Source organism: Loxodonta africana, chromosome 11 (genome assembly GCF_030014295.1).
Source record: "Loxodonta africana isolate mLoxAfr1 chromosome 11, mLoxAfr1.hap2, whole genome shotgun sequence".
Classification (NCBI taxonomy): domain Eukaryota; kingdom Metazoa; phylum Chordata; class Mammalia; order Proboscidea; family Elephantidae; genus Loxodonta; species Loxodonta africana.
The window spans coordinates 9,870,099-10,014,277 of record NC_087352.1 but is presented as its reverse complement, the minus strand read 5'-3'; the positions used below and the strand labels follow the sequence as shown (position 1 = coordinate 10,014,277).

Sequence of the window (144,179 nt, the reverse complement as noted above, 5' to 3'; positions counted from 1 at the left end):
TAAGGATGACAATGATGACAATATATAGCATTCATTAGTCTATTCCTTTCTTGGCAGTGTTTAGAAATACCCATAATTAAAAAAGATAAGCATAAAAATATTATAGAAAGTATGATACAACCTTTGTGAACCATTTATATGTAAATACACAAAGAACCACTACGGAAAAACGTACTTCAAGCTTTACAGTTGCTATCTTTTCATCCTGGAGTTGTAATTAAAAACCTTTTTCTCTGCATTTTCTGAACTGTCCACAATGATCTAATTCTATAAAAATAGAATATATTTTTTGTAATGAAATGAAATGAAATATTTGAGAACGTTCCTTAAAAACTCACAAGATTCCCACAATTAACTTCATTCCTGTTTTCTGTGGCTCGTGGGGTATGTATCACAGAAATTATGAATTCGGGCTCCGAACTCAGAAGGTCTTGGTTCCTATCCCAGCTCTCCTCCTACTAGTTTGGTGACTATGGGTAAATAACTCTTATCTCCTCGTCCTTAAAATAGGAAAAAAAGCAATACCCACCTCACACAGCCACCAACCCCAAAACCAAACTCACTGCCTTTGAGTTCATTCAGACTTAAAGCAACCCTGTAGGGTATCCAAGGTTGTAAATCTTTATGGAAGCAGCCTGCCAGATCTTTCTCCGACAGAGAGGCTGGTGAGTTCGAACCTCTGACCTTTCGGTTAGCAGCCGAGCGCTTAATCACTGTGTCACCAAGGCTCCTTCACATAGCCACAGTGTGGCATAAATGTATTAATTTTTATAAAACCATTAGAACGAACTTAGCAATTAAAGCTTAATTTTCATCCTTACCCATGCGGACGTGTATGTCACATACATTCTATGATTTATGTGAAAATCTTTTTTTCAACTTTTAAAAATTTGATTCGTCTTGTTGTTGTTGAGAATATACACAACAAAACACACCAATTCAACATTTTCTATATATACCATTTAGGGACAATGATTACGTTCTTCCAGTTGCGCAACCATTCTCACCCTACTTTTCTGAGTTGTTCCTTCCCCATTAACAGATGTGAAAATCTCTAGAACACCAAGTCCTACTCACGTGAGGCTCTTTGCCAGTAGCCAAGGAATCAGTTTTCCATCTCCTGCAGTCCTTTTTGAGAAATCGGGGCTAGGGAGAAAAGAATTCTGTGAAATGGTTGCCTCGCTGTCCCCGATAAACCACAGTTAATTCTCCTCACGCCGTACCAGCTAGAAGCAACCCATCCTTCCTAAAAAAGGGGTCAGATCATTCCTGAAGATCAGCTTCCTGCAGGGATCACAGAGAAGCGCCAGGGCGACTGTAGGTGAAGCTCTGGCTTCACAGCTTTCAGAGAACTGAGCGCTATTCGGGAAATCAAATAGTACTAACAACGGATACCACCACTTACCATGAGCCACGAACTGTTCTAAGACTTCTATTTGTACCACCTCTTTTAATTCTCGAAACAATTCTATTACGAATAGTAATATCCTCTTTTTACAGAAAAGCAACCGAGGACACGAAAAGATTAAATAACTCGCCCGCTATGCCGTGAGGTGGTGGCAGCGCGGATGAAGTTGGATGGAGACCGCTGCGGGGAGCGGAGAGCCGGGAAGACCCTCAAACCAGGAGACTAACGACCCGAACCCCTTACCAACACTTGCCGCGCGAACCGCTCAAAACGCAAGCGGCTACGCCAAGGGAACGTAAACCGCCACCCTGGTTTCTCAAACCTCCGCTTGCGCCACCACTTCTTTTCCCTTAAGTCTGTGTCCGGGTCGTTGCGTGTCGCACCGCAGATCCAGGAACTTCGAAAGAGTCGCGAGGCCAAGACTGAAGCACCAGTATGAAGGGAAGATGGCAGGAACTTCACTGCTTGGGCAGAAGCGCCTGCCACTCCAGAGCTTCTGGAATACGTTTCCCAGAATTCCTCAGAACTGCTTGTCTGAGACGAAACGCCCCAACTCCGCCGAGCTGCCTAACTACACTTCCCAGGATGCCCGAGGGCGAGGAACGTCAGCAACCGCATCCTTTCGGGGGAGGAAATGCTTCTGCTAATACAGAGTTCCTGGACTACACTTCCCACAATGCCGAAAGGAACAAAGCCCAAAATCTCGACCTCCTGGGGGGTAACGTACTTCACTACGCTGAGAACGTGCATACCTTTCCCTGAATCCTCCAGCAAAAAATATTTTATAGTCACGACATAGATACCTTTAACTACGGCAGGAGTATTGTTGCAAAAGGAATATTGAGCCAGGAGATAAAACTGCCAAGGAGTTAACGGGAATGCTCTTCTTAGAGGGCAGGAGTTAACTGAATTAAGACGGGTAATAGCCAGTATAATATGATGGTATGAGGCTAACACTGGGCGTTTAAAGAAGGGGCAAGGTAGAAAGGCTTCAGAGGGGCATTAAGCAACACAGAAGGTACTAACCCCTACTCCGGACCCTGTGGTACTACTACTCGTTTGGCAAAAAAAAAAAAACACTATTTGAGAGGGCCAAACGGCAACAGTGGCCTCATGGTAAAGCCATGTTAATTCTTTTAAACTTTTCATGGTTATTATTATACCCATTTGGAGGTGAAAACAGTTTCAGACGTTAACATATTGTACAACATCTCCAAGCAATTATACCTGCTCAAGAGCTGAGCATTAGGGTCACTCCATGCTTCCAGTCCCTTCTCACTCCTCCAGCACTTCCTCGATTTAACTTAACCACTGTACGTAACCAATTTCACTATTTCCTGGTTTATTATTCCCATAGTTCTTCCTTCAGAAAAGATTCAGACATATGTAGATTTTATTTTCCTTTACAAAATTACCATGCTTTTTTCACTTAACAGTATATCCTACAAATCACTTCATCTAAGTACATTCTTTTTACAACTGCATAATACTCCACTGTGTGGTTCTCTCTATAGGCATTTACTTCCAACATTTTCTCATTACAAACAATGCTGCAATAAACAACCTTGTAAATTTATCTTTTCTCTTTGCTGAAGATATATCTTAAGGATAAATTCATAAAATTAGAATTGCAGAGTCAAATAGTATATACATATGTACTTTTTTGCATCTTCTCAAATTTCCCTCCATATTGGTTTGCATTCCCACTGGCAATGTATGAGAGTAGCTTTTTGCCAAGTTTGCCAACAGAATGGTAAGAAATGGTACCTCAATATAGTAAATGGTACCTCAATGTAGCTTTAGTTTGCATTTATTTTGAGTGAAGTGCAACATTTTTTCATATTTCAAGGGCAATTAATACATGTTTTTGTCAACCATCTCTCCAATTTGTTGCTCACTTTTCTATTGAGGTTTGGTCTTTCCACCTTCAAATTCTGAATTTTTCTTCATATATTAATAATATTAGTCCTTTATCTGTTAAATGGAGTCCCAAACCCAAAAAAACAAACCCAGTGCCGTCAATTCTGACTCACAGCGACCCTATAGGACAGAGTAGAACTGCCCCATAGAGTTTCCAAGGAGCACGTGGCAGATTTGAACTGCCGACCCTTTGGTTAGCAGCTGTAGCACTTAACCACTACGCCACCAGGATTTCCAGTGGAGTCCCAGGGTGGTGCAAATGGGTAAGTGCTGGAATACTAATCAAAAGGTTGGAGGTTCAAACCCACCTAGAGATGCCTTTAAAGGCCTTGAGATTTGCTTCTGAAAGGTCACAGCCTTGAAAAACCTACAGAGCAGTTTTACTCTGCATACATGGGAGTGCCATGAGTAAGAATCAACTTGACAGCAACTAACAACAATATACCCTCATTTTAATGGTTTCATATTATTACAGGAATACATCAAAAGTCAAATTCCTATTAATGAACACTTTATTTCCATTTTAAAAAGTCAGGGACATCACTGATGTGGCACTTTTGTTTTCGATGATTTAATCTCTTAATCATAAATTTTGATCACAGATTCCCAGATCAGAGCTATATATTGCACATTCTGATGTATACTCCTATACAAAACCATGCTTTTACTACCACCAACAGAGAAAGCATGAAAATGTCAGTCCCGTACCAACAGTGAATAAATCTGATGAAATTTTCAATTTCAGCATAGACCATATGTAAAAAGCTTTCATTAAAAAAAAATATACAGCAATTAGAATCCAAGCCTATCAAAGCCTTTGTGGAAATGCAGAGACTCAGAAATCCATGGTGAATCCAGATTAAGAAAACTCTTGTCATTAGTACCTACTTCTTACATTTTCAAACTGTTACAGTATAGCCCTGTATTAACACTGTTGAAGAAATATTCAAATTAATATGCAGTGTCCTCTCACTGCAAGATTACAGTAGACTTTTTACTGTATAAAACTGAAAGAACATTAGACACAATCCCAAATAATAATTACGCAACCCCGTAACAGAGGCTGAGAGAAGAGGGGCCAATTAGATGAGGTTAATAGCAAAATAATATTGTGGATTGTAGTATCAAGTGGTTTTCTGCATTTGTGTGTTCACGTTCCTGAGTTAACTTTCTTTCTCTGTTTCTTCTTCTGGATACAATTTTCAAATATTGCACATTCTCTCCTTTTCATTCATTTAACAAACAAGCACTGAGCACATCTATAAAGTGCTAGTCAGTGTTAAGGTGGAGTAGATTCAGCAGAAAAGGCCTTGCCCTCATGGAGCTTACATACTACTGAATATTGGTTTTGATGTGTTCATAATTATACCTTTGTGTTTGTAAAGACATGATCAAACTCTTATTCTAAGGCATTTTATCTCCTGAGTGATATCTGGTAATGGTCAAGGTTCTAAATGAAGCCTTTACTACACCACTTAAAGGGGCTCTCCACTGTGTTGTCTCATGACCACGGAGATTTGTTGAGCTATGGCTTAAACAATGACTTTAACAAATGTTTTCCCTCTTCTGAACGCTGATGATTACAAGAATTCAGGTTACACATCAATTTTTACAGAACATCATCTTATCTCTTTACTCTGAGGAGTCTATACATTCTTGCCACTCTCATCACTTTTATGAAGTTTTTAACCACTATGGATTTTTTGATGACTCTGACCACAACCAGGAGTGCTAACTACATGTCTCACTCACATTTTTAATATTTTGTCCCCTGTGTGAATTCTCTGATACTTAAGTTCTCAAGAGCGATGAAAGATTTTACCAAACATATTGCATTTGTATGGTTTTTCTCCAGTGTGGACAGTGACAGAGTTGGAGACGTGAAGCCTGATGAAGTACTCACCACACTCCCCACACTAATATGATTCCTTCCCCTGTGGACCCTCTGATGTTTTCTCAAGATTACTTTTTCACTTGAAGCTTTCCTCACACTGCTCACATCTGTATGTCTTTTCTCCAGCATGGATCCTGATGGAATTGAAGGTGTGAATTCTGAACAAATCTCTTCCCACTCTTTATATCTGAATGGCTTTTCTCTACTGTGGACTTCCTGATGTTTGAACTGGTGGGTCTGAACTGCCAGATTTTTGGTTAGCAGCCAAGCACTTAACCATTGCACCACCAGGGCTCCTTACAGCCAAGAAAAGCCAATGGAGCAATTCTACTCCATAACATGAGTCAGAATCAACTCAACAGCAATGACTTTCATTTTGGATGTATTCTTCAATGACTTAGAAGATATGAACTCATCCAAAAGTGCTAACCACATGCCTCATATTTGTAACGTTTCTCTCCAGTGTGAATTCTCTGAAATTCAGAAGAATGATGGAAGATTTTATGAAACATATCACACCTGTATAGTTTCTCTCAAGTATGGACACTCTGATAAAGTTGGCAACTTCAGGCATGATTATGTACCATATTCCCACACTTACATGGCTCCTCTCCCATGTGGACCTTCTTATGATTATCAAGGTTCAAGTTCCACTTGAAGTCCTACCCACCCTCTTCACATCTGTACACCTTTTCTCCACTGTGAACCCTCTGATGGGACTGAAGGTGCAAATTCTGACCACATCTCTTTCCACTCTTCCCATTTGAGTGGCTTTTCTCCACTGTGAACTCTCTGATGTTTCCTAAGATAGGAACCCCGACTAAAGTGCTTCCCACACTGTGCACAATTATATGGTTTCTCTCCTGTATGGATGCTCTTATGGACATAAAGTTTCGAGGGAAAGTTGAAGCCCTTCCCACACTCCTCACATTTGTATGGCTGTTCTCCTGTGTGGATTTTGCAATGATTATAAAGTGTTGATTTTAAATGGAAGTTTTTACCACATGTATCACATTTGAATGGTCTCTCCCCAGTGTGGATTCTCTGATGCTCCCGGAAACGTGAAGCCTGAATGAAGGCCCTGCCACATTCCTCACAGTTATAAGGTTTCTCTCCCTTGTGGACTTTGCAATGAACATTAAGCTCTGATCGACGACTGAAGCACTTTCCACACTCCTCACAATTATAAGGCTTCTCTCCTGTGTGCACTCTGCAGTGATCTTTAAGTGCTGATCTACGGCTGAAGTCCTTCCCACACTGGTCACAAGTATAGGGTTTCTCTCCTGTGTGGATTCTACAATGAATATTATAATCTCCTCTACGACTAAAGCACTTCCCACACATCTCACATTTATAGGGTTTATCTCCGGTGTGGACTACCAGATGAAATTTATAATTGTATTTCATCATAAAGCTCTTCCCACACAGAACACATCTGTATGGTCTCTCTGTTGTGTGGACTCCCAGATGGGATCGAAGGTGTGATCTCCTACTGAAGTTTTTCCCACACACTTCACATTTGAATGGTTTTTCTCCACTATGGATTCTCTGATGGGTCCGAAGACCAGCAGACTGACGGAAGTCTTTCCCACAGTCTGCACATTTGTATGGTTTCTCTCCCGTATGGAGCATATAATGGATATTAAGTGTTGACCTACGACGAAAGTTCTCGCCACATTCATCACATTTGAAAGGTTTCTCCTCATTGTGGATTCTCTGATGTTCCCGAAGATATGAAGCATGAATGAAAGCTCTTCCACATTCTTCACAATTATAAGGTTTCTCTCCCGTGTGAATTTTGCAATGAAAATTAAGTGCAAACCTAGAACGGAAGCCTTTCCCACATGTCTCACATTTGTGTGGTTTCTCTACAGCATGGACTTTCTGATGAGTTTGGAGATGTGAGCTCTGACTGAATGTCTTACCACAGCCATCATACTTAAAGCTGTTCTCTCCCATGTGAACTCTCTGATGAATATGAAGAACGGAGCTATAACGGAAGTCTTTTCCACACTCGCTACAGGTATGAGACTTCTCTCCTGAGTGTGACTGTTGGTGAAGATCAAAGCTGGAGACATCACTGAAGGTTTTTTTACACTCACCACACTGATAAGGTTTCACTTCTGTGTGAATAATAGATAGTCCTGCCCCAACCTGGCAAGGGGAATCACCTTGTTTGTGGAACTGAGAACTATTTATCATGCAGTCTTGATGTCTGGTTAGGTCAACTGCAATTTGTTGCCACATCTGCCAGCAGGAAAACTCCTCGTGTGGTCGTGGTTCTATAGAAGTCTCCATCTCACTGTGGGCGATCTTGCATCCTATGATGACAGAGAATTCAGAGATGTGGAAAAGTGAAAGCTTTGTTCAGTCAAGTTTCAAGATTTCATTCACACTTAGGACAGAGCATGAGATTTTAACTAACCAAGGGATGATTCGGTTTGATTTTTTCACTGTGTATAGTGCTCTCTGGTTTACAAGCTTACAGAAACAAAAATGTGGTCCACTAGTCTCCTATCCACTAAGCATTAAAGAGACTTGTTAGACAACACCAAGTCTCCTACATAATGGAGAGGTTAGAAATCAAAGAATTAAAAAACAACAACAAACAAATAATGATTCGAAGTGTGAACTTGTTGCTATTTTTATTGAATTACAAAGTTAGTGTACAGTCTTGGACAGTAAATTATGGAACTAATAAATTATGAACATACATAAAATATGCATCATATGGAATTGTAAGGAAAAGCAATAATGTAATCAATACTTTTCATATTTGGTTCTATGCACCTGAAGTACAGCCACCACTAATCTGTCAGTGGAGGCTTGTGGGTTGCTATGACACTGAATAAGTTTCAGCTGAGTAGCTAGACTAAGATTAAGAAAAACAGGCCCGGCGAACTACTTCTGAAAATCAGCCAATGAAAATCCTATGGATCACAATGGTCCAGTCCCACTGTACATGGGGTCACCATGAATCAGGGCCCAATTTGATGGCAGCTAACAACAATAACAACATATTGTAAATATCAAATACCTGTGTTTATATTTACTTTGTCATGATTGGAAATGTGTCCCCCAAAAAGGTATGTTGAAGACTGAATCCCTGTTTCTGTGAAGCGGCCTTGTTTAGAAACAGGGTCTTTGAAGACATTGTTAGTTAACAGAAGCCATACTGGAGTAGGTGGGTCCTAATCCAATGGACTGATATCTTTATAAAAGAGAAGAGACACAGAGACAGACAGACACAAAAGAACATCGTATGACAGTGCAGCTGCAAGCCAAGGAATGCCTCGGATTGCCAAAAGCTGAAAGAGACAAGAATGGATCTTCCCGTAGAGACCTCGAAGGGAGTATGGTCCACCTAACATGTTGATTTGGGTTTCTAGCCTCCAGAACTGTGAGACAATAAATTTCTACTCTTGTAAGCCACTTGGTTTGTGGTATTTTGTTATGGCAGCTCTAGAAAACTAATAATATCATGTTAGTTAACTAGTACTACTGTAACATAAATACCACAAGTGCGTGGCTTAAAAGAATAGAAATTTATTTTCTCATAATTCTGGACATTAAAAGTCCAAATCAGAATCTCGGCTGTGTCAATTCCTTCCTTGTCAGTAGTCCTAGGAGTTCCTTGGTTCCTTGGCTTGTAGATGATCCACACATGGCATCTTTCTTTCTCTGTGTTTGAGACTTCTGCCAAAATATCTATTTATAGTTTGGAGGCAGAACACACCTGAGGGGAACTTTCTTTTCAACTGACTGATTACATTATATTAGATTATATTATGGAAAGTGATTACATTGCATATGGAAGGTAATCAGCTCTACCCAAGGCCAGCTGCTTTGATCACATGTAACTACTCCATCACAGCAACTAGATCACCATTTGGTCAAAAAACTGGGAACCATGGCCTAAAATTAAACATCACATATATACTTATTAAAAGTTTTCCTGAAAATTCTGTAAAACATTTATACCTGATCTAATTTTTCTGTGTTGATACAGATACAGTAAAACCTGCAAAAGCTGGAAACTGTGTAATGCAAAAACCTGTCAGAGAAGGAAAACTCAAATATTTGCCACCAAAATGAGTGATAGAAAAGTTGTAAGACTGCACCCTGTCAAAGGCGGAAACTCACAAGACCTGGAAAACCAAGGCAGTCCTATCAAGTTACAGCTTTCACAGCTTTCATTGTAATACTTTAGTTAAAAACTACTGAAAACCAGCCTGACCAACTCTAAAATAATTTAACTCTAGAAATGTTTTTTTCAAAAACATTTATCCTTATTAATACTCTAGTTTCTAAATTTATACAAACACATGTAAATATAGGAAATGTTTAGAGATTTTTTTTTTCCCGTGTAAAGTTCTTAATTAAAAGTGAAAAAGTACATACTTCTGAAGAAATGTTAAAGAAATTAGATTCCCTTTCAGTAGGAATGGTCAATTAACAGCTGCCTTTTGTTTCGGAAGCCATCTGATAAAGAACCTCTATATAACTCTGCCTGGGGTTATTTTATTAGACAGCTACTCCAGTGTTCAGCGGAATGTGAGGTCCTAGAGGGGTTTAAATTACTTGCAGATTTGGGATAAAATACTGTCACATAGTGACGAAAACACAGCTTATGAGCGGTAGACCTTTAGTTCCTTCCAGGAAGTTTCTTCCATTAGGCCAAAGGGGAAAGGAAGTTGAAATGGTAACATACATTATTCTGAAACCTGGCAGTGATTTAGATCTCCGGGAAGTGAAAAAGCAAAAGTTAATCTTCTACAAAGAGACAGAACTTGGGTGAAGGAAAGGAGCAGGGCACAGTGCAAACTCTGAAAGCCAGTCCTAGAAAGAGACTTAGGATCTGCCTGGGACTATTCTCAGATAGCCGCATAGATAGCTCCTCACTTTTAGGTCCCTACTCAAATGCCAGTCCATCAAAGAGGTCAATGTAAAATAAAAAATGGTCCTTGTCACTTCATCTCTGGTGATCCATCCTCTTGATCCTGTTTACGTTCTACACAACACTCATTACCATCTGACATACCGTAAGCCATTGGTAGTTTATCGCACGTCTTTCCCACCACAAGGCAGGATCAATAAGGACAAGCATTTATACTATTACTTATTTTATAACCACTGCCCAGAACAGTGCCTGGCACATGGTGGGCACTCAGTAAATACATGGTGAATGAATAAATGCATCCCAGTTTCACTTTTATGTGAAGGTCTAAGTCAAGTCATAGAAGCAAAAGAGCTCTTCCAAGTAAGAGATCTAAAGTACGAAAAGGGCAGGAAATTGCAGTTATGAAGAGAAGTTGAAAGGGTGTCCCAGATACAGGGTTCACCACAGTGATGAGGCTGATGAGAAAGTCAAAGGTTTAAAAATCACGTAGGGTGAAAACAAAGCACGAGGGCCTATGCACACTGACTCCTAAGGCTTTGGGCTGTCATTTTGAAAACAGTATGTGGAAAAACTTAGGACATACATAAATCAGCCTTTCACAACCGTTTTTCAAATTGAAGACTGTAGCTCATTTTGATCTCAGAGACACATTTAATAGCCTGTGATACACAGTTAGAAAATTAAACAGAGCAGAAACTATCAGAGCACCAACCCAAGCAGAAAAGATGTCCTAACGTGAAATGCCTTGTAAAATCTATGTAGAAATGCAATGCCTCCCCTGGTTACAATGAGACACATTTCTTTCTATGGCTCATGTGCAAAACAGCTGGAAAAGTTTGGTTGAGGAAGTTACCATGGCGATAATTAAACAAATGGTTCAAATAGAATGGTAAGTTCCAATGGCGGAAACTTGGAAAAACAATAGGTTAAGTGTCTATCTCTTGGGAGAGCTTGTAGTTTATTGTTATATTTAATAAACTGTCACTTTACAATAGTAATTTTTGGAGGGGGAGCAGGAGTCTGGTTGAGGAAGTTTCAATTTTAAATGGGCAGTCTCACGATTCTTTCCAGATTTTAACATCCCAACAGTTCAAAGTGAAACACCAGGCCATTATAAAAGGAAAATTACACAAAATCTATGCTCTTTTTTAGCACTTAATGGCTAATTTTGTAGGAAAAAAAAAAATGTACGCTATATTTTTGAACCACAGATGACCAGTAGCATAGGCAACACTCAGCTGTGTGATTCATCTTACTCTCATCCTAAATGTTCCCTGTCTAGCACAGGGAAGGGGAAACCTGGGGCAGTGACGTGGATGTGGACTTTGGAAGAACTGAATGGACTCTAACTGTCCAATCTTTCAAGAGAAAGAAGCTTGCCTAGTTATTGTCTGGCACGTTAGGAAAGAGATTTTCTCCTTTGCCTTTTCTGAGGGGCCTGTCTCAAAAGTAGACATCAGAATTCTTACACAAAAAAGTCTCTCTTCTTATAAATGAATATTCTCTTCTTTTCTCCGGGAAAGCACGTTACTCAGCATGGTCACAAACACAATGTTTAAAACTTCCCTAGGATGTGGGTCAAGTGCATGCATACACACACTCACCACAAAGGTACCTAAGAAAGTAGAACTTGGTTAGGTGTTTACCAGAAGACAACAAATAGTGTGCAATGTGCTTCATTATTTGGGATTGTGCAACAACTATTACTGTTAGCTATCTCCATGACTCAGTGAGACAGCATTAACTCATTCCTTAAGTCAACAAGGAAACCCTGGTGGCGTAGTGGTTAAGAGCTATGACTGCTAACAAAAGTTCAGCAGTTTGAATCCACCAGCTCCTCCCTGGAAACCCTATCGGACAGTTCTACTCTGTTCTTTAGGGTCCCTGTGAGTCGGAATCGACTCAAGGGCAACGGATTTGGTTTTCTGGCTTAAGTCAACAAATATATATAAACATCTGCCATGTATGAAGACAATTCTAGGCTCCAAGGAAACAGCAATGAACAAAACAGACAAAATTCCTCCACCCCTGGAGATAACATTCCAGTGGGGAAATATAGGCAATGAACAAGTAAACAACAATCCAAAAACGAACCAAACCCAGTGCCGTCGAGTCGATTCCGACTCATAGCGACCCCATAGGACAGAGTAGAACTGCCCCATAGAGTTTCCAAGGAGCGCCTGGCAAAACAATAGGTGACAGAAAATAAGGCAGGGCAAGGACAGCAAAGAGCAGATGGTATTTTAAATAGACAGGTCAGAGAAGGACTCTTTTATGATATTAAAACAGAGCAGAGACCTGAATAAAGTAAGGAATGGGGTCAGAAAGATTTCAGGTGAAAGAGTACTCCAGGCAGAGTGAGAGCAAGTAAATGGGTGTGAGACAGAGGCATCTAGTAGGCAAAATAATGGTCCCACAAAGATTTCCAAATCCTAATTCTCAAAACTGACAGTATGTTAGGTCACATGGCATAAGGAAATTAACATGGCAGATGGAATTAAAGCTGTTAATCAGTGGACTTAAAATACAAAGATTATCCTACAAAGTCTGGTGGTTTAATGTATTCAAAACGGTTCTTAAAAGTGGAAGAGCAAGACAGGAGAGTCAGAGTGAAATACGACCACAGAAGAACGGTCAGAGTGAGGCAACGCTGCTGACTTTGAACATGGAAGAAGGGGACCGTAAGCCAAGGACTCTGGCAGCCTTTAGATGCCATGCATCTGTCAGTTTGTCATACTGTGGGGGCTTGCATGTTGCTGTGATGCTGGAAGCTATGCCACTGGTATTAAAATACTAGCAGGGTCAACCATGGCAGACAGGTTTCAGCTGAGCTTCCAGACTAAGACAGACTAGGAAGAAGGACCTGGCCATCTACTTCTGAAAAGAATTAGCTAGTGAAAACCTTATGCACAGCAGTGAACAGTGTCTGGTATAGTGCCAGAAAATGAGCCCCTCAGATTGGAAGGCACTCAAAAAGACGACTGGGGAAGAGCTGCCTCCTCAAAATACAGTTGACTTTAATGATGTGGATGGAGTCAAGCTTTTGGGACCTTCATTTGCTGATGTGGCATGACTCAAAATGACAAGAAACAGCTGCAAACATCCACTAATAATTAGAACCTGGAACGTACGAAGTGTGACCAAAAAACCAAACTAAACCCACTGCCGTCAAGTCGATTCTGACTCATAGCGACCCTATGAATCTAGGAAAATTAGAAATCATCAAAAATGAAATGGAATGCATAGAGATCAATATCCTAGGCATTAGTGAGCTGAAATGGGCTCATATTGGCCATTTTGAATCAGACAATCATATGGTCTACTATGCTGGGGATGACAACTTGAAGAGGAATGACATTGTAGTCTTCATCAAAAGAACATTTCAAGATCTATCCTGAAGTACAATGCTGTCAGTGATAGGATAATATCCATAGGCCTACAAGGAAGACCAGTTACTACAACTACTGTTCAAACTCATGCACCAACCACTAAGGCCAAAGATGAAGAAATAGAAGATTTTTTACCAAGTTATATAGTATGAAACTGACCAAACATGAAATCAGGAAACATTGATAATTACTGATGATTGGAATGTGAAAGTTGGAAAAAAAGAAGAAAGATCAGTAGTAGGAAAATATGGCCTTAGGAATAGAAATAATACAAGAGATCACATGACAGAATTTTGCTAGACCAACGACTTCATTGGGAAAACCATTTTTCACCAACATAAATGGTGACTATACGCATGGACTTTGCCAGATGGAATACACAGGAATCAGACTGACTACATCAGTGGAAAGAGATAATGAAAAAGCTCAATATCATCAGTCAGAACAAGGCCAGGGGCCAACTGTGGAACAGACCATCAATTGTTCACATGCAAGTTAAAGCTGAAACTGAAGAAAATCAGAGCAAGTCCTCGAGAGCCAAAATATGACCTTGAGTATATCCCACCTGAATTTAGAGATCATCTCAAGAATAGATTTGCCACATTGAACACTAATGACTGAAGACCAGATGAGTTATAGAATGACATCAAGGACATCATACATGAAGAAAGCAAAAGGTCATTAAAAAGATAGGAAAGAAAGAAAAAAAACAAAATGGATGTCAGAAGAGACTCTGAAATTTGCTCTTGAGTGTCAGCTAGCTAAAGCAAAAGGAAGAAATAATGAAGCTAAAGAGTTGAACAGATGATTTCAAAGGGTGGCTCAAGAAGACAAAGTATTATAATGACCCGGAGGTAGAAAACCAAAAGGGAAGAACACACCTGGCATTTCTCAAGCTGAAAGAACTGAAGAAAGTACTTAAGCCTCAAGTTGCAATATTGAAGGATTCTACAGGGAAAATCGTAAATGACACAGGAAGCATCAAAAGAATATGGAAGGAAATACAGAGAGTCACTGAACCAAAAAGAATTGATCAATGTTTAGCCATTTCAGGACACAGCATGGGATCAGAAACCGATGGTACCGAAGGAAGAGTCCAATCTGTACTGAAGGCATTCCTGAAAAACAAGCCTCCAGGAATTGACAGAATACCAATTGAGATGTTTCAACAAACGGATGCAGCGCTGGAAACGCTCACTCATCTATGCCAAGAAATATGAAAGACAGCCACCTGGCCAACTGACTGGAAGAAATCCATATTTATGCCTATGCCCAAGAAAGGTGATCCAACAGAACGTGGAAATTATCGAACAATATCATTAATATCACACGCAACAAAAATTTTGCTAAAGATCATTCAAAAGTGATTTCAGCAATACATTAATAGGCAACTGCCAGAAACTCAAGCCAGATTCAGAAGAGGACATGGGACCATGGATATCATAGCTGATACCAGATGAATCCTGGCTGAAAGCAGAGAATATCGGAAAGATGTTTACCTGTATTTTATTGACTATGCAAAGGCATTCGACTGCGTAGATAACAACAAATTACGGATAACACTGTGAAGAGTGGGAATTCCAGAACACTTACTTGTGCTCATGAGGAACCTGTATATAGATCAAGAGGCAGTCATTCAAAACAGAACAAGGGGACATTTCATGGTTTAAAGTCAGGAAAGACGTGCATCAGGGTTCTATCCTTTCACCATACCTGTTCAATCTGTATGGAGAGCACATAATCTTAGAAGCTGGACTATATGAAGAAAAACGTGGCATCAGCATTGGAGGAAGACTCATTAACAACCTGTGTTATGCAGATGACACAACTCTGCTTGCTGAAAGTGAAGAGGACTTATGTTCATTGCAGCACTGTTCATAGCAAAGATGGAAGCAACCAAGGTGCCCATCAACGGATGAAGGATAATAAGTTACGGTGTGTTCACACAATGGAATACTACACATCAATAAAGAACGATGATGAATCCGTGGAACATTTCATAACATGGAGGAATATGGAAGGCATTGTGCTGAGTGAAATTAGTCAGTTGCAAAAGGACAAATATTGTAGGAGGTCACTATTATAAAAACTCAAGAAATAGTTTAAACACAGAAAATATTCTTTGATGATTACGAGGGTGGGGAGGGAGGGAAGGAAAGGGGTATTCACTAATTAGATAGTAGATAAGAACTATTTTAGGTGAAGGGAAAGACAATGCACAATACAGGAGAGGTCAGCACAAATGGACTAAACCAAAAGCAAAGAAGTTTCCTGAATAAGCCAAACGCTTCAAAGACTAGAGTAGCAGGGGCAAGGGTCTGGGGACCATGGTTTCAGGGACATCTAGGCCAACTGGCATAATAAAATTTATTAAGAAAACATTCTGCATCCCACTTTGATGGGTAGCATCCGGGCTCTTAAATGCTGGCAAGCAGTCATCTAAGATGCATCGATTAGTCTCAACCCACCTAGATCAAAGGAGAATGAAGAACACCAAAAACACAAGGCAATTATGAGCCCAATAGACAAAAAGGGCCACATAAACCAGAGACTACATCAGCCTGAGACCAGAAGAACTAGATGGTGCCCAGCTATAACCAAAGACTGCCCTGACAGGGAACACAACAGAGAATCCCTGATGGAGCAGGAGAGCAGTGGGCTGCAGACCTCAAACTCTCGTACAAAGACCAGATTTAATGGTCTGACTGAGACTAGAAGGACCCCGAAGGTCATGGTCCCCAGACCTTCTGTTAGTCCAAGACTGTAACCATTCCCAAAGCCAACTCTTCAGACAGGGATTAGAAAATGGTAATGGTGAGGAGTGAGCTGCTTGGCTCAAGTAGATTCATGAGACTATGTGGGCAGTTCCTGTCTGGAGGGGAGATGGGAAGACAGAGGGGGACAGAAGCTGGCTGAATGGATACAGGAATACAGGATGGAGAGAAGGAGTGTGCTGTCTTATTAGGGGGAGAGCAACTAGGAGTATATAGCAAGGTGTATATAAATTTTTATATGGCAGACTGACTTGATTTGTAAACTTTCACTTAAAGCACAATTAAAAAAAAAAAGTGAAGAGGACTTGAAGCACTTACTAATGAATATCAAAGACCACAGCCTTCAGGATGGATTACACCACAACATAAAGACAACAAAAATCCACACAACTGGACCAATAAGCAACATCATGATAAACAGGGAAAAGAGTGAGGTTGTCAAGGATTTCATTTTACTTGGATCCACAATCAACGCCCAGGAGTCAGGAAATCAAGACACATCGTACTGGGCAAATCAGCTGCAAAAGACCTCTCTAAAGTGTTGGAATGCAAAGATGTCACCTTGAAGACTGAGGTGTGCCTGGCCTAAGCCATGGTGTTTTCAATCGCCTCACATGCATGCAAAATCTAGATGATGAATAAGGAAGACAAAGGAAGAACTGATGCCTTTGAATTGTGGTGTTGGTGAAAAATATTGAATACACCATGGACTGCTAAAAGAACAAACAAATCTGTCTCAGAAGAAGTACAACCAGTATGCTTCTTAGAAACAAGGATGGTAAGACTGAGTTTCACATACCTTGGACATGTTATCATGAAGGACCAGTCCCTGGAGACAGACATCATGTTTGGTAAAGTAGCGGGTCAGTGGAAAAGAGGAAGACCCTCAATGAGATGGACTGACAAAGTTGCTAAAACAACAGGCTCAAGCATAGCAACAATTCTGAGGATGGTACAGGACTAGGCAGTGTTTTGTTCTGTGGTACATAGGGTCGCTGTGAGTCAGAGCCGATTGGACAGCACCTGACAACAAGAGAAGCTAGAACAGGCCAGAAAATGAATGGTCCTCTAGTCTCCAGACAGGAATGCAGCCCTGCTGACTCCTAGATTTCAGCCCAGTGAGGCCCACATCAGAGTTCTGATCTACAGAACTGTAAGACTATCCATTGATGTTATCTCAAGCCTCTAGGTGTGTGGTCATGTTTTATGGCAGCAATGGGAGACTAATACAGCATCCTTGACTATTTGAGAAAAAGCAAGGAGGACAACGTGGCAGGAACACACTGAGCAAGAGGGAAAGACAGGACAGGTGCCCCAAAAGGCAATAGGGGGCTGAAGACCAGACTACGAAGGACTCTATGAGCCATTTTAAGAGGTTTTCAGTTTAACAAAAAAATAAGACTTCATAAAGGATTTTAAGCAGAGAAACGACCATATGACGTACATTTCCAAAGCATCACTTTGGCTACTAGGTGCAGAATGGACTGCAGGAGGGCAAGGGTGGAAGCAAAGCAACCAACACAAAAGCTGTCACAATAATGCAGGCAAGAGGCCTGGCAATTTGGACCAAAGCAGTGGCAACTGCAGCGGCAAGAAGTAAAAACGATGGACCGACATCTATAACGACGTCCCCTTGCTGATTCTGACCTGAATTCCCCCTTCTTTGGGTTGCCGACTTCAGCAACCTTAACGTTTTTTCCCCGTCTAAGTAGAATATTTCCTATTTGAAGAGTTGATACCCTGTGAACATGCAAAGTCACATATTTTAAATGAACACATTAAAGGTACAATTTACTAAATATTTGGGTCATCAAGTCATCAAACACAGTGATTTTCAAACATTTTTTCTAATATGACCCTCTTGAGAAAGTACCATTTATTTCAAGATCCAGACACATATGCATAAAAATGTGTTATTAAAACACAGGCTGACCTACTTTTAACAAATGTCTATTTTCCTTAAATCTCCCCCCACTGGCTCTCACACCATTCATGCGATCGGCCAGAGTTTGTGCTGCAACGTGCTCCTTCCTTCCTAATGAAGGCTGATGTTTTCTACCCTATTCCACTAAAAATTGTCAGGTTCTTAAGCCCTGGTGACCATTTCAAGAGCCCCAAACCTTGAACACCTGAAGAGATAAAGACACTCCAGAGGGAGGCTGTCCTCACCCACAGAGACCAGGTTCCAGAAGTTCTCGACCATCACATCTTGGTACAGTGTCCTCTGGGCAGAGTTCAGCAGCCCCAGCTCCTCCTCAGTGAAGACCACAGCCACGTCCTTAAAAGCCACTGCTTCCTGCAACATCAAGCACCAGTATACCCAGTCTTAGAACTACTGCCCATTTGAAATGGGGCAGCACTGACAAGGTTGGGAGGAATTGGGAGGTGGGAGGAGGTCCTCGGGTGGCGCAAATGGTTTGCGCTCAACTACTAACCTAGAAGCTGGTAGTTTGAACCCACCCAGTGGTACCATAGAAGAAAGGCCTTGAGATCTAATTCCATAAAGATTACATACAGCCAAGAAAACCCTACAGAGCTCAGCTGTATTCTGTAGCACATGGAGTTCCGTGAGTTATAATCAACTCGATGATAACCCTTTATTTGACTAAACACTTTGTTTGATTGAGAAAACTCTGAAGTCTCACTCACAATTAGGTAATTTAAACATAGTTTCTAAGGTTTTAGCAGTAGATAGTGTTGAAGGAAACCCTTGTGGTGTAGTGATTAAGTGCTACGGTTGCTAACCAAAGGGTAGGCAGTTTGAATCTGCCAGGCGCTCCTTGGAAACTCTATGGGGCAGCTCTACTCTGTCCTATAGGCTCGCTATGAGTCAGAATTGACTCGACGGCACTGGGTTTGGTGTTTTTCTCTTTTAGTGTGTTGAAACACATTATTTGCCTGAGAAAACACTGTACTGTGTCTCCCTACAACTAAGTAACTTAAAGAGAGTTTTTCAATTTTCACCACTATATGGTGTCTTAATTGTTTAAAACACATTATTTGACTGTGAAAAAACTATACAGAGTTTCCTTCCCTCACAAGTAAATGAGCTATGCTTAGGGTGCATGAGCTTCTGGTAAGGGCGATGAAAAACTTCAGGAACGGTTAATGGTGGTGGCTGAACAACACGATGAGCACAGTTAACGTCGCTGAACTGTCCACGTGAAGACTGTAGAAACGGCAAATGTTCCGTTACCTATGTATTTACCACAATAAGAAAAACGGCAAAAAAAAAAAAAAAAAAAACACAGATGAAAGAAAATCCTATGGAGCAATTCTACTCTGTAACCCAGGCCACGATGAGTCAGAATCAACTCAATGGTAAGGGGTTTGGTTTGGTTCCTTCAACGGGTATGCAGTTTGTCTTCTGTACACTCAAGTCACACACCACACCTATTGATTGCAGCATTGAGTGTACTGCATTGGAGCCAATATGCCTAAGCACACATCCCAAGTGTCCCTTACTAGCCATGGCACAAGTTCTTCTACACACCTTGTCTCCTGTATGTATGATGGCCTTAAGTTAAAGGGGTCTTTCAGGGAACAGCAGGAGAAAGATGTGGCAGTCTGTTTCCATAAAGATTTACAGCTTTGGGAACCCTATGGGGCAGTTCTACTCTGTCCAATAGGGTTGCTATGAGTCAAAATCCACTTGACGTCCATGGGTTCGGGTTCACGGAGTAAACAAGGCAATATACATAGCACTTGGAACGGTGTGTGGCTAAGTAATTAAGACGAAGTACTTCACAAATGTTGTTTAATGTTGTTAGTTTCCATCAAGTCAATTCTGACTCAGGGCGACTCCATGTGTGCAGAGTAGAACTGCTCTACAAGCTTTACAAGGCTGTGACCTTTCAGAAGCAGACTGCCAGGCCTGTCTTTTGAGGTGCCTCTGGTGGCTTCAAACCACTAAACTTCAGCTAGTACTTGAATGTTCGACCACTTGGGCCATCCAGGGACTCCGTGAACAAATATTCAAAACCAAAAACCAAACCTGTTGCCGTCGAGTTCATTCCAACTCAGAGCTAACCCACAGGACAGAGTAGAACTGTCCCACAGAGTTTCCAAGGAGCGGCTAGTGGATTCAAACTGCTGAACTTTTGGTTAGCAGCCATAGCTCTTAACTACTGTGCCACCAGGGCTCCATAAGAAACACTAGTTCTATTTATTATTTTCATTATTGTTAAGTATTTCATTCCATTTCACGGCTACATATTATTTCAGATGTGTAACAAAGAATCTGCTTGGCTTTGTCCCTGGTTCCTAATGTAGCCTATAACCCTTGGAATTTTCCAATGATTGAAGTGTCTGTGTTATTCATCGTGGACTCCTGGGCCCACACCCGATTGTTTCATCTCAGGATGGGGAATGGCCACATCTTGGTACAGCCAGAAACGCCAACCATGTGACAAGAGATTTGGGGCTTTAAGTCACATGGTATCACCCCAACTTCCAGGATGGGAGGGGGGCTGCCCTTGATTCAATCAATCATGCCTATGCAATGAAATCCTATTAAAAATTCTGGACACTAAGCTTAGCTGAATTTCCCTGGTTGACTTGACAATATTCTGCATACTGTTACACAACAATGTGCCAGTAGAGTGATGATTCCTTGAAGACAATGAAAGCTTTGTCTTTGGGACCCTACCAAGCCTCGCCTTATGCATCTCTTCCTTTGGCTGGTTATGATTTACACTCTTTGCTATAATAGAATTATTATAAGTAATAATCTTTCTTGAGTTCTGTGAAATGTTCCAGAGAATTACCAATGCTAAGAGGGTAGTGAGTATTGCCAAATTTGTAGCCAGCTGGTCCAAAGTACAGATGGCCCGGAGACCTATGAGCTTGCAACAGATGTCTGAAATGAGACCCAGTCTTTTTTGTGTTTGTACATAGTAAATACATTGTCATGGATTGAATTATGTCCCCCCAAAAATGTGTGTATCAACTTGGTTAGGTCATGATTCCCGGTATTGTGTGGTTGTCCTCCATTTTGTGACTGTAATTTTATGTTAAGAGGATTAGTGTGGGACTGTAATACCACCCTCCCTCAGGTCACCTCCCTGATCCAAGGTAAAGGAGTTTCCCTGGGGTGGGGCCTGCACCACCTTTTATCTCTCAAGAAATAAAAGGAAAGGGAAGCAAGCAGAGAGATGGGGACCTCATACCATCAAGAAAGAAGCACGAGGAGCAGAGCACGCCCTTTAGACCCAGGGGCCCTGCGTGAAGAAGCTCCTCGTCCGGGGAAACACTGATGAGAAGGCCAACAGGGAGAGAAAGCCTTTCCCTGGAGCCGACGCTCTGAATTTGGACTTGTAACCTACTAGACTGTGAGAAAATAAATCTCTTTGTTAAAACCATCCATTTGTGGTATTTGTGTTATGGCAGCACTAGATAACTAAGACATACGTATATAATAAAATATTTGCCATTTTAACATTTTTTACATGTACAATTTGGTGATGTTACATTCATCATGTTGTTCAACCATTACCATTATCCATTTCCTAAGTTTTCCATTACCCTTAACAGACGCTCAGTGTCTCCTGAGCAATGAGTCCTCCTTCCCCGCCTCCGCTTGCCTGTTCCTCGTAATCACTAATAAACTTTGGTCTCTACACACTTGCCTATTCTAGGTATTTCATTTAAGTGGGATCATACGATATTTGTCCTTTTGTAATTCATTTACTTTACTCAGCATAATGTTTTCAAGTTTCACCCATGCTGTAGCATGTATCAGGACTTCATTTCCCTTTATAGTTGAGTAATACTCTCTTGTATGGACGTTCCACATTTTGTTTATTAATTTGTTGATGGACACTCAGGCTGTTTCTATCTTTTGGCTATTATGAATAGTGCTGCAATGAACATGGTGTTCAAGTACGTTTTTATTCCTGCTTTCAATTCTTTTCAGTCTATACCTAGGACTGGAATTGCTGAGTCATATGATAAGTCTATAGTTAACTTTTTGAGGAACTGCCAAATAGTTTTCACAACTGCTGTACCATTTTACAATCCCAGCAGCAATGGAGGAGGGTTCCAATCCCTCCACATCCTCCCTAACTTCTATTATTTTCCATTTTTAAAATCACAGCCATCTTAGGCACCCACACTATACAGCACAAGTCCCTAATGGAGAACCCTTTCTCTTTCCTCTTGACTCCCTCTTTTACTTGAACAAAATGCCAACCGCTCCTGACCCTTGGTTTCCTGTGGCACCCTGAGCAGGTTTCTCATATTTCACATGTTTAAAATGAAGAAGAGATGAAGCACCTCCTCATGAGCTGCCCTGAGGAGTAAATGCAGTGACAGAACACAAGTGCCTGGCAAATCTAGTACTACGCTAGGACGTTTTTAAACTAAGGTTATGTATTACATTGAGAAAACCAACGAAGGAACATCAAGGAAAGAAGGAGATTAGTAAATAAAACACCGAGAGTGAGACTCAGGCACAGGGATGCTCGATCCAGCTCTTATGTGATAACATCCCATGATATTGGTGTGAAGCACCATCTAGGCCCTGATGCACTGTGCCATATTTGAATATTCTATCTACCGAATATTCTATCTACCAAACAGCCAATGTACCACATGTCAAATGTACCTTTTCAATAGTGAGCTCCTAGTACACTGAGGACTGGCAGATTTTCAGAATCACTTTTTGCGGTAAAAGGTTTTATATAGGAAAACTGTCACTGCACTATACCTTAAAATAATAAAACTATTAAGCTGTCGAAATGCCTATGAGTGAGAAGTGGTTAAAAATAAAAAGGTACATCAGCAGGAATATGATGTAATCATAAAAAAAATTACATAATTACGTAAGGCGTGCCCTACTCACCTTGAACATGCTCATTTTTTTCTTCCTGCTTATAGTGGTGTACAAAGTCCTGAGATACACAGAGTCCTGGGAAAGTAGAACTGGGAGGAAGAAAGAAGACATAAAAGGTGACCCAAGATGTCACTCACCTACATGTACACGTACTGTGAATGAGCCAAGTGGCCCCTTTGTCAGATGGCTGCAACTGCACATGGTTTGATATTCACAGCATGACATGGGCACCAGACAGCCCTGAGCCCTTTCAGCATGGTTCAGTGAACACTCTGCACAGCTACACACATTGGTTCCATCACCAGTGTTGCCTTGTGGCTCCCAAGACACCAATTCTGATTCTGGTCAAAAGAAATTGATACTCTATAATATACTGAATAAAAGTCTGTTCTGGGGCCAATATATATATGGGTTCAAATCCTGACATGGTGCCTCACAAGCTGTGTCTCTTGGACAAATTAATATCATCTTTTTGCCTTAATTCTGTCATCTGTAAAACAGGAAATTAAACAGTCTCCACTTATGATACTGTTGCAAGGTGGAAAGGTCTTAGAAAACGAGTGGTCAGGGATCTCAATTCTTTGCAGCTGTGGAAAAGCACATGCTATCCTGCAGTATGCAAGTGTTCTCATAAACGTCATCTCTACCAAAGGAACATGGTAAGATAAGTGGACTTCTGATGTGATCTGTCTGTTGAGGGAAGGTCACAAGTGACCTCTGAAAATCTGTTCTATTGGCTTGGCTGTCTCCACTGACAGATTGTTGCCTTAACAATAATATTCTTTCTTGGAGGTGTTTGGAAATTTCCATAATTAAAAAAGATAAAGAGAAAAAACGTGAAAAGTATATCAATTTTGTTCAACATTTATAAATATACAAATATACACCAAGAACCACTACCCAGAAATTCATCTCAAGCTTTACAGTTGCTACCTCTACATCTTGGAGTTATCTGTCATGAAAAACTTTTTCTTTCTGTTTATTTCTGTATTTTCTGATTTCTCCACAATGTCGTGGAGAATACAAAAATATGAAATATTACTTGTAATCAAATGACATAGCTTAGAATGTTTAAAAAAAAAACATAGAAATATTCAAGTCTGTTACTCCTCCTTTTTAAAGTTCCTCAAATCAACCTGATTCCAGACAGTTCCCTGTGGCTCAAGGAGAATATACCACAGAATTTATGAACGCAGGCTCTGGACTTAGACTGCTTAGGTTCCAACCCCAGCTCCTCTTCCTACTAGTTGAGTGATTAAGTGTAAATAACTTATATTCCTCATGGCTCAATCTCCTCATCTTTAAAACAGAGGGGAAAAAAAAGTAGTACCACTTCACAGAGCCAGTGTGGCATAAATGTATTAATTTGGATAAAACCTTTAGAACGGAACTTAGTGATTAAAGCGTAATTATTTCACTACCCATGCCGTGGTACATGTCACACAGATTCTACAATTTAAGTGAAAATCTTTGTAGAAGAAGAATGCCAAGTCCTAGCCACGTGAGGCTCTGCTGCCAGTAGCCAGACTCAGGGCCTCTACCTTGGTGTGTTCCTTTTTGAAAAGTTGGGGCTGGGGAAGGAAAGGAGGCTGTGAATTACAGTGGTTGTGTCACTGTCCCCAATAAGTTAATTCTTCTCATCCCGTTCCAGCTGGAAGCAACGCACATCTTCCTAAAAAGGTCAGAAGGGATCCATGAAAATCTGGTTTCCTGTAGGGATCAGAGAGAAGGGCCAGGGCCACTGCAGTAGAAATTCCAACTCCATCTCCGAGGTTCACAGCTTTCAGGAAATGGAGCGCTTCTTGAAAAGCTAACTAGCAGTAACAAGGGGATTTACCACTGTTTTAAGACTTTTTCTTATAATACCAAGGTCTCTGGTTGGTGCAAGTGGTTGACATTTGGCTACTAACCCAAAGGTTGGTGTTTCAAACCCACCAGCGGTGCTGTGGAAGAAAGGCCTGGTAACGTGCTTCTATAAAGATTACAGCCAAGAAAACCCTATGGTTACAGTTGTACTCTGTAACACATGGGGAAGCCATGAACTGGAATCAAGTCCATGGAAATGCATTCACTTTAGCTATCACAATCACCATCACCAATTGATGCTGAGTCACTCACGTGTGTCAGGGTAGAACTGTATTCAGGGAATTTTCAATGATTGATTTTTCAGAATTAGCTATCGCGGCCTTTCTTACATCTTTTTTTTTGAAAATTGTGCTTTAGGTGAAAGTTTACAGAGCAAATTAAATTCTCATTAAACAGTTAATACACAAACTGTCTTGTGACATTGCTTGCTAACTTCACAATGTGTCAACACTCTCCCTTTCTCCAGCGCGGGTTCCCCATTTCCATTCATCCAGTTTTCCTGTCCCTTCCTGCCTTCTAGTATTTGCTTTTGGGCTGGTATGCCCATTCATCTGGTATACACGATCGAACTACGAAGCACGTTCCTCGCATGGATTATTATTGCCCCTACAGACCTAATCTTTGGTTGAAGTGTGAACCTCAGGAGTTGCTTCAGTATTGAGTTAAAGGGGGGCCCAGGGGCCATACTCTCCAGGTTCCTCCAGTCTTTGTCAGACCAGCAAGCCTGGTCTGTGTGTGTGTGTGATTTTCAATTTTCTTCTACATTTGCCTCCAGCTTTGTCTGGGATCCTCTCTTGTGATCCTTACTAGAGCAGTCGGGCACCATCTAGTTGTTCTGGGTTCAGTCTGGTGGAGGTTATAGTAGCTGTAAGCCATTAGTCCTTAGACTAATCTTTTCCTTTGGTCTTTGGCTTCCTTCAATCTCCTTTGCTCCAGCCAAGATGAACCAGTAGATGTGTCTTAGATGGCCGCTCGCAAACTTTTAAGACCCCAGACGCTACTCACCACAGTTGGATTTAGAACATTTTCCTTATAGACCATGTTATGCCAATTGAGCTAGATGTCCCAAGACCATGGTCCCTAGCCCTCAGCCCAGTAGCCAAAGTACCCTGAATGGACTCAAACCTCCGAGCTTTCGATTAACCGTTTGCACCAAGGTCTACTTACTTATACTACTCCTTCAATTCTCAAAATCATCACATTACATTACGTTACAGAAGAGCAACCAGAGGCAGAGAGAAGTACCTCGCCCAATGCCATATCAAAAATAAGTGAAGCGCGTGTGGAAGGTGGAGGGAGGCGGCTTCCGGGACCAGAGATACTGAGAGACCCTTAAACCAAACGAAGCACCACCCTAGCTGGTCCCCAAACCGTGGACGCGCCAAATGCCCCAAACTGAAGACCTTCTGCAAGGAGAACGCAACCGTCGTCCTCACCTTTCCAACATCCGCTTGCGCTGCGATTCTTTTTCCCCTAAATTGATATCTGAGTCCTCGCTGACCCCAAGCAAAGGCCCACGACGTTTGGAAGGTCGCGAAACACGAGACTGAATTATCACCGTAACGGGATAAAGACGAAAGGAACATCACACTCTTGAAGCGGAAGTGCCTACGACTCCAGAGCTCCTGGACCACGCTTCCCAGAATCCCCCAGAACTACCTGCCTGAGCGGAAGTGCCCGAGACTGCACAGCGCAGCTGGACTACACTTCCCAGAATTCCACAGAACTGGTTCTCAAAACCCAAACCAAACCCATTGCGGTCAAGTTGAATCTGATTCAAAGCTACCCTATAGGATAGAATAGAACTGCACCATAGGATTTCCAATGCTCTGGTATTTTCGGCAGTTGACTGCCACATCTTTCTCCCGCGGACCAGCTGACGGGTTCAAACCGCCAACCTTGATTAACAGTCTGTAACCGAGCACTTAACCGCTGCGCCACCAGTTGGAAGTCCCAGACTCCACAGAATTGCTGGACTACACTTCCCAGTATGCCGGAGGGGAACGCCGTTCAAAGTCTCACCCTTCTGGGGTTGAAATGCTTCCCATTTAAACCCAGCTGTTAGACTACACTTCCCATAATGCCCAAGGATAATAACCTTCAAAGTACCTACTGCCTAGGCAGTAATGAAGACTACTACACTGAGAATGTTTCTTCCCTTTTCCTAAATCCTCCAACGGAAAACACTCCATAGACTTCCCTTTTTGAACTCTAAATGCCTCCAACTATGTCGGGAACATTGTTGGAGAAGAAACATTGAACCAAGAGATACAATCTTCATGGAATTAACCAGGAATTACCGTTTTAGAGGGTGTAGCTGGCTAAATGAATAATGGCTAGTATAATGTGGTGTTTTAAGGTCAAAACAGGCAGTTAAAAAAATGGGCGAGGTGGAATAGTTTTGGAAGGATATTGAAGAGCAAGGAGGATACCAAACCCCTACTCTGGACCCTGTGGAACCACTAGTATGCCAGGAAAAACCACCACCATTTCGGAAGGCCAAAGGGGAAAGAGTGGCCTCATAGAAAATCCATCTTTTCTCATTTAAACCTTTCATGATATCACTGTTCCCACTTTGGAGGTGAAAATACCAAATTTCAGGGAAATTAATAGTTTATCCAACATCTCCAAGCAAACATAACTGCGGAAGACCTTCATTTTGGGATCATTCTTAACTCGGGAAGACTATGAGGTAATGTAAGAACACTTAGGACTGGGTAGGTGAGGGACCATGTTTTAGTCTTAACAGTTTTCTTTATATTTTTTGGCTTAAATTTCTATATTGTATTTGTAATTAGAATCTAAAATGTCAGTTGAAACGAATGAAAAATACTATCAAGCAAAATAAGAAAAATTTACCTAAAATACTACTCCTTGATGGTAACCAGGTGCTTTTATTTATTTGCCAGTGTAATGGTACAAAATGGTATCATGGACTGAACTGTGCCCTCCAAAAATGTGTGTCAACTTGGCTAGGCCATGATTCTCAGTATTGTGTGATTGTCCACCATTTAGTCATCTGATGTGATTTTCTTATGTGTTGTACATTCTACCTCTATACGGTGAATGAGACAGGATTAGAGGCAGTTATGTTAATCAGACAGGACTCAATCTACAAGATTAGGTTGCATCCTGAGTCACTCTCTTTTGAGATATAAAAGAGAGAAGCGAGCAGAGAGACTCAGGGACCTCACACCACCAATGAACAAGAGCCAAGAGAATAGCGCATCTTTTGGACCCAGAGTCCCTACGCCTTGGAAGCTCCTAAACCAGGGGAAGATTGATGAAAAGGACTTTCCCCCAGAGCTGATAGTGACAGAAAGCCTTCCCCTGAAGCTGGCACCCTGAATTTGGACTTCTAGCCTCCTAAACTGTGAGAGAATAAATTTGTTTGTTAAAGCTATCCACTTGTGGTATTTCTGTTATAGAAGCATTAGATGACTAAGACAAAAGGTACTTTTATGTAGTTTTAATTTGCATTTCTCTTATGAGTCAAATGGAACATTTTTTCATATTTTCAAGAGCCATTATTATAATTTTTTTGAATTGTCTCTTCAACTGTCTTACTTGCTTTTCTATTGAGGTTTAGTCTTTCCCCCTTCAATTTCTAAGTTTTCTTTATACTGTGTATTAGTGATGTTAACCTTTTATCTGTTAAGAAATTTGCAAATAATTTGTATTTTATACCTTTTTTTGGTGGGGGGTTGTCAGGCAAGAAAAAATTTAGTCTTTTTTATTAAAGAAATTTTTATTTAAGTTGTGGGATGAGCCAAGGTGAAAAAAAATGGTCTTATAGAGGGCTGTAGCTCTCAGTAATTAATTGACATTCCCCAGTGATGAGATCAAAAGCTTTCATTTACTTACATAGCAGTTAGGATGCAAATGAAAGGGTTAAGATTCCTTGTGGGGTTGGTCTCCCTCAGGCCCCTGTCCCAGGATGTTGACACAGGTAATCTCTTCTGCACATGTAAGGCTCCAAGATTTTGTGGCAGGCAAAAGACCTCGAGCTAAAGGGGTCTAGGAGTTCTATAGCTTAGAGTTCATGGGAACAGGGACAGTAAGAGGAAGGGGACTTTTTTTTAGTTGCACCTGGCCTGACCATCCTATTGTCAAGCTTTGTTTAAATTCAAACAGCATGGCAGTACTGTCACCATGGGTGCATGACCAGAGAGAACATTTCTTCCCCCACTAGCTTTAAGATTACATCATTGATTTAGTAAAATTTACATAGTAATACAGTTACTGTGGGTTCAGAACAGGGAGGAGGCTTTCTCTGACAAGCAGAGGGGACTGAGAGAGAGAAAGCCAATTCCCAGCCTGCCTTTCAGAGAATGCTCTGAGCCCAAGGTCTCAGTTTAGGCAGCCTGGATGGGAATTGTAAAGGCCTCCCAGCAAGGTGAAATTTAAATAACCTAAAATAATCTGCTTTGATAGAAATGCAAATAGATACTTGTATACCATTGCTTATTGCAGCACTATTCATAATAGCCAAAAGGTGGAAACAACCTAAATGTCCATCATCTGATGAATGGATAAACACAGTGTGGTATGTACATGCTATAGAATATTACTCAGCCACAAAGAGAAGTGAAGTCCCGAGACACGCTATAACATGGATAAGCCTTGAAAACATGCTGAGTGAAGTAAGTGATTCACAAAAAGACAAATATTGTATGATCCACTTACATGAAATATCTGGAATTGCCAAGTGTATAGAGACCAAAGTGTATTAGTGGTTATAAGAAGGCAGGAAAGAGGGATTCATTGCTTAGGGGACATCAAGCTTCTGTTAAGCGTCATGGAAAAATTTGGAAATGGAGAGTGGTGATGGATGCAGAACATGATCGATGCAGGTAATGTCACTAAATTCTACAAGGTAAAAAATGTTGACATAGCAAATGTTATGTTTACCAAAAAATTAACTGCTTTGAAATATACAATTCAGCAGCATTTAGTACATTCACAGTGTTGTGAAACTACCACCACTTAAATTCCAAAATATTTTCTTCACCCCAACAGAAAACTCCATGGTCACTAAGCAGTCACATCCTATTTCCTCCTCCTGGCTAACCCTGGTGTAATCCATACTGAGAGCTGTGGTCTTTGATCTTCATCAGTAAGTGTTTCAAGTCCCTTTCACTTTCAGCAAGCAAGGTTGTGTCATCTGCATAACACAGGTTGTTAATGAATCTTCCTCCAATCCTGATGCCACGTTCTTATTCATATAGTCCAGCTTCTCACATTATCTGCTCAGCATACAGATTGAATAGGTATACACCTCAACATAGAGAAAACAAGAATCCTCTCACAACTGGAACAATAAACAACATCCTGACAAATGGAGAAACAACTAAGGTTGGCAAGGATTTCATTTTACTTGGATCCACAATCAACACCCACAGAAGCAGCAGTCAGGAAACCAAAAGATGCATTGCATCGGGCAAATCTGCTTCAAATGACCTCTTCGGAGTGTTGAAAAGCAAAGATGTCACCTTGAGGACTAAGATGCGCCTGACCCAAGCCGTGGTGTTTTCAATTGACTCATATGCATGTGAAAGCTGGACAATGAATAAGGAAGACCGAAGAAGAATTGACGCCTTCGAATTGTGGTGTTGGCGAAGAATATTGAATATACCATGGACTGCCAAAAGAACGAACAAATGTTTTGATCTTGCTTTGTTTTTTTTATTTCCCTGTCTGGGTTGACTTCTGATTGCTCTGCCCAGTGTTCTCTTCTTGGGTCGATACCTGATATTATTGATTTTCTAACCAAAGAACTCCTTTTAGTATTTCTTGTAGTTTTGGTTTGGTTTTTACAAATTCCCTAAACTTCTGTTTATCTGGAAATGTCCTAAATTTCACCTTCATATTTAAGAGACAGTTTTGGTGGATATATGATTCTTGGCTGGCAATTTTTTCCCTTCAATTTTTTAAATAAGTCATCCCATTGCCTTCTTGCCTGCATGGTTTCTGCCAAGTAGTCCGAGCTTACTCTTATTGGCTCTCCTTTGTAGGTGACTTTTCGTTTATCCCTCACTGCTCTTAAAATTCTCTCTTTAACTTTGGTTTTGGCAAGTTTGATTATATGTCCTGGTGACTTTCTTTTAATATCTACCTTACGTGGAGTTGGATGAGCATCTTGGATAGCTATCTTCTCATCTTTCACAATATGAGGGAAGTTTTCTGCCAACAAATCTTCAACAATTCTCTCTGAATTTTCTGTTATCCCTCCCTGTTCTGGTACTCCAACCACATGTAGATTATTTCTCTTGATAGAGTCCCACATAATTCTTAAGGTTTCTTCATTTTTTAAAAATTCTTTTATCTGATTTTTCTTCAAATATATTAGTGCCAAGTGATTTATCTTCAAGTTCAGAAATTCTGGCTTCTACTTGCTTAATTCTGCTCCTCTGACTTTCTGTTGAGTTGTCTACTTCTATAATTTTATTGTTAATCTTCTGAATTTCTGATTGCTGTCTATGGATCTTTCCAGCTTATTAAACTTTTCATTATGTTCCTGAATAATCTTTCTAATTTCTTCAATTGCTTTATCTGCATGTTCCTTGGCTTGTTCTGTGCATTGCCTCATTTCCTTCCTGATATCTTGAAGGGTTCTGTATATTAATCTTTCGTATTCTGCATCTGGTAATTCCAGGAATGCACTTTCATCTAGAAGATCCCTGGATTCTGTTTTGAGAGCTTGTTGAGGTGATCATGGTCTGTTTCTTTATGCAACTTGATATCGATTGTTGTCTCCAAGCCATCTATAAGTTATTGTATTAGTTCATGCTTGCTTACTGTGTCATAGCTTCTTGCTTTGTTTTGTTCTGATATGCCCAAATGGGTTGCTTGAGTGAGCTAGCTTGATTATTTTCACCTTTGGAGCTCTGACGTCCTGTCCCCAGATGGCTAGAGCTGTTATCAGGTGTATCAGTCTAGGAGTCCATTAACTTTTCTTGTATGAATTCAGCTCAGGTTTCCAGGTAGCTGATCATCAAGCGTGTGGTACAGGCTCTGTCCTACAGTCTTGGAGGGGCAGGGGTGATTGGTGTATGTACCGGTATCTGATTGCAACAGGGGGTCACACTCTGAACAAGGCAGGGGGGTGAGAACCGACCCCCAGGTGTCCCTGAAGAAATTGCATCCCTGTTCCCCAGAGCATGCAGGCGGGTGGGTTCTGCAGATGGACCATGGGCCCCCAATGTTTTTGGTTGTAAGGACTGGGAGGTACCAGTTATCCTTGGACCCCTGTCACAGGTAGCTGGGTGACCTGAGTGGAGCTACCAGTCCGTAGGCCCCTGATGTAGGTAGGTGAGGACCCTGTTTAATAGGCAAAACAATGTCAAACATCAAACACCCACCTGTCCACTGCACAGCCGAAATGGTTGGAGTCTGCCAACAAGGGCGTATTCTCCTGATAGGCTCACACAGGTCCGTGCAGAAGAGAAAGGTGCTCAAAGTCCACGGGCCATTTATGCCTGGACGAGAGCCACTTCTGTTCTGAGCTCCCCGTTAGTGGAGCTGACAAATTATCTTTTCCCCCAATTGCAAATTTTTTCCTCCTCCAAGGCCGGGAGGATGGCTCTAGGTGCTCAACAGTGCCTATCTCAGGCCCAGGGGATTCAGCCACTAAAGCCAGCTTGGGGTGAGGGTGGGGTGCGGTAAAATATACGCAAGTACTTAGCTTTTGCAGAGAGTGCCATTCTTCTCTGGTTCTGGAGGTGTAAGTAGGCTGTGTGGCTGGCTGCTTCTCCCTGAGGAAACTGCAGCGGAACACTAGTACCAGCCCACTGCCGCTACTCTGGGAATGGTGCCCAAGGGCTCCCTGTGATTCGGGTCTGGTAACTTCGCTCCTGAAACGTCTCTTCCTCCCCCTGCCCCCCATTTGTTTTCTAAGCTTACCTTTGATGCTCAGGGCTCCTAGCTTGTCACAAATATACTTGTTTCACTTGTTTTTTCGGGTCTTTGTGCTAAAGAGGCCTCGCCAGAAGCGTCTGTCTATTCCGCCATCTTGGTTCTGCCTCGAACAAATCTGTTTTGGAGGAAGTGCAACCAGAGTACTCCTTGGATGCAAGGATGGCAAGACCGAGTCTCATATACTTTGGACATGTTGTCAGAGGGGACCAGTCCCTGGAAAAGGACATCATGCTTGGTAAAGTGGAAGGTCATCGAAAAAGAGAAAGACCCTCAACAAGACGGATTGACACAGTGGCTACTATTGGCTCAAGCATGGTAACAATTGTGAGGATGGCACATGACTGGGAAGTGTTTCATTCTGTTGTTCATAGGGTTGCTGTGAGTTGGAATTGACTCAATGGCACCTAACAACAACGCTACCCCTGGCAACCACCAATATGCTATGGATTTATCTATTCTGGATATTGCATATAACTGGAATCACATAATGACCTTTTGTTTCTGGCTTCTTTAACTTACCATAATGTTTTCAAGGTTCATCCATGTTGTAGTATGCATCAGTACTTCAGTTCTCTTTATGGCTGAATATTAAATTGTACGTATACACGCTCTTCTCACTTATCGACATGGTTAGGTTCCAAAGACCAGGATGTTATGCAAAAATGGAGGATCACAAAATGGAGGATGACTACTTCATTACATAACTGCCAAACCACTGACAATCATGACCCTGCCGAGTTAACACATAAACTTAACCATCAAATCCAGCATTACTCTTACCTTGCACCCTGGCGTTCGTTACTGTTACTGCCAGACATACATTGTTAAAGCTCAAAATATTTGGATACTAGATTTTTTACTACAGTTGTCAATGCAAAATGCCAGATAATGACATAGTTGATAAGGAAGTAGGAGCTATATACCATATTTTGTTTATTCATTCATCAGAACATTTGGGTTCTTTCTATATTTTGTCTATTGTGAATAGTGCTGCTATGGACATTTGTGTGCAAGATTCATGTTTTCAGTTCTTGGGGTTGTATAGCTAGGAATGAAATGACTGGTTATATGGTAATTCTATGATTAACTTTTTGAGGAACCATATCTTAAGCTGAGTTCTCTAGAGAAGAAAAACTAGTGATGTGTATATATGGGGTGGCAGAAGGGAAGAGAGATTTATCTCTAGGAAATGGCTCATGCTGTTGTGGAGGCTGGCAAGTTCCAAATCCATGGTTCAGGCATTAAGCTGGAAGCTTCCCTAACTCACATGGTTGCAGGGGCTGAGGAACCCTAAATCAGGTCAGACAGTAGGGTGTTGGCTCATGGGGCTGTGAGAGCTGGTGAATCCCAAAATCTGCAGGTTAGGCAACGGCTGCTGGCTCACATCCCAAGAACCAGAGGTCAGATGATGATCGGTCAGATGCAGCATCAAGAGTAAGCACCAGCAAGCTTTGCCAGAAAGCGTGTATATATTGGATACAGGCCACACCCCAGAGGAAACTCCCCTTACAACTCATTGGCTGGCTGATCACATCAGAAGACATCATTGAGGTGGTTACATTACTTATGGAAGGGCAGTCAGTCCAATGTTTGAAGAACCACTGAGAATCATAACCTAATTAAGCTGACATATAACATTAACCACCACGAACTGCCATACTACTTTCCAGAGCTTTGCTAAAATTGATGTTCACTGCAAAATTAAAACATACACTTTATAGTAATTATAAAATGGAAAAATCCCACAAAATGCTCCTCGCCAGAAAAAATCCCTAAGTATCAGCAATCCCTTAAACACTGTGAAAAAATCACTATCAGTAATCCCTTACACATTGTTTGTGTACACAAACATGAACACATACACAAAAATTTGATACTATAATGGCTACAATCTATGATTTCCTAAAGCCCATATTGTCCTTCTTCTGTTATATTACATGTCTGTTCCATTATTTTAGTAACTTCATATTACTAGAAAATATATCAAAACTGAAAAAACTTCCGATTATGAACATTTTTTATATCCACTTTAAAAAACTGAATACCATCATTAATGTGGTACCCATTTCTTCTATGTTCCAATCTCTTAATATCCTATCCCATGATTTCCAAGTCAAAGATACACATTCTGACATTTTCTCCTTTCCAAAAGCCATGTTTTTATTGCCACCAATAAAGTATAAATGTTAGTCTCAAAAATGAATTCATTTGATGAAACCAAATTCCAATGTTTCATATTTATTTAGGTATTTTTATCATGAGTGTAGAATATGGGAGAGGGAACTTGACAAAATTACTGTCCTTGAAATTTAGAATGACCCATACCTGATTTTTGATAAAAGGAATGCTATACTAATTAGAAGGCAATCATATCAATGCATGGATGGAAATGCAGAGAATCAGAACCAACGATTAATCCATAGAGAAAAGTTTTGTCATTGGCACCTAGTTGAAAGTATTACAGCAAACCACTTCTTGTTGAAAACACATTCAATTGTGTAAGAAGCAATGTTCTGTTATCGCAAGGAGCCCTGGTGGTGCAGGCATTAAGAGCTTGGCTGCTAACCGAAAGGTCAGCAGTTCAAATCCACCAACTGCTCCTTGGAAACCCTAGGGGGCAGTTCTATTCTGTCCTATAGAATCACTATGAGTTGAAATCCACTGGATGGCAATAGGTTTGGTTTTCTGGTTTGGTTATTCCAAGGTTAACAAAAATTATCTGTACTCTCTGGAGTACAGAAATTGAATTTATACTGTATACAACCTAGAGGCCCAAACAATAATTTGAGAACAGGAGAAGATGGAGGAATAACAAGAGCCAATTGCACATATATCAATATGTTGATACCAAATTAATATTGTGGACTGCAGTACTGAATAGTTTTCTGCATCTCAACTGTTTGTTTCCATTAATTAAGATTTTATTTTACAAGTGTACTCTTCTGGATACAATTCTCAAATATTGTACATTTTCCCCTTTTGTTACACTTAACAAGCAAGTGTGATGTATCAGTGGTTCAGTGGTACAATTCTCACTTTCCATGCCGAAGACCTGGGTTCGATTTCTGGCCAGTATACCTCATGTGCAGCCACCAGCCATCAGTGATGTCTTGTGGGTTGCTTTGATATCAAACAGGTTTCAGAGGAGCTTCTAGTCTAAGACAGACTAGGAAGAAAGAGATGGTAACCTACTTCTGAAAATCAGTCAACAAAGATGCTATAGATCACAAGGAAACATTGTCTGATGCACTGTGTACAAGGATGCTGAGTCAGGGCCAACTCAAAGGCAGCTAACAACAACAACAAAGTACTGAGCACACTTATGAAGTGTTATTCAATGGTAAGGTTGTGTAGATTCACCAGAAATCAACAAATCCTTGCCCTCGTGGAGCTTACATCATAGTGGACGCTGATTTTGACATGTCCATCATTATACTTTTGTTAAGACATGATCGAACTCTTTCTAGGTCCTAGCTCCTGAGTGATATCTGGAAACTGTCAAGGTTCTGAGAGAAGCCCGCACTGCACCACTTACAAAGGTTTTCTGCTGTGTGGCCTCTCGACCACCAGGATCTGTTGAGCTATGGCAGAAACACTGACTCTATCGAAATAAATGTTTTACCTTCTAGAAGACCCAATGAACACAAGAATTCAGGCTGCACATGAATTTTTATAAATAATTTTATAGAACTTTTTTAATCTGAAGATTCTCTTAAGTTCATCACTCTCATTACTTTTATAAAACTTATCATCACCATGGATTCTTTGATGTCTTACAAGATCTGAACTCAACCTAAAGTGCTTACTACATGTCTTACATTTGTGAGGTTTCTCTCCTGTAAAAATTTTCTGATGACACTGAAGTTCTGAAGACTGATGGAAGACTTCAGCACACACATCTGTACAGTTTCTCTCCTGTGTGGACCTTCTAGTGACTGTGAAGACCATAGCTCCACCATGAATTCTGACCAAATCCTTTCCCATGCTATTTACATTTGAATGGCTTTTCTCCAGTGTGGACTTTCTGATGGGTCAGAAGATATGAAGCTTGAGTGAAGCCCTTCCCACATTTCTCACAATTATAGGGTTTCTCTCCTGTATGGACCCTCTTATGGATATAAAGTTTTGAGCGAAAACTGAAACCCTTCCCACAGTGCTCACATTTGTATGGTTGCTCTCCTGTGTGCATTCTGTAATGATTAATAAATGATGATCTAAAATGGAAGTTCTTACCACATGCATCACATTTGAATGGTTTTTCCCCAGTGTGGATTCTCTGATGTTCCCGAAAACGTGAAGCACGAATGAAGGCCCTGCCACATTCCTCACAATTATAGGGTTTCTCTCCTATGTGGATTCTACAATGAATTTTATGATCTCCTCTACGACTGAAGCCTTTCCCACACACTTCACATTTATAGGGTTTGTCTCCAGTGTGGGCTACCAGATGAAATTCATAATAGTATTTTGTCATAAAGCTCTTTCCACACTCCTCACATTTGTATGGTTTCTCTCTTGCGTGGATTCCCTGATGGGATCGAAGGTGTGACTTCTGAACAAAGCGCTTCCCACACTCTTCACACTTGAATGGTTTTTCTCCACTGTGGCCTCTCCGATGGATCAGAAGATGGGAGGCCTGATTAAAGCCCTTCCCACACTCCTCACATTTGTACGGTTTCTCTCCTGGGTGAAGCAAATAATGAGTATTAAGTGCTGATCTACGACGGAAGTTCTCACCACAAGCATCACATTTGAAACGTTTCTTCCCAGTGTTGATTTTCTGACGTTCCCGAGGATATGACGCACAAATAAAGCCCCTCTGACACTCCTCGACATTACAAGGTTTCTCTTGTGTATGGGCTTTGCAGTGAACACTAAGTGTTGATCTGTGACTGAAGCCTTTCCCACATTCTTTGCATTTGGGTAATTTCTCTACAGTGTGGACTTTCTGATGAGTTTGCAGATGTGAGCTCTGACTAAACTCCTTACCACAGTCAACACACTTACAGAGTTTCTTTTTCATGTGAACTCTCTGATGAATACGAAGAACTGAGCTATAACGGAAGCTTTTTCCACACTCACTACATGTATGAGACTTCTCTGCTGAGTGTGATTGTTGATGAAGATCAAAGCTGGAGACATCACTGAAGGTTTCCATACACTCATTACACCGATAAAATGTCTCTCCTGTGTTAGTAATAGATGGTTCTGCCTCAGCCTGGCAGGGCGAATCACCCTGTTTGTGGAACTGAGAACTATTTATCATGGAGTCTTCGTATCTGGTTAATACACTTGCAATTTGTTGCCAGATTTGCCAACAGGCAAGTTCCTTATGCGGTTGTGCTTCTGGAGTAGTCTCCACCCCACTTTGGATCTTGCTTCCTGTAAAGACAAGATAATTCAGAGATATGGGCAACTAAAAGCTTTGTTCAGTCAGGTTTCAGTATTTCACACTTAAGACAGAGCATGAGACTTTAATGAAACTAGAGGTGATTCTGATTATCTTTTCTATGGTGTATCATGTCCTCTGGAGCAGTTAATACACTTGGCTGTTAGCCAAAAGTTTGGAAGTTGAAGTCCACCAAGAGAGTCCTCAGAAGAACAGGCTGGCAATCTACTTCTGAAAAATTGGCCACTGAAAACCCTACGGTGCACAGTTCGACACTGATACACATGGGGTCACCATGAGTCACACTCTATTCAGTGGCAACTGGGTGGTTTATCATGTTCTCTGGTATAAAAGTCTTCAGAAGCCAAGAGGTGGTCCAGTAGGCTACTATCCACTAAGCATTAACGAAAACCATTATACCACACCAAGTTTCTTATGGGAGGTACAAATCAGAAATCAAAGACTTGATTAAAAAACAAAAAACTGACAATAATATACAAGTTGCTAACCTGTTGCTATTTTTATTGAATTATAAAGTCAGTATAAAATCTTGGATAGTGAATTATGTAACTGTAAATTATGAAGATGCCTGTCACCCCAGTCTCAATCAGTGATGGAAGAACGGTTTCAGAAGTGTTTGTCTCAATCGGCCACTCATAAGGTTTAATTGCAAAGGAACAGTTAATGATAACAATACATCGTAAAACCTTCAGAAGGAATGTTTTGTGGATCATTTGTTTCTTTTTTTATGTGGCAGTTTTAAGCTACTAGATTTTAACATCAGTACTTTTTAAATGGAAAGAACTTGGCCAAAAAATCTGCCATAGAATTTTGAGACCCATTAAAACAAAGTTTAATGAATGAGAAAAAAATATGTCAATAAAATATGAATAAATGAGAACTTTAAGGAAATAACATAATATTTTTTATATTTGAGTTTATGTCATATATTGTAACATAAAACACCTAGAAGTGTTTAAGATCCTAATCCCTGGCACCCGTGAACATGCCCTTTTATTTTTTTCTTTAAATATTTTATTCTGTTTTTGGTGAATGTTTAGACAGCACATTAGGTTCCCACTTCACGATTTCTACACAAATTGTTCAGTGACATTAGTTACATTTTTGACAACATGCTCTTTAATTGCATTCCGGTTATTTCATTTCCAGTGCTTTAGTTTCCCTGCACCCCTTGTCTTCTCATCTTTGCTTTGGAGTAATTGTTGACCTTTTGGTCTCATATAGATGGTTTTTTAATGAAGTCCCATACTTATGGGTAATATCCTTTATTTTGTGTGACAATCTGTTATTTCAGGAAAAGGTGATCAGAGGGGTATTTTCAGTTCAAGGTTTAAAGAGTATCTCAGGGCGATAGCCTCTAGTCGACCTGTCCAGTATGCCTGGACTTTTTAAGAATCTGAGTTCTGTTCCACATTTTTATCCCATTCTATCAGGGGTCCATCTTCAAGGCCCTGTAGACTAGTTTCTTCCCTGAGACTTCTCTTTTGCTCCTGATGAGTAGAGACCAATAATTGTTTCTTAACATGGCTGCTTGCAAGCTTTTAAGACCCCAGACACTACTCACCTTGCTGGGGTGCAGAACATGAACTTTGTGAACTATATCAACGGATAGATTTGTCCTATGAGACTAAGGTCCTAAGCCCTCAAACCCAGAAAACCAACCTCACAAGGTGTTTGGATTTGTCTGAGAAGTACCGGTGGTAACTGTGTCCTCTATGAATATATATGGGTGCACACACACGTCTGTACATACACGTACATATAGATGCTTCTTTCTGTGCACACATATGGACACACCTGTACCTACCCGACTAGATGGCAACAGGTTTGTTTTTCTTTTGGTTTTTGTACCTACTCGTACATATATATATGCCTATATACATACATATGTGACCATACACTCCTTTTTCAGTTAGTGTTGGTGAACATGTCCTGTTTTGAAAACAGAGTCTCTGAAAGTATTATAAGTTAACATGAGGTCATGAAGTAGGGACAATCCTAATCCAATCTGATGGTATCCTACAAAAGAGGAGAAGAGACAAAGAGGAAAGACAGCCTTGTGAGGCTGAAGCCTCAAGTCAAGCAACACCTGGGTCTACAAGAAGCTGGGAGAGACAAGAAAGAATCTTCCTCAGAGACTTTGAAGGGAACATAGCCCAGCCCACATGTTGATTTGGACTTCTAGCCTCCAAGGACTTTGAAACGATAAATTTCTGTTCTCATATTTTGTCACAGTAGCCCTAGGAAACAAATACATACATGTTCAAAGTATTCCTGGAGATTCTGCAAACATGTGTACCTACTCGTACTTTTTTTTTTTATGCAGACAATAAGTTTAGTTAACTTTTGCAAACTCTTGATGCCCTGTAAAATAATTTAAGTTAGAAACATCTTTTCTAAACTATTTACACTTATTGGTATTCCAGTTTCTAAATTTATACAAGCAACTACATTGTGTAAAAAACAAAAACCAAACTCGCTGCCCTCAAGTCAATTCTGACTCATGGCAACCCTATAGGACTGAGTAGAACTGCCCCATGGGGCTTCCAAGGAGCGACTGGTAAATTTGAACTGCCATCCTTTTGGTTAGCAGCCAAGCTCTTAACCACTGCGCCACCAGGGCTCCAATATATGTTTAAAGTCTTCAGTAAATTTCTTAAATAAAGGTTAAAAATTACCTCAGAGAAAATTTTGAAAGAGAAGAAATCCACTTCCCGCCCTGCAGCAACAGTCAATTAATAGTTGCCTCTTATTGTCTTTTAGCAGATAATTGGTGAAGAGCTCTACAGAACTCTGTGTGGTGGTTATTTTATTAGAAAATTGCTCCAATGCCAAGCTGGAATGGTTGGAAAGACTTGCAGGCTTCGGACAAAATACTTTATCACAGACTGATTAAAACACAGCGCATAATGAGAGAGTAGGCCTTTAGCTCCTTCTGGGAAGTTTCCTCCATGAGGCCAAATGGAAAGAAAGGTGAAGTGATAACACACACTATTCTGAATCCTGACAGTAATTCAGAGCTCCAGGGGAAAAAAAAAAGTGGAAGTTAATCTTTTACAAAAGAGACTGAGCCTGGGAAAAGGAAAACATCATATTAAATAAATCAACAAATTCCAGTTTGCCTTTTTTGTGCGTGTTTAAGCCAAGTCAGAAGAATTTTTCCACATCAGTTACATGAAATAGGAAAGACTGGACACCAGTTTTCTTGGGAAGTTGAAAGGTTACACGAGAGACAGGGCCTATAAGTTTGTGTTCCTGATAAGAAAATTAAAGGTGGTAAGAATCACAAGTGGTGAAAAAGAAAAAAAAAAAAAAAAAAGAATCCCAGGGCGTGAAAAGAAAGCATGCAGGCTACGCACTGGTTCCTTTTGAGGCTCTGAACTATGTCTTCAGAAGGAGGGTGAAAACCTTTGGAGGCAGATACACTGGCATTTTACAACCGTCTTTGAAATTGAAGAGTGTATCTCGTTAGTGAGCTGTGAAATATATTTAATAACCTACAGTAAACAGACAAAAGAATCACAATAGAAACTATCAGAGCATCATCACAAGCAGGGAAGGTGTCATTACATGAGATGTCTTATAATATTATCCACATTAATCTACACAGACAAGGAACGTTTCCACTGGTTATGTTGGAGAAAGGTTTCTTTCTTTCACAGAAAGGTTGAAAAGTTTGGTTCAGGAAATAACCAGGTCCTTAATTAAACAAACTGTTCAAATGGAAAGACACGTTCCAATGGTAGAGATTTGTAAAAACATTAATAGCGTTTTTTTTAGGTAAATGTTTACCGCGTGGCAGGGCCTGTAGCTTATGATATTTTATGTATTTAATAAACTGTCACCTTAAAATAGTTTTGGGAGCGGCAGCAGGAGTCTGTTTGAGGATGCATCAATATTGTGTGGGCAGTTTCCTGACTCTTTCTAGGTTTTAATGTTCACTGGTTGAAAATAAAATACCAGGTCTTCATAAAAATGAAAGGAAAATTATGTGAAATCTATATTTGCTAGCATTTGCTCAATGGGTAACTTGTAGAAAATAAAGGCACAGACATATATGTGATATTTTTGAACCTGAGATGACCAGAAATACCAACATTTAGCAACACACAGCTGTGTGACTCACATTACTCTCATCTTAACTCTCCCCCTTCCAGCACAGGGAAGGGGAAACCTGGGGGAAACCAGTGATGTGGACTTTGGGGGAGCGACTGGGCCACAGCTGTCAAATCTTTCAAAGGAAAGGAAGCTTGCTTGGTTATTCTCTGAGACTCCAGGAAAGAGACTTTTTTAAAACCAGTGTCAGGGCACTGCCTAAGAAGTAGACATAAGTATATTAAAAAAAAAAAAAAAATAGACGTAAGTATCGTTATTTAAAAAAAAGATTACTAAAAAATGGGGTTTCTCCCCAGAAATTAATATGCTCTTCTACTGAAGACTCAAGGAAAGCCACAAGGAAAGCATGATATTCAGTTTGGTAACAACCGCAATGCTTAAACCGCAGTTTGGTGTGTGCACTTGACTTACATCCAAAGTTTCCCTTGGATGTAAGTCAAGTGCACACACCAAACATGCATTCACCCCAAGGGCACCTAAGAAATCAGAACCTGGCAAGGCGTGCACCAGACGACCCAGAATGTTCTGCTACATTCTTCCTTCACTCTGATTGGTGCATCACCTATCACCTCCGTGACCCAGGCAGGCGGCAAGGTTCCCTATGTATTCACTCATTCATTCATTCAACAAATATGTACAGAAACCCGACATGCACCAGGACAACTCTAGACCCTGAGGAAGCAGCAATAAACAGAAAAACATCCTCATCCTGGAGATGACATTGCAGTGGGATGAGATAGGTGAAAAGCAAATAAATAAAAATATATGCGGAAAAAAAAACAAGGCAAGAAGAGTAAAAAAAGGATGGTATTTTAAATAGGATGGACAGACAAGGCTTCTTTCATCATATTAAAACTGAGCAGAGGCCTCAGTGAGGTAAGGGAAGGGCCAGGAGGTGACAGTATCACAGGCAGAGAGAACAGCACATAAAGGACTCCGTGGCAAACATCTGCGGTAGGAGAATAACGGTTCCTTGAAGATGGGCATGTCTTAACCCTCAGAACATACGATCATGTCATCCAACATGACAAAGGGAAGTTAGGTTTGCAAAACAGCTGGCCTTAAGATAGGAAGATTATTCTGGATTATACAGGAGGGATCAATGTCATCGAGTCCTTAAAAGTGGAAGAGGAAGGCAAAAAAGAGGCAAGGTGGCTAGGGAAGAAGGGTCAGAGGTGCAACGTTGCTGACTTTGAAGATGCGGGAGAAGGGCTAAGAGCCAAGGAATGTGGGCAGCTTCTAGAAACTGGAAATCCAAGCAAACAGTTCCTCCCCTAGAACGACCCTGCTGACACCTGGGTTTTGGCCCAGTGAGATATGACAGAATTCTAACCTACGGAACTGAGAGATAATACATTTATGTCGCTTAAAGACATGAAATTTGTGGTTATTTGTTATGGCAGCAATAGAAAACTAGTACGGTATCCTTGGGACATCTGAGAAAGAGCAGGAAAGACAATGAGCCCACAAAAGACTGAGCAAGAAAGGATAGGAGATGTCTTCAGTGAGGCAGTGAGGGCCAAAGACCAGAGCACATAGGATTCCATAAATCACTTTAAGAGGCTTTAACTTTAAGAAACATAAGAAGCTGTGAAGGGTTTTGAGTAGAGGAAAGACGTAACCTGACTTACGTATCCCAGGGATCACTGTGGCTGGTCTGTAGAGAACAGACTGCTGGAGGGGGAGGGCAGAAGCACGGCAACCAGTACAAGGCTGCTGCAATAACAGGAAAGCAGTGTGGTCCTTTGGACCAGGGCAACAGCAACAGGGGAGGCAGAGAATAAACAAATGGAAAAACATCTACAAGGATTCCCAGTTGGCTTGGGTCTTACCTGAATTCCCTCCTCTTTGGGTTCTTGGCTTCGTTATCCAAAGACTTTTTTCCCTTGCCAAGTAGAATATATTGTGTTTGAAGGGCTGAATCCCTGTGAACGTGTAAAGTCACGTGTTTAAAATGAACACGGTACAGGTACAATTTAGTGGAAATCTGGGCTCCTACTACATTTTTTTTTTTTTTTTTAACTACATAGTCATCAAGTAATCAAAAGCAGTGTTTTTTAAACATGTTTTTATCATGACCCATTTGATGAAATACCGTTTATTTCAAGTCTGATACACATATACAAATATGTATTCCTAAAAAAAGAAAAGATTGAATAACCTATTCTTAACCAATGTCTAAAAACCAGTTGCTGTTGAATTGACCCTGACTTACGGTGACCCCACATATCAGAGTAGAACTGTGCTCCATAGGGTTTTCAATGGCTTTGTTTTTTTTTTTAGAAGAAGCTAGCCATGCCTTTCTTCTGAGGCTCCTCTGGGTGGACTTGAACCTCCAATCTTTCTGTTAGCAGCCAAGTGTCAAGTGTCATTAGCCCTTTGCACCACCAGGACTCCTAGCCAATGTCTAAAACCAAAAAAAAAAAAACCAAATGACTGCCATCAAGTCGATTCCAACTCATAGCGACCCTATAGGACAGAGCAGAACTGCCCCATAGGGTTTCCAAAGCTATAAATCTTTATGGAAGCAGACTGCCACATCTTTCCCCTGTGGAACAGCTGGTGGGTTCAAAACGCTGATCTTTCAGTTAGCAGCCAAGAGCTTTAACCACTGCACCACCAGGGTTCCTTAACCAATGTCTACTTCCGTTAAATCTTCCCCCACTGGCTGTCACTCCACTCATGCAATCGACCACAGTTTGTGCTGCAATGTGCTCCAAATTTTCTAACAAGTTCTGAGATTTTCTACCCTATTTCATTAAAAATTGCTGGTAGGATTCAAGAAACTGGTTTTATAACTCAGTTATGGGTCAGGAGTGGAATTTCAAGAATGGTCAAGGTATAGCAGTACACTGTGCATCTATACTTCTTTTACAAAACACAGAAACATTCTGTGTCCCCCAGGGAGTAGGAAAGTAGATTCCCAAACTTGGAACCATGTCAAGAGCCCCAAAGCCCTGAATACCAAAAGACACCCCAAAGGGTTGACATGCAATATCAGGGAGGGCCTGTCCTCACCCATGGAGACCAGGTTCATGAAGTTCTCCACCATCACATCTCGATACAGCATCCTCTGAGCAGAGTCCAGCAGCCCCAGCTCCTCCTCAGAGAAGACCACAGCCACATCCTTGAATGTCACTGCTTCCTACAATACCAAACACGTGCAACCTCAGTCTTATAACTAAAATCCACTGGGAAAGGGGAAGCACTGAGAAGGTGGGTGGGAAGCTGTTTTGGATCTTGAGAGACTTGGGTCAGCTTGTAGATTCCCCACCCATTCTCCTTGTATCCTGCCAGTGCCATATACTGATTTTCCTCAGCCTCCCCAGTAACACAACAATGGAGAAATGTCCGTATATTCTTAGTTGGTGACCTCCAAAATAAACTAAGAAGGTACAAAGCAGGCACTTGGCACACAACAGGTCCTCAAATGCCTCCCTGAGTGTATCCAAGAAAGAGAAAAACATGGGTCCAATCTGAATAGTGAGATGGTATTTTAACAGAGAGAGGGAGGCAAACCCTACTCACCTTGGATGTGCTCATTTTCTCTTTCTACTTCTGGTGATGTACAGAGCCCTGAGATATGTACAGTCCTGGGAAGGTACAACTGGGAAACGAGAAGGAAGACATAAAAAAGATGGCCAGGGATGTTTCTCTCCTACATGGGTATTTACGGTAAATTAGCCAAGTAGCCCCTTACTCAGGATAGGTGCAGAGCGTGACATGGAGTCTGAATAACCCTTTACCACTGTTAGGAGTAAGTAGTTACGTGAACAACCTGCCCAACTGCACAGTGGCCCCATCACTAGTCTTGCCTTGTGGCTCTGAAGGTAACAATTCTGATCCTGGTAGGATGAAAATTGAGACAACATAATAGATGGGGTAAGAGTCAGCTCTGACACCAATGTCTGAGTTCAATTTTGGCATGGCTTCGTGCTAGCTGTTTTATCTTGGGCCAATTAATAACATCTCTTTGCCTCAATTCTGCCATCTGCTAAACTGGGAGAATGAGAGTTGGGGCTGCTACTTTCCCAGTAAACTAGGTGTTAACATTCACTATGGCTCCAAGGGATCCCTGATGGTACATGCAAATGGTTACCATGCTCAGCTGCTAACAGAAAGGATGGACATTCGAGTCACCTAGAGATGCCTGGGAGTAAAGGCCTGGTGACCTACTTCTAAAAAATCAGCTAATGAAAACCCCATGGAACACAGATCTACTCAGACAAACACAGGGTCTCCATGAGACAGAACTGACTTGATGGCAACTGGTTTGGGGTTTGGTTTTCTTTTTTAACTGATGGAATTGCTCTGAGGTAGAAAGGTCTTTCAACACTGTCAGGATTTCTTATTTCTTCACACCTAGAGAAATGCAGATGGTATTCTGTAGAATGACACTGTCTTCGTCCATGTGATTTCTACCAAAAGCATGTTGTAAGGTACCTGACTTCTGACGTGACTGCCCTGTCATGTGAAAGTCACTTGTAACCTCTGAGATATCTGTTACCTTTCTTTCATTGTCTTCTGTAAAGATTTGTTGCCATAAGAATAGCATTTAAATTATCGCAGACAACCATTTTATAACAGGTATAAAAAATGAGCGAATTTTCTTTTTTAAGCAGGAAGAGCCTTAGCAAACCCTCTTTACCCAAATGCACAGAGAAGAACATTAGTTTTTAGTTTCTATTAAGAAACACAAGATTCTGGAGGAAAAAAAATTAGTTTTTGAAAAACACTTTGGCATCTTTTCTAAAAGTTAAACATAACACTACCATTAGACCCAGCAATTCCACGCTTATCTTGTCAGGAGGAATGGAAACACACGTCCATACTAAGACGTGCACATGAATGCTCATGGAGGCTTTATTTATCACATCCCCAAACTGGAAACAAGCTAAAGGTCCACCTGCTAGTGAGAGGACTGGCAAAGTGTGGCCGAGCCACACAATGGGACATTACTCAGCAATGAAAGGGTCTGAAAACGCTAGGCTAAGTGAAAGAAGCTAGTCACAAAAGACTGTATACCGTATGATTCTGTTTATATGAAATGTCCAGAATACGCAAATCTACAAACATAAAGTAGGTTAGTGGTTGCCTGGAGGCGGGGGTGGGAACAAGGCTTAACTCTAAATGGGCATGAGGAGTCTTTGGGGGGGTGAAAATATTCTAACACTGATTTATGGCAGTGGCTGCATTACTTGTAAAGTTACTAAAAATCACTGAATTGTAAACCTGAGATGTGTGAATTTTATGATCTGCAAAATACACCTCAACTAATAGTCAAACAACTGTTTTACAATCTTCATCTTATTTAAATTCACAGACTGGATTCTCAGTCCATACCTACATAAAGTTTGTACCTGAATGGATGAACAACTAAAGGGGGAGAAGCAAAGCTCATTTTTACAGCAGCATGCCCACTAATTAATGTGGAAGAAAGACAGAGGTAGAAAATCATCACCTTCAACTAGTGATGAAAGTTTGATGAAGAACAGAATATCTACATAATCTAAAGTATCTCTCCATAAGAAACTTTACTAATGACAAAAGAAAAACTAGTAACTTCCCACTGAGGAAATCTAACAGACATCACCTTAGCTAAGTTAACGCGGTTGAGATCACCAATAACGGGACAAACCCACATCACTGGCCTCCAGATATGTTGCACTGAAAAGGACATGTCACCACTTCTGTGGTATCCCTGCCAATAATGCATAATCTGAAACATGAAAAACATCAGATAAATCCCAAATGAAGACCGTTCTCCAAAGCCAGCTGCCTATATTCTTTAAGTATATCAAGAACAAACAAGACACCAAAAGAACTGGATAGTGCCTGGCTAAAATTACTGAGTATTTCGATCTAAGATTCTATAGAAGGATCCTAATCAAAAGGGGGAAAGTGCAGAACAGAATTTCAAATGTTCATGGAATCCAGACATTCTGGAGCTACTGAGGCTGGATGAATCCCCAAAACTATTGCCCTGACATAACTTTAAATCAAAAATATCCCCTGAAGTCTTCTTTAACCAACCAAACCAAATCTGCTGCTGTTGAGTCAATTCTGATTCACAGTGACCCTACAGGACAGAGTAGAACTGTCCCGTGGGGCTTCCAAGGAGAACTGGCAGATTCAAACCGCCAACCTTTTGGTTAGCTGCCGTTGCACTTAACCACCATGCCACCAGAGTTTCCCAAACAATAGTTTAATTAGTGAAGAATATCTGCCTTAAGGATTGTGCTCTTTTAAAGACCTACGTATATGAGATGGAGTTGAAAACAGTAACTTGAAAGGTTAGATAGGAAACTTAGGGGACCGTGAGTTTATGTTAGTGGGGGAGAAATAATTAGGAAAAGGAGGGTGAGAATGGTTGTACAACTTGAAGGAGGAATATAATCAATGTCACTGAATTGTACATGCAAGAACTGTTGAATTGGTATATGTTTTGTTTTGCAATTTTCAACAAAAAATTAAATTATTAAATAATAATAATAAGACAAAGAAAGGGCACTTAACAATGCAGCCAGTAGAGCTGTAGCACTTGCCTGAGTGGGGCAGAAACCAGGCCTCAGCAGGGCTCCACGGAAGAGGCCAGGCTGAGAAGTGAGGCCAAAGTGAGATCTGCCTGAGGGCACTGCTCAGAGAAGGCTGAGAGCTGTCCTGGTTGGAAGCTGTCCTGATTGACGAACTATATCCTCTCTCCTAAATTTTCCTTTTACTTCCAAGTTGATCCTGATCCTGAATTGTAACTTGTTACTTCCCTAATAAACGGCATATGTGTGAGTATGGTCTGTAAATTCTGGGTGGCCATTGCAACAAATTATCAAACCCAGCAGAGTAGAGAGTGCCGGGGGGTTAGTTGATGTAAGAACTGGTTTAAAAAAAAAAAAAGGTTGGAAAGGAGCTATGTCTGACCTCCGCTTTATGGAAACCTACTCTGGGCTGATGGTCCTTCTCATTCCCCATCCTGAAGTTAGAGGACTTCTGATGCCACTAGCTTACAGATCCTGAACTTAGGGAAAAATAGTTATAAAGGTCTTTGTTGGGACAAGAGAACAAATTTAGATATCATTAAAATAAAAATCAGATTAAGCCAGATTTACAAATTGAAGTAACATTTCGACTAGAGTCAAAAATGTTCAGCAGATGAGAAGAGCTTCCAAAATTCTCATATCTTATCGGCATTGCCATGGAAACAAGGAAGGGAGAGAATAGTGTTTATATAACAATAATTTACCCTAAAACACAGCTTCTAGTCAGTCCCTGAAATTTCTATTTCTCGAAAATGTCTGTGCATAAATAATTTTCCAAAAGAGCCCAATACCTAAGGCAAAATGGTCTCCACTAAGCTGTTTACTAGGCTAATGTTTGATTTAAAGGTGACTTTATGAAACCAGTTTCTTCAAGGCTCAATGTTTAAAAGGATACCTAAAGACAAATGATATGGTGGGTCATCCCATCTCCATGCACCCCAGAAATCTGGATTTATGGAGAATTAAAAGTTTCTCACTACGGACTATAGATTAAAAAGATACCAGTATATTATCAGTATAATCAATTTCCTGATTTTTATTTATTATATAATGATTACATAAAAGAATGTTCTCGTTTTTAGAAAAGATATCCTTAAAAATTTAAAGGCAAAGAGGTACCATGTCTGTCACTTAATCTCGAATGGTTCAGGGAGACCAAAAAAAAAAGATATAGATATGACAAAACTGTAAAGGGGAAAAAATGGCTCTGAAACTTTATAGCTAGCAACAGTTAGGCACTGGTGTTTTCAACTCATCATAAATAAGAACCTGATCCACCACTCAGTGACAGTGGTGCGACAAGATTAAAAAAGAAAAAGAGCACTCCATAATTATGTCACAATCAAGGCACCACCCATTTGTCAGTCTATTGTACTGTGGTGGCTTACATGTTGTGGTAACGCTGGAAGTTGTGCCACTGGCATTTCAAGTACTGGCAGAGTCACCCATAGTAGACAGGTTTCAGAAAAGTATCCAGACTACTACAGATTGGGAAGAAAGGCCTAGATATCTACTTCCAAAAATCAGCCAATGAAAACCTTATGGATCACAAGAGAACACTGTCAAACACTGGACCAGGCAATGTTTTGTCCTGTTACACATAAGCATGCCGTAAGTTGGAGTTAACTGGACTCCAACAACAACAATCTTGTCTAAACACAAAGACAAAGGTTCTCTGCTATCATAAAAATAACCAAACAATCCCTGCCCAGGCTAACTTGATGACTACTGCTTCTTTACCTACAACACCAGTCTCACTTCATTTTTTCCCACTTCTTGGTCAAAAATTATTATGACATGCAGGCTTTGAGCTGCCCCTGCTTCCTGACAGCACCCATTCCAAAACAAAACCTCACTGCCTAAAACTCTCCACAACTCAGCTAACTCGAGCCAAAACACTATAACATGCTCTTCCTAATTGCTTCTTAACCGTGACCCCCGCAGCATCACGCCTCCTCCACCTCCCAGTGTGTTCCTGGTGGTATATGGCTGAGCAGAATCATAAGCACGTGGTGAACCTGGCTAAGAAGTATATGAGAGTTCCTTACAATAATTTTGCATCTTTTCTGTAAGATTTAAATGATAGAAAAATAAAAAGTTAAAAAAAGATCAATAGTCCTAGTAGTAACAACAATAGTGATGATATTATTTGGAAGTTCATTAGTCTATTCTTTTTGGGTGGTGTCTGGAAATTTCCAGAGTTAAAAAGGACAGGGGGAAGAAACATTATGGATGGTATTGTAACAATTTTGTAAAACGTTTGCAAATCATATACAAATATACATAAAGAACTGCCTTACAGAAATGCGCTAAAAGCTCAACAGTTGTTATCCCACACCCTGGAATCATGAGAAATTAAGTTTTTTCCCTCTATATATTTCTGCATTTTCTGAATTTCTCACAATGATTATGGTTCTATAATAACAATGCTAAATCCTACTCGTGTGGGGCCCTTCTGCCAAGCATCCAAGGAGTCGCACCCTTCTCCTCTGTCCAGCTCTTTTTGAAGAGTCAGAGCTGGAAAAGGAAAAGGTTGTGAAACACCACGATTAAGTGGCCCTTCCAGATAAACCACAATGATATCCGAGCGGGCCAGCTGGAAGCCCTCAGAAGGGGTCTGGGACAATTCAGCTTTCTGCAGGGATCAGAGAAAAGGGCTAGGGGCACTACAACGGGAGCTCTGACCGCATGCCGGGTTCATAGCTTTCAGAGAATTGAGCGTTTCTTGGGAAATTAAACAGTATTGTGGCACAGGGGTTGAAGCGCTCGGCTGCTAAGCGGAAGGTCGGCGGTTCGAACCCACCGCCAGTCACGGTAGGCGCCAAGAGCTCCGCGGGAGAAAGATGTGGCAGTCAGCTTCCCTAAGGATTACAGCCCTGGAAACCCTATGGGGCAGTTGTACTATGTCCTATAAAAACCAAAACCAAACGCACTGCTGTCGAGTCGATTCCGACTCATAGCGACCCTATAGAACAGAGCAGAACTGCCCCATAGAGTTTCCAAGGAGCGCCTGGCGGACTCGAACAGCTGACCTCTTGGTTAGCAGCCGTGGCACCTAACCACTACGCCACCCGGGTTTCCACTATGTCCTTTAGGGTCGCTGTATTCAGAATCGACTCACGGCAATGGGTTGAACAAGTCAACCACTCATCATCACCTGCAAGTAACTCTTTTAAGCCTTGTATTTGTACTGTCTAGTTTAATCCTCAAAACCACTCTATTAGAAAGATACAACTATCATGTCCATTTGACAGAAGAGACATTAAGTAACTCGCACAATGCTATATATCGCGAAGAAGTGGAAATAGGAGGAGGCAGCTGAGTCAGCAGGGAACCCAGGAGACCCTCACACCTGAGAAGCCCGTCCCGGGTCGGCCTGACCCCAGAGCGGCGCAAGCCGCTCCGCAGGCGAAGCGTATCCACCTATGTGAACACTAACCTCTGCTCTCCGCCGCGCGTCTGTTCTCTAAAGCTCTCTGCCGAGTTGTCGCGAGTCCTAAGCGTACGTCAGGAAGTTAAGAGGGGTCGCCAGAAGCGGAACTGACTCGCCACTACCAAGGAAAAGATGGCGGCAACCTCGCTTCCCGGAGTGAATGTCCAGGGAGCTCTTGGACCACACTTCCCATAAGACCCCAGGGGAAGCTCCTGAGACGCAACTGAGTTACTGGACTACACTTCCCAGAATGTCAAAGGAGGAAAAACGAGGCGTTTCACTCTCCTTGGGCGGAAGTGCTTGCGACAAAACGTAACTCCGGGACCACACTTCCCAGAATTCGCAAGCCACGCCCAACTGGGCGGAAGTGCTCCCATTTAACCCAGCTCAGGTCCTATGCCAAAGACGAAGACAGTCCGCACTACAGTCCTCGTAGATGGTAGTGTGGATTACTACACTGCATTACCATTCCTTGATCCTCCAGCGAAAAACATTCCATACAAACGACCTTCTGAAGCCTAAATGGTTCCAATTGTGACAGGAGTGTGCTTGGAACAGGTGATAGTCTTCAAGGATTTAATTACTAGCAACGACATGCAGGTAAAATTATGCTGAAAAAAATTTAAAAAACGGTTGCAACAGTACATCGAACTAGCTGGATTCAGAAGAAGATGTGGAACGAAGGGTATCATTGCTGATGCCAGATGGATCTTGGCTGAAAGCAGAGAATATCAGAAAGATGTTTAAGTGTATCTTATTGACTAAGCAAAGGCATTCAACTGTGCGGATCATAAGAAATTATGGATCACAATGAGAATAATGGGAATTCCAGAACACTTAATTGTGCTCATGCAGAACCTGTACATAGACCAAGATGCAGTTGTTTGAACAAAACAAGGGGATACTGCATGGTTTAAAATGAGAAAACATGTGCAACACAGTTGTAGTCTTTCACTGTACTTATTCAAACTGCGTGCTGAGCAGATAATCCAAGAAGGTGGACTACATGAAGAACACGGGGCATCAGGATTGGAGGAAGACTCATTAACAATCTGCAATACGCAGATGACATAACGTTGCTTGCTGAAAAGGACTTGAAGCGCTTACTGATGAAGATCAAAGACCACAGTCTTCAGTATGGATTACACCTCAACGTAAAGCAAACAAAAATCCTCACAACTGGACCAATAAGCAACATGACGATAAACGGAGAAAAGATTGAAGTTGTCAAGGATTTCATTTTACTTGGATCCACAATCAACACCCATGGAAGCTGCAGTCGAGAAATCAATGTATTGCATTGGCAAATCTGCTGCAAAAGACCTTGTTAAAGTGTTAAAAAGCAAAGGTGTAACTTTGAGGACTAGGGTGCACTTGAACTAAGCCATGGTATTTTCAATCAGCTCATATGCATAGGAATGCTGGACAATTAATAAGGAAGACGTAAGAATTGATGTTTTGAACTACGGTGTTGGTGAACAATAATATACCATGGACTGCCAGAAGAACAAATATGTCTTGGAAGAAGTACAGCCAGAGTGTTCCTTAGAATCAAGGATGGCAAGACTTCATCTCATGTACCTTGGACATGTTGGACATGTTATCATGAGGGACCACTTCCTGGAGAAGGACATCATGCTTCGTAGCGGGTAACAAAAAAGAGGAAGACCCTCAATGAGATGGATTGACACAATGGCTGCAACAATGGGCTCGAACATAGCAATGATTGTGAGGATGGCACAGGACCAGGCAATATTTTGTTCTGTTGTACATAGGGTCACTATGAATCCCAACTGACTTGATAGCACCTAACAACAACAACAATGACGTATTTAGGGGCAGTCAAAAAAAACAGCTGCTGTGGTGTCTATTCCAACTCATGGTGACCCGTGAGGACAGAGTAGAACTGTCCTCCTCAGGGTTTTTAATGGTTTTTTTTAAAAAAAATTTTTTAAGTAGATCTCTGGGCCTTGAACAATGTGGAAGTCTCAGGAATTTTCAAAATTAGACAAATAAAACTATGATTTTTTATAAAAAGCTTCTACTAGGTTCAAGCATGGTTAGGATAGAAAATCAGAGTATGTAAATATTTGTATTTAGAAATGTTATATTTAAGTGTTTTATATGGTAAAGAAGGACAAAAAGTATTAAAATAATCGTTTTAGAAGACCACAGGAAGAGGGGTGTAGCATAAATAGCAGAGACTGGAGCATCAATTTGTTGGAGCACCAGTTTTTTTAATGGAATTTCAAATAGTACAGTTCCTCCTACTTCAAACACTTAGAACTTCTGAATAAAACATTACATATTAGAAATGTTAACATATAGCTATTTTCAAAACAAAGAGAAACCCTCAGAGGCGAAAATGAGTAAGGAATTCACATCCACAATAGCCATGAACGAAATATAAGGCCATGCAAACTAGATATAGGGCTAAGGATTGAATGGCTGAGTAGAGCCTAGATTAAAGGTCCTGTCTCCTTTTGGAATTGAGAAGTCAACACTCCAACACTTTAGTCTTATGAGGAGCACTCTACTTGGAGGAGAACAAAAAAACAGGCGGCAATTTTTATAGTTGCTATAACTGTTAGTAACTCTGAAAGAAACCTAACTCTGCCAGGAAGGCAGAGATAAGAAAACAATTTAAAAAATACATCGTGAACCCTGGTGTTGTTATCGTTGTTAGATGCCATCAAGTCAATTCCTACTCTTAGGGACAGTATGTACAACAGAACGTAACACTGCCTGGTCCTGCACCATCCTCACAATTGTTTTTATGCTTGAGCCCACTGTTGCAGCCGCTGTGTCATTCCATCTCTTCGAGGGTCTTCTTTTTCACTGACACTCTACCAAGTATGATGTCCTTCTCCAGGGACTGATCCCTCCTGATAACATATCCAAAGTATGTGAGACATACTCTCACCATCCTTGCTTCTAAGAGCATTCTGGTTGTACTTCTTCCAGGACAGATTTGTTTTTGCTTTTGGCAGTCCATAGTATGTTCAATATTCCTCGCCAACAGCACAATTAAAAGGCATCAGTTCTTTTTCGGTCTTCCTTATTCATTGTCCAGCTTTTGCATGCATATGATGCGATTGAAAATACCAAGGCTTTGGTCAGGCTCACCTTACTCCTCCAGGTGGCATATTTGCTTTTCAACACTTTAAAGAGGTTTTGTTGCAGCAGATCTGTCAAATGTAATCCGTCTTTTGATTTCTTGACTGCTGCTTCTATGGGTGTTGATTGTAGATCCAAGTAAAATGAAATCCTTGACAACCTTAATTTTTTCTCCTTTTATCATGATGATGTTTATTGGTCCAGTTGTGAAGATTCTTCTTTTCTTTTTGTTGAGGTGTAATCCATACTGAAGGCTGCAGTCTTTGATCTACATCAGTAAGTACTTCAAGTCCTCTTCACTTTCAGCAAGCAAGGTTGTGTCATTTGCATAATGCAGGTTGTTAATGATTCTTCCTCCAATCCTGATGTCATGTTCTTCATAATAGTCCAGCTTCTCAGACGATTTGCTCACCATACAGATTGAATAAGTATGGTGAAAGGATACAACCCTGACACACACACACCTTTCCTGACTTTAAACCACACAGTATCTCCTTGTTCTGTTTGAACTACTGCCTCTTGGTCCAAGTAAAGGTTCCTCAGGAGCGCAGTTAAGTGTTCTGGAATTCCATTCTTCACAATGTTATCCATACTTTGTTATGATCTACACAGTCGAGTGCTTTTGCCTAGTCAATATTACAGAGGTAAACATCTTTCTGGTATTCTCTGCTTTCAGCCAAAGTCCATCTGACATTTGATTATCTACTGTATATTAGGACTGTTGTAGGGGGTCAGTGTTTCGTACTGTTGTACATAGGGTTGCTATGAGTCAGAATCGATTTGACGGCACCTAACAACAGGCTCTGGGGATAAAACAATAAAACAGTCAAAAGTCTCTACCTTCCTGGAGCTACATTCTAACAGGAAGGGACAGGTGACAAAGAAGATAACAGCAGTAAATATATTAATGCATGGGGTGGGGGATGCAAGCTTATCACAAAATGAGGCAGGAGAAAGTAGTTAGAGTGAAGAGAAGATGGTCAAGGATGTTCTGATTAGATGACATCTCTGAAGGGACCTGAATGAAGGGAGGGGGCTAGTAGGGATATTTGGGGTAAACGTATTCCAAACAGGTGAGCAAGTCAGAGATGACGCAAACCCGTGCTTGGCATGTCTGAGGAGCAGGAAGCAGTCCGCTATGGGAGCGGAAACAAGGAGAAAATACACAGAGATTAAAGAGATAGGGGGGTGGCTAGATTTATGTATGGCCTTTAAATAAACTGTGAGAACTTTGGCTTTCTTAAGAGAAATGGAAAGCTGATTGATGCTTGTACGCAAAGGAGTGATGTAATCCACTTATATTTTTAACAGACTATTCATTCCACTGAAGGGAAAATGGACCAAGAGGGAGCAAAGGTGGAAACGGGGAGATCCTGCTTCCTCCTCTGGAAGTGGTAAGCAGCAGACTAGTTGGACTAATTATTTCAAGGACAAATACCTGCATAGTTCTCACCTGAATCAAGAGATTGAGAATGTCTCCGGTCTTTCTCCCCCACCTCCCCTTAGGCTGTATTTCTTCTCTTCCCTTACTCTCCTTTCCCCATTACTTACAACTTCCTTTTGAATAAAAGTCATCCCTACCTGTTTTGACATTGGTACAATTTTTTTTCTTTGATAGTTCTGGTGTCATTACTCAGATAGGATCAGATTCATTATTGGACCTCCAAAACTCTCACCCAGGACCCAGGTGTGCACCTCCGAAGTCACTGTCTTCACTCCAGGATCCACTGGTGAGTATGACTCCTGATCCAGTGCTCCAGACTTCAGTTTTTTGAAGCAATGGTAAGGACTTGACTTTAATTATTTGGTATTTAGAGTACCCCTTTTTGGGTAATGAGATCTCAGTTGTTTTTGATGTGGTTGTTTTTTAAAAAATAAAAGAAACTCATCAGGTTCCATCCTCCCTCCCACACGGCTACTCTATTAAATGGGGCTCTTCCCAGTTGTTTTCTGTTTGAGCAGGACTTTCTCTGACTCTCTCTCTGTTCAGGTAAGGACCTTCCTGAGGTTTCTTGGCTCTTCGTGTGGGAATTCACACTCCTCGACTCTGTCTGACTCTCTCTCTGAGAACCTTTCTTGGAAGGCTTCTTTGCTCTTCAGGTGGGGAATTACTGTCCCACTTTCTGGTCGAGTGCTCTGGTGAAGCAAGTTTTTTTTTGGCTCTTTGCGACTAGGGGACCTACTTCCCTAACTCTCAAGTAGGAAATTCCTGTCCCTTTAGTGAGGCCTCTGTCTGCTGGTTTCCCTGTTTGTTGAAATCTCATTTGTTTCCCCTATTTGCTGAGATCTCATTTAACTCCCCTATTTGTTGAGAAAGGAGCAGTTAAGCATTCAGCTAATAACTGAAAGATCGGTTGTTTTAAACCCACCAGCTGCTCTGCCGGAGAAGGTGGCAGTCTGCTTCCATAAAGATTACAGCCTTGGAAAACCTATGGCACTTCTATTCTGTCTTATAGGGTCACTATGAGTCAGATTCGACAGCAATGGGTTTTTTATTTGCTAAGACCTCATTTAACTCCCTTATTTGTTGAAATCTCATTTAACCTTATTTGTTCAGCTCTTATTTGGTTTCGCTGTTTATTGCGATTTTGTTCGGTTTCTTTGTTCTATTATGGCACATCCCTTCACTATGAGGAATTTTCAGTCTTCTGATTTTCCTTCCTCTTCTTCCCTTACTGATTACATGCTCTGCCATGATGGCACTCCTTTTGTCCATTATATTAAAAAATGGCAAAATTTCACAAAGGGCAATTTGGAACTTCAGTGGCTTCTTTGGAAAACTTGTAATTTTCCCAAATTAGCTCATCACCCTCACTTCCCATCACCTTACTCCTTTTACTACCTTAGAATTTCCCTTCTGTTGTTGTTGTTAGGTGCCATCAAGTCAGTTCTGACTTATAGCTACCCCTTGCACAACAGAACAAAACACTGCCCAGTCCTGAGCAATCCTCACAATCATTGTTACGCTTGAGCCCATTGTTGCAGCCACTATGTCAATCCCTTTCATTGAGGGTGTTCCTATTTTTGCTGACCCTCTACTTTACCAAGCATGGTATCTTTCTCCAGGGGCTGGTCCCTCCTGATAACATGTCTGAAGTACATGAGACAAAGTCTCACCGTCCTTGCTTCTAAGGAGCATTCTGCCTGTCCTTCCAAGACAGATCTGTTCGTTCTTTTAGCAGTCCATTCAGTATTCTTGGCCAACACAATTACTCAAATCCATAAATTCTTCTTTAGTCTTCTTTATTCACTGTCCAGCTTTCACATGCATATTAGGATTATAAAAAATATAAATTTGGGTTTAACCAAATTGAGTCATTATTTTGACAAGCTTTATTTCAACAGTAATTATGGTCTATAGTAAGCCAGCTGAATGCAGTTTCGAAGATCTTTTTGGTAATTTAAAATCTGGGACTTCTTGTTGTTAGGTTGTTAGGTGCTGTTGAGTCAGTTCCTACTCATAGTGACCCTATGTGCCACAGAACGAAACACTGCCCGGTCCTGCACCATCCTTACAATCATTGTTATGCCTGAGCCCATTGTTGCAACCACTGTGTCAGTCCATCTCGTTTCCGCTGACCCTGTACTTTTTCTTCTCCAGGGACTGATCCCTCCTGACAACATGTCCAAAGTATGTAAAATGCAGCCTCTCCGTCCTTGCTTCTAAGGAGCATTCTGGTTGTACTTCTTCCAAGGCAGATTTGTTCATTCTTTTTTTTTTTTTAAATTTTTATTGTGCTTTAAGTGAAGTTTACAAATCAAGTCAGTTTCTCATACAAAAATTTATATACACCTTGCTATATTCTCCTGGTTGCTCTCCCCCTAATGAGACACGACGCTTATTCCCTCCACTCTCTCTTTTTGTGTCCATTCAGCCAGCTTCTGACCCCCTCTGCCCTCTCCTCTCCCCTCCAAGCAGGAGATGCCCACAAATTCTTATGCGTCCACTTGATCCAAGAAGCTCACTCTTCACCAGTATCATGTACTATCCCGTAGTCCAGTTCAATCCCTGTCTGAAGAGTTGGCTTTGGAAATGTTTCTTGTCTTGGGCAACAGAAGGTCTGGGGACCATGACCACCGGGGTCCTTCTAGTCTCAGTCAGACCATTAAGTCTGGTCTTTTTATGAGATTTTGGGGTCTGTGTCCCACTGCTCTCCTGCTCCCTCAGGGATTCTCTGTTGTGTTCCCTGTCAGGGCAGTCATCGGTTGTAGCTGGGCACCATCTAGTTCTTCTGGTCTCAGGCTAATGTAGTCTCTGGTTTATGTGGCCCTTTCTATCTTTTGGGCTCATAATTACCTTGTGTCTTTGGTGTTCTTCATTCTCTGTTGCTCCAGGTGGGTTGAGACCAGTTGATGCATCTTAGATGGCCACTTGCTAGCCTTTAAGACACCAGACACCACTCTCCAAAGTGGGATGCAGAATGTTTTCTTAATAGATTTTATTATGCCAGTTGACTTAGATGTCCCCTGAAACCATGGTCCCCAAACCCCTGGCCTGCTACGCTGGCCTTCGAAGCATTCCGTTTACTCAGGAAACTTCTTTGCTTTTGGTTTAGTCCAGTTGTCCTGACCTCTCCTGTATTGTGTTGTTCATTCTTTTGGCAGTCCATGGTATATTCAATATTCTTTGCCAGCACCACAATTTAAAATGGTCAATTCTCTTCCGTCTTCCTTATTCATTGCCCAGCTTTCACATGCATATGATGCAACTGAAAATATCATGGCCTGGGTCAGGTGGACCTTAGTCTTCAAGGTGGCATCTTTGTTTTTCAGCACTTTAAAGAGGTCCTTTGCAGCAGATTTGCCCAATGTAACCCATCTTTTGATTTCTTGACTGCAGCTTCCGTGGCTGTTGATTGTGGATCCAACTACAATAAAATCTTTGACAACTTCAATCTTTTCTCCGTTTATCATGATGTGGCTTACTGGTCCAGTTGTGAGGATTTTTGTTTTATGTTGAGGCGTAATCCGTGCTGAAGGCTGTGGTCTTTGATCTTTACTGGTAAGTGCTTCAAGTCCTCTTCACTTTCAGCAAGCAAGGTTGTGTCATTTGCATAATGCAGGTTGTTAATGAGTCTTCGTCCAATCCTGATCCCCCGTTCTTCTTCATATAGTCCAGCTTCTCAGATTATTTGCTCAGCATACAGATCGAATAGGTATGGTGAAAGGATACAACCCTAACTTTAAACCACTCAGTATCCCTTTTTTCTGTCCAAACAACTGCCTCTTGATCTAAGTAAAGGTTCCTCATGAGCACAGTTAAGGGTTCTGAAATTCCCACTCTTCACAATGTTATCCATAATTTGTTACCATCCACACAGTCAGATGCCTTTGCATAGTTGACAAAAGATTTTTTTTTAAATCTTGGACTTAGGCTAGATTAAAAATGCAAGGTATGAAGGGTGTGTTTTGTTAAGGAAAAAAGAGTGATTTTCTTCTTCTGTAAAATAACTGGTTATTCTAGGATGAAAAAGTAACATGCTGAACAAAACTTGAATGGATTTGGAAGGTTGTAAGTTTGTGGAAAAGGAATTTTATTTGTTGTTCAAAGCTGGCTAAGTTTTGATAGGTTTATTTTTACAGTTTTTAAATGAGTCTTAATATCAAAATAGATGCAGTATAGATGCAAAACTAGAATTTTCTTTTCTCTTTGTTAAAATGAAAAATTCTTGAATTACGGGTATGATTTTAGTAACAGATTATAAGAGGTTATCTTTACCTACTGAATTATCTTCCTACATGGGGCAGGAAAAATATTTGAAGAAATAATGGCTGAAACAAGCCAAATTTCTAGATTCTAGAAGCTCAGCGTACCACAAACAGGATAAACCTAAAGACAACTATGCATAGGCATATGATAAGCAAATTGATGAAGACCAAAGGTAAAAAATCTTGAAAACAGCTAGAGAAAAACAACACACTAAATACAGTGTGGAAAGAATTCAGAAGACCACCAATCTCTCCTCAGAAGCTGTGGTGGTCAGAAGAAAATGGAATAACATCTTTAAAGTGCTGAAGGAGATAAACAGTCAGGCCTTAATTATAAATCCAGTGAAAACGTTCTTCAAGTGTGAAGGTGAAATAAAATGAAGAAAAACGAAAAGAAATCATTACAGTGTACCTGTTCTAAAGGAAATGCTAAAATAATTTTTTCAGACTGAGGGGAAATGATACCAGAAGGAAACTTGGATTTTTAGGAACAAATAGCGATATACATGATATATGGGTAAATATAATAAAATTATTTTTTCCCTCTTAATTTCTCTACAATCTGCATGCCAGGTTAAAGCAAGAACTAATCTGATGGTGTTTTCAAAAGCTGTAGATGTAATACTTATAACAACTACCAATTAAAGGTCAGTGGAAAGAGGGTAAAAGGTTTCAGGGTTTCTGTATTTTACTTGGAATCCCTGGGTGGTGCAAATGGTTCATGTGCTTGGTTGCTAAATGAAAAGCTGGAAGTTCGAGTTCACCCAGAGGTACCTTGGAAAAAAGGCTGGTGATCTAATTCCAAAAAATCTGCCACTGAAAGCCCTGTGGAATACAGGTCTGCTCAGAAATAATATGGGGTCGCCATGGTTGTTACTGACTTCATGGCAACTATTTTTGTTAAATATTTTACTTAAAGTGATATGATACCCAGTAAAATATGATAGTAATTCTAAATAGATTGTGAGAGGCTAGGCAACTACTAATTCCTAGAGCAACTGCCAAAAGAGTAATATATACAGGTAGTCCCCAACTTACAATGCATTGGAGTTGCAATGAACCACTTACAACCATCTCTTTTTTTTTTGTACATCTTATCATTAGTAATTTGTAGTACATACGAATGTCGCAGCAGTAATTTGCTGATGTTATCATTCTCACATGTTCATTCAATGGTGTGATTTACTCTTCGAAACATTACCATATAGCTGGCTATGAAAACTGAAAAAAACAAAGAGCTTTGAGTCAGAATTGACTTGATGGCAACAGTCTTTTGTTTTTTTATTTGACTTAAATCAGAACCAATTTACGACAAAGTTGTCAGAAGGGAACCCCTTCATATGTCAGGGACTATCATTATAGTAAAAAGGCAAATAAAAACCAAACCAACTGCCATCGAGTCGATTCTGATTCATCGCAATGCTATAGGACAGAGTAGAACTGCCCAATAGAGTTTCCAAGGAGCGCATGGCGGATTCAAACTGCTGACCTCTTGGTTAGCAGCCGTAGCACTTAACCACTATGCCACCAGGGTTTCCGAGGAAAGAGAAACAAAGGAACAAAAGAAACAAACAGAAAATGAATAATAAAATGGGAGAACTAAATCTAAACATATCAATAATTACATTAAATGTAAATGCTTAAAATATACTGATTAAAAGACATTGTTAGATTGGATGAAAAAACAAGAGCAAACTATTGGCTGTCCAAAGAAATCCTGTTTAAATATAAAGACTACAATAAGTGAAAAGTAAAAGGATAGGAAATGATATGCCATGCAAACACTAATCATAATAAAGCAGGATTTGCTATATAAATATTAATATCAATCTAAGACAAAATAGACTTCAAAAAGAGAAATATTATCAGAAACATTACATAATGATAAAGATAAAAAAATTATCAAGAATCTTAACAATCTTATATATTTATGGACCTAACAACAGAGCTTCAAAATACATACAGCAAAAACTGACAGAAATGAAAATACACAAATCCACAATTTATATCTGCCAGTTTCAATACTCTTCTCTCACCAGTGGGCAGAACAAGTAAAAAACAGTAAAGATACAGAAGCCCTGAACAACATTATCCACCAACTTGACCCAATTGATCTAATTGACATTTTTAGACTACACTACCCAACAGTACAACACACACTCTTTACAAGTGCACATGGAACATTCATGAAAACTGACATATTCTAGGCCACAAATCACACTTTAACAAACTGAAAAGAACTGAAACCATACAAAATATGTGCTCTGACCACAATGCAGTTAGACTACAAATCAGTAACAAAGAGGTATCTAGAAAATCCCCAAATATATGCCAAACAAACAAAACAGCCACACGATTCTAAAAAACCCATGGGGTCAAAGAGGAAGTCACAAGGAAAATTAGAAAATACTTTGAATTGGATGAAAATTAAAGCATGATATACCAAAATTTGTGTCATGCAGCTAAAGCAGTGTTTAGAGAGAAATGTATACAATTAAATGCTTATAATTAGAAAATGTCTCAAATTAATAATCTAAACTTTTACCTCAAGAAACTAGAAGAGCAAAGTAAAAAGGCAAGTCGAGGAAGAATACACTAGAGATAAGGCTAAAATAAATAATATTGATAAATTTTTAGTCCTAATGACCAAAAAAAAAAAAAAAAGGGAAAAAGACACAAAATCGGCAATATCAGAAATGAAAGCGGTAACATCACTACAGCCCCCATGGACATTAAAAGGAAAAGAGAATATACAAGGAGTTCCTCTCAATTATTAAGCTTCATTATTGCCTTTAATATGCCAGGTCATTACTATACAGGAGGCCCTAGATGGATTAGAACTAATAGCAACAAATTAATCTGTCACAGATGCCATCAGGTACCAAATACAAACCAAAGTGGCCCCACTAAGACATATTGTTACAATAACCAAAATAAGGTTCCCTCCCTGCCAAACAATGCTTTCTATCAGGACCCCATTCAAAAATTTGATACATATAATGAAGTATTACTCAGCCATTTAGAGAAATGAAGTCCTGATACATGCTACAACATGGATGAACCTTGAAAACATTATGCAGAGTGAAATAAGTCAGTCGCAAAAGGGAAAATATTGTATGATCCCACTTATATGAAATATCCAGAATAGGAAAGTATATAGAGACCAGAGTTAATTAGTGATTACCAAGGGCAGGTAGAAGGGAGGAGAAAAGTAGGACTCAAGGATTACGGGACACTGAGCTTCTGTTAAAGATGATGGCAAAATTTGAAAATGGATAAGGGTGACAGTTGAACATCATGAGGAACATAATGTCATTAAAATGTGCATGTGAAGATTGTTGAAATGGCAAGCATATGTCACCTATATATATGTTTTTATATATATTTACTACACACACATACACAAAGTCTTAACGAATTAAGATCTATTATTAATGATTTAGGAGTCTCTGGGTCTAGACTAACAGAAGGTTGGTGGTTCAAACACACCCAGAGGTACCTAGGTGACTTGCTTCTAAAAGGTTAGGGTCACTGAAAACCCTATAAAGAAGAGTTCTACTCTGGAACACATGGGATCATCATAAGTCAGAGCTGACTCAATGGCACCTGATCTGGTTCTGGTTTTATTCAAGATTTGGTTGCAGAAGGAGTCCTCATTCCCACAATCTCCCCCTTCAATAGCCCTGTCTGGCCCATCTTTAAGCATGATAAAAATGAATGACCCCTTATGGCTCACTACCACAATCTCAGTGTGGTCGTACCCCCAATTAAGGCCTCTATACAAAATATTTAAATTATTGAGTCCATCCAACTGGCCAGAGGAAAGTTCTTAACAATTATTAATCTAGGTGATATGTTTTATCCTGTCCCCACTTCTCCAGCATCACAGATACAATTTGCACTTACCTTTGAGGGATTCCAATATACATTCACTAGATTACCTACGGGTATCTGAATAGTTCATCACTGCTTGAAATTTATGCAGCCAGGACTTTCAATGGTTTGATGTCCCTGGGCACTCAGCAATGACATTGTACTGATAGTATGTTCTAAGGGGAGAAATGCATGAAGCCATTATACAAGACATTCAAAATGTATTCCAGACTTTGATTGCCCGTGGCTAAGCCATTATGCCTGAAAAGGTCCAGGGCCCTAAAAAAAATTTAGAGGCATAATTTTGTCCACAGAAACCCACTCTATACCAGATCCAGTCAAGTAATAAGTGTTGATTGTCTTCATTCTCACCTCTGTCAAGTAAGACCAACACCTACTTGGTTGATTTGGCTTCTGGTGGCAACAATTGCCCACCTAAAATTTTTTCAACCTATTTATGCAGTCACTAAAAAATCATTTCAATTCGAATGAAGGCTACCTCAACAACAGGCCTTTGAGACCACCCAAAAAGCTATCTGACATGCAATGTCATTTGTTCCACCCAGTGATTCCTTTACTGTGGAACACCTAGCCACTAATTCTTAATGCCTCTTAGAGTATCTGGATCACAAACACAGCTGATAATTTTCTACAGGTTTCTGGTGCAAATGACTACTCTCAGAAGCTGAGATATATACTCCTCGTAAAAAGATAACTGTCAGTGGCCTGTTAGGCCCTACTTGAGAAAGATGCTATAATGGGCCCTAAGCCTATGACCCTTTGGGCTCAACTGCCCATTATACCTTAGGTCATGGAGGTGACATCCCATACATTTTGGCACAGACATGGAATTCTCCCTATTAAATGGAAATGGTGCCTACAGAATACAGCTCAACTTTGGCCCTTGGACATATCAACACTACAGGAGAATGTGGCTTACTCCACCCTCTGTCCTCTTCCCAAGTTCTTGAATTTATGAGAGATCACCACTCTCCCAGTCCCACTGGCCATTTGGGATAAACTGAGTCCAGTGAAAAGGGAGTCCATTTATTTCACAGACAACAGCACCATCAACACAGATGATGGAGCCTACTGGAGTGCTGCCACTTTCCATTTTATAGCAAGGACATCACTGATAAAGGAGGGACACAAGGGTGGGCCCAACTCACAGATCTGACTGCCATCATTTTGGCACTAGAGGTCATCTTTAACAAAGGCATGTCCCATTTTTAATATTTTTACAGACTCCTGGGCTGTTTGCTTCAGTCAGTGAGCTCAAAATATATTTCCCAATCAGGATCATTCCTATGGGGTCTATCACATAGGTGAATATATTTCCTCTCAGACTTTACATATCACAATTAAACTCACCCATATTTCAGCTCATACAAAACCCCCCATAGAGGAGGCTCATTTTAATGGTGTAACTGCCAGCTTGGTCACATTTCTCAAATAAACTCAAGTATTACCCACATCATGGAGTCAAGCCCTTAAACTTTGGGCTGAAATTCATAGCATCTCCAAGCCACTGGACCTAATTCAAGTTCTACTCTCCCACTGTGACCTTTGCATCCTGTCCCACCATAAGCATCCTGGCCAATGAGCATCTATTACAAAGGGTAAAAACTTCTTTGTCAAACTGATTTTGTTTGGCCGCTGCCCCAATCTGCTGACACAAATGGCTTTGCCCTCACAATGATTGAGGGTCTACCCTTGGGTTACCATTCCCAGCATGCTACTGCTGATATCACCATTACTGAACTCACCAAAACTTGGTTAGTTCCTTTTGGGCCCCCAGATATCATTGACTTTGATTCATGTCCACACATTACTGCTCATTCAGTTTAGGCACAAGCTCTACTGTGCCTAAACTTTGGAATTTCCAGTTGTCCTATCATCCAAAGATAGCAAGCCTAATAGAAATAATGGCCTACTGAAAGAAGCCCTCTTAAAATTACAAAATGGACAATGGTTTCACAAATGGCTCTTTTGCTCACTGACTTAGTTACATTGAACTCTCAACATTTATGTCCTAAGGCACCCTGCCAAAATGTAAACGGGGCTCCCTCCTTCCCTTTCTAGTCTTCCTACAATACCTAGAGCTCCCTTTCCCACTTAATGATACCTCCCCAATTTACTATCCCTTTTCAATTCTGGCACAATCTGTGCTAGACTGGCATCCGTCTAGGGCAGATAATAGAATTGGACCCACTAAAAAGTGAGGATCCTTGAGCCCCAGTCTATCCTATATAAGGAAGCTCTCTCCCAAAGCCTGCTCTTCTTCCCCAAGATAATGGTTTTAAAGGTTAGCTAACTTCAGGTTCCTCTTTGGAGGCAACAGAAGTCTTAGCACCTGGTCCCATACATGCAAATGTATGGATCTTCTAACAAGGAAAAGAAGATCTTAAATAAGTTCCCAGCCCTAACTTTCTTAATAGGATGCCAGTTTAGGCTTCATCCCATTATGGCTATACTGAATTGTGAACCTCTACAGGATCTAGAAAGAAAATGCCTGTGATTCCCATCATAATATACCGGCACCCTAGCAAGCCAAGGCCTACACACCAGGGGCCCAAATGTGTCACTGTGGAGTGTTCAGGCTTTACTTAGCGTATGGTGCCTCATTTAGCTCACTGTCTGAGTCTGAAATTCTACCACTCCAGTTTTCAATGCCAAACTTTTCCTCGGGCTTTCTTTTACCCATACTGCCCTCTACATTTGTTTGGGGCATTCAGTCAGTTCACAGCCTTCCCAGTATGAAATTACTTGATAACTCCTGGAGGCAAAAGGATACAAGACAAAACATGGACCTGCATGTGCTACTTATATCCTACATATGGTGTGTATGTGGCCACCCAACATAGAACCAACTCTGTTCCAGGGAATCCCCTGGTCTCCTTGCATTTATTATTTCTCAACATAGCCATAAGGGAAGTGCCAATTAAAACCAAATTGAAATACCACTATAAACCTATTAGAAATGGTAAAAGGAAAACAAAACAAAACCCTGATGTATCAAGTTGCTGGTGAAGATAAGGCACAACTGGACCACCTCATATATTAATGGGAATGCAAAATGGTACAGTAGTAACTTTAGAAAAATATCAGTTTTTCATAAAGTTAAAATACTCTTACCATACAACCCAGCAATCCCATTCCTAAGTATTTACTCAAAACAAAACTTATGTTCAGACACAAACCTGTATGTATTTATAACTGATTTCCTCACAATCACCAAAAACTAGAAACCACCCAAATGGCCTTAAAGTGGTAAACGAATACACAAACCATGCTACATACATATAATAGGATAATACTCAGTAATAAAAAGAACAACTACTACATACAAGATAGGTGATTCTCAGAAGCATTAAAACAAGTGAAAGAAGCCACACTCAAAAGGCTACATACTGTATGATTCCATTTATATAGCATTCTGGAAAAGGCAAACAATACAGACAGAAAATGGGTCATTGGTTGCCAAAGACTGGTGATGGAAAGATGTGTTGACAATACAAGGGTACTTACGAGGTAGAGAGAGAATGCTGGAACTGTTATGTATGCTTGATGTGGTAGTTATTACATGACAGTAAGCATTTGCCAAAACTCAGAATGAAACATCAAAAAGAGTCAATTTCACTGTATATAAATAATTCCTTAATAAAAAAAAATGTTAGCTTATAGGATTTTCATTAATGCCTTTCATTTCATTGAGAAATTTTTATCAAGAATGGATGTTGAATTTTATCAAATGTGCTCTATGTATTGAGATGATCATATATATTTTATCAAAAGAATCCAAAGACAAAAGCATATTGAACCCATAAACAGGCCTAACTAATCTATGGCTATAGAAATCATAATACCCGTTCCCACTGGCATTGGGATTAACTAGAAATAGACACAAAGAAACTTTCTGGTATAATAAAAATATTTTATATATTGAGCTCGGTGATGGTTACACAATTGTATATATTTGTCAAAATGCATGAAGGTGTAAACTTCGGACTTCTGCATGCTACTGTGTGCAAATTATACCTCTTTAAAGTATCATTGGAACTCTGGAGGTATAGTGGTTAAGAGCTATGGCTGCTAACCAAAAGGCTGGCAGTTTGAATCTACCAGGCGCTCCTTGGAAACTGTAGGGGCAGTTCTACTCTATTCTATAGGGTCACTATGAGTCAGAATCGACTCAACGGCAATGAGTTTGGTTTGAAGTACCGTTAGTATACAAAAATGCTGACCACAACCTAATTGATTGATTTCTGGACCCACTAATGTGTTGCAACCTTCAGTTTGATACACACTAGCTCACGGGACCTGTAGGTTTGGAAAAATGAGTCTACGTTGTCTAACTTAAATGTTCTCCAAGCCTTGCAGAATTCCTCTATTGAGAACACTTTTATATACATTTTTAGAGAAGAAATGAATAAAAATTTCAAATATAATTGTTCTCCTTTTTACTCTAACAATTGCTGAAAACTTACAGTGAATGTGTTAGGCACTGAAAAGGCAGAGTAGATTTGGCTGTTAACAAAGTTCCTATCTCTTTGAGCTTATATTCCATTGAGACAGATTTTGGCATTTCCATCTTTGTACTTTTAGTTAACTCCAGATCAGATTCATTCTTCATGTAAGACCTCTCTTCTGTGTAGTATCTACTAATATCAAGGTCTAAACAAAGTATATTTCCATTCTCACAAGGCTTCTCTGTTGTGTGGTCTCCTGATCATTGTAACATGTTGAGGTCTGGAAAGTGGGATATATCAGCACACATTTGAGGTATTAAAACACATAATTTTATTGAGTTTCTTTCCTGTATGAATTCTCTGATGAAGAAAAACCCTTATCACCCTCATCATCAGCATGGACTCGCTGGTGAATTATAAGACTTGAACTCCAACTGAAGCCCTTCCCGCACTCCTCACATTTGTATGGTTTTTCTCCAGTATGGACTCTCTGATGGGCTTGAAGGTACGAACTCCAACTGAAGACTTTCCCACACTCCTCACATTTGTATGGCTTCTCTCCAGTGTGGACCCTCTGATGGGCTTGAAGGTATGATCTCTGTCTGAAGCGCTTACCACACACATCACATCGGTATGGCTTCTCTCCAGTGTGGACTCCACGATGAGCCAGAAAATTTGAGGCCCGACAGAAGCCCTTCCCACACTCCTCACATTGATATGGTTTCTCTCCAGTGTGGCATCTCTGATGGGCTTGAAGCTGTGAACCTACACTGAAACCCTTCCCACATTCTGCACATTGATATGGTTTCTCTCCAGTGTGGACTCTCTGATGGACTTGAAGACTTGAGAACTGACTGAAGGCCTTACCACACTTCTCACATTTATAGGGTTTTTCTCCTGTGTGTATTCTACAATGAACGTTAAGATCTGAACTACGACTGAAGCCTTTGCCACATGTACCACATTTGTATGGTTTTTCTCCAGTGTGGCCTCTTTGATGGGCCAGCAGATTTGAGGCTTGGCTAAAGCCCTTACCACACTCCTCACATTTATAGGGTTTTTCTCCTGTATGGACTCTAAAATGAATGTTAAAATCTGAGCTACGACTAAAGCCCTTACCACATGCATCACATTGATACGGTTTCTCTCCAGTATGACCTCTCTGATGGTCCAGAAGATTTGAGGCCCGACAGAAGCCCTTCCCACACTCCTCACATTTATATGGTTTCTCTCCAGTGTGGCTTATCTGATGGGCTTGAAGGTGTGAACCCACGCTGAAGCCCTTCCCACACTCCTCACATTTATATGGTTTCTCTCCTGTGTGGATTCTACAATGAATGTTAAGGTGTGAACTATAACTAAAGCCCTTACCACATGCATCACATTTGTATGGTTTTTCTCCAGTGTGGATTCGTTGGTGAGCCTGTAGTCGTGAACGCCAACTGAAGCCCTTGCCACACTCATCACATTTATAAGGTTTCTTTGTAGTGTGGACTCTCTTATGGCCTCGAAGATATGAACTCTGACTGAAGCCTGCCCCACACTCCTCACATTTATAGGGTTTCTCTCCTCTGTGGGCTATCTGATGAGCTTGATAGTATGAGCTTTTCCCAATGTTCCTCCCACACTCTTCGTATTTGTCTGGATTCTCTCTAGTGTGGACTCGCTGACGGTGAAGATATGACCTGTGATTGAAGCCCTTATGCAACACATCATGTTTATATGATTTCTCTCTACTGTGGATTCTCTGGTGGGCTTGAAGACTTGAGAACCGACGGAAGGTATCATCACATTTTTCACATTTATATGGCTTCTCTTCTGCATGGACCCTCTGGTTACGCTGAAGATGAGAGTTCCAAATGAAACCTTTTCCACATTCCTCCCCTACCAAGAGTTTTTCTCCAAGGTGGATACTCTGATGAAATTGAAGATGTGAACTCCAACGAAAGCCTTTACCACACTCATCCTTATAGGGTGCATCACTTTGTTTTTGCAACTGAGAAATAGTTCCTTGAATGTTTACCATGGAATCTTGACCCCGGGTTAACTCCCGTATAACTTGTTGCCAGATTTGCGAGCAGAAAAGCTCTTCATGTGACAGGTACCTTAACTCTACTTCTTGAAGAGTCTCCATCTCATTTAGATTCTTGGCTCCTAAAAGGATAAAAAGAATTCGAACATGTGGCAGGTGAATGCTCTGTTCAGAGATTTCAAGATTTTAAACAGCCTATGGCTTTACTGAACCAAGAAAAGGTTCAGTTTTTCTTTATCATCATGTATCACGTTATCTGATTTACCTGCCTCGAGAAACCAACAGGAGGTCCACTTGGCTCCCATTCACTAAGCAATAACGAGACCCATTTAGAATCATACAACATTTCATAAGTGAGCTGCAAGTTAGAAATATGGTGGCTGCAGGGCAAGAAAAATACTGCCTAAGAAATTTTTATAAAGAAGAAATTGCACCTAAAAGCCTCCTTTTCCTTTGCTATGGCAGGTGTCTGCAAAATAGTTTCCACATAATTCTGCCCATTGATTATACACTGGAACACACTGGCCCTGCTCCTAAAGTCTAGTAAAATCCTTACAGACTGATCATCAGAAGATGTCCCCAGACAGTGTTGACAACCTCTGCCCTGGATTATTTTACTGGGAATTTACTTCAGTATTTAGGAAATTTGAGGCACTAGACTGGTTGGAATGACTGGCATGTATGGGAGAGAGTACCTTATTACCTAAGTGTCCAAACTTCAAAGTATAAGCAGAGAGTGATCCCTTCACCTCCTGCTGGGAAATGTCCTCCATAAAGACAACTGGGGAAAGGGGTTTACAGTAATAACATACATTGCTCTGCAGTAATCGAAATCTCTGTAACTATGCAAATGAACTGACTATGATCCACCAAGATTGGTCAGTTTGCGGCCCTGCTGGGAGGCCCATGCCTTGAAGTTGACAAGGAGATTGCTTATATATGCAGCCAACCCCACAGAGGTTTCGGAAAGAAGAAATCACAAAGAAGAAAAGGCAAGAGAGGCAAGAAGAGAGAAGAAGCAGAGAAAGGAAGCAAGGAATCTCCTAAAAGGTGTGTTACACAGGTCAAGGGCTGTAACGCTGAAGATAGTGAGAGGTCCAAAAGAGACCCTGAAGCAGAGTGGTGGTGACAAGCCCAGAAGGATCCCTGCTATAGAGTCAGTGGTGACAGCAGAAACCTGTTGCTAGGAATACAGCTAAGAGAGCTAAACAAAGCGGCTACACTGGCTAGGAGCTGGGTCAGTTGGCAGTGAAGAGGCCAGCGGCAGGGAGGCCTGCATGGCTGAGAGGGGGTGTTCAGGGCCAAGAGGCCTGTCCTGAGGGGGCTGAGAGGAGGCCTACACAGCTGAGAAGGGCGTGCATGGCAGAGAGAAGGGCTTATTTGCTTGCACGGATGAGAGGAGCTGAGAGAGCTGTCTTGCACTGAAGAAGGAAGGGATGCAATCTATACTTCAGGAAGCCTTCCAGAGTTTGCCTACATACTTCCTGATCCTGATTCCGAGTTGTACCCTCTTACTTCCTTAATAAACCACTTAACCATAAGTATGGTCTATGAGTTGTGTGTGGCAACTACAATGAGTTTTCAAACAGCAGAGAAGTAGAGAGTGCCGTGGGGAGGACAACTGTGTCAGAATTGATAAAAGAGATAAAAATTGATTGGAAAATGGGGGTAATTATGACTTCCATCTCACGGGAATCAGCCTTGGGCTGCTGGGGATTCCCTTCCCTCATCCTGAAGTTAGAGGACTTCAAGCACTACTACTACACAAGTCCTAACCTCCAGTATCTGTGAATGTGACCTTATTTGGAAACAGCATCTTCGTAGATATAATTAGTTAATACAAGGTCATATGGAGTAGGGTGGGCCCTAACCCAATATGACTGGTGTCTTTATAAGAAGAGGAGAAGAGACTCAGAGACAGAGACACACACAGTGACGATGGAGGCAGAGATTGGAGTGATGCATCTACAAGCCAAGGAATCCAAGGATTGCAGGAACCACCAGAAGCTATGAGAGAGGCTTGGAACAGACTCTCTCTCAAAGCCTTCCAGAAGGAACCAACCTTGCAAACACTTGCTTTCAGACTTCCAGTCTGCAGAACTGTGGGAAAACAAATTTCTGTTGTTTTACGCCAGCCCTGGTAGAGCAGTGGTTGAGAGCTCGGCTGCTAACCAAAAGGTTGGCAGTTTGAATCCACCAGCTGCTCCTTGGAAACCCTACGGGGAAGGTCTACTCTGTCCTATAGGGTTGATACAAGTTGGAATTGACTTGATGGCAGTGGGTTAGTTTTTTGGGGGGTTAGGAAATTAAATCAACTTCTTGGTGAGAGTCTGAGCCAAGTCACAAAAGTAAAAGAGTTCTTTCAAGTAAGTTATCCACAACAGGCAACTCACTGGAAACAGCACTTTTGTTGGGAAGTTGAAAGGCTTCACCAGATGCAGGGCTAATCTGAGTGGATGTCACTGATGAGAAAGTTCTAGCTGGCAAGAATCACTGCTGGAAAAACCAAAAACCTACAAGTGGCCATGGGGCCTATGGATTGGTTGCTTCTGAAATTTGTGTACTCTATCCTGATGTGTTTAAAATTTTTCCTCTTTCAAGTAGGAGTCAGTATTTAGAGCCATGAGAATGATACTGACTCTAAAAGCAGACTGTGTAAAATTGATGGATGTAGATAAATTGTAAGGAGCCCTGGTGGCACAATGGTTAAGTGCTCAGTTGCCAACCCAAAGGTCTACGGTTTGAACTCATCAGTCGCTCGGTAGGAGAAAGATGTGACCATCTGCTTCTGTAAAGACTGGAAGCTTGGAAACCCCATGAGGCAGTTCTATACTGTCCTATAGGGTCGCTATGAGTTGGAATTGACTCAACAGCAATGAGTTTATTTTTCAGATAAATTATCCTATGTGGACCACACTACTGTTTTTCAAACTGAACACTGGAACTCATTAGTGAAAATGAAATAAACCTATTAGCTTTTGAGAAGCATTAACAGAATAGAAAAAAGTATTAACTTGCTTTAGAAACAGTAAAGGTATCTCTCACCTGTATATAAATTACATAAAATGCCTTTTAGTTTTATACACACACATATATAACATATACAGACACACACAAACATGAATCTTTATGTTGTTTATGGTATAAAATGTATTTCTTACTGTGACCCATATTCAAAAAAGTTTGAAAGCCAATGGCCTAAATAGCTAAAGAACATATCAATTCCTTAATCAAGAAATTTAAATTACTGAAATGTAAAATTACATTGTAATGATGGAAACTTAGAGAAAATGATAGATAATTGTGTTCCTCTTAAGTTCTTGCTTAGGTAGTTCATAGTTTATATTTTTACAAGTTACCACTTTTAAATGTGTGAGTCTGTGTTTGGTTTTTTTGGTCTTCCTGAGGATGTGCCAATTTGGGGTGGGTAATTTTATGATTCCACCCAGACTGCATGTCTAGAATCAATCTGCTTTTACGTATGATTGTTTAATAGTGAATTTTATACAAAATAAATTGTTGTTAAGTGCCTTCGAGTCAGTTCCAACTCATAGTAACCCTATGCACACCAGAACGAAACACTGCCCGGTCCTGCACCATCCTCACAACTGTTGCTATGCTTGAGCCCACTGCTGCACCCACTGTGTCAATCCATCTTGTTGAGGGTCTTCCTCTTTTTTGCTGACCCTCTACTTTACCAAGCATGATGTCCTTCTTCAGGGACTGGTCCCTCCTGACAACATGTCCAAAGTATGTGAGATGCAGTCTTGCCATCCTTGCTTCCAAGGAACATTCTGGTTGTATTTCTTTCAAGATATTTGTTTGTTCTTTTGGCAGTCCATGGTATATTCAGTATTCTTTGCCAATACCACAATTCAAGGCGTCAATCCTTCTTCGGTCTTCCTTACTCATTGTCCAGCTTTCGCATGCATCTGAGGCAATTGAAAACACCATGGCTTGGGTCAGGCGAACCTTAGTCCTGAAGGTGACATCTTTGCTTTTCAATACTTTAAAGAGATCACTTGCACCCAATTTGCCCAATGCAATGCGTCTTTTGATTTCTTGAATGCTGTTTCCATGGGTGTTGACCGTGGATTCAAGAAAAGTGAAATCCTTAACAACCTCAATCTTTTCTCCATTTATCACGATGTTGCTTTTTAGTCCAGCGGTGAGGATTTTTGTTTTATGTTGAGGTGTAATCCATACTGAAGGCTGTGGTTATTGATCTTCATCAGTAAGCGCTTCAAGTCCTCTTCACTTTCAGCAAGCAAGGTTGTGCCATCTGCATATCACAGGTTGCTAATGAGTCTTCCTGCAATCCTGATGCCCCATTCTTCTTCATATAGTCCCGCGCCTTGGATTATTTGCTCAGCATACAGATTGAATAGGTATGGTGAAAGGATACAAGCTGATGCACACCTTTCCTGACTTTAAAACATGCAGTATCCCCTTGTTCTGTCCGAACAACTACCTCTTAATCTATGTATAGGTTCCTCATGAGCACAATTGAGTATTCTGAAATTCCCATTCTTCCCAATGTTATTCATGATTTATGATCTACACAGTCAAATGCCTTAACATAGTCAATAAAACACAGGTAAACATCTTTCTGGTATTCTCTGCTTTCAGCCAGGATCCATCTGACGTCAGTAATGATATCCCTGGTTCCAGGTCCTCTTCTGAATCTGGCCTGAATTTCTGACAGTTCCCTGTCGATATACTGCTGCAGCCACTTTTGAATGATCTTCAGCAGAATTTTGCTTGCATGTGATATTAATGATATTGTTCTATAATTTCCACATTTGGTTGGATCACCTTTCTTGGGAATAGGCATAAATATGAATCTGTTCCAGTTGGTTGGCCAGGTAGCTGTCTTTCAAATTTCTTGGCAAAGAAGAATGAGCACTTCTAGTGCTGCATCCATTTGTTGAAACATGTCAATTGGTATTCCGTCAATTCCCGGAGCCTTCTTTTTCACCAATGCCTTCAGTGCAGCTTGGACTTCTTCCTTCGGTACCGCTGGTTCCTGTTCCTATGTTATCTCTTGAAATGGTTGAATGTCGACCATTTCTTTTTGGTATAGTGACTCTGTGTATTCCTTCCATCTTCGTTTGATGCCTCCTGGATAGTGTAGAATCCTTCAGTACTGCAACTTGAGGACTGAATTTTTTCTTCAGTTCTCTCATCTTGAGAAATGCGAAGCACGTTCTTCCCTTTTGACTTTCTATCTCCAGGTCTCTGTACATGTCATTATAATACTTCGTCTTCCTAAGCCACCCTTTGAAATCTTCTGTTCAGCTCTTTTACTTCATCATTTTTTCCTTCTGCTTTAGCTACCCAAAGTTCAAAACCAAGTTTCAGTGTCTCTTCTGACATCCACTTAGGTCTTTTGTTTCTCTCCTGTCTTTTTAATGACCTTTTGCTTTCTTCATGTAGTCCTTGATGTCAGTCCACAACTAATCTGGTCTTCGGTCATTAGTGTTCAATGCATCAAATCTATTCTTGAGATGGTCTCTAAATCCAAGTGCGATATATTCAAGGTTTTATTTTGGCTCTTGTGGACTTGTTCTAATTTTCTTCAGTTTCAACTTGAACTTGCATATGAGTAATTGATGGTCTGATCCACAGTTGGCCCCTGGCCTTGTTCTGACTGATGATATTGAGCTTTTCCATCATCTCTGTCCACAGATGTAGTTGATTTGATTCCTGTGTATTTCACCTGGTGAGGTCCATGTGTATAGTTGACATTTATGTTGGTGAAAAAACGTATTTGCAATGAAGAAGTTGTTGGTCCTGCAAAATTCAATCATGTGATCTCCAGCATCATTTCTCTTACCAAGACCATATTTTCCAACTATTGATTCTTCATTTCCAAGTTTCGCATTCCAATCACCAGTAATTATCAATGCATCCTGATCACATGTTCGATCAACTTCAGACAGCAGAAGTTGGTAAAAATCTTCAATTTCTTCATCTTTGACCTTAGTGGTTAGCACATAAATTTGATTAATAGTTGTATTAACTGGTCTTCCTTGTAGACATCTGGATATTATCCTATCACTGACAGCATTGTACTCCTGGATAGATCTTGAAATGTTCTTTTTGATGATGAATGCAACACCATTCCTTTTCAAGTTCTCATTTCCGGCATAGTAGACCGTATGATTGTCTGATTCAAAATGGCCAAAACCAGTCCATTTCAGCTCACTAATGCCTAGGATATCGACCTTTATGCATTGTTTCATTTTTGACAATTTCCAATTTTCCTAGTTATATTCCAGGTTACGATATATTAATGGATGTTTGCAGCTGTTTCTTCTCATTTTGAGTCATGCCACATCAGCAAATAAGATCCCAGAAGCTTCACTCCACCATGTCATTAAGGTCGACTCTACTTTGAGCAGGCAGCTCTTCCTCAGTCGTATTTTGAGTGCCTTCCAACCTGGGGGGCTCATCTTCCAGCACTATATCAGACAATGTTCTGCTGCTATTCATAAGGTTTTCACTGGCTAATGCTTTTCAGAAGTAGACTGCTGGGTCCTTCTTCCTAGTCTGTCTTAGTCTGGAAGCTCGGCTGAAACCTGTCTGCCATGGGTGACTCTGCTGTTATTTGGATACTGATGGCATAGCTTCCAGCACTGCAGCAACACACAAGCCCCCACAGTACAACTGACAGATGCGTGGGGGACAGAAAGTAAAGGCATGGCCATATGTACTGTATTTTTAAATAGAGTTGGCTAAAAAGATAGGCAACATTCTTTTATGTAACTCTTTGGAATAGGTGGATGGATGCCATTAGAAAAATCTTTGAAGGAAAGGACTAACTTGAAAGCTAGCTATTATCTGAGAATTTTTCTTCCCTGATGTAAAGTGTAGGTATTTTCTTTTATAAGGGATCTGCCTAAAAAGTGGCGATTAAAATCTTCATTCTAAAATGTAGTTCTTCCCCAAGCAAATATGTTTCACTACTGAAGGCTGCAGGAAGGCTACAAGGGGAAATGATATTCCATTTTGTTATAACTGCAAAGCTAAAGCTTTTATGAGATATGGGCTAATGGACATATATCTACAGATATCCAAAAGCTCCTAATAAACTGAACGAATCCTGGTGGCACACTGGTTAAGTGCTCAGCTGTTAATTGTAAGGTCGACGGTTTGAACCCACTAGCTGCTCCGTGGGAGAAAGATATAGCGGTCTGCTTCCATAAAGACATTCACTGGGGGAAAAAAAAGTCTGGACTATACCTTTATCACACATTTTTGTTTACCACCCTTTAGATATCTCCATAGCTAATGGAAAACCATTAGCCCATTTACTCATTCATTCAACAAATATTTACTGCATATTCTCTGTCAGGTCTGTTCTATACACTGAAGATATAGCAATAAATAAGACAGAATTTCTTCTCTCCTGAGATTACATTTCAGTGGGAATGTAGTGAGATAAACAAGTAAACAAAAATACACATTAATATGGTAAGTGGTGAGTAGTGCCTAGACACAAAGGAAGTATCTAAGTATCATGACCCATTGGAGATGTTCACTCACAGGTGTTCAATGTTATGACTTACTGCTCAAAACACTGCTGTATAGGCATGCTACAGCAATAATAATGAAAACTAAAAAAAAAAAAATGAGTTATTTGACTTAGGTCAGAACTGACTTACAATGGAGACATCAGAACCGAACCCTGTTGTAAGCTGGGGACTACCTGTAACAAGGATTTTACTCTGAGTCAGATAAGAAGCTATTGGAAGTTTTGAGCAGAGGAATGACACAATCTAAGACTTCAAAAGAATCACTCTGAGTGGAGAATCGATCGTAAAAGAGCAAGGCAGAAGGATAAGAGCAGTATGAGGGCTCCAGTAAACCATGGGCTACGTGTAGGCTGAGACCAGTGCCACAACAGTGGAGGTGCTGAGAAGCAGGACAGCTTCACAGTTGTGTGGCTCTCACCTGAAGAGCTATCTCTCTGAGTTGCTGGTGTTATCATCCAAAGCTTTTCTTCTCTCTCTAACTGAGGTATTATATTTGGCGTGAAGGATTGATTCCCTGTGAAAAGGCAAGGACAAATGTTTAAAATCAATATATTGGAGGCAAAAATTACTAACAATTGTGATTCCCGCTGCATCACCTCCAGGACACCAAAATTAGTGTTTCCCAAACTTTTAATCATGACCCATTGGAGAAAGTACATTTTATGCAAAGACCCAGGGTATACAGACAAATGTATAAATGACTGAAAAAAGTATTTATTTTCATTACACCCTTTCCGCTCTCCCTCAAGCTATTCTTCACAATAAGTCACAGTTTTTGCTATACTGTGCAGTTGTTGCCAAGAGCACTGATATTTTCTATCCTTTTTCATTTCATTAAAAAATGCTGGGACAATTCACAAAAAGTGTTTTATAACCTATTAATTGAGGCCAACTACAATGTGAGAAGACAAATAAAGTATGGCAGCCTTGCTGTCCATTTACAGTTCATTTACAAAACATAACCTTCAGTAGGGGGAGAAACGAGACACTGGTGGTTCAGTGGAATTCTCACCAACCATGCAGGAGACCTGGGTTCAGTTCCTGCCAATGCACCTCATATATAGCCACCACCACCCGTCTGTCAGTGGGGGCTTGCTTATTGCTATGATGCTGAACAGGTTTCATTGGAGCTTCCAGACTAAGACAGACTAGGAAGAAAGGCCTGGTGATGTACTTCTGAAAATCAGCCAATGAAAATGCTACGGATTACAACGGTCTGATCTGTAACTGATCACCGGGCTGGCGCAGGACTGTGCAGTGTTTCGTTCCATCGTGCGTGGGGTTGCCATGAGTTGGAAGCTGATCTGATGGCAGCTAACAATAGCCAGGGAAAAAGGACTAGAAAAATACCATCTCTGTGTCTCACATGCTTTCAAAAGCTCCAAATCCTTGAACATTCGAGGGCCTACAGACACTGTAGGAGGCTGATGTTCGGTTAGAGGGCGCCTGTCCTCACCCACAGAGACCAGGTTCCTGAAGTTCTCCAGCATCACATCCTGGTAGAGCTTCCTCTGGGCGGAGTCCAGCAGCCCCAGCTCCTCCTCGGTGAAGACCACAGCCACATCCTTAAAAGTCACTGCATCCTGCAATACCAAGCATACCTGGATCTTACAACAAAGGTCCATGGGAAGAAGGGAAGCACTGAGAAATGTGGAAGAGATGTGCAGAAAGTGGGTCCAGATTCTGAGAGACCCAAATCAACTTTACTACAATATAGTCAAATGTTCCAAATAATGCACATTACGTTTTAGATTTTTTTCCCTAATAAATGCTGAAAAGAACATATTTTTTACATAGACATTAGCCCACTTGTCTAATTACTGTCTTAGAACAAATTCCAAGAAGTGAAAATTGCACTGTCAGAGAATATGCAACGTCAAAATTATGATTTATTAAGACAGAGCTTCTTCTCAGTTTTCCCCGTTGTATCTTCCTCCCATGGGGCTGTAAGTATCCCAGTTCTCCACAGCATAGACAACACTGACTATTAATTAATATTTTAAAATCCTAGGTAATCTGATCATTAAAAAAAAAAATTGTCTTACTTACTTGTATTTATTAGGTAATTAATAAGATCATCATACTTTCATATATTTACTGGCCTTCTTTATTTTTCCTTTGGTTCCTTGCCTTTTAATGTCCTTTCTTGCAATTGGCATTTTATCTTATGAATCTGAAAGATTTCTATTAAAGAAAATATCTTCACCCACATTTTACTGTTTTTCTTGTATGGCTTTATGTACAGCAGGGTTTCTCAACCTCAGCACTATTGACATTTGGGGCTAGATAATTCTTTTATTATATTTAATTCTTTGCTGTGGGAAGCTGTCCTTGCATTGTAGGACATTTAGCAGCATCCCTGGCTTCTACCCACTAAGTGCCCATAGCACTCCTAAGTTATGACAACCAAAAATGTCTCCAAATATTGCTAAATATTCCCTCACATTGCTAAGTGTTCTGGGGGAGCAGGGGAGTACGGTATCACCCACAGTTGAGAGTCATTGGTAGACAGTGTTGTTTTAAATTTTCATATAAAAACTATGTTTATCAGACAGAAGAAAATATTCTTTGATGGTTACGAGAGTGAGGAGGGAGGGAGAGGGATATTCACTAACTAGATAGTAGACAAAAATTTTTTTAGGTGAAGGGAAGGGCAAGACATAACACAGGGACAGTCAGTACAACTGGAGTAAACCAAAAGCAAAGAAATTTCCTCAATACAACCAAAAGCTTCAAAGACCAGAATAGCAGGGACAGGGGTCTGAGGACCATGGTTTCAGGTGACATCTAGGTCAGTTGGCATAGCAAAATGTATTAAGAAAACAGTCTGCATTCCACTTTGGTGAGAGGCGTCGGGGGTCTTAAACGCTAGCAAGCGGCCATCTAAGATGCATAAAATGGTCTCAACCCACCTGGAGCAAAGGAGAACGAAGAACACCAAAGACACAAGGTAATTACGAGCCCAAGAGACAGAAAGGGCCACATAAATCAGAGACTCCATCAGCCTGAGACCAGAAGAACTAGATGGTGCCCGTCTACCACCGATGACTGCCCTGACAGGGAACACAACAGAGAATCCCTGATGGAGCAGAAGAACAGTGGGATGCAGATCTTATATTCCTGTAAAAAGACCAGGCTTAATGGTCTGACTGAGACCGGAGGGACACTGACGGTCATGGTCCCCGGACCCTTTGATAGCCCAAGATTGGAACCATTCCCGAAACCAACTCTACAGACAGGGATTGGCCTGGACTATAAGACAGACAATGATGCTGGTGAGGAATGAACTTCATGGCTCAAGTAGACACATGAGACTATGCGGGCAGCTCCTGCCTGGTGGCGAGATGAGAAGGAAGAGGGAGACAAGAAATGGTTGAATGGACACATGGAATACAGGGTGGAGAGGAAGAATGTGCTGTCTCATTAAGGGGAGAGTGCCGGGAGTGCACAGAGGGGTGTGTATGGCTTGATTTGTAAGGCTTTGTAAACTTTCACCTAAAGCACAATAAATAAATTTGAAAAAAAACAACTGTGTTTATCCCTAGAGCCCCAAACATTCGGGTGCCCTAACCTGCAATAGTGATCACAGAGAAGGAGTAACTGAAGAGGGAACCAGGTAGGGGCAGAATTACCAGTGGATTTTCCACCCACCAGGACACACTAGGCACCCAAAGGGCTAACTAAGTTCCCTGACTAGAGAATTCTTTTTCTCTTTTTATACAAGTAAAAATCCTAGAAATCTTTTTCAATCAGTTGGTTTGGTTTCCTGTGTGAACTTAAGGAGTTTTCTGAAACTTTACAATTCTGTTTGTTTATTTATAATTAAAATGTAACGTTAATGGTGGTAGAATGATCTGAAATAGGACAGCGTGAATGGTTGCACAACTGGAAGTATATAATCAAGGTCACTAAATTGTACATGTAGAAATGAGATGGGGTTATGTTTTGGTGTGTATATATTCACCACAATTTAAAAACAAATAAATAATTTGCCTACAATCATACAGCTAATAAATCTCAGAACCGGGGGAAAACAAATGCAGAGTCTATACAGTAATATCAAGGTGAAAGAGCACTTTTGAGAATTTTATCTATACGATTATTACAACTATACAGTTATGATTGCATGTGTGAAAAAGACTATGGGAAGATGAAAGCCACTGACTTGTAAGGAGAGTAGCAATCAAGTGGGAAATGTTTCATTGATACTGATTTTTCTACTCTTGTTTATGAAATTATAACAGATGACAAAGTCAAGAAAAAATTAAACTGCACTAACATAGAAAACAGCAAGCAAGCATCTAACACACAGCATGTCCTCAAATGTCTATTGCTCTCCTTAACCCTTACCAAGAAAGAGACACAAGATGTATCTAATATTTGAGAAATGAGATGACAACTTAAAACCTAGAAAGGCAAGCCCAACTCACCTTGAACTTGGTCATTTTGTCCTCCTGCTTCTGGGGAAGGGTAGCGCCTTGGGAATGCAGAACTAGGAAAGGAGAAAAAGCCATGAGAGTCTGATGGAGGATGTCACTAACCCATATGGCTTCTTTACGTGAAATAGCAAAGGTGCCCCTTCCTCTGTGTGGCTGCACCAGCAGTTGGCTTGATGAGCAGGCATGAGGTGGATTGCAGATTCCACTTACCCCTTCCTGTTGAGAGTCCCTGTGCAGTGAACAACCTGCCCAACCACATACCATGGCCCTATTACACATTCTCCTTGTAGCTCTCAGAGCATGATTCTGATTCTAGGGAGAGTGGGAATGGAAAGTAAAATACCCAGGTAAAGAGCGTAGTTTCTGGGGCTAAAATACCTGGGTTCATATCCTAGTGCTACTACTAATCAGCTGCAAAATCTTGGACAAATTATTAATATCTCTGTGCCTTAATTCTTTCATCTGTGAAATGGGGAAATAAACAATTTTTATTTCATTGCTGTCAGGTGCCATCAAGTTGGTTCTGATTCATAGTGACCCCAAGTACCACAGAACAAAACACTGCCTGGTCCTGCCTAAGTTCGAACCCATTGTTGCAGTCACTGTGTCAATCCACTTTGTCAAAGGCCTTCCTCTTTTTCACTGACCCTCTATTTTACCAAGCATGATGTCCTTCTCCAGGGACTGGTTCCACCTGATAACATGTCCGAAGTACACGAGATGAAGTCTTGCCACTCTCGCTTCTAAGAAGGACTCCGGCTATACTTCTTCCAAGACAGATTTCTTCATTCCTCTGGCAGTCCACGGTATATTCAATATTCTTCACCAATACCATTATTCAAAGGCATCAATTCATCTTCAGTCTTCCTTATTCATTGTCCAGTTTTCGCATGTATATGAGATGATTGAAAATACCATGGCTTGGGTCAGGTGCACCTTACTCCTCAAGGTGACATCTCATAGGATTGTTGTAAGGATTTGTAAGTAAATAGGCAGAGAGCACAAAGAACACTTTCAGGCTACCTTATTTCTTAGTAGCTGCAGAAAAGCAGGTAATATTCAGTAACATAAAACTCCTCATAAATGTTTTCTATCTATGGAGACTTTAGAGGTATGGCTCTATCACATGAAAATCACCTTTAAACTCTGAAATATCTGTCATTCTCTCTGGATTGTCAGCCTTAATTTGATGCTTTTGCAGTGTTTAAGATTACATATAAGGCCATTTTTTTAAATATATAAAACCTTGTTACTTTGTTTAACAAAAAAAATACCCACTACCGTTGAGTCAATTCCAACTCAGAGTGACCCCACAGGGTTTCCAAGGCTGTAAATTTCTATGGAAGCAGACTGCCACATCGTTCTCCTGCAGAGCCGCTGGTGGTTTCGAACTGACAACCTTTTGGTTACCAGTCAAGCACCTTAACCACGACACCACCAGGGGTCCATTGTTAACAGTAGGGTCTTAAAGGCTCTTATCACAGAGATAAAGAAAAATTAATAAAAGCCTGTGACTCTGCAAGATTTATTTAACTATAAATTTGATAATTGTCATGGATTCAATTGTGTCCCCCCAAAATATCTGTCAACTTAGCTGGGTCATGATTCTCAGTATTGTGTGATCGTCTACCGTTTTATGAGATTTTCCAATATGTTGTAAATCCTATCACTATGATGTAATGAGATGGATTAGCAGCAGTTATATTGATGAGGTCTATAAGATTTGTGTCTTAAGCCAATCTCTTTTGCGATATAATAGAGAGAAACACGCAGAGACATGGAGACCTCATACCACCAAGAAAGCAATGTGGGAGCACAGCACGTCCTTTGGACCTGAGGTTCCTGCGCTGAGATGCTCCCAGACCAAGGAAGACAGATGACAAGGGCCTTCCTCTGGAAATGACAGAGAGAGAAAGCCATGCCTGGAGCCGATGCCCTGAATTCGGACTTCTAGCCTACTGGACTGTGAATAAACTTCTCTTTGTTAAAGCCATCCACATATGCTATTTCTGTTACAGCAGCACTAGATGACTAACACAATAATCAATATCTGATTTAATTGAACAAGCTATAGCAATCAAAGTAACAAAAACAATTGTAGGGTTTAACATTAAGTAGGTACTAGGTAGGAGTCCCTGGGTAGCACAAATGTTAACCAGCACTTGGCTACTAACCAAAAGACAGGTGGTTTGAGTCCACCCAGAGGTGTCTTAAGAGAAAGGCTTGGCAATCTACTTCTGAAATATCAGTCTTGAAAACCCTATAGAGCACAGTTCTACTCTGAAACACATGGGGCTGCCATGAGTTGGTACTTGATGGCAACTGGTAAGGCACTAAGTACATGTTAGAGACCTTGCAAAGCGCTTGATATGCATTGTTTCATTAAAGTACCACACACATCCCTGCTAAGAAGCTACTGTTGTACAAGTGAAGTCAGAACCCTGGTGGCATAAAGAGCTCAGCTATTAACCGAAAAGTCAGTGGTTCAAATCCACCAGCTGCTCCTTGGAAATGCTATGGGGCACTTCTACTCTGCCCTGTGTGGTCACTATGAGTCAGAACCGACTCCACAGCAACAGGTTTTTCAACGGGTTATACTAGTTATGTGACCTTGGTTCAATCACCTAAGCTTCTGTGCTATCCTCAGCTCCAAAAAAAGGAGATAGTCACTGAACGTGAGTCAGAGCATTATCGTGGGAAATACATGAGCTAATTTACATTACACCTTTGGTATGGTACCTAGAGAGTTCTCAATAAATGATGATCTTCATCAAATGATGATGACTGTTGTTCCCATTTAATAGTTGAGGAAGCTAAGGCTTAGTGAGGTCAAGAGGCAGGGGAGGGACCTGAATCCAGCTCCCATGCCAGTTCCAGCATTCCAAATCTTGTCTCTTTGTTGCTTCTAAAGACAAAAATGAGCAGATGAAAGTTGGGGGGATCCTCACATCTGGAACAGTGTCTAGCATCTTGAACATTTAATATAAGTCACTAAAAAAAATAAAATTAATTAAAGTCCCTGGGTGGTGCAAATAGTTAATGTGCCCAGGTCCTAACTGAAAGGTTAAAGGTTCGAGTCCACCCAGAGGCGCCTCGGAAACCCTATGTTGCACAGTTCTATTCTGACACACATGGGCTTCCAGCAACTGGTATTATCAGTCAGCCCTTCTACTTCATATAGAATAACTCTATTATGGAAAAGTGCAGGGTAAAACTTTCCAATCTTAGGAGAAATACCCCTTCACAATTTGTAATTCACTTTGTTCTGGCTTTGTATTTGCCCAGCAAATATATTTGTGTGGCAGAAAGATCTGACTGTTCACGATACTGAGTGAAAAGAGCACTGGACCTGGTAAGGCTCTAGGTGCCCTGCTTGTTTCTGATGGCAGCATCCAGAAGGGTCCCTTTTCTAGGCCTGAGTGTCCAGAGCTTGTCAAGCCCTCTCATGCCTTTGCTGAGGCCATTCCCGCTGTCTAGAGGAATCTTTTGTCCTTGCTTCTTCTGGAGGACTTCCACTTGCTCTTAGAAGCACTCTTCACATGTTGCTTCTGGGAAACTTTCCATCACCTCCAGCGGAAAGAGGGTAGTGAGTAAACTAACCATCTGTTTTGCCTGCCAGGTGATTAACGCTTTTTCAGCTTTATACCCCAAGCACCTAACAGCGCAGTACCTGTAACATAGTAATTGCTCAGCAATGAAAGAATGAATGAACCCAACTTTAGACAGACAGACAAAGGAGCATAGAAAGACTGCACTTGTTTGTCCAGTCTCTGAGTTGTAAAATTCTGAGGCTGATCCTAGTTGGGAGGAGCTGGAAAGTAGAGGTTTTAGTTCCCAATTTTTTTTTTTTCTCAAGGTTTCCCACAATATTTGCTGTCCTTGTGCAAGATCAAGGCCATTTTTGGGAGGGAAAGAATTCACAATAGGGCTAAACCACGGACAATTCATAAGGCAGAGCCTCAGGGTATTTTTTATTTTTTTATTGTGCTTTCTGTGAAAGTTTACAAATCAAGTCAGTCTCTCATACAAAAATTTATATACCTTGCAATGTACTCCTAGTTGCTCTCCCCCAATGAGAGAGCACACTTCTCTCCACCCTGTATTCCCCGTGTCCATTTAGCCAGCTCCTGTGTCCCTCTGCCTTCTCATCTCCCCTACAGACAGGAGCTGCCCACATAGTCTCATGTGTCTACTTGAGCCAAGAAGCTCACTCGGAGTATTTTTAATTATACAATCTTCTGCTCTTCAAAGTCAGTACCTACATGGATCCCTGTTACAGAATCCGCAGGATGTGTCCACCAAAGTATTGAGAACCACTATTTATTTCATTGCCTGCATAATTTACACTGGACAAGCCTATTTATTAATTCATTAATAAATGAGTTTATTAATTCAACAAAAACTCTACTACAAAGGGATACAACTCCCCAGTTTCAAACTGCTCACAGTCTAGTGATTTGGAAAACACTCCTAGGTGTCAGAGTAGAGTAGTCCATAGGGTCCTTTGGAAGCTCAAGGAATGGGCCCCTCAGTCTACACAGAAGTAGAGGGGTTCCTACATAAATGTGGCTTCAGCTGAGCCCTGGAGCACGACTGAACTATATTAGCCCCAAAGCAGCAGAATCACTGAAAAATGGCAAGAGAGGGAGGACAAACAAGAGGCAAACAAGAGGCAGAAGAATACTGGTAGGAAGGCAGTGTTCGAGCCCCGTAGATCTGCAAATTTCTATTTTGTTCTCTAATTCCAAGCTGTAACGCCTGGTTCCTAGCTGCCTGCTGGACAGCTACGTGAACAACACTTACTCATTGACTAACTCCTCTCTGCCAACTTTGTTCTGGGCCCTCTGAGAAGAATGTGACTAGGTCCATGAAACAGAGGTACCTGCAACCTAAAGGGAGAGAGATAAGAGATTAAGAGCTGTAGGCCAGTGGCAAGCACAACTCTAGGGGATCAAAGAAAATCCTTCATATTCCTTCCCAAGCTGCAACTTTTTCTACCTTTCTCACATAGCCACTATTCTCCTACTTGCCAAAAGTGAAAACCATAGAGCTGAGGTTGGCCTCTCCCCTCCCTTGGCCTCTATACATAAATAATTTATGATAATCAGTGTTAAGTCCTACTGACCCAATGTCTGGGTTTGCTTTAAAATGCTTAAGAGAAAAAAAACGTGTGTGGGGATAAGGGAAGCAACAAGTCTAGCCAGGATTTAAGCTGGGTGGGTTTTCTGATTTGTTTTGTTTTTTAAATATTACATAGGGTTTATTATATTATACTTTCTACATTTGCGTATGTCTGGAAATTTCCATAGTAAAGAGTCAAGGGGAAATGGAACAACCAGAACACAATTAAAGAGAATGTTGACACACTGTGAAATGTAACTAATGTCACTGAACCATTTTTAAGAAATTGTCAAATAGGAACTTAATTTGCTGTGTAAACTTTCACCAAAAACACAAGAAAATATTATTTAAAAAAAAAAAAAAAAGAGTTAAGGGGATAAAACTCACTTTGAATAGTGTGATAACAATTTTATAAAACACAAATAAATAAATATATACTTTTTTTAATCAGAAATTTGTTGTTGTTCTTGTTAGGTGCCGTCAAGTCGGTTCCGACTCATAGTGACCCTACGCACGACAGAACGAAACACTGCCTGGTCCTGAGGCGTCCTTACAATCATTGTTATGCTTGAGCTCATTGTTGCAGCCACTGTGTCAATCCACATTGTTGAGGGTCTTCCTCTTTTCCACTGACCCTGTACTCTGCCAAGGCTGATGTCCTCCTCCAGGGACTGATCCCTCCTGACAACATGTCCAAAGTATGTAAGACACAGTCTCGTCATCCTTGTCTCTAAGAAGCATTCCGGCTGTACTTCTTCTAAGCAGATTTGTTCGTTCTTTTGGCAGTCCATGGTATATTTAATATTCTTCGCCAACACCACAATTCAAAGGCGTCAATTCTTCTTCGGTCTTCCTTATTCATCGTCCAGCTTTCACATGCATATGATGTGATTAAAAATACCATGGCTTGGGTTAGGCGCACCTTAGTCTTCAAGGTGACATCTTTGCTCTTCAACTCTTTGAAGAGGTCCTTTGCAGCAGATTCACCCAATGCAATGCGTCTTTTGATTTCTTGACTGCTGCTTCCATGGCTGTTGATTGTGCATCCAAATAAAATGAAATCCTTGACAACTTCAATCTTTTCTCCGTTTATCATGATGTTGCTCATTGTTCCAGTTGCATAAAATAATTATCTTTATCCTAGTATTATGGGTAATTTTTTTTTATTGCGCTTTAACTGAAAATTTACAATTCAAGTCAGTTTCTCATATAAAAACTTATACACACGTTGTTATGTGACCCTAGCTGCTCTCCCCCTAATGACACAGCACACTCCTCTTCACCCTGTATTTCCCATGTTCATTCAACCAGCTTCTGTCCCCCTCTACCTTCTCATCTCGCCTCCAGGCATGAGCTGCCCACACAGTTTCATGTGTCTACTTGAGCTAAGAAGCACACTTCTCACCAGTATCATTTTCTGCCCAATAGCCCAGTCCAATCCCCGTCTGAAGAGTTGGCTTTGGGAATGTTTCCAGTTTTGGGCTAACAGAGGATCTGGGGACCATGACCTCCAGGGTCCCTCTAGTCTCACTCAGGCCATTAAGTCTGGTCCTTTTATGAGAATCTGAGGTCTGAATCCCAATTTTCTCCTGCTCCATCAGGGATTCTCTGTCGTGTTCCCTGTCAGGGCAGTGAACGGTGGTAGCTGGGCACCATCTTTTTCTGGTCTCAGGCTGATATAGTCTCTGGTTTATGTGGCCCTTAGTATTATGGGTAATTCTTAATGCTTTTCTTTATTTCTGTATTTTCTGAATTCTCTGAAATAAGCATATATATCTTCTATATCAGAATATGAACTATTAAGTATTGTTTGAAATAAAATTAGATGAAAATGTTTTTAAAATTTTATAGAAAAACCCAACTCACTAACCTTGCTTTCAAAATACAACTTACTTCCCCAGCTGGACCCCAAATGACTCCTCTGCAGCCAGTTTCCTGGGGTTGAATATTTACATAGATTGTTTTTCTATTTTGCTTCTTAATTCCAATTTTGGTATACTAGACTATAGGCCCAAGGATATCCAAAGATTTAAGAAACACAAGCTTCAGGCTCAAATTCCACTGCTGTTAATAACAGTATGACCTTAAGCTCTGTCTCCATTTCCTCATCTGTAAATAGGGGTAAAAATAGTACTCACCTCATTGGGCCTTTAAGGTTCAATATATTAATTTTTATAAAGCCCTTAGAATGATACTTAGCACACAACTGGTTAACTATCATCACTACTACTCATGCCCAGTAGACATCTCACATAGTCTTCTACCTATTCAACAATATCTGAACACTTCTGTAACAGAAACGTTTTCTAATGAGTGAAGTAACTTTTCCCACTCAGAACAGAAAAAAGGAAGAGGATGCTAATCTGTAACCGTGAGCCTCTCTTGCCAGGAGCCCTGGGTTCATTCCCTCCTCCTCTAAACAGCCCTCTGAGAAATCTGGATAGAGGAATGAAAGGAGACTGGGTCCCTGCGTCTGTGTCTGGGAAAAAACACAGAGGTTACCCCACCTGGAGGCGATGCAATCCTTAAAAAACAGATTACAAGTAGTCCAGGAAATGTCCCCTTTGCTGCAGGGATCAGAGTGAAAAGCCAGTGGGACTTGGCGGGGCTTCCAGAGAACGGGATATTTTCTGGTTATTATATTAGAGTTAATACTAGCAAAGAAGCCCTAGTGCCGAAATGATTAAATGCTTGGCTACTAACCGAAAGGTCGGCGGTTGAAACCCACCAACAGCTCCCCCCGGAAGGGGAGGGGGACATCTGGCGATCTGCTCCCCTAAAGATTCCAGCCTAGAAAATCCCGTGAGGCAGTTCCGGTCTGTCGAGTAGGGTCGCTGAGGCGGAGCCCATTCCACCGGCACATAACAATAACAATATTAGAAATCAACGCTTTGTCACACGCCAGCACTGTTCTAAACGTTTTACTTGTATTATCTCATTACTTCTCAAATAAAAACGTATTAGGTAAGTACTCCTAATATCCCTTTTTACAGAAGAAAACACTGCGACACAGAGAGATTAAGCTGTTACCCAACATCATGCCACTAAGAAGTAGCAGAGCGTATGAAACACTGGCAGTGGGGACGGGGAGGCAGGCCGGGCAGCCGAGAGCCCAGAGGACCCCAAACCCTGCACAACCCGGGGACGTGCAAACTGTCCCAAGAGCCAACACGCTCCACCGTGGGGAACGCAAGCAGCCGTCCCTAGCCCTTAACCCAACCCTCCGCCGCTGACTGCCGCTCCCGTCCCAGTGAACACGGGTCGGTTCCGCTAATCTTACAACTGGGCCATAAAAGTTTAAAAGGATAACGGGGTTCAGGGGCTCACTCACCTCTAGGAAAGGCACCAAGGCCGGGAACCTAACCTGGAGCGAAAGGGCCTCCGACTACTCAGAGCTCCTGGACTACATTTCCCAGAATCCCTAAGAGCAACACGCGCCACTGCCCCGCCCCTTGGGGCGGACGTGTCGGCTCCAATACCTGCCAAACCAAACCAAACAAACCCGTTACCATGGAGCACGTTCCGACTCATAGGGAACCTATAGGACAGAGTACGACTGCCCCTTACGGTTTCCAAGGAGCGCCTGGTAGAATGGAACTGCAGACGTTTCGGTTAGCAGCCCTAGCTCTTAACCAGCAACCTGTATAAAACTTCCCAGAATCCCTGAGTGGAACAGGTTCCCTATTCTCGCCCTCGGGTAGAGGAAATGCCTCCAAACACGCAGACCTCTGGATTACATTTTCCTATTTTCTTAGCGGAGCGAATAAAACGGGTGCACTTTTCCGGAGTGGAAGTGCCCCCAACCACAGGGCGCATCTGGACTACACGTCCCAGAATTCTCTGTAGGGCTTTCCCGCCAATCCGCAATTTTCCTTTAAGAATTAGCCAGTAGAGTCTCAATCAGTTATCGAGGCATACAAAATTCTGGCTTGTTTTTTTCTCACCTTTCCCCTTTTGCACATCACTGACGCTGAAATTTGAAAAGGAAATGAAAATAATTATAACAACGTATGATGTATGAATTAAAAATAGAGATCTTAAAAGGGATCTGATTGATAATTGTATCTCTGATAATGGTTTAATATACGGCACATATAAAGGACTTCTCAAAAAAAGACAAACCACTCAATCAAAAAATGGGCAAAGGACATGAACAGACATTCACTAACGAATACGAGTGGCCAATAACCACATGAAAAGTGGCTCAACGTCATTAGCCTTTAGGGAAATACAAATAAAGACCATAACGAGGTATGAATTCACAACCATTAGAATGGCTATTAACAGAAAACAAATGTTGGCAATAATCTGGAGAAATTGGAAACCTCATCCATTGACATTGTTCTTAGGTGCCATCGAGTTTATTCCAAATTATACCAACCCTCTACGTACAAGAGAACAAAATACTGCCCAGTCCTGCACCATCCTCACAATCATTACATGTTTGAGCCCATTGTTGCAACCACTGTGTCCATCCATCTCGTTGAGGGTCTTGCTCTTTTTCACTAACTCTCTATTTTACCAACCATGTGTCTTTCTCCAAAGACTAGTCCCTCCTGATAACATGTCCAAAGTATGTGAGACCAAGTTTCGCCGTTCCTTGCTTCTAAGGAGCATTCTGGCTGTACTTATTCCATGACAGATTTGTTTGTTCTTCTGATTGTCCATGGTATATTCAATATTCTTCACCAAGAACATAGTTCAAAGGCATCAATTCTTCAGTGTTATTCACTATCCAGCTTTCACATGCATATGAGGCGACTGAAAACACCATGGCTTGGGTCAGGTGCACCTTAGTCCTTAAAGTGAAATCTTTGCTTTTTAATGCTTTAAAGAAATCTCTTGCAGCAGATATGGCCAATGCAATGCACTGTCTGATTTCCCGACTGCTGCTTCCGTGGGTGTTGATTGGGGATCCAAGTAAAATGAAATCCTTGACAATTTCAATCTTTTCTCTCTTTATCATGATTTTGCCTGTTGGTATACCTGGGAGGATTATTGTTTTACATTGAGGTGTAATCCAAACTGAAGGCTGTGGTCTTTGATCTTCATCAGTAAGTGCTTCAAGTCCTCTTCACTTTCAGTAAGCAAGGTTCTGTTATTGCATATCAAAGGTCTTTAATGAGTCTTCCTCCAATTTTGATGCCCTAGTCTTCATATAGTCTATCTTCTCAGATTATTTGCTCAGCATTGTTGCTGTTGTTGTTAGGTGCTGTTGAGTCGGTTCTGACTCGTAGCGACCCTATGCACAACGGAATGAAACATTGCCCGGTCCTGCACCATCCTCAGTCCTTTGAGGACAACTACTTCGCCTTTGACTCTTACTCTTTAGTTGCAGTCTTTTTGACCTGCTTTTGTTTTTTTGGAAAGGGGGTGTAAAATGGCCATAGTAGAAGCAACAGTAATACCAAAACCAAATGCACTGCCATTGAGTCAATTCTGACTCATAGTGACTCTATAGGACAGAGTAGAACTGTCCCACAGGGTGTCCAAGGTTATGAATCTTTACCGAAGCAGACTGCCACATCTTTCTCCTGTGGAGCAGCTGGTGGGTTCGAACCGCTGATCTTTCAGTTAGGAGCTGAGAGCTTTAAACACTGTGCCACCAGGACTCCACAGTAGCAATAGAACCTGTCTAACTTCAGGCGGGATAATGAGAATCAAGATCAGCCCAAGGCTGATCCCTATAAGGTGGAGGTCAGATACTCCTTCACTCTCCAAACTTTTCACCAATTCTGACACCAACTGTTCCTCCCAGAGCTGTCTCTACTTTTCTTCTGGATTTCATAATCCATTGCAATGGCCACAGAGCATTCACAGACCATACTTACAATTAAGTGGTTTATTAAGGAACAGGGTACAACTTGGGATCAGGATCAACAGGCTACAACTCAGGATCTAGATCAGGAAGCATGTAGGCAAAGTCTCACTTCTTCAGTGCAGGACAGCTCTTTCAGATCCTCTCAGCTGAGTAGGCCTCTTCTCGGCCCCCTGAGGACAGGCTCCTCTCAGTCCCCTCAGAAGAGACTTCTCTTGGCGTCTGTCACTGACAGCTCTATAGCTGGGCCTCATATGGACCTGTCACCACAAAGTCCTTATCTGTTTCAAGACATGGCACTCCTACCAGAGCACAAACTGACCAATCCCATGTTGGTAGGCCCCAGACACTTCATTTGCACAGTACTTATGGCTGAGCTACAACTCCCTCTATTTGCATCATCTATTGACCATTCCCTGCAGGGTGCATACCAACTGCAGTCAGGCTGCTGCCCAGTACGAGATAAAAAGTATCAAATCAAGTTGTTTACAATTTACACAGGAAATGTCAACCAACCCAGACAAAAGTTACAAAGTCTCTGGGCTGGAAAAATAGGCAAAGGTAACTCCTGATGTATAGGGGGGAAATCTCTCAAGCTATTTTTCCAAAGAACCAAGGCAAAAGGCCAAATAAAGGAACTTGTTTCAACACAGGGAGATATGTGTTAAATTGGGGGTCATGTGAGCTGACACCTTAAAATGGTTATGTTTTAAGCTATAGACTTTATAAAAGCAAAGAACATATTTACTGTTATTTCTATTTGTTATTCTGTGTAGATAGGATACTCATCTAGGATTTGACATGGCATCAGCTGGACAATGTTCAAATATTTACAATACTCCTGTGTAATATTCTTGTCAAAAAATGAACCTGAATCTAATCTAGGCTTGAAATCTAACTTCTATTTACCATAAAAAAAAAAAAAAGTAATAAGAGTTGGGGAAAAAAATTAATGACACTACAAGGAATCACACAGACCAAACTTCTTGTTAGGTGCTGTCGATTTGATTCCGATTCATAGCGACCTTATCGAAATACTGCTCGGCCCTGCGCCATTCTCACAATCCTTCTTACGCTTGAGCCCATTGTTATAGCCACTGTATCAATTCATCTCATTAAAGGTCTTCTTTTTCACTGACCCTCTACTTTACCAAGCATGGTGGCCTTCTCCAGGTATTGGCCCTTCTGATAACATGTCCAAAGTATGAGAGATGTAGTCTCCACATCCTTGCTTCTAAGGAGTATTCTGGTTGTACTTTTTCCAAGACAGATTTCTTCGTTCTTTTGGCAGTCCATGGTATATTCAATATTCCTCGCGAACACAACTCAAAGGTATCAATTCTTCTTCGGTCCTCCTTATTCATCATTTAGCTTTCACATGCATATGATGTGATTGAAAACACCATGGCTTGGGTCTGACACACCTTAGACTTCGAGGTGACATTTTAGCTTTTTAACACTTTAAAGAGGTCACCTGCAGCAGATTTGCCCAATGCAATGCATCTTTTGATTGATGACTGCTGCTTCTGTGGGTGTTGATTGTGGAGCCAAGTAAAATGAAACCTTGATAACGTTTGTCTTTTCTCCGTTTATCATGATGTTGCTTACTGGTCCAGTTGTGAGAATTTTTGTTTTCTTTATGTTGAGGTGTAATCCATACAGAAGGCTGTGGTCTTTGAACTTCTTCAGTAAGTGATTCAAGTCCTTTTCACTTTCAGCAAGTAAGGTTCTGTCATCTGCGTATCGCAGGTTGTTAATGAATCTTCCTCTGATCCTGACGCCCCATTGGTCTTCATATAGTCCAGCTTCTCAGATTATTTGCTCAGCATACATATTGAATAAGTATGGTGAAAGGATACTACCCTCATGCACACTTTACCTGAAGCTTTGTTTTTCACCAATGCCTTCAGCGTAGCTTGGACTTCTTCCTTCAGTACCATCGGTTCCTGATCAAATGTTACCTCCTGAAATGGTTGACCATCCAACAATTCTTTTTGGTATAGTGACTCTGCGTATTCCTCCTATCATCTTTTGATGCTTCGTGTGTCGATTAATTTTTTTCCCCATAGAAGCTTTCAGTATTGCAACTCAAGGCTTGAATTGTTTCTTCAGTTCTTCTACCTTGAGAAATGCTGAGCATGTTCTCCCCTTTTGGTTTTCTATCTCCAGGTCTTTGAACATGTCATCATAATACTTTACTTTGCCTTCTTGAGCTGCCCTTTGAAATCTTCCGTTCAGCTCTTTTACTTCAACTAGGCCAGGGTCTGACTGTAGATCAGATCATCAATTAATCATGTACAAGTTCAAGTTGAAACCAAAGAAAATTAGAACAAGTCCATGAGAGCCAAAATAGGGCCTTGACTATATCCGACCTGAATTTAGAGCGTATCTCAGAAATAGATTTGACGTGTTGAAAATGACCAAAGATCAGACGAGCTGTGGAATGACATCAAGGACATCATACATGAAGAAAGCAAGAAGTCATAAAAAAGACAAGAGAGAAAGAAAAGACCTAAATGAATGTCAGAAGAGACTCTGAAACTTGCTCTTGAACGTCAAGTTGCTCAGCATACAGATTGAACAAGTGCAGTGAAAGGAAACAACCTTGATGCATAACTTACCTGACTTTAAACCATGCAGTATTCCCTTGTTCTGTTTGAATGACTGCCTCTTGGTCTAAGTACAGGTTTCTCTTGAGCACAATTAAATGTTCTGGGATTCCCATTCTTTGCAATGTTTTCCATAATTTCTTACGATCCACGCAGTTGAATGCCTTTGCATAGTCAGTAAAACACAGGTAAACATCTTTCTGGCATTCTCTGTGTTCAGCCGGGATCCTTCTGACATCAACACTGATGTCCATTGTTCTGCATTGTTTTTTGAATTTGGCTTGAATTTCTGGCAGTTTCCTGTCAACGTACTGTTTTACTACTTTTGAATGATCTTCAGCAAAATTTTATTTGTGTGTGATATTAATGACATTGTTTGATAATTTCTGCATTCCGTTGGATCTTTTTTCTATGGAATGGGTACAAATATGGGCCTCTTTCAGGTGGTTGGCCAGGTAGCTGTTTTTTAGCATAGATGAGTGAGCACTTCCAATGTTGAATTCCTTTGTTGAAACATCTCCATTGGTACTCCATCAATTCCTGAAGCCTTGTTTTTCACCAATGCTTTCAGTGCAGTTTGGACGTCTTTCAGTACATTTGGTTCTTGATCATATGCTACCTCCTAAAAGGGTTGAATGTCAACCAATTCTTTTTGGTACTGTGACTCTGTATTCATTCCATCTTCTTTTGATGCTTCCTGCATCATTTAATGCACTACACATCTGTCAGTTTATCATAGTGTGGGGGCTGGCTTGTTGCTGTGATACTGGAAGACATGCCATCTGTATTTCAAATACCAGCAGGGTCACCCTTGGTGGACAGGTTTCAGCAGAGTTTCCAGACTAAGACAGAGTTGGAAAAAGGACCTGGCAGTCTACTTCTGAAGAAAATTGGCTAGTGAAAACCTTATGAATAGCAGCAGAACATTGCCTGATATAGTGCCTGAAGATGAGCCCCTCAGGTTGGATGGCACTCGAAATACAACTGGGGAAGAGCTGCCTCCTCAAAGAAGAGCTGACCTTAATGACATGGATGAAGTAAAGCTCAGGACCTCATTTGCTGATGTGGCATAAGTCAAAAGGAGAAGAAACAGCTGCAAACATCAATTAATAATCAGAACACGGAATGTATGATATATGACTCTAGGAAAATTGGAAGTCATGAAAAATGAAATAGAATGCATAAAGATCAATGCCATAGGCATTAGTAAGCTGACATGGACTGGTATTGGCTATTTTGAATCAGACAATCATATGGTCTACCAGGACAACTTGAAGAGGAATGGGGTTGCATTCATTGTCAAAAAGAACATTTCAAGATTTATCCCGAAGTACAACCCTGTCAGTGTTTGGATGATATCCATATACCTACAAGGGAGACCAGTTAATAAGACTATTATTCAAACTTACACCGACCACTAATGCCAAAAATGAAGAAATTTAAGATTTTACCAACTTCTGCAGCCTGAAATTGACCAAACGTGTAATGAAGATGCAAGACAGATTGAAATGTGAAAGTCAGAAACAAAGGATCGGTAGTTGGAAAATAAGGCCTTGGTGATAGAAATGATACCAGAGATCTCATGGTAGAACTTTGCAAGACCAATGACTTCTTCCTTGCAAATACCTTTTTCAAAAACATAAACAGCGACTATACACATGGACCTTGCTGGATGGAATACAAAGGAATCAAATTGAGTGCATATATAGAGACAGATGATGTAAAAGTTCAATATCATCTCTCAGAACAAGGCCAGGGGCCAACTGTGGAACAGACCATCAATTGCTCACATGCAAGTTCAAATTCAAGTTGAGGATGGTTAGAACAAGTACATGAGAGCCAAAGTATGACCTTGAGTATATCCCACAAGAATTCAGAGACCATTTCAAGAACAAATTTGACATGTTGAACGCTAATGACCGAAGACCAGGAGAGTTGTGGAATGACATCAAGGACATCCTACATGAAGCAAGAGGTCATTAAGAAGACACGAAAGATAGAAAAGACCAAAATGGATGTCAGAAGAGACTCTGAAACTTGCTCTTGAACATCGAGTAACTAAAGCAAATCGAAGAAGTAAAAGAGCTGAACAGAAGATTTCAAAGGGCAGCTTGGGAGGACAAAGTAAAGTATCACGGTATGGGCAAAGACTTGGAGTTAGAAAACCAAAAGAGAAGAACACACTTGGCATTTCTCAAGCTGAAAGGACCGAAGAAAAACTCAAGCCTTGAGTTGCAATATTGAAGGATTCTACTGGGAAAATATTAAACAATGCAGGAAAAATCAAAAAATGATGGAAGGAGTACACAGAGTCACTATACCAAGAAGAATTGGTTGACGTTCAGCCATTTCAGGAGGTAGCATATGATGAGGAACCAGTGATATTGAAGGAAAAAGTCCAAGCTGCACTGAAGGGATTAGTGAAAAACAAGGCTGCAGGAATTGATGAAATACCAAATGAGATATTTCAAGAAACAGATGCAGCACTTGAAGTGGTCAGTCGTCTATGCCAAGAAATTCGGAAGACAGCTACCTGGCCAGCCAAAAGGAGGAGATTCATGTTTATGCCTATTCCAAAGAAAGGTGATCCAATCAAATGTGGAAATCATCACACAATATCATTAATATCAAATACAAGTAAAATTTTGCAGATCATTCAAAAGCAACTGCAGCAGTACATCAACAGGGAGCTACCAGAAATTCAAGCCAGATTCAGAAGAGGGTGTGGAACCAGGGATATCACTGTTGATGTCAGCTGGATCATGGCCGAAAGCAGAGAATATCAGAAAGATGCTTACCTGTGTTTTATTGACTATGCAAAGTTCAACTGTGTGGATCCTAACAAACTATGGACTACATTGCAAAGAACGGGAATTCCAGAACCTTTAATTGTGCTCATGAGGAACCTGTACATAGACCAAGAGGCGGTCGTTCAAACAGAAGAAGGGAACACTGCGTTGTTTAAAGTCAGGAAAGGTGTGTTTCAGGATTGTATCCTTTTGCCATACTTATTCAATCTGTATGCTGAGGAAATAATCTGAAAAGCTGGATTACATGAAGAAGAATAGGGCATCAGGACTGGAGGAAGACTCGTTAAACAACCTGCGATATGCAGATGATAGAACCTTGCTTGCTGAAAGTGAAGAAGACTTGGAGCACTTATTAATGAAGATCAAAGACCACAGCCGTCAGTATGGATTACACCTCAACGTAAAGAAAACAAAAATCCTCACAACTGGACCAATGAGCAACATCATGATAAATGGAGAAAAGATTGAAGTTGTTAAGGATTTCATTTTACTTGGATCCACTTCAATACCCATGGAAGCAGCAGTCAAGAAATCAAAGGACGTGTTGCATTGGACAAATCTGCTGCAAAAGACCTCTTCGAAGTGTTAAAAAGCAAAGTGTTACCTTGAAGACTAAGGTGTGCCTGACCCAACCCATGGTGTTTCCAATTGCTTCATCTGCTATGTGAAAGCTGGACAATGAATAAGGAAGACTGAAGAAGAAATAACACCTTTGAATTATGGTGTTGGTGAAGAATACTAAATATACTAAAAAAAAAAAAAAATGGACTGCCAAAAGACGGAACAAGTCTATTTTGGAAGAAGTACAGCCAGAATGCCCCTTAGGAACAAGGAAGGCAAAACTTTCTGTCACATACTTTAGACATGTTATCAGGAGGGATCAATCCCTGGAGAAGGATATTATGCTTGGCAAAGCAGAGGGTCAGTGGAAAAAAGGAAGACCCTCAACGCGATGGATTGACTCAGACAGCTGCAACAGTAGGCTCAAGCATAACAATGACCGTGAGGATGGTGCAGGGCTGGGCAGTGTTTTGTTCCTTGTACCTAGGGTTCGTATGAGTCAGAACCGACTCGAGGGCACCTTACAACAACAAAGTTCTTTTTGATGATGAACGCAATGCCATTCTTCAACTTTTCATTTTCAGCATAGTATACTATTTTTTTTTTTTATACTGTAGGATTGATTCCAAATGGCCAATACCAGTGCATTTCAGCTCACTATGTCAAAGATACTGATGTTTTTGATTTCTTTCATTTTCAAAGACTTCCAATTTTCTTGGATTCATACCTTGTACATCTCACATCCCGACTGTTAATAGATGTTTGCAGCTGTTTCTTCTCATTTTGAGTTGTGCCATGTCAGTAAATGAAGGCCCTAAAAGCTTAGATCCATTCACATTATTAAGGCACATCCAAAATCCATAGGTCAGGCAGCAGGGCAGAGACTTCTGCAGGTTTACTTCTCAAGATTTGTAGGTCAGGTAGGAGGCCGGAGACTTCTGCAAGCTTATGCCCCAAGATCCATAGGTCAGGCAACAAGAAGAGTACAGAGTCTAAAGGGAGACAGAGAGAGCAAACTCTGCCAGAATACTTATTTATATTCTGGAGGCAGACCACACCCCCAAAGAAACCCCTTTCAATGGATTGGTTGATCACATCAGATACCATCATGGAAAGTGATTAGATTACATTACATTAAGGCATAGCAACCACACAGTATCTGGCCAAACCACTGAGAATCCACATAAAATTCACCATCACAACAACATATAGCTGGATCTTGGTTTTTAAATCAGGTCTGACAGTCTATGTCTTTTAATTAGTATATGTCTTAGTTTCTTAGTGCTGCTGTAACACAATACCACAAGTGGGTGGCTTTAAAAAACAGGAGCTTATTTTCTCACAGTTAAGGAGTCTACAATTCTGAATTCAGGGCACCAGCTATAGGGGAAGGCTCTCCTGATGTCAACTGTGTGGGAAGATCCTTGTCTCAGATTCTGTAGGTCTCGCATTGCTCAGTTCCTTGATGATCTTCACGTGGCATCTATCTTTCCTCTATTTGTCCTTCTGTGTCTAATTTTCTCTTCTTATAACTCACAAGTGATTACGACACACACTACAGTGATACAGCCTTGTTAACCTAACAGAAAACCTATTTCCTGACAGGATTACATCCACAGGTATAAGGAATAGGATTCTACACATTTTGGGGAGACACAATTCAATCTATAACACTACCCCAGAGCTGCCATTCTCTGGATGTCTGCAGTCTCAGAACGGTATTACAGAGACTTTGTAATTTCATAAATTAAGAATATATCCCTCAACATAAGTTTTGACCTCAGACCATGAATAGTATATCCAGCGTTATTACTGAAAACAGTGCTGTTAGATTGGATGACAGACATGGAATTTTGAGGATTACTGGCTCTGCAACAGCCCCTTGCAGTGCCACTAATGAGAATATTTTAGAGAAGGAAAAATCATAATTCAAAAAATTATTCCTTATTAGGTATATTTGAGGTTCTTCCTGGTACTGTGAAGCAAAAAGAATTTCCATCTCCCTCCCTAACACCCCATTCATCCATCTCAGTCCCTGCTGTCTATTTTTCCAGAATGGTGAGAGGTTCTATCAGAAGAAAGCCAAAAGAGGATTTAGAAGTTCAAGGTTGCCAGATTTTAGCAAAGTGATCAGGCCTTACCTAGGAAATGGAACTCTCATTTTGCATTTCATTGGTATATACACGGCAGAAGGCATTAATTATGTATAGCTTGAAATGTAGCAAGGTGTTCTGATAGGCAAATTGAATAGTCTTAAACATGCTCCTTGCCTTCTCCAAGCCAAGGTTTTCTCTTTAGAAAATGGAATTAACAATGCTGGACATAGAATTCAGCATGTGATTCTGTAACCAGACGAGGGTTCTTGTCCTGGCGTATTAGCCAATCGAAATAAGACGGATGCCACACCACCAATTGCAAGGCAAATAGGAAGTGGAAATTTATGGTTTGCGCAAACAAGGAACAACATGGGGCTTAGCAGCTCAAAGACCACGTGCTCGCTGTCTGAGGGGGTTTGGGAGCTTTTTATTTCCAACGGTGTCTGGGGGTTGGGTTTGGTGCCCAGAACTCTCTGCCCTTAGACCTCCCATGTCCACATTTGTAGGTCCAGATGTTGAATCATGTTGTGATGTTCAGGTCCAAGAACATATTGAGGACACAGCTCTTCAGGTCCCGCACATGCTCCAAAATCTTGGTTCGTGCATGCAGGGATTCTGACAACAAATTCAAACTGTGGTTAGGGCCACAGCATGGTCAGGTCAAACCACATTTAGAAGCCGTGGCTTGGTGGCCTGCGAGGGTCCGAGGGTAGTTTCAGCGGAGACTTCAATTCCTTAATCCTGGGTTGTCTCTTCTAAGCCAAACTACCTCTCCAAGTATAAATTACTTATTTAGCCAGGAGTTCCTTCACAGCACAGGAGAATGGAAGCCTTCTGCCTTAGTCATCTAGTGCTGCTGTAACAGAAATACCACAAGTGGATGGCTTTAACAAAGACAAATTTATTTCTTCACAGTAAAGTAGGCTAAAAGTCCAAATTCAGGGTGTCAGCTCCAGGGAGGCCTTCTCTCTCTATCGATCTTCTCATCAGTCTTCCCCCAGACTAGAAGCTTCTCTACTCAGGGGCCCTGGGTCCAAAGGACACGCTCGGCTCCCAGCATTGCTCTCTTGGTGGTATGAAGTCCCCCGTCTCTCTGTTTGCTTCTTTCTTTTATATCTCAAGAGATTGCCTCAAAACACAATCCAATCTTGTAGGTTGAATCCTGCCTCACTAACACAACTGCCGTATATCCTCCCTCACTAACATCATAGGGTTTACAGCATACAGGAAAATCACATAATACCGGAATCATGGCCCAGCCAAACCGATACACACATTTTTTTTGGCAGACAGAACTCAATCCATGACACCTACCTCTCCAAATCTAAGACGGTTACAAAAGCTGTCACCTTTTCCTTATCAAGCATGTCACTCTGAATCGTCTTTCTTACTTGAAAAGCTGTATTGCTTTGCGTTAAAAAAGCATTATTTTCCTTGAAAGATAAATCCATCTGAATGAAAATATCAAAAGGACTTGACAGATACATAGCATACCCTTTTTTACCCAAATCAGGAAGTAAAATTATTGTTCGAAGAAGGTACAACTTTCCTATCTTTATTTTATTGTTGAGAAGAATAAGGCTTATGGTCACTCACAATTGTAGAGTCATGTCACGGGCACACAATGTTCCATATTCAAGTAATCAAAATCACACATACCTAGTTCACAGAGTCATACACAGTTTCTCACTCAACAATTTTCTTCGCACAAGTGACTCCTGTTTGCATTCTCCATGAACGCACACATAAGAAAGCATACCTTCCAAAACATCACATAAATTTTAAGTCATAGTCCAAAAAAATCAACTCAGTTACAATCAAAAACATACAATCTTATACACAAAGACACAAACTCATAGGCTTCAAAAACTGCATCATAAAAAAAAAAATCATACATAATATATAATTTCACACACAGTCACTAAAGCACTCAAACTTTTTCTGATTCTTCCCAAAGAGTCTGCCAAATGGCTAAGTCAGCCCCATTCTGGGAGTTTTAATTGAGTGAATGGAAAGTTACTGTTGTTTGCTGTCAAGTGGATGTTGACTCATGGTGATCACAGGTGATGAGTAGAACTGCTCCAGAGGGGCTTCTTGGCTATAATCTTTATGGAAGCGATTAGCCTGATCTTTCTTCCCAGGAGCCACTGGGTGGGTTTGAAACAGCAACCTCTACATTAGCAGCCCATGCAAATGGCTCGCACCACCCAGATTCTCTTTTGGGCAGAAGGTTTAACGAGCTTTACACAATCTCAAAATCTGAGACACAAACCACTTCACGTACAAAGCAACACACTCAGAAACCACAAGCAGAAACACAATCCCATACATGGTTATGCGGGCGCTTGCGCGCGCACGCACACACACACACGGGTCCAAGATCACAGAGAATGAAAACACAAACACATATACACAACACTCTGGCACTTTTTCTTTAAAACAAAGGTATACTTATAACTTGCACTGCTCCTAGTGCTACAACAGGCGCTGTACTACGTGGAAGGCGGGGTCAAAATTCTCCGTCCTCGGGAACCTGCTAAGTCCTCCTGCTGTATCAAGGTTTGAGGCAAGGCGGTGCTCTACCTTTTCCATCCCGGGTTCCAATCCCAACTGGCACCTTCGAGTAGCAACCCATGCCCGTTGCCTTCGAGTTGATTCTGACTCCTAGTGATCCTATAGGACACGGCAGAACTGCTCCACAGGGTTTCCAAAGGACAGCTGGTAGATTTGAACTTCTGACCTTTTGGTTAGCACTCATAGCTCTTAACCTCTGTGCCACCAATGCTCCAGGACAACCAGAGATTTTCCTAACCCAAAGGTCCCGCCATCCAACTCCGTTCCTGTACGGCCTGCGCACCCCGAAGGAAAGCTACAGCTCTTTGAAGTATCCCAGGGCGTCTCCGTGAAGGGCGGGGCGTCAGTGCCCCCAGCGATCTGAATAGGGGGCTCCCAGAGGCCACGAATATTCCGGATGGACTACATTTCCCAGAAGCCACCGGGCTCGAATCACCTTCGACTTGTGGGTTCCCTTCCTTTGGAGAGACCGTGGAGCCTGTCTGGTAAGTAGGTCGCTGCCAAAAAGAAAAATGAGTGGAGGCTTCCACAGTCCCTCACTGGAGCTGGGCGGGAACCGACGTCAGGGGTGAGAGTGAGGGAGGCGCTGGAGGTGAGTAAGCCCGGGACTCGGACCGGGCGTGTGACACCGAAGTGTTTGTGTGGCTGTGAGAGGCGGTTAGTGTGTGCGCGTGTGTGTTGGTCTGTGTGTCGGTGTGTCAGGATGTGTCTCCATGACGGTGTGTGCGTTTGTGCGTCAGTGACTGGAGCGTGATTTTGTCTAATTGGCTGGGGGAGGGAGGATTGGGCGGAGGCGTGTGGCTTAGGGTAGAGACGATGTTTGGTTGTGTGGAGTGTGTTGAAAACACACAAAACTCACTGGAATTTGAGCATGAGGTTTATTCAGAGCAGTTATTCTATATGCATTATTAAAATGCCAAACCCATTGCCTTGGAGTGGATTCCGACTCATAGCGACCCTATAGGACGAGTATCGAACTGCCCCAACGGGTTTCCAAGGCCGAAATCTTTAGGGAAGCCGACTGCCACATCTTTCTCCCAGGGAGCAGCTAATGGGTTTAAACTGCCAACCTTTCGGTTAGCAGGCAAGCCCTTAACCACAGCACCACCAGGACTCCTGTATGCATTACAAAATACCCGTTGCAGTCCAGTGGATTCTGACTCATAGTGATCTTGTAGGACAAAATAGAACCGACCCATAGGATTTCCACAAAGCGGCTGGTGGATTGGGACTGCCCAACTTTTGGTTAGCAGCCTAAGCTCCTAACCACTGTGCCGCCTGGGCTCCATATGCATTATAGGGAGGCCATTTTGATTCCAGAAAAAGCACATGACTGGGAACAATGGGGCTTATAAAGAGAAGACGGGGCGGGGGGCGGGGGCGGGAAATTATACACAATCAACCACTGGCTAATTAACGTGATTGATTGAAGCCTGGCTTTCCTTTTTGCTAGGAGTCCTGGTGGCACAGTGGTTAAGACATAAGGCTGCTAACTAAAAGTTGGTCAGTTTGAATCCACCAGCTGCTTCTTGGAAACCCTATGGGGCAGTTCTACTCTGTCTTACAGGGTCATTAGAAGTCGGAATCCACTCGATGGCAATGGATTTTTTCCCGTTCGCTGAGATGAACTGTTACCAGTTTACTTCTGGCCAGGCTGCTGATAACTTGGCCCTCCATCCACCTGCAGCCATGAGGCTTTTTGAGATTTAAATCAGGAGGTAATGGTTTGACAACTGTGCTTTTCTAATAGGATAAGACAAATTTACATTGCTATAGAACAGTTTCTGGCGGGCTTTTGCAGTTTGGGTTAGGTTTTTTTATGGTTAATATTTGGTTTCCTAGATGAGAAAACTCTAAAATCCAAGTAGGAAGTCTGTTATTAATTTTCCTATTCAACAAGCATTTGGCTGCTAACCAAAATGCAGTTGTCTTGAATCTCAAAATAGTTATGCTGAGTGAAAAAAAGCCAGACAAAGAAAACAGTACATAGTATACTGATGCCATTCATATAAAACTCTAATGTGCAAACTGTAGCCCTGGTTGTACAGTGGTTCAGCGTTCGGCTGCTAACCCAAAGGTCCGCAGTTGGAATCCACCAGCCATTTCTTAGAAACCCTGTGGAGCAGTTCTCCTCTGTCCTGTAGGGCCACTATGAGTCGGAATTTGTTTTTTTTTTTTTTTCCTTCCCTCACAGCCCTTTGAGGTCTGCTGCTGATTATAAATCCCCAAGAGGAAAGTCATATTCTGAACCCTAGAATGTAGGATCTGAGCCAGAAGACGCAGGCTTGATCTTGGCATGAGATTTTTGAAGTTGGATGCAGCTCCAAGGCAGGCTTCTGGGAAGACATGATGAGGAGGCCTCAGGAGTAGGATTACCTTCGGGTAGGTTCCCTTTGGAAGCTGGGAGCCGGGGGCCGGGGGCATCTACATGTTTCATAACCACAGCGTTTCCAGAGCTCTGGTCCCAGGAAGCTGCGATGAATTAGAGACAGATTCCACTGTAGACATCAGTGACCCTGGCCCCTCTCTCTCCCATACTACAAAGGTCAACACTGTTTCACTTGTTCCACTCTCCTTCCTATTTCCATCTGGTTTTGTGTGATGACTGAGCAAGTGTGGCCATGGAGGGTGTTTTCTCACTCTGCTGTCTAAAAAAATCCTGATGTCTTATGATTCCCTTCTCTTTTCCTAGTGCTGCCAGTCTCTAAAAAAAAAAGTATCCTGAGAGGAAAGACTTGTTACCCATCTAAAAGTTAAAAGTCCAGGTGAGTTTGTGTGCCCTCTTTATTCATAAAATGCACTTCATTGTTAAAGACATGAGAACATTTCCTTTCTGTCCCCTGAAATGCCTTGCATCATAGTGATGTGTCTTTGAATTGTGGGACCATGTAGAGGTATCCCCCTTCCAGCACACTGGAGCACTTCTCTCTATAATTTATTTAACAGGTTGCCTACTGTTAGCTATTTATGTTTGTTTGTTTTAATTGTCCTAAAGGTTTACAGAGTAAATTAATTTCTCATTAAACAATTAATACACATTGTTTTGTGACATTGGTTGCCAACCCCACGACATGTCACCACTCTCCCCTTCTTGACCTTGGGTTCCCCATTACCAGCTTTCCTGTCCCCACCTGCCTTCTAGTCCTTCCCCCTGGATTGGTGTATCCATTTAGTCTTGTTTTGTCTTATGGTCTCTTCTAATCTTTGGCTGAAGGGTGAACCTCAGGAGTGACTTCAGTACAGTGTTAAAAGGGTGTCCAGGGCTCATACTCTCAGGGTTTCTCCATTTTCTGTCAGGCCAGTAAGTCTGATCTTTTTTCGTAAGTTGCAAAATTCTGTCATGCAATCTCTGGCATCGTTTCTATTTCCAAGGCCATATTTTCCAACTACCAATCCTTCTTGGTTTCCAACTTTTGCATTCCAATCACCAGTAATTATCAGTGCATCCTGATTGCATGTTTCATCAATTTCAGACTGCAGAAGTTGGTAAAAATCTTCATTTCTTCATCTTTGGCCTTAGTGGTTGGTGAGTAAATTTGAATAATACTCGTATTAACTGGTCTTCCTTGTAGGCATCTGGATATTATCCTATCACTGACAGCATTGTACTTCAGGATAGGTCTTGAAATGTTCTTTTTGATGATGAATGCAGCGCCATTCCTCTTCAAGTGCAGGCTCTTCTTAGCCCTCTCAGGACAGGCCTCTTCTTGGCCATGCAGGCCTCTCAGCCTTCCGCCTCCCTGTGGTTGGCCTCTCTACTGCTAAATGACCCACATCATAGCCAGCTTTGTTCAGCTCTCTTAGCTGCATTCCTAGCAGCAGGTTTCTGCCGTCATCACTGACTCTGCCGCAGGGCCCCTTCCAGACCTCTCGCTGTCTTCAGTATTACAGCCCTTGACCTCTGGTACAGCTCTTTTAGGAGGTTCCTTGCCTCCTCTCTCTCTGCTTCTTTTCTGTCTTCTTGTTTCTTGCCTTTTCTCCTTTCTGCTTTCTTCTTTCTGAAAATTCTGTGGGGTTGGCTGCATATTATAAGCAATTTCCTTGTTGCTTTCAAGGGATGGCCCTCCCAGCAGGGCCACAAACTGACCAATCTCGTCAGTGGAAAATAGTCACTTCATTTGCATAGTCTATTGACCAATCCCTGCACGGTTTGTAAAATAGACCAATCACAGGGTGGGCTGCAGCACAGGGCCAGTCAAAAAGTATCAAACCATCAAATTGTTTATAGCTTACCCAGGAAATGTCAGTCAAACTTGACAAAAGTAACAAACCTACTGGGGTAGAAAATGGGAGAAAGGTAATTCCTCAGGGCTTAGGGAAAAAATCTTCAAGCTATTTTTCCAAAGAACCAAGGCAACTCATGTTACCACAGTACCTTTAGGTTCCCTCCAGCTTTTTTTTATTTTTCCCTTTTCATTTTAACCAGTGTCAGTCACATTCCTTTCTACATCTTTGGACATGGTTTATAATTATTTCCTTTGGATGGAGTCTCAGACATGGCATTTCATAATTAAATTCTGCTTACACAGAATTCTACTTACATATCTCAGTTATTCTAGGTTTTCACAAATCCACAGGAAACCATGAGAATACTTTTTTTCTAAAACCTTACTAACCTGTGGTACATCATGAACCTTTTAAACCTGGCAATTGACTGACTATCTATAAAATGGTAGTACCTTATTGCTTACAAACATCTCTTTAGTAAAGTTATATATCTTTTGATGGGTGATTAACCTTTTAGTTAATTACCTATGTTCAGGTTTCATACAAGGTAACAGGATAACCTGGGTTTCAGAGGCAATAGTTAAAAAAAAGAAACAACTGGATTTATAATGATAGAAATGTGGATTCAGAACATATCACATCCACTTACTACTTGTGAATATGGGAAAATGCCTTTAATTCTCTGAGCTTTTATTTCCCCCATTTGATGAATTGAGCACCCATCACCGAGAAGATTGCAAAAACCTATTTGTTGATGTATGACTTCAGTGAGCACACACTGGGTACAGGGTAGGGAGGAGAGACAATGACTTCATGCCAGAAAGCATAGTGAATCTCGCTAGGGAAATCCAGATTGGTTAGCCCAGAGGATAATGGGAGTTCTGGCTGGGAGGAAAGCCGTCACATGGGAGGGCAGTTTTGCAGTGGTTGCCGAGTTTGTCTTTCCTGTTCTCTGCCTTTTATCTGGCGGAGTTCAGGCCCATCTCCAGGCCATGAAGGTTGTTACAGTTTATATCATGTAGCTTGTTCTCCACATAGGAGCCCTGGTGGCACAGTGGTTCAGAGCTCAATTGCTAACCAAAAGGTCGGCAGTTTGAATCCACCAGCTGCTTCTTGGAAACCCAGTGGGGCAGTTCTGCTCTGTCTTGTAGGGTCACTATGAGTTGGAATCGGCTTGATGGCAACGAGTTTTTTCAATTGGTCTGAACCCTGGAAGGTAGGCCTGGAGGAAGGAAGATCTACTCAGGGTATGACTTAACAAACCCAGTCTCAGCATCATCTGAAGGAGAAATGGGTCAGAGTGGGATGCTTTGATCTGGCTTCAGTGCAGGAGTGCCTCCACTCTATACCCATCCTTGTGCAGCTTGTTTCCCTAGGTGTAGAGAAGGGCTTGGATTTGTTTGGATGTCTCACATCCCCTCACGTGTTTTTGTGTTTGAGGGTGAGGGGTATTTAGGAGTAGTGGGAAACAGGAATAGAGAAGGAAAAAAAAAAAAAGGTTATGTTTAAACTTAAATTATTTGGAGTTCAGAAGTACACCGTGTCTTAAGTCTTCTTTTTCTTCCCCACCTCTGACTTCTCTGAACTCTTTTTTTGTAGTAGAGGAATCCTGAGGAGGACTAGCAGCTCTAAAATCATGGCACAGGTAAGTTGATGTCTCTCTTTTTCCTGAAATACTATGATTTTTAGTTCATGTAATGCTTAAATGGTTTATTCTGAAATCTACTGAAGAAAGCCATATCCCTGAACCTACTTTACAGTTCCACCCATTACACTGAAGGATGCTGTCCTCATTTGTCCATCAGTTTTCTCAAACTGATTTTTACTTATTCATCAAGTTAACTCATTCGTCTTCATTGTGCTCAGTCTCAGTGCAGCACTGGAGCAGTAACAGAGTGAAGTACCTTGAAGGAAATATTTGAGCTTCCCTTGCCAGGTTCATGATTTTGTAATAGAGAAATAACGCCCCGATTTGAGCACAGGAGGGGAAACTTTCTCCATAAACCTACGTTTTCCAGGTAGATAAGGTGAGATTTGATTATGAATGGTGTTAGTCTCAGCGTGAGATGAGATCTCCTGGTTTGAAAAACTTTTAGGTTTGGGGAGAGATGGAATCAGTGCCTGCCTGGAGAGAGATCAAGGATCTGGCTAAGGAATCACTGAGAAATGAATAAGGGACCGAGGTCCATTTTGTAGTTGAGAAGGTTTTGCTGGTCTTGAGTGAATCACTGTTGTTCTGATTATCCTACATTGTTGTTGGCTGCTGGTAAATAAGCCCCCGACTCATGGTAACCCCGCGCACAGAGGAATGAAATGCCTGGTCCTGCACCATCCCCCTGATCGGTTGTGGATCAGACTATTGTGATCCATAGGGTTTTCACTGACTGATTTTTTGAAGTAGATCACCAGGCTTTTCTCCCTAGTCCATCCATAGTGTGCAAGCGTCTGCTGACAGTTAGGTGGTGGCTGTGCAGGAGGTGCTGGGCATCAAACCTGGATCTCCTGCATGGAAGAGAATTCTACACTGAGGCATCACTGCCGCTGTAATCCTACATTGTTGATGTTGTTAGATGTTTTTGAGCTGCTGTCAAGTTGACCTCCGACTCATGGTAACCCCACGCACAATGGGGTCAGACCGTTGTGATCTCTAAGGTTTTGTTGGCTAATTTTTGGAAGTAGGTTGCCGTACTTTTCTTCCTGGCCTGTCTTAGCCTTGAAGCTCCACTGAAACCTGTTCAGCCTCACAGCAACACACAAGCCTCCACCAACAGATGAGTGGTGGTGTCCCATGAAGTGCATTGGCTGGGAATCGAACCCAGATCTCCTGCATGGCAGGCAAAAATTTTGCCCCTGAGCCACCGTGGACCAAGAGTTTAGTAAGTGATTGTGGAAAAGAAGATCATCTAGAGCTACATGTCATGGATGAGACTGAGCTACAGGGAAGAGGTTAAAATTTTTGTCTAACCTAACTACCTTGATGAAAAAAAAAAACAAACATCACCATCGAGTTGATTAGGCTCATAGCGACTGTATAGGACAGAGTAGAACTGCCCCATACGGTTTCCAAGGAGCACTGGGTAGATTCAAACTGCCGACCTTTTGCTTAGCAGCTGTAGCTCTTAATCACTATGCCACCAGTGTTTCTTCTACCTTGATGATATTGTGTATTACATATCATATAAAAAATACATTATATATTAATATTAACAGTATTTTAAGAAGGAACAAATTTATATCTAGACTGACTAAATAAAAACATTAACTTGTCAGAATAAGGGAAAATGCTTATGACATAATATGACATATCATGAATTTGCATCTTGATTAAATTACTTAATTTTATACAAATTGTATTTTCAAACATGGTGATTTTTTTTCAGTGTTTTTGAGATTTAATTGACTAATAATTAAGTGTATAAATTTTGTCTTTTTAAGGTACCTTTATTGAGATATAATTAACCCACAATAAACTGCACATATATAAAATATATAGTTTAATAAATTTTGACATGACAGTAGCTTCATGGACAAGAATCAGCGTAAAGCCAGTTGCCAGCAGGCGGAGATCAGTCATATCCCCACTGTTATGGATTGAATTATGCCCCCCAAAAGTATGTGTTGTAAATCCTACTATGCCTGTGGTTATAATGCCATATGTAATATGGTTTTCTTTGTTATGTTAATGAGGCAGTATTAGTGTAGGGTGTGTTTTAAGTCAGTCTGTTTTGAGATACAAAAGAGTGGATTAAGCAAGCAGTAAAAAAGCAGAGAGAGGGGGAGATAGATTTTTTGAGATCTCCGAAGAACCAAGAAATAAGCTGAAAAGAGACAAGGACCTTCCCCACAAAGCCAACAGAGAGAGAGAGAAAGCCTTCCTATAGAGCCGGCACCCTGAATTTGGACTTCCAGCCTTTTAAACTGTGAGAAAATAAATTTGTTTGTTAAAGCCGCCCACTTGTGGTATTTCTGTTACAGCAGCACTAGATGACTATGGTGCTCACTTTCCTACTTCTTCATCATTCTGACACCAACTATCCACAGGACACTGTCTTTCTGTTCCTAGCCACCTGGGCTAGATCAGACCTTACAAATTAAGAGGACACTGTCCTTGGTTCCTTAATTTACTGGAATGACTCACAGAACTCACAGAGAATGTTATACTTATGACTACCAGTTTTATTATAGTCCCAGTAACCCAGTGTTGTTGGGCCGATTAAGGATATAAATCATGATCCCCATAAGGACAAGAAGCACAGGCAAGGTCTGGGAAGCTGCCATGTCTCAGAGAAGTTACATCACCCTACCTTTGCTGACCAGGAAGCTCTCTGAGCGTGAGTGTTCTGGGCTTTTATTGGCCAGTCCTGCATGATAGGCAAATAGCCTCCTAATATTGGCCTCCCAGATGAGTGTTTTCTGGTCTGGCCAGCACCCATTTGCTAGAACAAATCCACAGGTGTGGTCAGGAAGCCTCAGACCAGGCACCCCAGTTACTCTAAGGGAGCCAAGGACAAAGGCCACCTTCACTTAGGATAAAACTAGGTCCTTTACCCCACACATATGTATGGGGGACCCTATGGTATTTCTTTCTAGCTTTTTAAGGAGGCACCGTATTGTTTTGCAAAATGGTTATACCATTTTGCATTCCCACCAGTGGTGCGTAAGAGTTTCAATCTCTTTGCGACCTCTCCAGCATTTGTTATTTTCTATTATTTTTGATTTGTGCCAGTTATGTTGGGGTAAGATGGTATCTCATTATAGTTTCAATTTGCATTTCTCACATGGGTAGTGATCATGAGCATTTCCTCATGTGTCTGTTAGCCACCTGAATGTCTTCTTTGGTGAAGTGTCTGTTTATATCCTTTTCACATTTTTAATTGGATTACATGTCTTTTTATTGTAGAGGTGTTGAATTTTCCTATAGATTTTAGAGATAAGACCTTTGTCAGATATGTCATAGCCAAAAAATTTTTCCTGGTCTGTAGGTTCTCTTACTTTTTTTGATGAAGTCTTTTGATGAGCATAAGTCTTTAATTTTTAGGGTATCTCATTTACATCTAGCTTATCTTCTAGTGTTTGTGTATTGTTAGTTATGGTTTATATGCTGTTTATGCCATATATTAGGGCCTCTAGTGTTGACCCTATTTTTTCTTCCATGATCTTTTTAGTTTTTGGTTTTGTATCATTTGGTTTTTTGAAGGATAGTTTTTCTGGGTATAGAATTCTAGGTTGCTATTTTTCTCCCTTTGTTCCTCTATACATAATGTGTCTTTTTTCTCAGGGTGCTTTTCAGATTTTCTTTTTATCACTGGTTTTGAGCAATTTAATTGTGATGTGAGTTGGTATAGCTCCTTCATGTTTTTTGTGGTTTGGGTTCATTGAACTTTTTGACTCTGGGCTTATAGTTTTTATCAAATTTGCACAATTTTTGACCATTATTTCCTCAAATATTTTTCTCCCCCTTCAGGAATTTCAGTTGCATTTATAGTGGGTTGCTTGAAGTTTTCTCACAGATAAATAATATTCTTGTCAATTTTTCGAAGTCCTTTCTCTGTGTTTCAGTATCCTTAATACCTATTAATGTGTCTTTTAAATATGAGTGTTTTCTTCTGTAATCTGTAATCCCCCCTTAAACTCATCCCAGTGTACTTTTTATCTCAGAAATTATGGCTATCATCTTGTGTCTTTTTATATTTTTTGTATTTCTACCTAACACTTTCAGTCTTTCCCCTTGCTTTTTGAACATATGGCATACAGTTATAACTGTTTAGTGTTTTTGTCTGCTAATTCTGACATCTGTCAGTTCTGGGTGAGTTTTGATTGTTTTTTCTCCTCATTATGGGGCATATTTTCTGGTTTCTTTTCATGCTTGATAATTTTTTATTGGATGGAAGACATTTTGAATTTTTCTGTTGGTTGCTGGATATTTTGTATGCCTGTAAATATTCTTGAGCTTTGTTTTGGGATGTAATTAAGTGACCGAAGAATAATTTGATCATTTATAGCTTGCTTTTAATATTTGTTCAGCAAGACCAGAGCATCATATAGTCCGGGAACATTTGTTCTGCATGACTAAGATAAGATTATTTTCTTAGAGTGGTCAGAATAGGCAGTATTCCTATCCCTGCAAGAATGTCAGCTACTCTTCCCTCTAATCATTTCAGATCACTCTTTCCCTAACCTCAGGTTGTTCCCTTACTTGTGTGTGGTCAATATTCTGCACTTTTAGTGGGGCATTCTTGGGAATATCCAGAGTCCTCTCTCTGTGTGTTTTCCTCTTTTCTTGTATTGGCCTTGGTCTACCCAAACTCCAAACTTCTCCTCAATTCAGAGATTCCTCTGGGCTTTGCCTGGGTTCCCTCTCCCTGCACCATAGCTTTGAAACTCTTTTCTGGCAGTAGACTAGGACAATTGTAGGGCTGACCACATTTGTTACTTATCTCTCAGGGATAACAGTTCTTTGGTTTTTTGCCCATTGTTCTGTCTTGAAAAACATTGTTTCATATATCTTGTCCAGGTTTTTGCTTATTTCATGCGGGAAAGTAAATCTAATCCTTGTTACTCTGTCATGGCTGGAAGATTTTATCATACATTTGGAAAAAAGAAATTTATCAATTCTTTTTACTTACACCTTGAAGACAACAGAAGATGTAAAAACTTGCATTTATTAAGTCTGTGATTTAGGGATGTAGAAGATTATGTGGTTGTATTACTTCATTTAATTGAGGAATTCTGATTACTTTCTTTTTGTGCATTTGGATATTTAAGTTTTCCCACATTGCTAAGGAAAATTTATGTGGTCCAATGGGATTCTTCAAGATTAAGTAGGCACTCTACTTCACAAATATTAATTTATTTACTGTAATCATGTCACAGGAGTTCTGGTGATGCATTGGTGAAAGTGCTCAGCTGCTAACCAAAAGGTCGGCGGTTTGAATCCGCCAGCAGCTCCATGGGAGAGAGATGTGGCAGTCTGCTTCCGTAAAGATTTACAGCCTTGGAAACCCTGTGGGGCAGTTCTCCTCTGTCCTTTAGGGTCACTATGAGTCGGAGTCAACTTAATGGCAACAGGTTTGGCTTTGGTTTAGTATGTCACTGTCTTATAATGTCAGCGTGCTTGTTTTTTATTTTCCCTTACTGCAATTCAATATTTCATATTGAAACAGCTTTCTTTACTTGTACAAATTAATATATGGGTTTGTCATTTCAGATGCCATTGACTTTCAGTGATGTTGCCATAGACTTCTCTCAGGAGGAGTGGGAATGCCTAAACTCAGATCAGAGAAATTTGTACAGAGATGTGATGTTGGAGAATTATACTAACTTTATCTCACTGGGTAAGAATATCTGCCTCAAGTGATGTAGAATCTGCTATCTGGGATATCAGCTTTCTCCACTGTGTATTTTATACCAGCTAAATTATTGCTCCATGTTCTCAAAGGACTGGTTTGAGGTTTGTTAGATGGAATTGAGGCCTCCATTCAGCACCTGAATCTCCTCTTGCCTTCAGTTACCTTCCTACCTCCCCTTGCTCCTTCCTATAATTGCTTCATTTTCTAAATGACTAAAGGTTTAAATCCTGGGACTTTTTTTGCATAAACATTGTCAAAGAAAACAGATTTTATGTGTATGTTCAGAATGTCTGTAAATACCTTATTTTGATTTCTGGTCCTCCTACATGCAGAAGAGGTACACTTTGAGTCCTGGTTTTCTCTTTACTACAGGAGTCTCTGAAATTTTTATAGTGGTAGAATGGGTCAAGACCATTATCTTTTTTAAATACTATTTTCCTAGTTATAGCAGTGGGATTGTTAGCTTGCAGTGACCTAATAGATTTTACCCAGAAATGAAATTCATTCCCTCCTCTCTTCTGTGACTCCAATTATCTGTGTTAGATCTTTTGAGCATATCTTATAGATCTCTTGTATGTTTAACTTCTTTTACCCTCTACTTTTTTCTCAATGCTTGAGTTTTGAGTATTTTCTATTGGCCTGTATTCCATCTCATTTATGCTGTCCAGTCTGCTTTTAAAGGCATTCATTGGCTTTTTCATATCAGATATTGACTTTTCAGTTCTGGAAATTCAAATTCTTTTTTTTTAATTCCAGTTATCTGGTGAACTTCATTATTTTATTTACTTTCTTTCTCCTTTTCTGTTTTCTTTAACATTTTAATCATAGTTATTTTATAATTCTTGTATACTATCTTCATTTTTTTTGGAACACCTGTGGGTCTGTATCTTTTTTTTTTTTCTCTTGTTATTTGTCATCTGGTAATGCTTCTTTAAATTACTAGTAATTGTGATTGTGTCTGGGTACAATATACAAAAGAACTGAAGAGGTTCCAGTTAGCAGTATTTCTTACCAGAGGTATTTGGTTTCCTCTCTTAGTCTTACAGAATGGGAAGCTTATCACTATAATACATTTAGGGTTTAAATTGGGTCAGTGATAGTTTTCAGTCTGGTAATACTAAGCTACCTCTTGTTTATCACTGTGCCTTTGCTTTTAGTTGTACTCAGAATCAACGCATTCTTCCAGGGAAACAGTGGCTGTAGAAATTTGGGGCCAATTCACCACTCCTTTATGTTTGTTATTGCTTATCTATTCTGATTTCAAGCTTCCTTCCCTGATGGATCTTTTATTTCCAGAAGAAAGGCTGAAAATTAATAAGATGATCATCCAGTTGTTAAGTTAGGAAAAGAAGAACATGATAGACTTAAAGAAAGTGGAAGAAAGAAAACAGTAGAAGAAAAAACAAATTAATGAAATAAACACATGCAGCTCCAAATTGGTTATATCAAAAAAAGAATAAAATTGATACAAGTTTTTCAAGACGAATCAAGAAAAAAAAAGAAGGCACCAGAAACCTAAATAAAACAAAAAGAAGACCTTGTTATAAACCATCAAGATTTGAAAATGTGATGATAGTTTTAAAACATTATGCAAAAAAACTTGGAAAAGCAGATGAAATAAATTATTAGAAAATTTTAGTCTACAAAAATCTCAACTCAAGAAAAAAATAGAAACCTGAAAAGTCTCCCAGGTAGTATTGAAACCGAATCAGTAATAAACAGAAATCCCACAAATTGGAAGATTCAGGTCTAGATGGAATCTCATTAAAGCATAAGTACAACAGTTTGAACATGCAAGAATTTGGGGAATATTTTTCCTGTGAAGCTTTTTGTATGTAGAAGAGTCTAAAACAGAACAAACTACAGTCAAGTAAGAGATGAGTAGAAAAATAATTCTTTCTTATTGAACATATGGAGTATATTTATAATAGCTCTTTTAACACCCTGGTCTATGAATTGTATTATCTGTATCATGCCTTCTTCTGTTTCTTTTGATTGATTTTTCTCATAGTAATGGGTCATATTTCCCTGCCTTTTTGCATGCCTGTAATTTTTAATTGGATGCTAAACATTGTGAACTTTGCTGTTTTGGGAAGCTGAATATTTTATATTCTTTTTCATTGGGGCCTTTGTTCTGGGATACAGTTAGATACTTTGGAATTCATTTGATCCTGTCAAGGTTTGATATTAAGCTTTGTCAGAGTAATTCCAGAACAGCTTTTAATCTAGGATCCTTAGGTAGCACAAATGCTTAAGTGCTCAACTACTAGACAGAAGGTTGATGGTTTGAACCCACCTAGAGGTGCTCTGGAAGACAGGCCTGGTGATATGCTTCAGAAGGTCACAGCCTTGAAAACCCTATGGAACACAGTTCTACTCTGACACGTGGGTTCGCCATGAGTCAGAATCGTCTCAAGAGCAACTAACAACAACAACAAAATTTGGCCCCACTACTGATGCAGTACTTTTCCAGAGACTCTACTAGCTGCGTTAGGGGATATTGTGCTGCCTACTTCTATGTGGTGGTGCTTTCCACGGCCTCATTAGTTTCCTTACACATATGTGAAGATCCGTACTTGGGCAAAGTCTCCAGGGGATCCCTGTACAGATCTCTAAAGCTTTCTCTCTCTGTGCTGCTCCTCTCTCTGCCACTTTGTCTTGCAAATTCTGTGTGCTTTGCCTTCCCTGAACTGTGTACTCCAGTCTCCTAAAGTCAGAGACACTGCTAGGTTCTGTTTTAAGTCACCCTTCCTGTGTTTTGCTCTAGAAACACTCTTCAGGCAGTCAGCTGTGGCACTTTTAAGACTCACTTTGTTTTCCCCCTTTCAGGGGATCACCATTCCGCGCTCCCTGTTGTTTGATGTTGGAAAGCTGTTGTTTTATATATTTGTCTGGTTTTCTAGTTATTTAAGGTACATGGGTAAATCTGGTTTCTCTTAATATTTCAATGGTACAAGCAGAAGTTATTGGCTCTATTTTTCTTTGAAATCTCTTTGAATACAAGAGGTCCTAGATTCACCTTATATCTTCCCTGCCGTGGCCTAGGAATTAGCTGTTTCTTCAAGCCTTCTTGGTTTACATTAGTGGGAAATAGTATAGAGAGATCAGAACCCAGCCAACAGGGCAGCTAATGATGACTGTATTTTTGTGGGAATAATTATTATATAAAATTTTTTCTGCTATCTGTTCTATAGAACTTGGTCTGTTTAGACTTTGTCTTTTCTGGAGTCTTTTGTTGTTTTTTCTTTTTATTTTTAAATCATTTTATATTTATAGAGGAGTTACAAATATAGTACAAAGAGGACCAGTATACCGTTTCCCTAATGATAACATCTTACATAAATAACAATGGGACATTTATCAAAACTAACATATTAACATTGGTGCAACACTATGACCTATAGACTTTATTCGGATTTCACCAATTTTTCCCCTAATGTCTTTTTTCTATTCCAGGATCCAGTCCAGTGCACCACATTGCATTTAGTCATCATGTATCCTTGGTTTCCTCCAGTACAGTAGTCCCCCCTTACCTGCAGTTTCACTTTCCATGGTTTCAGTTACTTGCAGTCAGCTGCAGAGCAAAAATATTAAATGGAAAGTTCCAGAAATAAACAGTTCCTTAGTTTTAAATTGTGCCCGTTCTGAATAGCATGATGAAATGTCATGCCATCCCGCTCTGTCCCACCTGGGACTTGAATCACATTATCTATGCTGTATACGCTACCTGCCCATTAGTCACTTAGTAGCCATCTCAGTTATCATATTGACTCTCATATCACAGTGCTTGTGTTCAAGTAACCTTTATTTTACTTAATAATGGTCCCAAAGCACAAGAGTAGTGATGCTGGCAATTCGGATATACCAAAGAGAAGCCGTAAAGTGCTTCCTTTAAGTGAAAAAGTGAAAGTTCTCGATTTAATAAGGAAAGAAAAAAAATCGTATGCTGAGGTTGCTAAAATCTATGGTAAGAACGAATCTTCTATTCGTGAAATTGTGAAGAAGGAAAATGAAATTCGTGCTAGTTTTGCTGTTGCACCTCAAACTGCAAAAATTACGGCCACAGTGCGCGATAAGTGCTTAATTAAGATGGAAAAGGCATTAAGTTTGTGGTTGGAAGACATGAACAGAAAATGTGTTCCAACTGATGGCAACATGTTGCGCCAGAAAGCACTGAGCCTATATGAAGACTTCAGCAAGGGATCCCATGAAACAAGTGATACTAAGCCATTTACTGCAAGTAAGGGATGGTTACACAGATTCAGGAATAGGTTTGGACTGAAAAATATAAAAATTACTGGAGAGGCTGCGTCTGCTGATGAAGAAACTGCTACCACGTTTCTGGCAGAGTTGAAAAAGTTGATTAAGGAGAAAGGGTACCATCCAAAGCAAGTCTTTAACTGTGATGAAACAGGGCTCTTATGGAAGAAGATGCCCAATAGCACCTACATTCACAAAAGTGCAAAGGAGGCACCAGGGCATAAAACATGGAAGGACAGATTAACTCTGGTACTATGTGGCAATGCTGCAGGGCATATGATAAAGCCAGGCATAGTGTACAGAGCAAAGAACCCACGTGCTCTCAAAAACAAAAATAAAAATTATCTGCCTGTGTTCTGGCAACATAATCAGAAAGCATGGGTGACAGCCATCTCGTTTATGGAATGGTTCCACCAATGCTTCATCCCAGAAGTGAAAAAATACTTGGGAGAGGAAGGGTTGGAATTTAAAGTCCTATTAATAATAGACAATGCACCAGGCCATCCTGAATCTGTTTGCTATGAAAGTGAAAACATCGAGGTTGTATTTTTACCTCCAAATACAACCTCATTGCTTCAGCCCCTTGACCAGGGCATCATTCAGTTTGTCAAGGACACATACACTCGCCTGGTATTTGATCACATTCAGTCAGCAGTTGATGCAGACCCTAATCTGGACATAATGCAGTGCTGGAAATCATTCACTATTGCTGATGCTATAACTTTCATTAAAGCTGCAATGGATGAATTAAAACCGGAAATTGTAAAGGCCTGCTGGAAGAACTTATGGAGTGAAGTCGTGAATGATTTTAAAGGCTTTCCTTGGATCGATGGAGAAGTTAGGAAAATCATTCCCGCAGCCAAACAAGTTGGTGGAGAAGGATTTGCTGACGTGCTTGATGAAGTGGAAGAACATACTGAAGGCCATCAAGAAGTGTTAACAAATGAGGAATTAGAAGAACTTGTTGAGTTGTCTACCAAGGAAGAGGAAGATGAAGAAAGTGAAGCAGAACCAGCAATGTGGACATTACTGAAATTTGCCGAAGTGTTTGAAATTGCACAAACATTAAAGGACAAAATTATGGAATATGATCCTTGGATAGAACGCAGCATTAAAGTCACCCGTATGATCACGGAAGGATTACAACCTCTGCAGCAACACTTTGATGAGTTAAAAATAAAGAGACAACAACTTCCGATTACAGTGTTCTTCCAAAAGATTCCAGCAAAAAAACCTTCAACTATCAAGGATCCCCAGCCATCAACATCATCATGGCTCGATGATCCAGAATCACCCGAAGCAGATGATCCTCCTTCTGACTTGATGTCAGAAGGTCAGTAGTAGCCTAAGGCTACATCACAATGCCTGCGTCATTCACCTCACTTCATCTCTTCACGTAGGCATTGTATCATCTCGTGTCACAAGAAGAAGGGTGAGTACAGTACAATAACATACTTTGAGAAAGAGAGAGATGATGTTCACATAGTTTTTATTACAGTATATTGTTATAATTGTTCCATTTTATTATTAGTTATTGTTGCTCATCTCTTACTATGCCTGATTTATAAATTAAACTTTATCATAGGTATGTATGCATAGGAAAAAACATAGTCTATATAGGATTTGGTACTATCTGCGTTTCAGGCATCCACTGGAACATATCCCCCCCATCCCCCCGGGTAAGGAGGGACTATTATATGTGACAGTTTCTCAGTTCTTCCTTGTCGTTTATGACCTTAATAGTTTTGAAGAGGTAAGGTATTTTGTAGAGTGTTTGTTTTCTCGTGTTTAGATTGAAGTTATGGATTTTGGGGAAGAATACCATGGAAGTGCCATTCTCATATCAGGGGTACATGATGTCAACATTTTATCACTGGGGATGTTAACCTTGAAAACTTGCTTGAGGTGGTGTCTGTCAGTTTCCTCTGCTGTAAAGTTACTATTTTTCTCTTTCCATACTCTGTTTGTTAGAAGCAAGTTAGTAAATCTAGATGGGATCAGTTTTGATAAACTTTATTTTCCAGTAATTTAGCCATTTTATGTACTAATTTATTGGCATAGTTGTATGATTTTGTTTTTTTTTTTTAAATATTCTCTGTTTCTTTATTGTTTAGTTTTTCCTCCAGTCATATGTTTGGATTTTTGTCCATATCTTTTTTTCCTTGACTAGGTAGGCCACTGATTTGTATGTGTTAATTGCAGTTTTATTTCAGTTTTACTCTGATTTTATTTGCTCTTTTCTGCCTTCGGTTTACTTTGTTGTTCTTTTCTTAATTTTTTAGTAGAATGCTTAATTCATTAATTGTAATTCTTTCATTATTCACTTAATATGAGTGTTTTAGCCTGTTTGTTGCCTCTGAACACTACAGTTGAAGGTCGTAGATTCTGATACGTAGTATTTTCAGTATCCTTGTTTTCAAGAAATTCTGCAATTTCTATTTGTATTTTCTCATTGAGCTAATGGTAGTCGTTTAGTAAGAGCTTTTTATTTACAAATAGAAAGTGTTTTGGTTTTCCGATATTGCTACTTATTTCTCATTTATTGCATTGGTTCAAAGAGTATTATTTGTATTATTTCACTTGTTAAACATACCGTACTTATTCACAGAAGAATTCTACTTTTCTTCAACCCATGTTTGACCCATTTAGCACATTAGATTTTCCTCAGGCTGCACCACAATCTGGATTGCCAACGCAGCCTACATCCCAAATATCCTTTGTTGCAGAATCCAAGGCATTATGTTTCTCAGGGCCTTTCCCCATGTTATTTACTCTATTTACTTCCAACATTTCTGGATTTATTTGCTTAATATTAACAGAATTCATGAAAAATCACTGAGATGCATTCCTGAGAAGCTCAAGAATGGTTGGCTTTAAGTTGATTCTGACTCATAGCGACCCTAAAGGACAGAGTAGAACTGCCCCATGGGGTTTCCAAGGAGCAGTTGGTGGATTTGAACTGCCGACTTTTGTTAACTGCTGCGCCACCAGGCCTCTTGTAAGGGAGTACAAGGGAGAATTTGAGAAAGACATTGACCAAATAAAACAAATGGAGCATCTGTAGGATGGGTGAATAATAAAACTCTACTGAGGAAGATATGTAAATACATATGATTACCTTGACTGAGATAGAAAAACAACCAGGAAGGTAAATAAATACATATGTTTACCTTGATTGAAATAGAAAACCAACGATGGTTGTGACTGTAGTAATAAGACATGTATGATTTTAAGGAAACAGGCATTTGGAGATGGTTTCAACTTTTTCCGTTTATGTTTTTGCCTCAGCTAGTTTAGATGTGCAGTTTTTTTTCCATGTGTAAAATATTATAGAAGAAAGTATTTATAATTGTAATAAGGTGTGAAAGACTGGAGTCAAGGAGAAATAGTTAATAACTATTACATAATATTTGGAAATTACACAGTAATTTTACTCAGCTGCCTTCCCCTGTGACCTGTTGGAAACATTTACCTTTATTTTCATCCAAATTACCTATTAATTCCATATTTTATTCTACAGTTAATTATTTAATACCTGCCACATGGTAGGGGCTTATTTTTTAGTGTCAAGTGGAAGGGTTTGCATTTATACTTGAAGTTTTAGAATTAAAAAAAAGGTAGTAAAACAGTTGAGAATTAATAAATATGTAATTGAGAAAAGCATTATGAAGGCAAAGAATTAGGTGTTGGAATATAGAATAAAGGATATGGATTTACTTAGCAAAGACATCCTTTCTGGGGAAGTGATTTGTAATGCGCAGTACCTGAAGACGGTAATTTAAAGAAGCCACACGAGGAGATTCTTTAAAGGTGGACCAGCTGTGAAAAGGCCAAAGAGATGGTAAAAGTCGTGGTATGTTTGGGTAGCTAAAAAGATGCAGTGTGGTGGAATATAGGGAGTAAAGATGACAAGGGCTTGAAGTGAATTATTATATATAAGACAGGGCTTTTTTTATTTATGGTTATGTGTTTGAATTTGTTCTAGATAAAAAAATTATATAGAGAGCCATCTGGTAGTTAATGTTAGAAATGCAGATGATCAGAGCCTACTCCCACAGATTCTGATTGACGCAGTTTGAGTGGATGCCTGAAGGGTAGTATATGGAAGAACTCCTTGGTAATTCTCATCCACTACTAAATATGAGAACAGCTGACTTCTGTTTGCCTAATCACAAATTTTACATTCTCATGTGAACGTCATAACTCTGAGCCCTTTTCTAAGTTGCACGGTAGTATTTCATAGTTTTCTAACCCTTTTACTTCTAATGGACATACTTTCCAGTTTATTACTATTTTTACTATAGAAGATTACTCCTTCTCATTCCCAGTATAGGAAAATAGCATTTGTTTTCTCATTTTCTTTCAGACTTTGATTTCACAAATGAGACCAACAAGTTATCTTCAGGAAAAAGCAGTTATGAAGTAATTTCATACCATCAGGAGACACTGAAAAGAAGTAAAGCCTTTAAGTGTACAGGTTTATTTTCCAGAAATGATCCACAGTGCAGAATTAAATTTGGGAGACAACAGAGAACTAAAGTGGGATATTTTAGTCAAATGACATTCAGAAAACGTATATCTCTTTCTCTACAACAGAGAATTCACACTAGAGAGAAATCATATGAATGTAAGGAATGTAAGAAAGCCTTTAGAAAACATTCACATCTTACTAAACATCTGAGAGACCATTCTGGGGTGAGACCCTATGAATGTAAGGAATGTGGAAAGGCCTTTGGAGTTCTCCAGCATCTTATTAGACATCAGAAAATTCATACTGATTTGAAACCCTATGAGTGTAATGGATGTGAGAAGGCCTTTAGATTTTATTCACAGCTCATCCAACATCAGATAATTCATACCAGTGTGAAACCCTATGAATGTAAGCAATGTGGGAAGACCTTTAGACGTTATTCTCACCTAACTGAACATCAGAAAATTCATGTTGGTTTGAAACCCTATGAATGTAAGGAATGTGGAGAAACTTTTAGACTGTACCGACATATGTGTCTACATCTGAAAATTTATCATGGTGTGAAACCCTATATATGTAAGGAATGTGGGAAGGCCTTTGGTCATCGCTCAAGTCTTTTTCAACATAAGAAAATTCATACTGGCGAGAAACCGTATAATTGCAAACAATGTGGAAAGGCCTTTGTTCGTAGCTATCTACTTATTGAACATCAGAGAAGTCATACTGGTGAAAAACCTCATGAATGTAAGGAATGTGGGAAAGCCTTTAGTAGGGGTTCAAGCCTTCTTAAGCATAAGAGGATTCACAGTAGTGAGAAACTCTATGATTGTAAGGAATGTGGGAAGGCCTTCTGCAGGGGCTCTCAACTTACACAACATCAGAGAATTCATACTGGCGAGAAACCTCATGAATGTAAAGAATGTGGGAAGACTTTTAAACTTTATTCATACCTTATTCAACATCAGATAATTCATACTGATGCGAAACCATATGAATGTAAGCAATGTGGGAAGGCCTTCAGTCGTGTTGGAGACCTTAAAACACATCAGTCGATTCATGCCGGAGAGAAACCCTATGAATGTAAGGAATGTGGAAAAACCTTTAGACTTAATTCTCAACTCACTTATCATCAGACAATTCATACTGGTTTGAAACCCTATATATGTAAAGAATGTAAAAAGGCCTTTAGTTCTATATCAGGTCTTTCTCAACATAAGAGAATTCATACTGGTGAAAAACCCTATGAATGTAAAGAATGTGGTAAGTCCTTTATTCGTAGCGCTCGACTTACTCAACATCAGAGAACTCACACTGGTCTGAAACCGTACAGATGTAAGGAATGTGGGAAGGCCTTTAGTCATTGCTATCAACTTACTCACCATCAGAGATTTCATAGTGGTGAGAAATTCTTAATGTAATTAGAATGAGAAAGCCTTGAGCCATGGTACAGCTTCTCCCTTTCGTTGTCACTGTTCCAACAATTGATGATGTCATGGTAAGGATTAAAATTGGTTAACATAAAATAGAAACCTTGGAAGGGCATCTGCTATATACTATTTGCTTACTAAATATTGTTGTTGTGTACTGTTGAGCCAATTCCAACTCTTAGTGACCCCATATGACAGAGTAGGGTTTCCTAGGCAGTAATCTTTACGGGAACAGATTATCAGGTCTTCTCCCCCACAGACCTGCCAGTGGGTTTGAACCATCAACATTTTGTTTGGTAGCTGAGTGCTTAACCAGGGCTCCTCTACTAAAATTAGCTACTGTGATTTTTATGATAATAGTATTACTATGAATTTATGTGGAAGGAAGGACATATGAATGTATTTTTTTAAATTTTGCACCATCACTCATCCCTTATTTAATTTCAGATAACTCATTCTGAACAAAATCCAGTAGAATATTGAAATGAGAGTTTTTTTAATTCAGACTTCCATCTGAAGGTTAATGCTGGAAAGAAAGTTTTATGCCTTTGTTGAATGTAAAGATGTTGAGAGTATAACTCTTGAAAAATTAGTGATTTGAAGAAATTTTGCCATAATAAATTCTTTAATACATACCATCCATATTCCCTACTATTCAAGAAAAAATACAAATTAACAATTGGTTAGCTTAAAGATAAATGTTGATTTGGAAAAGTTTTCCCCAAGTTTTTGAAAGTTTTAAATTTACACAGTTACTGAAAAGGTAGCACAATAGCACAGCAAATGCTTGTTTGTCTTCCATGTAGATTCAAGACATTTATTAACATTTTGTCATATTTAATATTTCTCTTTATATATGTAGAAACCCTGGTGGCGTGGTGGTCAGGAGCTATGGCTGCTAACCAAAAACGTTGGTAGTTCGAATCCACCAGGCCCTGCTTGGAAACCCTGTGGGGCCGTTCTGCTCTGTCCTTTAGGGTCACTATGAGTTGGAATTGACTCGACAGCATCGGGTTTTGTTTTGTTTTTTCTCTACATGTACACACACACAGAGATGCGTGTATTACATATGTTTTATATATATGTATACACACATATATGTTGCATATATCATTTTTGCTGTGCTTTTTGAGTGGATGGTTTAGGTATCATGCTTCATCTCTAAAAAATCAACATACAACTAGGATTAAAGATAATCTATGTAACTACTAAACCACTGTCATCTAAAAAAAATTAACATTATTGTCCTATGATATGTACTCCATTTGCAAATTTCCTCAATTGTTTAAAGAATGTCTTAAAGCTGACTTTTATTTTTAGAGTCAAGAAACAGACTAAATTAATATATTTTCTATGGTTATGGCTTATTAAATCTCTTGGTGAACAACCTACGATCTTTTTTGTGACAGTTTTTTGAAGACTCAGGAGAATTGACCTGTATAATGTTGCACATTCTGTGTTTATGCTATTGTTTCTCAAGTTGTGCTTAGCTTGTTTTTCTGTCCTCTGTATTTCCTCTGGACTGGAGGTTATGTCTAGAGGCTTGATTGGATTTCAGATTAAACATTTTTGACAAGACTACTTTATAAATACTATTATGTAAAAAAATGTAAAACACCAAACGGCATACAAGGGAAATCATTTTTGATCTCTTGATTCATGTCAGAACCACCAGCTCTGTCTATTGTATTGATTCATTTTTTCCATTGCATATTATAAGTAATCCTCTACTTGAGAATTTAAATAAACTTATGTATTTTGAGGAGTTTTAGGATGGTGCAAACAGCTAAGCACTTGACTGCTAGCCGAAAGATTGGCTCTTCAAATCCACCCAAAGATGCCTCAGAATACAGCCTTGGTGATATGCTTCTGAAAATTGATAGTCTTGAAAACTCTATGGAGCAGTTCTGCTCTGCACACATGGGGTCACTATGTGTTGGAATTGACTTGCCAGCAATTAACAACAAAATATATTTTAAAGAAATTAAACAGTTAACAAAACCAGGTCTTTATATTTACCTATATACTTAAAATTTCCCATGCTTTTTTTTCCTGAAGATCTGAATTTCCATCAGTTAAGATTACCCTTCAGCATAAAGAACTTACTTTGGCATTTCATGAAGTGCAGGTCTCTTAAGGATGAATTTTCAGTTTTCTTTAATGAAGTGGCTTTATTCTTGAAGGATATTTTCTGTCTTTAGAATTCTGGGATGGCAGTTTTTGTACATTTTTTTTAGGATTTCAGATCACTGACTTCTTATCTCCATAGTTTATAGTAAGGAGTCAGTATCATTTGAATGATTTTCCTCTGTAATGCATCATTTTTCTTGTGATGCTTTAAAGATTTTCTTATTACTTTTGGTTTTCAGCTGCTTGAGTATGATGTGCCTGGTGTGGTTTTCTTTGTATTAATCCTGTTTAGAGTTCTCTGAGCTCCTGAAATCTGCACACTTCGGACTTCCACCAAATTTCAGAAAATTTTGGCCATTATATCATCTGTTGTTTTTTCCCTGCTCTTTGCTGTCGTTCTGGGATTCCAGTTACACATATGTTAAACCTTTTGATGTTGTTTCACAGGTCACTGGCCCTGTTCATTTATCTTCAGTTTTTCCCTCTCTGTTCTTCAAATTGGATAACTTTATTTGTTCTATTTTCAAGTTCAGCTGCTCCTTTTTTCTGTCATCCCAATCTGCTGTTAAGCCCAGCTACCAAATGTTCGATTTCAAATATTGCATTTTACAGTTCTAGAATTTTACTATTTTTTTATAGTTGCTATATTTTACTAAGATTTCCTGTCTTCATTTCAAGCATATTTTCAAAATCCTCTTAATTATAGTTAAAATATTCTGTATATTGATTTGTGCTAGAAAGATACGTAAATCCATTTTGATTAACTTGCATTGTGAAAAGTTTTCATTTCAACAAATGTTCCTACCTGTTTAGGTAGGTAACAAAAAGATCTTTTCCTTTCCTTAGAGTTTCAGATTTAGTTTGTTCATATACTGTGTGTGGTACTGGTGAGGAAAACATAAATCATTGTCATTTTTTGTCTTTGATCATGAAATACTTGGCAAAAATCTTTTTTTTTTTTTTTTTTAGAAAACATTGAGTTCAGATTACAGTAAATCTTTGTAAAAATCTTCTACCATTGAACTAATGAACATTGGCAAAGAACATAATTTAATTGTTTTCTGTTTCTTGAAGAGCTGGCAATGATTCATAGCATTTGCACATATATACTAAATGAGTTTATCCATTATATTTTTCATACAGTACAGCACAGCAATTAGGGAAACAAGCATTTTCCTTCAAATTCTGAGTAATCCAGATTTTTTTATATAACGTAGATGAAGTAACATCTGTTATGATGGGAACAGATTTTTCACACTTAGTTGAAATTCTTCTTTGACACATAAAAAAAGATTCAAGTTTATGCCATGAATCTGATTTTGAAGTCTGCAAATGGACATTTCTTTTTTATTGGGAAGTCTTGAGACAATGTACCCATAATATTAATTGAGAAGTGCCTCTTATACAACTCATCTCAAGCTAAAGAAGAATACTTGAAACTTCTAATCTTGAATTAATTGATCTTTGATATTGTTAGAAAGATCTTGTGTTCTATGAGCAATTGTTTAGTGGCTTACCTGAAGATATTTCACTTTTTATAAAATAACATTTTTAGTCTTCTCATGATTTCCTAACAAAATTTTCATACCTAAACTAATAATTGGTTACGTTTCCAACTAAAACTTAATTTCTCTTTTGTGTAAGAATCCAAGCCATTTTATAGCTGGCTAAATTTATAAACTCGTATTTGTTTAAAAATTATTGAGATTTTTTTGGTTGGACATTATGATTTTAGGCAACTAATATATCCATTCTTTTTTGCTTATCAGCAGGAAAACTATCAAAATCACTATGTGTTTGCTGAAAATGTCTCTTAATATTACCCACTTTATTAACCTAATTTTTTTTTACATAAGTGTTTATTTTGCTGTCACAGAAAATTGCAATTGCCATTCATCATGAAATTCACAATAAACATATTTCCAGTCACTTTTAGTCTCTACCATTCTGGCTGTAGTAATGATCTCTACTTGATTCTGCTTCATTGCTGCGTCTGCATTTTAAAGTTAAAAATCTGGCTATAGTTATTTTTAACCTAGAATAACACTTACAATTAAATTAATAAGTATTTCAATTTAATTACTATTTTCTACTTAGTATCACAGTAACTCGTGTTCATAAAATATTCAAATAAACACATTACAATCAATTTGTTGATACCAACTAGATCAGTGATGCGTTTATGTGTAATACTGGAAATGACACATGGCACCCAACACGTACACTATACTACAAAAATAAAATATCTATATGATGCAGCGATTACTGTTAAATGTAGACCTACCAAAACAATAGAGTTGTCAGTACCAAAAAAATATTTTATATTAAGTTTTTAACTTAAAATTAGATAATCTGTGTTTCAGAAAGTTCACTCTGGTGGACAATATAGAATATACTAGATGTGGCGTGGGAATGAGAGGAGAAAAAGGAAACAGTGAAGGCAAGATATCTTTGCAATATTACTGTTGTTATTAGTTGCCATTGAGTAAATTCCATCTCATGTCAACTCCATGTGTGCAGAGTAGAGCTGCTTCATAGGATTTTCAAAGCTGTGAGCTTCCGGAAGCAGATCACCAGGCCTGTCTTCTGGGGCAACTCTGCATGGATTTGAACCACCAACCTTTTGGCTAGTTGTCAAGTGATTAACTTTTTGAGCCACTGAGGGACCACAATATTACTAGGTATTGCAATAATACAGATTGCAATTAAAAAAAAAAAAAAAAAAACAATACCTAGTAATAAAAAGACTCACTGCCTCTTGATAGTGGGAAAAGAAGTATTTTTCACATATTAAGTAGCAGCAGCAAGATACGGTGAATAATGGGCCGTGAAGGACCAAAAATCCTCAAACACTGAAAATGTATTTGTAAGCACCTATTTTATCTCATTCCAGTCAAGCAGGTCTTTTGCATCAGTATTGGTATTCAAGAAGTCTGGGTCCATGGTTGGTACTTGAATTAACAGCCAAAATAGATAGTTACCCCAATTTTCATCTCTCCTTCCGTAATACAAGAGATACCACATTTTTATTTGGTCATAAGTCCACTTTGGGTAATGATTATATTTCCCCACCTGATTCGTCCATGTATCTTGGGTTATGACCAACTGCAGATAACTGGGATTGTGTAGCAGTTTTGGGAAACCTTCGTTTATCACCTCTTTTCCCTTTCTTCCTGCATTCCTCCATTCTGTTCCCTGATGTGAATAAGATGATTTGGAAGACTTTGGAGAAGAGCCACAATACCAGACAGATTGCTTAACCCCAGAATTTTATGTGACTGAGGAAAAGATTTTTCTGGATGAACCACTGTCATTTTGGGTCTGTGTTACAGCTAAACCTAGTCTTTACTGATTTACTCAGGTTGCTGTCTACTAATAAGAATCATCACACCCTCCTATCTCATCATAATCCAAAGTAGAGCAAAGCTTTCCTAGAAGTGTTCCCATGTGAGTACTCATTCCCACCTCATCAAAAATGTAGAATACCTGCAAGGGGGAGACACTTATATTTCACTTTTGGGCGTGCTTTTTTGCCATTCCAGCAGAACAAGAAAGGTAATAAATAACATATTGAAAGACTGCATTAACTTAGTAGGTAAAGGCATTAGGGTGCTACTTGAGATCATCCCTAGGGAAAGAAGAGCATCCAAGGTAATGTATGGAACATTGTAAGATAGGAACTTCCATAATAAATACAGTACAACATCTTTTTTACGCTAAGGAAATGGTTTCTGCCCTAAAGCCTGGGATCAAAAGTGCTCCATTGAACTCTCAGCCCCAGATTGCCCCATGTAGATAAGCAATTGGTTGTTCTGGCACCCAGCATTGGAACAAATATTTCAATGTCTTCTACCAACCCTACCTTCTACTAAACTTTTATAAATTCCAATCATGACCTTCAATATCTTGTCTCTGTGATATTATTTCCCTCCAAGATTGCAGGACCAAGGCCCGTTTATCCTATAAATATCCCAGAGATAAATTTAGTGGCCTTCAAAGATCTGCTAATCAAGTTAGAAATGCAGATCAGTAAAAATGTACTCAGTACAGTATGACTGTGAACTATAGAGGAGCCTGAGGTAGCCCCTGAAAGGTACCAATAGTAGAGTCTGGGGTGGCATCCAAAATACTATGGAGACTTTGTTTGGAGTACTGTGGCAGATTAGATACCCTGAAAAACTCAAGAAGATACCTAGAAATGCTGGGTAAAATAGAAAAATTTTTCTTTCAAATGCGTGGAAAGAAACCTGGAAAAGGATACTGAATAGTCATTGATGTTGGCCCCATTTCTCTGAAATGTTTATAAAATAAATGAGACCTAGAGAGGTGGTTCCAGATGTTACCTTTGACAAGTATATAAGGAGAAATAGACAAATCCACACATATAAAAAAAAAATTTAATACATCTAATAAGCAATAGTGCCATCAGACAAAATCAATACAAATCCTTAAGATATGAATCTTAACGATGATCACATGGATATAATGAGCATGTTATAAAGTCCCTCTACCCAGTATTTTTTTTTACCCAGTATGCACCAGGTATACTCTTATCAAGTGTACATGGGTTATTAACAAAAACATACTAGACATAATAAAGCAGTCTATTTGAATTTCAAAGAATTGAAATTAGAGTATGTTTTTGGACTAAAATTCAATTAGTACTGAAAAAGTGGAAAATATATGATTAGATACGAAGCAATACACTTTTAAAAGCCCCTTGTATCAAAGAAGAAAAGAGAGTGGAAATTTAAATTTTTAGATACATAAATGTAATAAGTTTATACTATTTTATATAAAATGTTATACATATAAAGAATGAGAATGGTGTGTCTTGCCAGAAAGAATATAGAGATAAAAAAAAAAAAGAGTTAAAAAGTACAGTAACTGAAATGAAAAATTCACTAGAGGGGCTCTTCAGCATATTTAAGCAGATAGAAGAAAGAATTGTGAACTTGCATATAGAGAAGAATCAGTAAACTTGAATATATGCCAGTTGAGATCACCTAGTTTAAGGAACAGAAGAAAGAATGAAGAAAAATGAGCAGAGACTTGAAGACTTATGGGACAACATGAAGGATACCAACATACACATAATGGGAGTTACAAAAGGAGAGGAGAAAGAAAAACGAATAGAAAAAACTTTTAAAGAAATGATGGCAGAAAAGTGTGTGTATGTGTTTGGGGAAAAACATGAAGCTACACGTACAAGAAGCTCAGCAAACTCCGATTAGAAAAAACTCAACCACACCAAGACACATTATAAATCAAACTCAAGACAGAGAATCTTGAAAACAAGGAACGAGAACTGAGTCATCATGTGCAAAAGACTCTTTATAAGATTTACAACTGGTATCAGAAACCATGAGAACCAGAAGGCAGTGGGATGACATATTCAAAGTGCTGAGAGGAAAAAGATTGTTAACAATTCTATATCTAGCAAAACTATCCTCCAACAATAAAGGCATAATTAACATTTTCAGGTAAACAAAACTAGAGATTTTATCACTAGCAAACCTGCCCATTAGGAAATAATAAGAGTCCTTCATAAAGTAATAATTATAAATCTATTTTGATGGCCACCAAGTATGTAAAGATGTAATTTGTATGACAATAACAACACAGAGAAAGAGGAAGAGCACAAAGTGATTTAGGAGTGAAGTTTTGTGCACCCACTGCTCACTTATTGACATGGTTAGTACCCAAAGACCAGGTCGTTATGTGAAAATGGGCACTATGCAAAAAATGGAGAATGATGACATCAAATCACATAATGGAGGATGACTACATTACACAACTACCAAACTACATCATTAAAAAACAAAACCAAACCCACTGCCATTTACATCATTACATAACTGCAAAACTACTGAGAATCTGGCCCAGCCAAGCTGACAGAAAACCTTAACCATCACAGCCAGCATTATTACTCTCACCTTGCACCTCGGCGTTTGTTACTGCCAGATTGTATGTAGTTAATGTGCAAAATAGTTGGGTAGCAGATTTTTTGCTACTATAAATATGAAATGTTGGATAACAAGATAGTCAGTAAGTGAGTAAGTATATCATTCAAATTTAGTTGCTATTAATCTAAAGTAGGTTGTTGTAAATTAATATATGAATGGTAAGTCTCAGAGCAACCATTAAGAAAATAATAGTATATAGTAAAGGAAACCATAAGGGAATTTGAATGATAAACTAGAAAATACATAACACAAAAGAAAGTAGTACTGGATGAACCGAGGAGCAAAGAAGACATAAGATAAAACAAATGGCAGATATGAATCCTACCTTATCAGTAATTACAATAAATATAAGTGGATTAAAGATTAATCAAAGGAAAAGATGGCAGAATAGATAAAAACACATTATTCAACAATATGCTAGCTACAAGAAACACTTTAGATTCAAAGACACAAGTAGATTGAAAATAAAGGGATGGAAAAGATATACCGTATAAACAATAACCTAAAGAGAGCTGAAATGGCTGTAAAACCCAGTCCCAGTGCCGTCGAGTCAATTCCGACTCATAGCGACCCTATAGGACAGAGTAGACTGCCCCACAGAGTTTCCAAGGAGCGCCTGGCAGATTTGAACTGCTGACTCTTTGGTTAGCAGCCATAGCACTTAACCACTACGCCACCAGGGTTAGTATCTAAATAGATTTTTACACAAAAAGTGTTACTAGAGAGATGTTTTATAGTGACAAAAGGGTCAACCCATGAAAAACATGGCAATTATACATGCATCTAACAATGGAGACTTTAAATACATGAGGAAAAACTGACAGAAGGTGAAAATAAATTCAACAGCAATAGAGGCTTCAAGATCTTAGCTTCAGTAATGAATAGAATTTAGATGGAAGTTCAACAAGGAAAGAGAACACTTTGAACAACACTGTAAACCAGCCAGACCAACAGACATCTATAGAAAACTCCAACAACAGCAAAGTACACATTCTTCTCAAATGCACATGGGACATCCCCAGGATAGACCATTTGTTAGGCTATAAAACAAGTCTCAAAGAGAATTGAAATATAAAGTATGTTTCCAACCACAATAGAATAAATTAGAAACCTATAAGTGAAAAAAAATTGGGAAATTCAGAAATATGTGGAAACTAAACAACACACTCCTAAATAACCAGTGGCACAAAGAAGAAATCATGAGGGACAATAGAAAATATTTTGAGATGACTAAAAACAAATATACATCCTATCCAAACTTATGGGAGGCAGCCAAAGCAGTGTTCAGAAGGAAATTTATAGCTGTAAACACCTATTTTTAAAAAAGAAAAAAATTCTGAAATCAATAACCTAATCTTAGACCTTAAGAAACTAGAAAAAAAAAAGAAGTTAAACACAAAGCAAGCATAAGGAAGAAAAGCAAAAAAAAAAAAAAAAAGAGGAAAAATAGATAGTAGGAAAATAATACAGAAAACAACCATGTCAAAAGTTGGTTCTTTGGAAGGTCAGCAGTTAAACTGACCGTGAAAAAAGAGAAGATTCATTTCTAAAACCAGTATTGAAAGAGGGGACATGATTACCAAGGTTACAGAAATAAAGATTTTAAGGGAATACTATGAAGAATTGTATACTAACAAAGTAGATAGCCTTGATGAAATGGACAAATTTCTAGAAAGACACAAACAACCGAAAGTGACTCAAGGGGAAACAGAATACCTTAATGGAACTATAACAAGTAAAGAGATTCAATTTAGTAATTAAAAAAAAAAGAAAAAGTCCACAATGGAAAGAAAGTCTAGGTCCAGATGGCTTCACTGGTGAATTCTACAAACGTTTAAAGAAAAGCAAACACTAAGAACAAGGAATACTTCCCAAAATGATCCTATGAGGTCACTGTTACCCTGTGTTACTGGTTAAATTGCATCCCCCAAAAGTATGTATTGTGAATATGATCCTGTTTGTAAATGGGTTTTTCTTCTATTATGTTAAAGAGCCCAAACCAGAGTAGGGTGGGTTCCAAACCTAATCACTTTTGAGTTATAAAAAGAGCAGAATAGTCACAGACACAGGAGGAAGACAGATACCATGTGAAGAGATTCTACAAGCAAAAGAATGGCAAGTACTGCCACAGACACTAGAAACTAGGCGAGAGGCCCACAGAAAGAATAGACATGCCTGAGACCTTGATTAGTTACCATATGACCCAGCCACTCCACTCCTAGGTGAACACCTAGGTGTATACCTAGGAGTACTGAAAACATCTCCACATAAAACTTTATACATGAATATCAGCATTATTCATAATAGTAAAGTTTGAAAACAACCTAACTTCCATCAATTGATGAACAAATATTCATGATATATCAATATACAATGGAATATTATTCAGGTAAAAAAGAAATGAAATGTTAATAGCCGCTACTACATGGATGAGTCTTGAGAACTCCATGTTAATTGAAAGAAGCCAGACACAAAAAGCCACATACTGTATGATTTCATTTTTTATGTAATGTCTCAAATGCAGGTTACTGGTTGCCATGGCTAGGGGGAATGACTAGTGACTGTTAATGGGTACAGGGTTTTTTTTGGCATCTTTAAAATATTCTAGAATTAGTGGTGATGGTTACACACCTTTTTAAATATACTAACAACCAATGAATTGTACACTTTAAAGGATGAATCTTAAGAGTATGTGAATCATATCTTGATTAAATAAGTGACAGTGTTTACCAGGTGGAATAAGTTTGACTATATTAAAATTAAGACAATGTCAAAGACACAATAAGAAGAATGGAAAACAAAATATCCCTCTCTTGCCCTCAAACTTGCATTCGGGTTGGCAAATAAGTCATCTTTTTGGACTCAGCATATTAATACTGGTGAAATTATTTTCCTCGCACATTTAAAATTTTGATACTACAGATTAATTGCTGTTTTCCTAGATTGAAAAACAAAAAAAGAAATGGAAAGATGAAAAGCACTATGTTCTATGACTTTGAATTGAACGTAACAGAATGGCAATTACTCTCCATTCTCACCTGACTTTCTTAATTATTATACAAAGTTTAGCTCTTAGGGTGACTAAGCACCCATGTCTTTGTACATGTAATATATATATATATATAAATATACCTAAAGGGAGTTCTTTACATATTTTGCTAATATATAAAGCCCTGACTCAACAGAGGTTTTTTCTTACTATCTAAAGACTAATTCCTCAACAGAGAAAATTACTAAAGCGTGTGCAAAAAGAATTCACAGAAAAAGAAAATTCAAATGGCGTTTGAATATTCCTAACATGCTTAGCCTCACTTTTAATAAGATAAATGGAAACTTAACAATACACAATATTTTTCAAATATCAAATTATGAGTGATCAAAAATATTTTAAAACAGTATTGGAAAAAGTGAGGGAAATGGGCTTAATGAACACGTAAGCAGGAATAAAACGTAGGACAAAAGGCTTGAAAGTGATAATATTTATCAATTTAAAAATTCATACTTTTGACTTTTGCCCAGGGATGTATAGAGCTGGAAGGAGTATCATTTCCACCCTTTCAATAAAAGAGCTAAACTAACTTCAGTTTCTCAAGTTTTTCCAAATCTAAGAGCTGACCTTTCAGGGCAAACAACTGGCTTGAAATCTCAGGAGATACAGTGTTTGCAGAGCTGTCACACTAGGCGTAAGTGGGCACCAGGAAAAAGGATTCAACTACAATAGTTGACAAATTGCTGAAGGCCAAGTGCAGCATGGCAGAGCAGTGTGAACCTGGGGCAGCAAAGATTCCAGTGTCTGTTCCCTCTTGTAGAGTCTTCCTCCACAAACCCCCTTGGGTCCTCACAAAAAGGACTGGAAAGAGCACCAAGTGTCTGTTGTGCAGTGGCTTTGGAGGAAAGGCAAGAAACTGTCCTTTAGTCTATGATTTCATTCTTCCCAGGAGATAACAGCTGTTTTGGCCAAAAAGAGCCAAGGGAAAGCCACAAATTTTTTCACTCCTGATCAGATTCAGGAAGGGACCCCAAAATGTCACAGTTTTGGTTTGTACACCCAGTGACCTTGTCCTTCCCCAGGGGACATTGATTTCTTAGGAAACCCTTCTCTGACTCACCCCGGCACCATTTTCTCTAGAAGCTTTCCTCTCTTGCTTTCAATTCCCTCACCCTTAGTGCAGGAAGAGTTGGGAAGAAAGCATCCTCATGGACAGCTAGTACTCCTGAATATATTGTCCTCTATTCCAGCTACCAGCATGACCCTGATGTGGCCCCTCGTCTTAGTCATCTAGTGCTGCCATACAGAAATACCACAAGTGGATGGCTTTAATAAAGAGAAATTTATTTTCTCACAGTCTAGTAGGTTACAAGTCCAAATTCAGAGCACCAGCTCCAGGGGAATGCTTTCTCTCTCTGTCGGCTCTGGAGGAAGGTCCTTGTCCTCAATCTTCCTGTGGTCGAGGAGCTTCTCAGGCACAGAGAACCTGGGTCCAAAGGACGTGCTCTGCTCTTAGTGCTGCTTTCTTGGTGATATGAGATCCCCAACTCTCTGTTTGCTTCCCTTTCCTTTTATCTCTCAAGACGCCACATCCCAGAGAAATACCCTTTACACTAGATCAGGGAGGTGACCTGAGTAAGAGTGGTGTTACAACCCCACCCTAATCCTCTTAACATAAAATTACAATCACAGAATGGAGGACAACCACACAATGCTGGGAATCATGGCCTAACCAAGTTGACACATTTTTTGGGGGGGACACAATTCAATCCATGACACCCCTACTGAGTCCTGTGATCCAGCAATGCTCTTCTTTTGTCTGGTAGTGATGATGAAGTGAGTGATTTATTTGTCCTATGAAAAGTGGTAGAGAAAAAAGATTGAACTAAAAAGCTCATATCTAATCTTTGCCTCTCCTTAAAGTTCAGGTCCTCATTTGCCCTACACAGCTGTTTCTTTTCCACACAGAGCCGCACCTTCCTTCTCTTTTATCAGAGGTTTCTCACATTATTAAACTTTTTGTGCTTTGGGTCTGCACACTTTCCTCTATTTTGGCAAATCCAACATTAGAGCACGAGATGATGCCAGACATCCATCCTAGTGTCTCATCTTTTCCATGATGAGCCCTTTTACCTTTTTCTTTTTTTAAAAACTGCAAAATATACAAAAATAAAGAGAACAGTACAATGATCATTCATCTGCCCCTCATGCTGCTTCAACAGTTATCATTCCACGGCCAGTCTTGTTTTATCTCTACTCCACTCTCTCCCACTTTGTGTCAGTGAATAACATTGGAGTATATCCAAGACATATTAATTCTTCCTTCAATATTCTGTGAAATAAAATTATAAGTTTTGCTTCATGAAAACAGGAACAGTTCTTTTACCCATGACACTAAAGGTCATCTTATTAAATGTTAGAAACCTCTGTGCTTTATATATATGTTGTTGTTATTAGGTGCCGTCGAGTCGGTCCTGACTCACAGCGACCCTATGTACGAGAGAACGAAACACTGCCTGGTCCTGCGCCAAACACAGAATCGTTGCCATGCTGGAGTCCATCGTTGCAGTCACTGTGTCAGTCCATCTTGTTGAGGGTCTTCCTTTTTTTCCATGACCCTCTACTTTACCAAGCGTAATGTCCTTCTCCGGGGACTGGGACCTCCTGATAACATGTCCAAAGTATGTGAGATGAAGTCTCACCATCCTCGCTTCTAAGGAGCATTTTGGTTGTACTTCTTCCAAGACAAATTTGTTCGTTCCTTTGGCAGTCCACGGTATATTCAATATTCTTTTCCAACACCACAATTCAAGGGCGTCAATTCTTCTCCCATCTTCTTTATTCATCCTTGTCCAGCATTCACTTCATAAGAGGTGACTGAAAACACCGTGGCTTGGGCCAGGCGCACCTTAGTTTTCAAGGTGACGTCTTTGCTTTTCAACATTTTAAAGATGTCCTTTGCAGCAGATTTGCCCAATGCAGTATGTCTTTTGATTTCTTGACTGCTGCTTCCACGGGTGTTGATTGTGGATCCAAGTAAAAAGAAGTCCTTGACAACCTCAGTCTTTTCTCAGTTTATCATGATGTTGCTTGTTGGTCCAGATGTGAGGATTTTTGTTTTCTTTATGTTGAGGTGTAATCTATATTGAAGGCTGTGGTCTTTGATCTTCATCGGTAAGTGCTTCAAGTCCTCTTTACTTTCAGCAAGCAAAGTTGTGTCATCTGCATAACACAGGTTATTAATGAGTCTCCCTCCAATCCATTCTTCTTCATATAGTCCAGCTTCTTGCATTATTTGCTCAGCATACAGATTGAATAAGTAGAGTGAAAGGATACCACCCTGACATACACCTTTCCTGACTTTAAACCACACAGTATTCCCTTGTTCTGTTCAAACGACTGTCTCTTGATCTATGTACAGGTTCCTCATGAGCACAATTAAGTGTTCTGGAATTCCCATTCTTTGCAGTGTTATCCATAATTGTTATGATCTGCACAGTCAAATGCCTTTGCATAGTCAGTAAAATACAGGTAAACATCTTCCTGGTAGTCTCTGCTTTCAGTCAGGATCCATCTGACATCAGCAATGATAACCCTGGTTCTATGTCCTCTTCTGAATCCAGCTTGAATTTCTGGCAGTTCCCTGTCGATATACAGCTGCAGCCACTTTTGAATGCTCTTCAGCAAAATTTTACTTGAGTGTGATATTAATGATATTGTGCGATAGTTTCTGCACTTGGTGGTATCACCTTTCTCAGGAATAAGCATAAATATGGATCTCTTACAGTTGGTTGGCCAGGTAGCTCTCTTCCAAATTGCTTGACATAAACAGGTGAGTACTTCGAGCGCTGCAACCATTCGTTGAAACATCTCAATTGGTATTCCATCAATTCCTGGAGCCTTGTTTCTCTCCAGTGCCTTCAGTGCAGCTTGGACTTCTTCCTTCAGTACCATTGGTTCCTGCTCATATGGTACCTCCTGAAATGGTTGTCGACCAATTCTTTTTGGTATTGTGACTCTGTGTATTCCTTCCATCTTCTTTTGATGCTTCCTAAGTCATTTAATATTTTCCCCATAGAATCCTTCAGTTTTGCAACTCGAGGCTTGAATTTTTTCTTCAGTTCTTTCAGTTTGAGAAATGCGGAGCACATTCTTCCCTTTTGGTTTTCCATCTGCAGGTCTTTGCACATGTCATTATGATACTTTACTTTGTCTTCTTGAGCTCCCCTTTAAAATTTTCTATTCAGCTCTTTTACTTCATCAATTCTTCCTTTGGCTTTAGCTACTAGACATTGAACGGCAAGTTTCAGAGTCTCTTCTGACATCCATTTTGGTCTTTTCTTTCTTTCCTGTCTTTTTAATTACCTCTTGCTTTCTTCATGTATGATGCCCTTGATGTCATTCCACAACTCATCTGGTGTTTGGTCATTAGTGTTCATAGTGTCAAATCTATTCTTGAGATGATCTCTGAGTTCAGGTAGGATATACTCAAGGTTGTACTTTGGCTTTCGTGGACGTCTTCTTATTCACTTCAGTTTCAACTTGAACTTGCATATGAGCAATAGATGGTATGTTCTACAGTTGGCCCCTGGCCTTATTCTGACTGATGATACTGAGCTTTTGCATTGTCTTTTTCCACAGATGTAGTCGATTTGATTCCTGTGTATTCCACCTGGTGATGTCCACATGTATAGTCGCTGTTTATGTTGGTGAAAAAAGGTATTTGCAATGAAGAAGTCATTGGTCTTGCAAAATTCTATCATGCAAACACCGGCATCATTTCTATCACCAAGGCTATATTTTCCAACTACTGATCCTTCTTCTTTGTTTCCAACTTTCGCATTCCAATCACCAGTAACTATCAGTGCATCCTGATTGCATGTTAGGTCAATTTCAGACTGCAGAACTTGGTAAAAATCTTCAAATTTTTCATCTTTGGCCTTAGTGGTTGGTGTGTAAATTTGAATAATAGTCATATGAACTGGTCTTCCTTATAGGTGTGTGGATATTATCCTATCACTGACAACACTGTACTTCAGGACAGATCTTGAAATGTTCTTTTTGACGATGAATGCAACGCCATTCCTCTTCCAGTTGTTGTTCCCAGCATAGTAGACCATGTAATTTTCTGATTCATAATGGCTGATACCAGTCCATTCTAGCTCACTAATGCCTAGAGTATCAATGTTTATTGATATATATATAAACCATTGCCATCAAGTTCATTCTAACCAAAGCAACCCTATAGGACAGAGTAGAACTGCCCCATAGAGCTTCTGGGGAGCAGCTGGTGGATTTGAACTGCCATCCTTTTGGTTAGCAGCAGAAGTTTGTTGTAGCTTTTAACCATTGTGCCACCAGGACTCCTTATATGTGTGTATGTGTGTATGTAGAATTTATAAAGCTTATAGTTTATGCTTTAAAAGTTTAACTAACCTTTAGAAATAGCCTATCTTGCTTCACATAATTGTATTTGGGTGATCAGGCTCACTGAAACACTTGAAACTTATTCTTTCAGAAAACAAAGATTAGTGAACAGCAAACATTTTGAAAATCTATATGGCGCTTCCTTAAAAAGCTAGAAATAGAAATACCATATGATCCAACAATCCCACTCCTGGGAATATATCCTAGAAAAATAAGAGCCATTACAGAAATAGACATATGCACACCCATGTTCATTGCAGCACTATTTACAATGGCAAAAAGATGGAAGGAAGCTAAGTGCCCTCAGTAGATGTATGGATAAACAAACCATGGTACGTACACACAATGGAATACTACGCAATGATAAAGAACAATGATGAATCTCCAAAACATCTCACAACATGGATGAATCTGGAGGGCATTATGCTGAGTGAAATAAGTTAATCAGAAAAGGACAAATATTGTATGTGATCACTAATATAAAAACTCATGAAAAGGTTTACACACAAAAGAAACAATCTTTGATGTTTATGAGAGAGGGGAGGGAAAAAACTAAGGAGACAATAAGTAAGTGGTAACTATGGTGAAGGATGAGACAGTACGACATGATACTGGGGAAGCCAGCACAGCTTGACCAAGGCAAGATCATGGAAGCTCCTTAGATACATCCAAACTCCCTGTGTGACCAAATTACTGGGCTGAGGCCTGGGGACCATGATTTGGGGGGACATCTAGCTGAATTGGCATAACATAGTTTATAAGAAAAATGTTCTAC

General features: G+C 40.1%; 3 protein-coding genes across 4 annotated transcripts; 1 reads left to right on the top strand and 2 right to left on the bottom strand.

Moving 5' to 3' along the window:
- Positions 1–5,897: 5,897 nt before the first annotated feature.
- Positions 5,898–27,059, bottom strand: LOC100658832 (zinc finger protein 234-like). The gene is given in 5 exon segments (XM_023543136.2): positions 5,898–7,543; positions 17,933–18,025; positions 18,455–18,581; positions 23,127–23,206; positions 26,420–27,059. Coding segments are annotated over 4 exon segments (1,881 nt in total). The 5' UTR covers positions 23,142–23,206; positions 26,420–27,059.
- A 5,359-nt stretch (positions 27,060–32,418) lies between these two features.
- ZNF45 (zinc finger protein 45) lies at positions 32,419–92,218 on the bottom strand. The gene is given in 12 exon segments (XM_064293497.1): positions 32,419–36,795; positions 36,797–38,282; positions 44,259–44,351; positions 45,445–45,571; positions 45,955–45,978; positions 51,400–51,594; positions 69,898–71,714; positions 79,549–79,644; positions 80,587–80,713; positions 83,561–83,622; positions 88,373–88,458; positions 92,022–92,218. Coding segments are annotated over 11 exon segments (4,275 nt in total). The 5' UTR covers positions 88,377–88,458; positions 92,022–92,218; the 3' UTR covers positions 32,419–36,551.
- Positions 92,219–105,396: 13,178 nt separating this feature from the next.
- ZNF404 (zinc finger protein 404) lies at positions 105,397–131,696 on the top strand. Of its 2 annotated transcripts, XM_064293768.1 has the most exons (8): positions 105,399–105,750; positions 107,353–107,540; positions 107,851–107,923; positions 110,985–111,030; positions 116,593–116,719; positions 120,191–120,228; positions 120,566–122,426; positions 125,361–125,470. In XM_064293768.1, the coding sequence occupies exons 4-7, from the start codon at positions 111,022–111,024 to the stop codon at positions 122,333–122,335; spliced, it is 1,944 nt and encodes a 647-aa protein (XP_064149838.1). In that variant the 5' UTR covers positions 105,399–105,750; positions 107,353–107,540; positions 107,851–107,923; positions 110,985–111,021; the 3' UTR covers positions 122,336–122,426; positions 125,361–125,470. The 2 variants fall into 2 exon arrangements, with proteins under 2 accessions (XP_064149839.1, XP_064149838.1); XM_064293769.1 differs by lacking the exons at positions 120,191–120,228; positions 120,566–122,426 and having other exon boundaries at positions 105,397–105,750; positions 125,361–131,696.
- Positions 131,697–144,179: the final 12,483 nt, after the last annotated feature.

What these genes read in the sequence shown, in the direction of transcription:
- ZNF404 (XM_064293768.1), top strand. An exon ending in TACTAACTTTATCTCACTGG is followed by an intron (nt 116,720 to 120,190) that starts GTAAGAATATCT and finishes TTTCTATTCCAG; the next exon opens with GATCCAGTCCAGTGCACCAC. An exon ending in ACATTGCATTTAGTCATCAT is followed by an intron (nt 120,229 to 120,565) that starts GTATCCTTGGTT and finishes ATGGTCCCAAAG; the next exon opens with CACAAGAGTAGTGATGCTGG.